The 130,537-nt window shown below is 42.7% G+C and overlaps 2 protein-coding genes across 8 annotated transcripts; both read right to left on the bottom strand.

Moving 5' to 3' along the window:
- Positions 1 to 29,368: 29,368 nt before the first annotated feature.
- sin3aa (SIN3 transcription regulator family member Aa) lies at positions 29,369 to 57,673 on the bottom strand. Of its 6 annotated transcripts, XM_082957134.1 has the most exons (22): positions 57,607 to 57,673; positions 49,176 to 49,316; positions 42,117 to 42,330; positions 40,416 to 40,577; positions 40,159 to 40,265; positions 39,767 to 40,082; positions 39,366 to 39,617; positions 39,116 to 39,268; positions 38,224 to 38,379; positions 37,955 to 38,044; positions 37,334 to 37,452; positions 36,918 to 37,128; positions 36,460 to 36,576; positions 35,986 to 36,224; positions 35,526 to 35,709; positions 34,825 to 35,404; positions 33,300 to 33,469; positions 32,928 to 33,101; positions 32,607 to 32,699; positions 32,226 to 32,320; positions 31,919 to 32,120; positions 29,369 to 30,935 (listed from the first exon to the last, which is right to left on the bottom strand). In XM_082957134.1, exons 3-22 carry the CDS (start codon positions 42,297 to 42,299, stop codon positions 30,705 to 30,707), a joined length of 3,834 nt encoding a protein of 1,277 aa, XP_082813260.1. In that variant the 5' UTR covers positions 42,300 to 42,330; positions 49,176 to 49,316; positions 57,607 to 57,673; the 3' UTR covers positions 29,369 to 30,704. The 6 variants fall into 6 exon arrangements, with proteins under 6 accessions (XP_082813260.1, XP_082813261.1, XP_082813256.1 ...); XM_082957135.1 differs by lacking the exon at positions 49,176 to 49,316 and having other exon boundaries at positions 57,607 to 57,665; XM_082957130.1 differs by lacking the exons at positions 49,176 to 49,316; positions 57,607 to 57,673 and adding an exon at positions 44,106 to 44,354.
- Positions 57,674 to 58,784: 1,111 nt separating this feature from the next.
- On the bottom strand, positions 58,785 to 105,571 carry ptpn9a (protein tyrosine phosphatase non-receptor type 9a). Of its 2 annotated transcripts, XM_014124057.3 has the most exons (13): positions 105,053 to 105,571; positions 92,174 to 92,317; positions 82,425 to 82,514; positions 72,610 to 72,734; positions 71,926 to 72,031; positions 71,672 to 71,782; positions 70,683 to 70,999; positions 70,178 to 70,265; positions 67,704 to 67,773; positions 66,205 to 66,283; positions 65,860 to 66,010; positions 63,859 to 64,066; positions 58,785 to 63,522 (listed from the first exon to the last, which is right to left on the bottom strand). In XM_014124057.3, exons 1-13 carry the CDS (start codon positions 105,083 to 105,085, stop codon positions 63,332 to 63,334), a joined length of 1,713 nt encoding a protein of 570 aa, XP_013979532.1. In that variant the 5' UTR covers positions 105,086 to 105,571; the 3' UTR covers positions 58,785 to 63,331. The 2 variants fall into 2 exon arrangements, with proteins under 2 accessions (XP_013979532.1, XP_013979533.1); XM_014124058.3 differs by lacking the exons at positions 92,174 to 92,317; positions 105,053 to 105,571 and adding an exon at positions 82,805 to 83,578.
- Between the last annotated feature and the right edge of the window lie 24,966 nt (positions 105,572 to 130,537).

Genomic DNA, 130,537 nt, shown 5'->3' with positions numbered 1-130,537 from the left:
TTTGGCTACCGCAGAAGACCTCAGAAAAACGCCTTAAAATCCAAACTCAATGCCCCCGCGCTTCATATTCCATCCGACAATACCGCAGCCCTTCGTCAATCGCGCTGCACCATCTTCCAGACAATCCTGCAAGACGACCGTCTTCTCGCGTCTGATACTCCAGGCAATGAGATTAAAGGCAGAATGGAGAGACGAGATAAGACCATACAGACTAAACCGAAGACAGTAAATGTGTTTTAAAAAAGGCTGTCGCTAGCGTGACAAATGGCAGTGGCGAATTTGCATGGGTGCACTGTTCATGGTAAGAGAACAATATATCACTGGAGAACAATGAGAAATCTTTATGATCTGTGTAGTGTATTGGTCTGAACAGTGTAAAACGTATTCAAGTGAACAAAAAGTGCTCTTTTGTGATGACTTGTGGCATTGAAGTCAAGAGTCAACCCTAAGAACCAGTTACGCAACAACAACGAAAAATATATATATTCTAACAAGTCTCCAGATTAGATCATTGCAGGGATGTCAAATATGGCCCGCTAAGGTTGTCTAAGTATAACGCCATCGGTTGTGTAGATCCAGCTACTCAACCCCAGATGAACAGAACAGACAATCACAGCAAACCTGAAAATGACATGGTGCTTATCTTTTCCATTCATTTTGGATTGAGGCATATAGCTGGATCTACAGATTGCCTGGGACACCACATTTGAGGTCTAAAAACATCTGACAACTCTGGGATGGTTATATCCCTTTAAAATATCTACGCCTTTAATCCGGGCCTGAGTTCAACTCAGCTCAGACTGAGGAGTGCAATGAGAAAAAAATTGAAGATAGGAGCTAATTGAAAATGGGATCAAAGCTAAGCAGCATCAGATGTGAGACGCACTGCTGGAGGATTCCTTGGGGCTGTGTGTGGGACAGCAACACTATCACTGGATTAAGACAGATCGTGGGAGGACTCTGGGGAGATAACCCACTCTCAAACAGCATGACTGAGCTCATTTGAACTCCAGAAAGTTTGGTAGATGGATGATAAGTGTGGGTGAACCCACTCCAAACATTTTTACAGCCCTAAAACCACAATACTCTTCAGGGCAAAATACTGAACAAATTAGAAGAAAAATTCCTGGACTAACTGAACTGTTGATGTGGTAATAATGTTTGAGTGATGATTGTAATACCTCACAAGGAGCAGTAACCTGTGTAGTAATGCTGTGATTACTTTAGTAACAATATTGTACATACCGCATCTTTTGGGCACACTTGTGACATGTTGGCATTAGCAACATCACAACACTAGTGTTGACAGGTGGTTTTTACCAAAGCTAGTACACAGGCCTTGTTTTGGGTTATCGTCACCATTTCAATGGGAAACATATTGCCATGGACCTAACCAGCAGAAGCCTTGGCACCGACGAAAGCCGTGTCCACTTTCTATGGCAAGAAAATGGCACCACATCAAAAACAAAAAGCAAATCTGTCTGTCTTTCACGGCTGCCAGGGATTTTCAACACTCCGCTCTGAGAGCCGTAACACAGCAGCAAGGCGGCGGTTCCCATTATTCAACACAGAGGCTGCCAGGACGACAATGTAACGCCCCTGCTTTTTGACCTGGTATCCCTTGAAAGAATGAGTTTCCCCCTGAGTGAATCACAATGCGTGGGGGAAGCCAGGTCGGGGGGAAGCCGGGTCCGGGGTGCAAGCCGCTGCGATGTTAATTTAATGACGAGCTGCAGCTCAAATGATCATCCAAACAGCTGAATAAAGTCATTGTTGTTTTGCTTCGGGTCTGTCCCGCTTTCCCTCTGTCACCAACAGTAGTGAGGGACAGCTCTTCCCAAAAAGCTCTTCCTTACCACCGCCCAACCCAATTAAGTTCTACACGGGGTTTTGAAGGGGTGGGGGCCCTGCTGAAAATGGCCCATTGGTTTTGTGAACTGAGACAATTAGGACCTAATTGGAGTATACATTATCAGAATGACGTCAGATGCTGAGAGATGACAGAGAATAGAAAAATAACGAACTAATAAATGTTTGCACCTGGACAGTTCGCACCGGTTTCTTTTTTCAGAGGGGATAAAATAAAAAACTAAGTGCTTTATTAATACTTCACTGTACATTTTTATTGTTCGCTGAACCTTTATTTAATATTTTGACATTTTTGTTGTTTTACAACCTCTTGAAAATAAGGTGCAAACGTTGCACTTGTGGTAATGCTTAGTTAATCTGTCCAAAATCAGGATTAGACCAATAAACACTACATTGGCAAAAGTATGTGGACACCCATTCAAATGAGTAGATCTGGATATTTCAGCCACACCCGTTGCTGACAGGTGTATAAAATCGAGCACACAGCCATGCATTCTCCATAAACAAACATTGGCAGTAGAATGGCCTGTACTGAAGAGCTCAGTGACTTTCAACGTGGTACCGTCACAGAATGCCTGTCACGTCCTGGCCAGGATAAGGGTTAATTGTTATTGTAGTTTGGTCAGGACGTGGCAGAGGGTATTTGTTTTATGTGGTCCGGGGTGGTGTTTTGGTAAATAGGTGTTTGATTTAGTATTTCCGGGTTTTTTGGTTTATGGTCTATGTTTATGTATTTCTATGTGTAGTCTAGTAAGTGTGTTTCTATGTAGAGTTAATTGGGGTGGACTTCCAATTGAAGGCAGCTGTGTGGTGTTGCCTTTGATTAGAAATCCTATATTAGTTGGGTGTGTTTGTCTGTGTGGTTGTGGGAAATTGTTCTGTGTTTAGCCTTGTGCCTTGCCAGACTGTCGGTATATCGTTCGTTCACTTGTTTTGTTATTTTTGTACATTCATGTCGGGAAGTTAATAAATGTTCAAAATGAACAAACACAGTCCTGCTGCATTTTGGTCCTCCTTCACCGACGATAACCGTGACAGAATTTCCCACCAAACCAGGACCAAGCAGCAGAGGAAGGAGCAGTGGGATTTCGAGTTGGACTATGGTGAGAGATGGACTTGGGAGGAGATCTTGAAGGGAGAAGGCTCCTACACTTGGGAGGAAATCCAAGCAGGAAAAGATCGCCTTCCATGGGGACAGGTGGTAAGAGAGAGAGAGGAAAGGCGAAAGGCTGGTATGGGCCGGGAACGTTTCCGAGGAACACGACTGGCGTTGAAGCACGAGAGGCACCCCCAATCATTTTTTTGGGGGGGGCACACGGGTAGTTTGGCTAGGCATAGGAAGAGCCGGAAGCCAGCTACCCGTGGTTATATGGAGGAGCGTATGAGGTGGAGAGCGCCATGTTTCGCTGAGGAGCGCACTATCTCACCCATACGCACGCACAGTCCGGTGCGCGTTATTCCAGCCCCTCGCAGGTGCCGTGCTAGAGCGGGCATCCAGCCTGGTAGGAGGATGCCTGCGCAGCGCATCTGGTCGCCGGTACGCCTCCGAGGACCAGGCTACCCAACTCCCGCTCTACGCACGGCTACCATCAGGCCACTGCACAGCCCAGTCTGCCCTGTACAAGCACCCCGCTCGTACAGGGCTACTAGTTCCATCCAGCCAAGACGGGTTGTGCAGGAGGTAAGATCAAGACCGATTGTGCGCCTCCATAGCCCTGGGTTTCCAGCTCCTGTCTCTCGTGCGGACCCGGAAGTGCGTCAACCCAGTCCGACTCGTCCTGTTCCCGCTCCCCGCACTAGCCTGGAGGTGCGTGTTCACAATCTGGTACGCCCAGTACCAGCACCAGGGTTCAAGTGCGTAAACCCAGCCTCGCCAGTCAACAGTCACCAGAGCTGCCCGCCAGTCAACAGTCACCAGAGCTGCCCGCCAGTCAACAGTCGCCAGAGCTGCCCGCCAGTCAACAGTCGCCAGAGCTGCCCGCCAGTCAACAGTCGCCAGAGCTGCCCGCCAGTCAACAGTCGCCAGAGCTGCCCGCCAGTCAACAGTCGTCAGAGCTGCCCGCCAGTCAACAGTCGTCAGAGCTGCCCGCCAGTCAACAGTCGTCAGAGCTGCCCGCCAGTCAACAGTCGTCAGAGCTGCCCGCCAGTCTACAGTCGTCAGAGCTGCCCGCCAGTCTACAGTCGTCAGAGCTGCCCGCCAGTCAACAGTCGTCAGAGCTGCCCGCCAGTCAACAGTCGCCAGAGTGGCCAGACTGCCCTGAACCGCCGGAGTGGCCAGACTGCCCTGAACCGCCGGAGTGGCCAGACTGCCCTGAACCGCCGGAGTGGCCAGACTGCCCTGAACCGCCGGAGTGGCCAGACTGCCCAGACTGTCCCGAGCTGCCAGACTGCCCAGACTGTCCCGAGCTGCCAGACTGCCCAGACTGTCCCGAGCTGCCAGACTGCCCAGACTGTCCCGAGCTGCCAGACTGCCCAGACTGTCCCGAGCTGCCAGACTGCCCAGACTGTCCCGAGCTGCCAGACTGCCCAGACTGTCCCGAGCTGCCAGACTGCCCAGACTGTCCCGAGCTGCCAGACTGCCCTGAACCGCCGGAGTGGCCAGACTGCCCTGAACCGCCGGAGTGGCCAGACTGCGGTGAACCGCCGGAGTGGCCAGACTGCCCTGAACCGCCGGAGTGGCCAGACTGCCCTGAACCGCCGGAGTGGCCAGACTGCCCTGAACCGCCGGAGTGGCCAGACTGCCCTGAACCGCCGGAGTGGCCAGACTGCCCTGAACCGCCGGAGTGGCCAGACTGCCCTGAACCGCCGGAGTGGCCAGACTGCCCAGACTGTCCCGAGCTGCCAGACTGCCCAGACTGTCCCGAGCTGCCAGACTGCCCAGACTGTCCCGAGCTGCCAGACTGCCCAGACTGTCCCGAGCTGCCAGACTGCCCAGACTGTCCCGAGCTGCCAGACTGCCCAGACTGTCCCGAGCTGCCAGACTGCCCAGACTGTCCCGAGCTGCCAGACTGCCCAGACTGTCCCGAGCTGCCAGACTGCCCAGACTGTCCCGAGCTGCCAGACTGCCCTGAACCGCCGGAGTGGCCAGACTGCCCTGAACCGCCGGAGTGGCCAGACTGCCCTGAACCGCCGGAGTGGCCAGACTGCCCTGAACCGCCGGAGTGGCCAGACTGCCCTGAACCGCCGGAGTGGCCAGACTGCCCTGAACCGCCGGAGTGGCCAGACTGCCCTGAACCGCCGGAGTGGCCAGACAGCCCTGAACCGCCGGAGTGGCCAGACAGCCCTGAACCGCCGGAGTGGCCAGACTGCCCTGAACCGCCCCGAGCTGCCAGACTGCCCAGACTGTCACGAGCTGCCAGACTGCCCAGACTGTCACGAGCTGCCAGACTGCCCAGACTGTCCCGAGCTGCCAGACTGCCCAGACTGTCCCGAGCTGCCAGACTGCCCAGACTGTCCCGAGCTGCCAGACTGCCAAGACTGTCCCGAGCTGCCAGACTGCCCAGACTGTCCCGAGCTGCCAGACTGCCCTGAACCGCCGGAGTGGCCAGACTGCCCTGAACCGCCGGAGTGGCCAGACTGCCCTGAACCGCCGGAGTGGCCAGACTGCCCTGAACCGCCGGAGTGGCCAGACTGCCCAGACTGTCCCGAGCTGCCAGACTGCCCAGACTGTCCCGAGCTGCCAGACTGCCCAGACTGTCCCGAGCTGCCAGACTGCCCAGACTGTCCCGAGCTGCCAGACTGCCCAGACTGTCCCGAGCTGCCAGACTGCCCAGACTGTCCCGAGCTGCCAGACTGCCCAGACTGTCCCGAGCTGCCAGACTGCCCCGAGCTGCCAGACTGCCCCGACTGCCTGGAACGGCCAGAACCGGAGCCACCTCCAGATATAGGTGGGTTGGGGAGGGGGGGTGTAGCACAGTGCCGTCATTGACGGCAGCCACCCTCCCTTCCCTCCCTTTAGTAGGGGGGAATTGTAGTTTTGTTGTTTGGGGTTGTTGTTTTTTTTTTTAAGGTGCTTCCGGGGTTAGCACCTTTAAGGGGGGGGGTACTGTCACGTCCTGGCCAGTATAAGGGTTAATTGTTATTGTAGTTTGGTCAGGACGTGGCAGAGGGTATTTGTTTTATGTGGTCCGGGGTGGTGTTTTGGTAAAAGGGTGTTTGATTTAGTATTTCCGGGTTTTTTGGTTTATGGTCTATGTTTATGTATTTCTATGTGTAGTCTAGTAAGTGTGTTTCTATGTAGAGTTAATTGGGGTGGACTTCCAATTGAAGGCAGCTGTGTGGTGTTGCCTTTGATTGGAAGTCCTATATTAGTTGGGTGTGTTTGTCTGTGTGGTTGTGGGAAATTGTTCTGTGTTTAGCCTTGTGCCTTGCCAGACTGTCGGTATATCGTTCGTTCGCTTGTTTTGTTATTTTTGTACGTTCATGTCGGGAAGTTAATAAATGTTCAAAATGAACAAACACAGTCCTGCTGCATTTTGGTCCTCTTTCACCGACGATAACCGTGACAATGCCACCTTTCCATCAAGTCAGTTTGTCAAATTTCTGTTCTGCTAGAGCTGCCCCGGTCAACTAAGTGCTGTTATTGTGAAGTGGAAAAGTCTGGGAGCAACAACGGCTCAGCCGCTAAGTGGTACGCCACACAAGCTCACAGAACGGGACTGCCGAGTGCTGAAGCGTGTAAAAACCGACTGTCGTCAGTTGCAACACTCACTACCGAGTTCCATACTGCCCCTGGAAGCAAGGTCAGCACAAGAACTGTTCGTTGGGAGCTTCATGAAACTGGTTTCCATGGCCAAGAAGCTACCCAGAAGCCTAAGATGTGCAATGCCAAGCATTGGCTGGAGTGGTGTAAAGCTCGCCACCATTGGACTCTGTAGCAGTGGAAACGTGTTCTCTGGAGTGATGAATCACGCTTCACCAATCCAACGGACAAATCTGGGTTTGGCGGATGCCAAGAGACGCTACCTGCCCAAATGCATAGTGCCAACTGTAAAGTTTGGTGGAGGAGGATTAATGGTCTGGGGCTGTTAGTCATGGGTCGAGCTAGTCCCCTTGTTCCAGTGAAGGGAAATCTTAACGCTACAGCATACAATGACATTCTAGACGATTCTGTGCTTCCAACTTTGTGGCAAAAGTTTGGGAAAGGCCCTTTCTTGTTTCAGCATGACAATGCCTACATGCACAAAGAGAGGTCCATACAGAAATGGTTTGTCGAGATCGGAGTGGAAGAACTTGACTGGACTGCAGATAGCTCTGACCTCAACCCAATCGAACACCTTTGGGGTGAATTGGAACGCCGACTGCGAGCCACACATATATACACACACATATACAGTACCAGTCAAAAGTTTGAACACACCTACTCATTCAAGGGTTTTTCTATATTTTTACTATTTTCTTAATTGTAGAATAATAGTGAAGACATCAAAACTATGAAGTAACACATGGAATCATGTAGTAACTAGTAACCAAAAAAAGTGTTAAATTCAAGGAACACTTAAATTTAGATTTCAAAGCAGCATTTGTTTTTCAACAGGACAATGACCCAAAATACACGTCCAGGCTGTATAAGGGCTATTTGACCAAGAAGGAGAGTGATGGAGTGCTGCATCAGATGACCTGGCCTCCACAATCAACCGATCTCAACCCAATTGAGATGGTTTGGGATGAGTCGGACCGCAGAGTGAAGGAAAAGCATCCAACAAGTGGGAACCCCTTCAAGACTGTTGGAAAAGCTGTCATCAAGGCAAAGAAAATGTGGCTACTTTGAAGAATCTCAAATATAAAATATATTTTAACACTTTCTTGGCTACTACATGATTCCATATGTGTTATTTCATAGTTTTGATGTCTTCACTTTTATTCTACAATGTAGAAAATAATAAAAATAAAGGAAAACCCTTGAATACGTAGGTGTGTCCAAACTTTTGACTGGTACTGTACATATACAGTGCACATTCGGAAAGTATTTAGACTGCTTGACTTTTTCCACATTTTGTTACGTTACAGCCTCATTCTAAAATTGATTAAATCGTTTTTTCCCCTCATCAATCTACACACAATACCCCATAATGACAAAGCGAAAACAGGTTTTTAGAAATATTTGTAAATGTATTTAAAAAAATTAAAAAATAACGGAAAAACCTTATTTACTTAAGATGTTTCTACAACTTGATTGGACTCCACCTGTGGTGAATTCAATTGATTGGACATGATTTGGAAAGGCACGCACATCTATTTAAGGTCCCACAGTCATGAGGTTGAAGAAATTGTCCATAGAGCTGGATTGTGTCGAGGCACAGATCTGGGGACGGGTAACAAAAAATGTCTGCAGCATTGAAAGTCCCCAAGAACACAGTGGCCTCCATCATTCTTAAATGGAAGAAGTTTGGAACCACCAAGACTTTTCCTAGAGCTGGCTGCCCGGCCAAACTGAGCAATCGGGGGAGAAGGACTTTGGTCAAGGAGGTGACCAAGATGGTCACTCTGCCAGAGCTCCAGAGTTCCTCTGTGGACATGGGAGAATCTTCCAGAAGGATAACCATCTCTGCAGCACTCCACCAAATCAGGATTTTAGGGTTGGCCTCACCAGACAGAAGCCACTCCTCAGTAAAAGGCACATGACAGCCCACTTGGAGTTTGCCAAAACGCACCTAAAGGACTCTCAGACCATGAGAAACAAGATTGAACACTTTGGCCTGAATGGCAAGTGTCACATCTGGAGGAAACCTGGCATCATGCTGTGGGGATTTTTTTCAGTGGCAGGGACTGGGAGACTAGTCAGGATTTAGGGAAAGAAGAATGGAGCAAAGTACAGAGAGATCCTTGATGAAAACCTGCTCCAGAGCACTCAGGACCTCAGACTGGGGCGAAGGTTCACCTTCCAACAGGACAACAACCCTAAGCACAAAGCCAAGACAACGCAACCTTGGCCACCCCAAATACAGGTGTGCCAAGCTTGTAGTGTCATAACCAAGAAAACTTGAGGCTATAATCGCTGCCAAAGGTGCAAAGTACTGAGTAAAGGGTCTGAATACTTCTGTGAATGTGATTTCAGTTTTGTATTCTTTATAAATTTGCAAACATTTCTAGAAACCTGTTTTTGCTTTGTCATTATGGGGTATTGTGTGTAGATTGATGAGGATAAACATTTTTTAAATCCATTTTAGAATAAGGCTGAAGTATAACTAAATGTGGAGGGGTCCGAACATTTTCCGAATGCACTGTATACTGTATTTGCTCAAGAAATAATTGGTAAATAAATTTCTCCAAACAAAGGAGCCATGATGCTAAACTGAGGGAATAAAACCATCTTTACTTTCCTAGCCTGAAAAGACATGCTTTGGTCTTCTTCGTTGTTGGTTTTGAAAGGTGTCAAAAGCTTAAAAGATTCTCATGTTATCATAAGCAGATGGAACTATTAAAATAGTAAGACTGACGAAGGTTGAAAAAGGTCAAGTTCAGCCAAGTGTGGGAGGGCTGTCACATCAAATTACCCAGAGTGCTTTGTGCCTCAGATGTCCCCAATGACTTTCATCCTGTGATATATTTAGTCACGCTTAACTCCAAATAAATGGTTTTCTCAAAGGGCATTCACACATATTCAGAGCTCTGACAGATACTTCCAGTGCAACACAAGTGTCCAAGGATTTATTCCACACAATTGGAATCCAGTAGTAGAACATTTCCAAACAAAACACTGCATTTGATGAAAGTGAAGACATTTTCAAGATTTAGTATGTTTTCTAGGAATCTGTGTGCAAGTTCACACTTGGTTCACGTTAATGGCTGTGACGACAGAGTTAAGGACAGAAGGCTCACAAGAGAATGAGGCCGCAAGCACGTACTGGTATCCAAGTGAGAAAAAATTGCTGGATAAGATGTGTTTAAAAGGGATGAAACATGGAATGCTGAATGTCCTCATTTGAACCTCCAATGTAAAGTAACTGACTATGAATTGAGGTTTTCAATAAAGTTTTTGGAGGCATGTCAGAGCTTGTTTGTATTCAGTAGTGCACAACACAGCAAAAAAAAACGTACAAGTACTGCTACTAGCACAGGGATAGCTTATAATTACAACAACAAATCAAATCAATAAAAGTAACAAGTATTTAAAGAGCAGCAGTAAAATAACAATACCGAGACTATATACAGGGGGGTACCGGTACAGAGTCAATGTGCGGGGGCACCGGTTAGTTGAGGTAATATGTACATGTAGGTAGAGTTATTAAAGTGACTATGCATAGATGATAACAACAGAGAGTAGCAGCGGTGTAAAAGAGGGTGGGGGAGCAATGCAAATAGTATGGGTAGCCATTTGATTAGGTGTTCAAGAGACTTATGGCTTGGGGGTAGATGCTGTTTAGTAGCCTCTTGGACCTAGACTTGGCGCTCTGGTACCGCTTGCCGTGCAGTAGCAGAGAGAACAGTCTATGACTAGGGTGGCTGGAGTCTTTGACATTTTTAGGGCCTTTCTCTGACACCGCCTGGTATAGAGGTCCTGGATGGCAGGAAGCTTGTCCCCAGTGATGTACTGGACTGTTCGCACTACCTTCTGTAGTGCCTTGCGGTTGGAGGTCAAGCAGTTGCCATACCAGACAGTGATGCAACCAGTCAGGATGCTCTCGATGGTGCAGCTGTAGAACCTTTTGAGGATCTGAAGATCCCATGCCAAATCTTTTCAATCTCCTGAGAGGGAATAGGTTTTGTCGTGCCCTCTTCACAACTGTCTTGGTGTGCTTGGACCATGCTAGTTTGTTAGTGATGTGGACACCAAGGAACTTGAAGCTCTCAACCTGCTCCACTGCAGCCACGTTGATGAGAATTGGGGCGTGCTCGGTCCTCTTTTTCCTGTAGTCCACAATCATCTCCTTTGTCTTGATCACGTTGAAGGACAGGTTGTTGTCCTATAGGCTGTCTCATCGTTGTAAGGTGTTGTTGTGTCATCGGCAAACTTAACCCTTGTGTAGTCTTAACATTCTGTATACTCCCCTTGTCCTAAGGGTAAAAAATGACCCGCCTTCACTAAACCTCTAAAATAATGCAGTTTAATTGAATTTTAAACCCCAAATCTATTTTGCATGAAGAAACAACCTGTCATTCATCACAAACTTTGTGAATACCTGGGTTTTCCCTCTTCACAATGCAGAAAGACTGTATTTAATCAGTGGACACCACTCGTTTTTACAACACACCTGTCATAATTGTTTTCTTTACTAAAGTACAGGTTTATTATTATTATTGCTAAAGGTACTGCATAGGTGTAAACATACATTTTTTAGCAAGAGATAGCACTTGTATAGCCTAAGAAAGTAGCAGAAATGTGCAGAAAGTAGTTTTTAATGCATTTTATTGAAGGGAAACAATAACAGTCTTGTACTTTCTTGGCAACATAGTGATATATTATTATATACTGTACATATACTGTACTGTACTGTACAATGAGGAATTCAACAAGAAAATACTAGTCTTCAGCCATTTTTGAACCATTGCCCCAACCCAAGGTGTAAAAACAACAACAATAAATAAGAATAAAATAAGATAATTGATTCAAAACGCCCTTCTTTGAATGTGTGGGGTTACAAGTGCCTTTTCCAGCTGCTCCAGGAACACCCTCCTCTTGTTCCGCTTATCAGGCATCCAGGTAGGGTTGATATGGTTCCATGAGGACACATCAAGGATGTTATGGAAGATGACCAGGGGCCAGCAAGCAGTCATCCTCCTGCATCTGTAATTTCCAATCACCTTGTCCAGGTTGTCCACGCCTCCTTTGTTGTGGCTGTTGTCCCGGATGATGGCTGGCTTCCTGTCCTCATGATCACTGATCTCAGCCGTTTTGTGCAGTGTGCTCAGGAGGACCACATTCTTGTTCCTCTTTGGGAGGTAAGAAACTAGAGTGGTGGTGGGGTGAAGGCAAACTTTGATGAGAAGGCCTGTCTCCCCCTTGTTGTGAGGAGTGCAGGGGGGGAGCTCAGGCTTGTTCTTTTTAACTGTGCCAACCATGGTGATCTTCCTCTTCATGAGCTGCTGGCTGAGTTCAATCAGTAGCATACAATCTTAATTTCTCATTGTGTGTGTGTGTGTGTGTGTGTGTGTGTGTGTGTGTGTGTGTGTGTGTGTGTGTGTGTGTGTGTGTGTGTGTGTGTGTGTGTGTGTGTGTGTGTGTGTGTGTGTGTGGTGTGTGTGTGTGTGTGTCTTTCTGGTTTTTGTGGTGTGTAAATTATTTTATAACTGCCGGGTCAAAAATGACCCAAAGACAATCTTTGTACCCTGGTGGTGTACAGCTTTCATGGAAATATGAACAAAGGCGACGTTTCACTTTTGATAATGTTGGGGTCACTAGGAAAAGTCATCAAATTTCAAGCTGAAAAAATATCATTTAGGTTTTTTTTCTGCTGTTAAACATAGTGGCGGGTAATTTTTGACCCTTAAGACAACACAAGGGTTAATGATGGTGTTGGAGTTGTGCCTGGCCATGCAGTCGTGGTTGAACAGGGAGTACAGGAGGGGACTGAGCACACACCCCTGAGGGGCTCCAGTGTTGAGGATCAGTGTGGCAGATGTGTTGCTACCTACCCTCACCACCTGGGGGCAGCCTGTCAGGAAGTCCAGGATCCAGTGCAGAGGGAGGTGTTTAGACCCAGGATCCTTAGCTTAGTGATGAGCTTTGAGGGTACTATGGTGTTGAAAACTGAGTTGTAGTCAATGAATATCATTCTCACGTAGGTGGTCCTTTTGTCCAGGTGGGAAAGGGCAGTTTGTAGTGCAATAGAGATTGCATAATCTGTGGATCTGTTGGGGCGGTATGCAAATTGGAGTGGGTCTAGGGTTTCTGGGATAATGGTGTTGATGTGAGCCATTACCAGCCTTTCAAAGCACTTCATGGCTACGGACATGAGTGCTACAGGTCTGTAGTCATTTAGGCAGGTTACCTTAGTGTTCTTGGGCACAGGGACTATGGTGGTCTGCTTGAAACATATTGGTATTACAGACTCGGACAGGGAGAGGTTAAAAATGTCAGTGAAAACACTTGCCAGTTGGTCAGCGCATGCTCGCAGTACACGTCCTGGTAATCCGTCTGGCCCTGCGGCCTTGTGAATGTTGACCTGTTTAAAGGTCTTGCTCACATCGGCTGCGGAGAGCGTGATCACACAGTATTCTGGAAAAGCTGGTGCTCTCATGCATGTTTCAGTGTTATTTGCCTCGAAGCGAGCATAGAAGCAGTTAGCTCGTCTGGTAGGCTCGTGTCACTGGGCAGCTCTCGGCTGTGCTGCCCTTTGTAGTCTATAATGGTTTGCAAGCCCTGCCACATCCGACGAGCGTCAGAGCCGGTGTAGTACGATTCGATCTTAGTCCTGCTTTGCCTGTTTGATGGTTCGTCTGAGGGCATAACGGGATTTCTTATAAGCTTCTGGGTTAGAGTCTCGCTCCTTGAAAGCGGTAGCTCTAGCCTTTAGCTCAGTGCGGTTGTTGCCTGTAATCCATGGCTTCTGGTTTGGGTATGTACGTACGGCCACTGTGGGGATGACGTCATCGATGCACTTATTAATGAAGCCAATGACTGATGTGGTGTACTCCTCAATTGCATTGGATGAATCCCAGAACATATTCCAGTCTGTGCTAGCAAAATAATCCTGTAGTTTAGCATCTGCTTCATCTGACCACTTTTTTATTGATCTAGTCACTGGTGCTTCCTGCTTTAATCTTTGCTTGTCACAGGAATCAAGAGGATAGAATTATGATCAGAGTTGCCAAATGGAGGGTGAGGGAGAGCTTTGTATGCGTCTCTGTGTGGAGTAAAGGTGGTCCAGAGTTTTTTTCCCTCTGATTGCACATTTAACATGAGGCAGTCCTCCATTCAATTGTAGCCTTTACACCTCATCTATGCTGTGACTGATTCAGTTTCGCTACGGATAAAAAGCATTTGTTTGCTATAACAATGCACACATACATTGAAAACTGGTGTGCGAAAACTTTGGTAGAGTGCTTGAGAGTGAGTGTACTACAGAAGGCTGCAGTGGTTATGCAAAATTGCCAGACTGCTCCTGACTAACCTCATTGCTGTGGAGGAGCCGGGAGGTAGGGGGCCTCAACACAGCACGGAAAGCCCTCATTATAGTTCAGATCTGGAGTATCCCCCGGGTAGAGTGTGCAGAGAATACCCACACTGCAGTTGTGAAAATAAAAACATTGTTGCAACAAAGAAGGTACCAGGAGCACTTTGTCTTGGCTGCGTAGTGCACTGGACAGAGAATGAATGAGGAAATCCGCCCCCATACTCCAGAAGAGAAAAGACTCTGTCCCATGACATACTGGAATAGTAAACAGCATTAGCCAATGTTTGCCAATCAGTGAGTTAACTGGCAGCTTTGACATTGAGGAGCCACTTGTTTCAGAGACAATACCTAATCTGTAGTTCCAACAGCAGCCTGCTCTGAGAGTCAAACTTTGTATACGCCGGGCCACCATTAGGGGCCATTCAAACACTGTTGGAAGTTGGGAAGCATGCACTCTGAGGCATAATCATGCAGAAGGACTTTGGGGAAAAGTACAACCCCCTCTCCTGCTTTCCCTTTTAACAGAACTCATTACCTCTGCCGGTGGGAGAAGGGGGATTCTGTGGGCATGTGTCAGTCCAGCTCCTCGTCAGGGCCCCGGCGCTACAAGTGCTAACTGGGTCAGGGGGGAACAGAGAGGGGTGGGGGACTGGGTTTATCTCTCACCTGTCCGGCCTCATCGGATCTGTGCCAGTCGTGGTGCACCACCCAGGGCTCGCTGGCCAGCCAGATTGAGCTCAGTCCCAGTGAGGTCCCCTCAGCCCCAGCCACCCCATCAGATTATGTACACAGCTGCACTGAAAACAAGTGTCTGACCTATATGGCATGTCCCAATAACCTTGAGTGGCTTTTTCTTTGTGTCTCATTTGATCTCCATGACCACTGGTCTGTGAGAGCAATTTAATGGAACTGATCCAGTATTTGCATCCATCATTGGTCAGGAAAGTGACGGGATGAGGAAAGGAACTTATTCGGTGTCTTCGGACACAACCAGGTGCTCATGTAAAAGGATATGTCCAACCACTTTTTGTACACGCCAAGCTTGGTAACTGTTTACGTAATGAGCCAAATGTCCTAAATCAACCTTGGCAAGAAGCCTGACTTTTTTTGTCTGAAAGTGGGGGTGCAAAAAAAAGAATCCTGCAATTCTTCTGTTTTTTCACAGAGGGAATCCATATTTATGAACAGAAGAACTCTTTTTCATAGGTTTAACCACAATAAATTAAGCTGAACAAAAAGTATAAATGCAACATTTAAAGTGTTGGTCTTATGTTTCATGACCTGAAATAAAAAACACACGCACAAAAAGCTTTTTTCTCTAAAATGTTTTGCACAAATTTGTTTACATCCCCGTTAGTGAGCATTTCTCCTTTGCCAAGATAATCCACCTGACAGGTTTGGCATACCTGGAAGCTGATTAAACAGCATGATCATTACACAGGTGCACCTTGTGCTGGGGACAATAAAAGGCCCATCTAAAATGTGCATTTTTGTCACACAATGCCACAGATGTCTCAAGCTGAGCGATCGTGCAATTGGCATGCTGACTGCAGCAATATCCTCTAGAGCTGTCGCCAGAGAATTTAATGTTAATTTCTCTACCATAAACCGCCTCCAACGTCATTTTAGAGACAGAACTTGTCTCAGCAGCATAGGCTACATATTTGATGCAACAAAGGTAGAAATGGCTTATTTGGGCGATATTACTTGCCAAGCAAAGCAGAGCTGTTTTATCGAGGTACAATTACCGTGTTTTTTCAATTTGTGCATAGGCGCACACAGACACGGCTTGGCTACATTGTAACCGCGAAGTGGCCACGGTGTGCTCGCATATGGGGCTCAGCCACAACTCTTACTTTTGTAACTGAATAAAAACATTTTAACAATGTGATTTAACCGATTGATGTTGAGAAAATAGATGGCAAAAATGCAGAATGATGTTAAATGCCTGTAAAAAGCTTAGGGATCCTTTTTTTTATTACAGATTTAATCATGTAATATTTGCAGTTTCCTGCAAAGGTGCAACCTTACGTAGGCTGATGGAAGGCTACTCAGAGTCAGTGGGAGAATCTCAATTGCATCCTCCTTGCGTACTCTCCTTCTCAAAATCCATTGGATGAGAAAGCCAGAGGTCCCTCCCCTCTGACATTCTCAACCAATGGGTTTTGAGAAGGAGGTGAGGAGAGAGGACGCAAGCAATTGAGATTCTCCCAGAGGCTGCTATACATCGAAGACCAATCAGTCATGCCCATGCCCATCATCGGACATGAAACAACGATACAAACGTGGAGGGAAGAAAAACTTTCCACTGGGCAAAACCATTCATCTTGATGCGACAGGGGGAGGTGGTGCAAAATGCAATCTGTTAATTTTTATATAATATATCAAATTCACATATCCATTTTAATATAGACTATCTCAAAATATTACTAATCATTGAAAATGACAAATTACCCAATGGACGTTGACACATCTCAGGTAAAAAACACGTTAGCACCTCTATTTTGAAAGTGGGGATGCAGCTGCTCCTTTAATGCCATTGCTCAGGCGCCTATGCACCTTGGAATACACAGATGTAGTGCAGATGTACTTACATTCACAAACATTCCCAGTATATATTTAGTAACATTTTTGTTGGTGATTGAGACCAACTACCACCACAATCTACTCTGGTTGACCACTTTACATTACTGGTATATTATGATTATTTTCTATGGGCAATGCTGCTCATCAACAATTATAATGTACACTGGTATATGGTGAAACAACGCCATCTGCTGGAAAGTAAGAACATTGCATGCGTGTACATTTCTTTGCTTTTGGTACAAGACACACATCCTATCCTACAACATCCCCCAGTGGCTAAACAGTATTAAGATAACACTATAATAAATAGCCCACCAAATCTCCACACAGAAGACTGTGGTCAGCAATAGACTCAGATTGGGATAGTTCCTATGTTCTCAACATGAAAATGGATGAACAATGATACAGTCAATGACATGGGCACACACTGTCAAAGGCTTACAGCCAAAAATGTGTTAGCGCTTTATCTGCATGGTCAAACTAAAAAAAAGACTGACCGACCACATACACTTTTCTGGTGTGTTGCCAATTCTCCCTCCAACTTCCCTCTTCAGAGATATGCCCTCTTCTAGGTGGATACATAATCATTCCTTTAAGGCAACCATGGCATACATACAGTCAGTGCCTTTCAGAAAATATTCACAACCCTAGACTTTTTAAAAGTGTTGTTGTGCTTCAGCCTGTATAAAACATTTATTAAACTGAGATTTGTTGTCACTGGCCTACACACAATAAGACATAACCCCAAAGTGGAATTATGATTTTTGAAATGTTTACAAATTAATAAAAAATGGAAAGCTGACAATAAGTCAATAAGTATTCAACCCCTTTGCTATGGCAAGCCTAAATAAGTTCAGGAGTAAACATTTTCTTAACAAGTCACGTAAGCAGCATGGACTCACTCTGTGTGCAATAATAGTGTTTAACATGATTTTTGAATGAGTACCTCATCTCTGTACCCCACACATACAATTATCTGCATTTAGTTTAGTAGCTACATACTGTTTTTGTGTCCATTGGAGGATGTACAGGCTGCAAATATATCTATTTTTTAAACAAACCCTCAAGACAGGGTATATCAGCTACAAATGTCATTTTTTATTATTATTTTAAATAATGTTGAAATAAAAGGAATATGATCCACAGAAAATACATGCTCAAGTGACTTTTTCGGGGGGGGGGGGGGGGGGGGGGGATTGTGTGTGTATACACACACACACACACACACAAAACCGGTCAAAAGTTTTAGAACACCTACTCATTCAAGGGTTTTTCCTAATTTTTACTATTTTCTACATTGTAGAATAATAGTGAAGACATCAAAACTATAACACATAGAATCATGTAGTAACCAAAAAAGTGTTAAACAAATCTAAATATAATTTTATATTTGAGATTCTTCAAATAGTCACCCTTTGCCTTGATGACAGCTTTGCACACTCTTGGCATTTTCTCAACCAGCTTGACCTGGAATGCTTTTCCAACAGGCTTGAAGGAGATCCAACATATCAATCAATCACATTTATTTATAAAGCCCTTTTTACATCACCCAATGTCACAAAGTGCTATACCGAAACCCAGCCTAAAACCCCAAACAGCAAGCAATGCAGATGTAGAAGCACGGTGGCTAGGAAAAACTCCCTAGAAGGGCAGGAACCTAGGAAGAAACCTAGAGAGGAACCAGGCTCTGAGGGGTGTCATGTCCTCTTCTGGCTGTGCCGGGTGGAGATCATAACAGTACATGGCCATATGCTGAGCACTTGTTAGCTGCTTTTCCTTAACTCCGCGGTCCGACTCATCCCAAACTCTCTTAATTTGATTGAGGTTGGGAGATTGTGAAGGCCAGGTCATCTGATGCTGCACCATCACTCTCCTTCTTGATAAAATAGCCCATACACAGCCTGGAGGTGTGTTGGGTCATTGTCCTGTTGAAAAACACATGGTAGTCCCACTAAGTGCAAAATCAAATCAAATATTATTTGTCACGTGCCAAATACAACAGGTAATAGACCTTACCAGATGGGATGGAGTATCGCTGCAGAATACTGTAGTAGCCATGCTGGTTAAGTGTGCCTTGAACTTTGAAAGTTTCTGCAAGTGAAGTCGCAAAAACCATCAAGCGCTATGATGAAACTGGCTCTCATGAGGACCGCCAACAGAAAGGAAGACCCAGAGTCACCTCTGCTGCAGAGGATGTTCATTAGAGTTAACTGCACCTCAGATTGCAGCCAAAATAAATGCTTCACAGAGTTCAAGAAACAGACATCTCAACATCAACATCCACTGTTCAGAGGAGACTGCGTGAGTCAGGCCTTCATGGTCAAATTGCTGCAAAGAAACCACTACTAAAGGACACCAATAAGAAGAGACTTGTTTGGGCCAAGAAACACTAGCAATGGACATTAGACCAGTGGAAATCTGCCCCTTGGTCTGAGGAGTCCAAATGTGAGATTTTTGGTTCCAACCGCTGTGTCTTTGTGTGACGCAGAGTAGGTGAATGGATGATCTCTGCATGTGTGGTTTCCACCGTGAAGCATGAAGGAGGTGTGATGGTGCTTTGCTGGTGACAGTCAGTTATTTATTTAGAATTCAAGGCAATATTAACCAGCATGGTCATCACAGCATTCTGCAGTGATACGCCATCCCGTATAGATTAGTGCTTAGTGGGACTATTTTGTTTTTCAACAGGACACACCTCCAGGCTGTGTAATATATACATATATAACACACGCAAACACACACACGCAAACACACACACGCAAACACACACACACACACACACACACACACACACACACACACACACACACACACACACACACACACACACACACACACCACACACACACACACACACACACACACACACATCTATCCAGGGTGGGAGACCTTGTGAAGAAATTAGACTTTGTTCAAGTCTTCTTGCTGCCAAGGGACTGCAAGAATGAACTGAGGGCGTATCCACAAAGCGTCTCAGAGTAGAACATATTTCACAAACTGCCCTAACCAGTTAACCAGTAGGTGTCTTGATAATAGAAAAGGGCAGCAAGTCAGTGGAGTTGTTGAATGTTTTGATATTCCTATATGATCAATGCATAAATAATCTAGACCTACATGCAACAGTATCTTGCACTTTTGAAAAATGATTTCTCATGAGCCCTATTTCACATAAAATACCTAACCACACAGGCTAATAAATAAGCCGTTTAATTTTTAATTTATTTAATTTAATTAACCTACATATTATTTCAAGTCATCTATTTGGAGCACAATATCACAGTTTAAAATATGCCTAAATTGGGCAATTGAAAGCATCTAGGGCCTGTTAACTTTGATTTAGTTCAATGAAAATGATAGAGCTTTCAATCATTCTATGCAACATTATCAGCAAGTGACTTGACAACTTTGCCAAAGCGATTTAGAGTAGTTAAACAGGAGTGACGAGTGTGTTGATTGATATAACAGTACGCATGCTAACATATTAGCCAATAATTAAGAGTAGGCAAAGTGATCGTGTCAGGTGAAAATGATATACAGTACCAGTCAAAAGTTTGGACAAACCTACTCATTCAAGGGTTTTTCTTATTTTTTTACTATTTTCTACATTGTAGAATAATAGTGAAGACATCAAAACTATGAAATAACACATAGCCATGTAGTAATTACACAAATCATGTAGTAACCAAAAAAAAGTGTTAAACAAATCTAAACATAATTTGTATTTGAGATTCTTCAAAGTAGCCACTCTTTGCCTTGATGACAGCTTTGCACACTCTTGGCATTCTCTCAACCAGCTTCACCTGGAATGCTTTTCCAACAGTCTTGCAGGAGTTCTCACATACGTGTGAGCATTTGTTGGCTGCTTCTCATTCACTCCGCGGTCCAACTCATCCCAACTATCTCAATTGGGTTGAGGTCGAGTTATTGTGGAGGCCAGGTCATCTGATGCTGCAATCCATCACTCTCCTTCTTGGTCAAATAGCCCTTACACAGCCTGGAGGTGTGTTGGGACATTGTCCTGTTGAAAAACAAATGACAGTCCCACTAAGCGCAAAATCAAATACAATTTTATTTGTCACATGCGCCAAATACAACAGGTGTAGACCTTACCGTGAAATGCTTACTTACAAGCCCTTAACCAACAATGCAGTTCAAGAAATAGAGTTAATAAAATATTTACTGGATAAACTAAAGTAAAAAATAAAAAAGTTTACATAAACAATAACGAGGGGTACCGGTACCGAGTCAATGTGCAGGGGTACAGGTTAGTCAAGGTAATTTGTAAAGTGACTCAGCATAGATAATACACAGCGAGTAGCAGCAGTGTAAAAACAATGGGGGGGTTAATGTATATCGTCTGGGTGGCCATTTGATTAGTTGTTCAGCAGTCTTATGGCTTGGGGGTAGAAGCTGTTAAGGAGCCTTTTGGTCCTAGACTTGGCGCTCTGGTAATGCTTGACATGGGGTAGCAGAGAGAACACTCTATGACTTGGGTGACTGGAGTCTTTGACAATTTTTAGGGCCTTCCTCTGACAACACCTAGTATATAGATCCTGGATGTCAGGAAGCTTGGCCCTAGTGACGTACTGAGTCAGACGCACTACCCTCTGTAGCGCCTTACGGTCAGATGCCAGGCAGTTGCCATACCAGGTGGTGATGCAACCGGTCAGGATGCTCTCCATGGTGCAGCTTTAGAAGTTTTTGAGAATGGGGACACATGACAAATATTTTCAGTCTCCCTAGGGGGAAAAGGTGTTGTCGTGCCCTCTTCACAACTGTCTTGGTGTGTTTGGACCATGATAGTTTGTTGTTGATGTGGACACCAAGGAACTTGAAACTCTCGGCCCGCTCCACTTCAGTCCCGTCGATGTTAATGGGGGCCTGTTTGGCCCTCCTTTTCCTATAGTCCACGATCAGCTATTTTGTCTTGCTCACATTAAGAGGTTGTTGTCCTGGCACCACACTGTCAGGTCTCTGACCTCCCTATAGGCTGTCTCATCGTTGTCGGTGATCAGGCCTACAACTGTTGTGTTGTCAGCAAACTTAATGACGGTGTTAGAGTTGTGCTTGGCCACGAAGTTGTGTGTGAACAGAGAGTACAGGAGAGGACAAAGCACGAACTCCTGGGGGGTCCCAGTGTTGAAGTTCAGCGTGGCGGATGTGTTGTTACCTACCCTTATCACCTGGGGGCAGCCCATCAGAAAGTCCATGATCCAGTTGCAGAGGGAGGTGTTTAATCCCAGGTTCCTTAGCTTAGTGATGAGCTTTGTGGGGACTATGGTGTTGAACGCTGAGCTGTAGTCAATGAACAGCTTTCTCACATAGGTGTTCCTTTCGTACAGGTGGGGAGTGTGATTGAGATTGCGTCATCTGTGGATCTGTTGGGGCGGTACACAAATTGGAGTGGGTCTAGGGTTTCTATGGTGTTGATGTGAGCCATGACCAGCCTTTCAAAGCACTTCATGGCTACCGACGTGTGCTACGGGGCGGTAATCATTTAGGCAGGTTACCTTCGTGTTCTTAGGCACAGGGACTATGGCGGTCTGCTTGAAACATGTAGGTATTACATACTCAGCCAGGGAGAGGTTGAAATTGTCAGTGAAAACACTTGCCAGTTGGTCCGCACATGCTTTTAATTCCACATCCTCGTAATACGTCTGGCCCCACGGCTTTGTGAACGTTGACCTGTTTAAAAGGTCTTGCTCACATCGGCTACGGAGAGCATGATCATAGTCATTCTGAACAACTGGTGCTCTCATGCATGCTTCAGTGTTGCTTGCATCAAAGCGAGCATAAATGGCAATTAGCTCGTCTGGTAGGCTTGCATCACTAGGAAGCTCACGGCTGGGTTTCCCTTTGTAGTCCGTAATAGTTTTCAAGCCCTGCCACATCCGACGAGTGTCAGAGCCGGTGTAGTAGGATTCAATCTCAGTCCTGTATTGACGCATTGCCTGTTTGATGGTTTGTCTGAGAGCATAGCGGGATTTCTTATAAGCGTCCGGATTAGTGTCCCGCGCCTTGAAAGAGGCAGCTCTAGCCTTTAGCTCAATGTGGACATTGCTTGTAATCCATGGCTTCTGCTTGGGAAAAGTACGTACGGTCACTGTGGGGATGACGTCATCAATGCACTTATTGATGAAGCCGGTGACTGAGGTGGTATACTCCTCAATGCCATTGGACGAATCCCAGAACCTATTCCAGTCTGTGTTAGCAAAACAGTCCTGCAGCGTAGCATCCGCATCATCTGACCACTTCCGTATTGAGCGAGTCACTGTTATGTTGAACATAATAAACGGCTCTCTATCCACCGGATGTGTACCAAACTCACTAAAAAGTGGCAGTAATAAAGCCTCTCTTGAAAAAGCCAAATCTTGACCCAGAAATTATAAAAAACTATCGGCCTATATCGAATCTTCCATTCCTCTCAAAAATTTTAGAAAAAGCTGTTGCGCAGCAACTCACTGCCTTCCTGAAGACAAACAATGTATACGAAACGCTTCAGTCTGGTTTTAGACCCCATCATACCACTAAGACTGCACTTGTGAAGGTGGTAAATTACCTTTTAATGACGTCAGACCGAGGTTCTGCGTCTGTCCTCGTGCTCCTAGATCTTAGTGCTGCTTTTGATACCATCGATCACCACATTCTTTTGGAGAGATTGGAAACCCAAATTGGTCTACATGGACAAGTTCTGGCCTGGTTTAGGTCTTATCTGTCGGAAAGATATCAGTTCGTCTCTGTGAATGGTTTGTCCTCTGACAAATCAACTGTAAATTTTGGTGTTCCTCAAGGTTCCGTTTTCGGACCACTATTGTTTTCACCATATATTTTACCTCTTGGGGATGTCATTCGAAAACATAATGTTAAATTTCACTGCTATGCGGATGACACACAGCTGTACATTTCAATGAAACATGGCGAAGCCCCAAAATTGCCCTCGCTAGAAGCCTGTGTCTCAGACATAAGGAAGTGGATGGCTGCAAACTTTCTACTCTTAAGCTCGGACAAAACAGAGATGCTTGTTCTAGGTCCCAAGAAACAAAGAGATCTTCTGTTGAATCTGACAATTAATGTGGATGGTTGTACAGTCGTCTCAAATAAAACTGTGAAGGACCTCGGCGTTACTCTGGACCCTGATCTCTCTTTTGAAGAACATATCAAGACTGTTTCAAGGACAGCTTTTTTCCATCTACGTAACATTGCAAAAATCAGAAACTTTCTGTCCAAAAATGACGCAGAAAAATTTATCCATGCCTTTGTTACTTCTAGGTTGGACTACTGCAATGCTCTACTTTCCGGCTACCCGGATAAAGCACTAAATAAACTTCAGTTAGAGCTAAATACGGCTGCTAGAATCCTGACTAGAACCAAAAAATTTGATCATATTACTCCAGTGCTAGCCCCCCTACACTGGCTTCCTGTTAAGGCAAGGGCTGATTTCAAGGTTTTACTGCTAACCTACAAAGCATTACATGGGCTTGCTCCTACCTATCTTTCCGATTTGGTCCTTCCGTACATACCTACACGTACGCTACGGTCACAAGACGCAGGCCTCCTAATTGTTCCTAGAATTTCTAAGCAAACAGCTGGAGGCAGGGCTTTCTCCTATAGAGCTCCATTTTTATGGAATAGTCTGCCTACCCATGTGAGAGACGCAGACTCAGTCTCAACCTTTAAGTCTTTACTGAAGACATATCTCTTCAGTAGGTCCTATGATTAAGTGTAGTCTGGCCCAGGGGTGTGAAGGTGAACGGAAAGGCTGGAGCAACGAACCACCCTTGCTGTCTCTGCCTGGCCGGTTTCCCCTCTTTCCACTGGGATTCTCTGCCTCTACCCCTATTACGGGGGCTGAGTCACTGGCTTACTGGTGTTCTTCCATGCCGTCCCTGGGAGGGGTGCGTCACTTGAGTGGGGTGAGTCACTGATGTGGTCTTCCTGTCTGGGTTGGCGCCCCCCCTTGGGCTGTGCCGTGGCGGAGATCTTTGTGGGCTATACTCGGCCTTGTCCCGGGATGGTATGTTGGTGGTTGGAGATATCCCTCCAGTGGTGTGGAGGCTGTGCTTTGGCAAAGTGGGTGGGGTTATATCCTACCTGTTTGGCCCTGTCCGGGGGTTTCATCGGATGGGGCCACAGTGTCTCCTGACCCCTCCTGTCTCAGCCTCCAGTATTTATGCTGCAATAGTTTATGTGTCGGGGGGCTAGGGTCAGTCTGTCACATCTGGAGTATTTCTCTTGTCTTTTCCGGTGTCCTGTGTGAATTTAAATATGCTCTCTCTAATTCTCTCTTTCTCTTTCTTTCTCTCTCTCGGAGGACCTGAGCCCTAGGACCATGCCTCAGGACTACCTGGCTTGATGACTCCTTGCTGTCCCCAGTTCACCTGGCCGTGCTGCTGCTCCAGTTCCAACTGTTCTGCCTGCAGCTATGGAACCCTGACCTGTTCGCCGGACGTGCTACCTGTCCCAGACCTGTTGTCCCAGACCTGCTGGAACCCTGACCTATTCACCGGACGTGCTACCTGTCCCAGACCTGCTGTTTTCAACTCTCTAGAGACAGCAGGAGCGGTAGAGATACTCTCAAAGATCGGCTATGAAAAAGCCAACTGACACTTACTCTTGTGTTACTGACTTGTTGCACCCTCGACAACTACTATGATTATTATTATTTGACAATGCTGGTCATTTATGAACATTTGAACATCTAGGCCATGTGCTGTTATAATCTCCACCCGGCACAGCCAGAAGAGGACTGGCCACCCCTCATAGCCTGGTTCCTCTCTAGGTTTCTTCCTAGGTTTTGGCCTTTCTAGGGAGTTTTTCCTAACCACCGTGCTTCTACACCTGCATTGCTTGCTGTTTGGGGTTTTAGGCTGGGTTTCTGTACAGCACTTTGTGATATCAGCTGATGTAAGAAGGGCTATATAAATACATTTGATTTGATTTAGTTCATAATTTAGTTTTTGAATGTAAGCAGGAATCAGGAGGATAGAATTATGGTCATATTTGCCAATGGAGGGCGAGAAAGAGCTTTGTATACATCTTTGTGTGTGGAGTAAAGGTGGTCTAGAGTTTTTTTCCCCCTCTTGTTTGCACGTGACATGATGGTAGAAATGAGTTAAAACGGAATTAAGTTTGCCTGTATTCAAGTCCCCGGCCACTAGGAGCGTTGCTTCTGGAAGAGAATTTTCTTGTTTGCTTATGGCCTTATACAGCCGTCGAGTGCGGTCTTCGTGCCAGCATCGGTTTGTGGTGGTAAATAGACGGCTACGAATAACATAACTGAGAACTCTTATCATGAGATATTCTACCTCAGGTGACAAATATCTCAATTCTTCTTCAATATTAGACATTGCGCACCGAAAGTTGACAAATAGACCCCGCCCAATCCCCACCCCGTCCTGCCGAAACACGGAGAAGCCAGCCAGCTCTATATTATCAGTGTCGTCGTTCAGTTTAGTCTCGGTGAAACAAACTATTACAGTTTTAAATGTGCCATTGGTAGTATAGTCTACCTCTAGTTTGTTTTCCAATGACTGCACGTTGGCCACTAATACAGAGGGTAGTGGTGGTTTACCTACTCGTCTGCGAATTCTTCCTTTCCTGTGGCGGTCCTCATGAGAGCCAGTTTCATCATAGAGCTTGATGTTAGTTCTTGAAATGTTCCAGACTGACTGACCTTCATGTCTTAAAGTAATGCTGGACTGTCATTCCTCTTTGCTTATTTGTGTGGTTCTTGCCACAATATGGACGTGGACTTTTACCAGATAGGGCTATCTTCTGTGTACCACCCCTACCTTGTCACAACACAACTGACTGGCTCAAACGCATAAAGAAGGAAAGGAATTCCACAAATTAACAAGGCACACCTGTTAATTGAAATACATTCCATGTGACTACCTCATGAAGCTGGTTGAGAGAATGCCAAGTGTGCAAAGCTGTCATCAAGGCAAAGGGTGGCTACTTTGAAGAATCTAAAATATATTTAGATTTGTTAACTTTTGTGTTATTTCATAGTTTTGAAGTCTTCACTATTACTCTACAATGAAAATAATTGTAAAAATAAAGAAAAACCCTTGAATGAATAGGTGTCCAAACGTTTGACTAGTAGTGTATATACCTTTTTACCATCGTCACATTTACCGCGATTGTCTGAAGCGTGCTAGAGTTCATAGCTGCCGATGCCTCGTCGCGATTGTTTTTCCGACATTATTTGCAACGTCATTGAGCGTCATCATCTTTCCTTTGCAGTAGCTCAAAACGGCCGTGATTACAAGCGGAGAAACTTCAATGAATTGATTTTACTCCTGGTTCAGTTTGTCTGAGCAGTGTCTTAAATGCCCAGTGCAGTCAATTTATTTTTATATAAACTCAGCAAAAAAAGAAACATCCTTTCACTTTCAACTGCATTTATTTTCAGCAAACTTAACATGTATAAATATTTGTGTGAACATAACATGATTCGACATAAACAGACAAAGTTCCACAGACATGTGACTAACAGCACTGGAATAATGTGTCCCTGAACAAAGGGGGGGGGGGGGGGGTGTCAAAATCAAAAAGTAAGTCAGTATCTGGTGAGGCCACCAGCTGCATTAAGTAGTGCAGTGCATCTCCTCATGGACTGCACCAGATTTGCCAGTTCTTGCTGTGAGATGTTATCCCACTCTTCCACCAAGGCACCTGCAAGTTCCCTGACATTTCTGGGGGGAAATGGCCCTTGCCCTCACCCTCCGATCCAACAGGTCCTAGATGTACTCAATGGGATTGAGATCTGCGCTCATCGCTGGCCATGGCAGAACACTGACATTGTTGTCTTGCAGGAAATCACGCACAGAACGAGCAGTAAGGCTGGTGGCATTGTCATGCTGGAGGGTCATGTCAGGATGAACCTGCAGGAAGAATACCACGAGGGAGGAGGACGTCTTCCCTGTAATACACAGCGTTGAGATTGCCTGCAATGACAACAAGCTCAGTCCGATGATGCTGTGACACACCGCCCCAGACCCTCCACCTCCAAATCGATCCCACTCCAGAGTACAAGCCTCGGTGTAACGCTCATTCCTTCGATGATAAACGCGAATCCGACCATCACCCCTGGTGAGACAAAATCGCGACTCGTCAGTGAAGAGCACTTTTTGCCAGACCTGTCTGGTCCAGCAACGGTGGGTTTGTGCCCATAGGCGACGTTGCCAGTGATGTCTGGTGAGGACCTGCCTTACAACAGGCCTCCAAGCGCTCAGTCCTGCCTCTCTCAGCCTATTGCGGACAGTCTGAGCACTAAATGGAGGGATTGTGAGTTCTTGGAGTAACTCGGGCAGTCGTTGCCATCCTGTACCTGTCCCGCAGGTGTGATGTTCGGATGTACCGATCCTGTGCATGTGTTGTTACACGTGGTCTGCCACTGCGAGGACGATCAGCTGTCTGTCCTGTAGCGCTGTCTTACGCGTCTCACAGTACGGACATGGCAATTTATTGCCCTGGCCACATCTGCAGTCTTCATGCCTCCTTGCAGCATGCCTAAGGCACGTTTACGCAGATGAGCAGGGACCCTGGGCATCTTTCTTTTGGTGTTTTTCAGAGTCAGTAAGTAGAAAGGCCTCTTCAGTGTCCTAAGAAGTTATTTGGATTTTTATGAATGCACCTTTGAAAGACAGGGTCCTGAAAAAAGGACGTTTCTTTTTTTGCTGATATCTATATATATACACACACACACACACACACACACACACACACACACACACACACACACACACACACACACACACACACACACACACACACACAAACAAACCAATGCCAGCTTCCTGGACAGCTACAAACAGAAGAATACGTACATCGGTACTCAAGGTACAAAGACGGCAGTCTATGATACCTGCTGGTTTCACCATCCAAGACTTTTGCACCAAAACATTTTCATGGGATATTTATAAATTTGTAAGAGGTTCCTTAGGTTCTCAAACTATTAGTACTTTGGTAACACTAAAGTCAACAGGAAAAATGCACGATGTGGTGGATGCATTGTAAGACTTGACCCTGACAATCTGATGATCCTGACAAAATCATTTTGAGTTAGTTGAAAAGTGTTTTACATAAAGCTTAAAAATCCTTAAACCTGTCGCCTCCCCTTCATCTACACTGATTGAAGTGGATTTAACAAGTGACATCAATAAGGGATCGTAGCTTTCACCTGGTCTGGCTGTCATGGAAAGAGACGTTTTTAATGTTTGTACACTCAGTGTACATCTAGTATCACATGACAAACCAGTTTAGAGAAGATTAAAATGCCCAGCGCAGTGAAACACGTGATTTTCCTGTGTTTTATATACGTTTCCACACCATGTGGTTGGAATAATACTTTGAAATCGTGAAAATGATAACACCATTTTCGTGTAAGAGCTGTTTGAAAAGACTTCCTGAAATGTCATCCTGTTTTTTTTGGGGGGGGGGGGGGGGGGGGGGGGGGGGTTGAGCTTAAGCCTTTCCATTGTGACATCACCATGCGGTAAATTAGATAATAGACCAATAATGAGTTCCAAACCTCTCTACCAATAACAGCTAGTTCAGTTTTTCCCTCCTCACTCAGACCACTCCCAGACAGTCCTAGCAAGTCTTTGCTAAGAAGCTATTTTATTATTTTTGACCATTTTAATTGATAACAACCACAATAAGGTACTTAATTATTATCCAGAAATTATTTGGTAGAGATTGGCTTAAAACAGGTTTTAAAACAGGATTCCTAGGACCTTTTCTGAGATGCTTTGTGGATACAGGCCCTCCGCTAATAGCCCAGCTCCACTCCATTAAGAGTATGTTCAGCATATCCACATGGGCAGTGATATCGACTGAAATGAAAGCCAAAATCAAACTTCAAAAAAATTTAAGATTTTATAAAACTTCCATTTCAAAAACAAAGACTTGGATACATTTCTACTTTTCAAATGAACATTTCTTACAACAAAGAACAAAAAAAAAAAACACAGTAAGGAAAAACAAAAAACAACTATCATAATCAACTCCCTTTGGTAAAAACTGTCTTGCATTTTTATTTTTCATACACGTACTAACTTCAGCCATCTCACTAAAGTCCACAGTAAGCTTAGAAAGTATTACTAGAACAACAACGCAGTTCTTAGTCATAAAAAAGGTCTGACACTATGTACAGTTTATTTACAGTGTGGATAGTCCATCCATAATGATCTCGGTTTATGTGTACAAGCTGGTGTATTGGCGTAGTAGGGCATTGCCAGCAACTTCAAAAGGTTGAATATCAGGGCGGCCAGGATTAGTTGTGTTTATATACTTATAATAAATATATACACACACACGATACATTTCATAATCTGACATTCACAAGCTATACAATTTTACAGTTAGACACAGCAGAGTTGTGTGGCTAAACTACTTGTCTTTTTACATTAAACACAACAGTGCTTTTCACTTCTCACCCCACAACGCTGCTTGTGACTCAGGCCTCGTTCTCTTAATGCACCCTTGTGTTTGAAAAGGAAAGGTGACCAATAAGAAACATCTTGTTCTCATTTTGAAGTGATGTGTTATTGTGATTTGTCCCCAACACAGGGCCGTGGCTGTGCCAGATCGTTTCAACTATAGTCCGCTTTGAGCTCCATGCACCCTTGAAACCGTGGCAAGTCAAACTCAACCCCATCCAATTCCTAGTTAAGTGCACTTATCCCCCAAAACTATTTTCCACGGATACCGCAGTTACACCGTCAAAAGTAATCTTTGACAACAGAATCCTTATTTTGATGGCTTCATATATTACTATGTCTGTCAATTACAAACAACCAAACCCCAGCCTACTGACTGAGCGCAAGTGAGGCTGTTACCCAGCAGGCACCTCTAGGGAGCACACAGGGCAAGTCCCAAAAGCCTTTTATTAAAGCCCCAAGACCATGATTTGTGATGTGGTTTGGTCTGCTGGTAAGAGCTCAGGTCAGTGACTGTGGCTAGATTTCAACCAACAGGACAACTCCCTACGTTTTGGCACCGAAGGCCCTGCAAAAGTGTGCACAGCTAAAAACGCTGATTAAAAACAGTGATCCAGTCGCCCCCGGTAAGACCTAGTTGTGTGTTGTGCTCCCATATCAGTTTTAGAAAGTTGTTGATATGCCCTCTCCTCCATTCCTGACCCACCCTAGTATATAATCCCAACCCCCCCCTTCCATTCCTGGTGGGTTATGGTGCATTGAGGGGTGAGCCGTATTTGACACGGTACTTGTTGATGTTCATGAAGTGGAGGATCTCCAGCTCGCGGGTGGTGGTGCACGGCACCAGGCCGTCACGCCCCTCTCCCATCAGCCACTTGTTGGTCTCAGCAGCCATGTCGCGAGTGACATGCTCCTTCACCCAGAAGTCGACCCAGGCCTGGAAGCGCTTGTGCAACCGAGTGCTCACTCTCTCGTGTGACTGCAGGTGGAAAGGAGAGAGGGACACCGTGGTCATGTTACTACTGTGTTAAAAAAAAAAAACAGAACTCTCAACACAGCAAATATAGGTTTCTAAGGTATCGCTCACACAATTGGTGGTCCTTTAGAGCAGTGGTTCCCAAACTGAGGCACGCGAGGGATCGGCAGGGGGGGCACTTGGGTCCCACCCCAAAAAGGAACTCAGTCCGGCTTTCAACGTACTCTTGAAAGTGGTAAAAGTAGAATGCACAAGGTGCAATTTCGAAACTGGGTAGTGCATCAGTTTTCCTCGTCATGTCAGTCATTGCATAGCTTATGTCACGTTCGCAAACTAGTCGGAACTAGGCAACGCTGACATTTCCAACTTGCTAACTGGTTGTAGTTATACGTGCCGCGTTCAATGAATCAGCAAGTCTGAAATGTTCTAGTTTCCTAGTTCCGACTTGCATGTGAGCGCGGCATAAGAGAGCTATTTATAACCTCTGGACATTTCTGAGATCAACTAATCCATGTCAGTGAACGTTTTTTTTAGCCATAGATTTTGTTGTAATGTTTGAGTCACTCAATTATCACATGAATACACATTAGACATGGAAAAATGTATAAAATTGCAAGAAAACGAGATGTAGAACTTACAATTTTTCTCTGCACCATGTGACAAAATGTGTAGAATTGCTGGAAATAAGCTTTAAAGCTGAGAAACGTTCTCTCCACCAACAAGAGGGTTGTGAACAGTTAGAAATACACGTGGCACGTGCAGGAGGGGGCGCGGAATGTTCCCCAATGCTTGAATGGGAGCCTGAGTGAAAGTTTGGGAACCACTGATTTAGAGGACGGTTACTAATTTAACCGACTAGAATAACAAGTCACAAATAGGATTGTGCCCATTAAAAGGATGAGGCCACAAAGGGTAATATGTACAGCTCACTACACTAAGACGGTAGTGGGAGAGGAATATGAGTAAATGGGAGGAGAGGTGAATACCTGGTGAGCTCGCAGCAAGGCAGTGCGTCGGTACATGTAGTCCTCAGACTTGAAGACATACACCATCTTGTAGGAGTTGAGCTTGAACATACATTCCATTTTAAGGTTCTCTGCATTCTCCATGGACTTTTTCTGTCCCTCGCTGGCCTCCTTCTCCAGCTGCTCCCTACCACTTTGGTACTTCCGTATCCGACGGAGGTTCCTGAATAGAAAAGGTTCCAGGTTAGGCTAGTTAAAGCTAACTCTTTTGAGGCATTTTGCACCAAAAGAGAATAAAGAATGCATATTCAAATAAAGTGACACTAACCTGGGAAGGAAGACAGGTTTCTGAGCAAGGTGTTCCCGCAACTCTGGAGAGGTAGAGTCAGAATTCAGGTAGCGACCCACGTAATCTGACCAGCGCTTGAAAATACAAAACAACTCCACTCAATACACAGACCAGCTGCCAAAATAAAAAGGTTAGCAGTGATAACACACATCTACCGTTTACCACAACACTAAAAACAACTTTCAATTAGATGGGGTCAAAGATTGCATGTTGTCAATCAAAACAATCTTCGCCATTGGTCAAACACAGTATAAGAAAAAATACAGGTGCGCTAATTAACTGGCGGAAAGCTGAGAGATGCCTGGGTTCACACACACAGGAGAAAATAAAAGCATATATTTGTACTGTGCTGTCTATTACCTCTGCCTCCATGGGTTCATCGGAGTTCTCCTCCTCGGTGTCCAGAAGCTCCACTGTCAGTTGAACATGGCCTCTGTTCTTTAGAAACATAAGCTGTGGCGAGAGCCAGGGAAGAAAGGCAGGAGAGGAGAGAGAGAAAGGTGACGTTAGAGTATATATATATACACATACACACACACACACACACACACACACACACACACACACACACACACACACACACACACACATATACATACACACATACACACATACATATATGATAGTCAGAAACAGACATCACAGGAAAAAAATACTATTTCCTGACAGTGGTCGATCTACCTTGAAGCAATTCTCATCGGACATGATCTGTTCCGCCTTGCGCTGGTAGCATCCCTCTGTGGAAGCTCTGGATGTCTGGGTGGGAAGGGGACCCCCGGTGGCCTCGTTGGTGCCCTCTGCTAAGTACAGGTCTGTCACCTGCACGCAGATCTCGTCACTCACTATGTGCTGGAGCTGCAGACAGAAAAGAAGAAGAGCTGAGTGGAGAAAAGTGCTAGACCAGCAGAACCAACCTGTAAAAAATGCTTAAACAAAAACTGAAAACAGGTTTAGAATAGGCTCATCAACCTGGAGGATCAAAAAGCTAGCTATGCTACTAGGAACTAGCCCAAATTTAGTGTAAAAGAATAGCAGTAATGAGGGGCTACTGACCTGCCTGACGATGCTCTGGATGAGTTTGTCCATGGTGAAGGCGGTGTAGGCATGGATGGTGAACATCTCCCGGAGGGAGTCCTCGTACTGAGCAGGCTCCAGGTTGCCATCCAGAAGGTTCCGCACCATCTCCAGGAAGGCAGAGTAGTAGTCCTCCACCTCTATATCCACTGCAGGTAGGGAAGAAAGACTATCAGAGACTGATCATGGCACTATGCATTTCAGTTCAACCAATGTATAGATGACATTTAAATAGAGGACTGCATTCCCATGGGATGCCCGCAGGACCTGAGGATCCCGACAGATCATTGTGGCGCGGTCAGCAGTTTTCACTGTAGAATAATAGTGAAGACATCAACACTATGAAATAACATACGGAATCATGTAGTAACCAAAAAAAAGTTAAAACAAAACAAAATATATTTTAGATTCTTCAAAGTAGCCACCCGTTGCCTTGATGACAGCTTTGCACACTTGGCATTATCTCAACCAGCTTCATGAGGGAGTCATTTGGAATGCTTTTCCAACAATCTTTCCTTCACTCTGCGGTCCAACTCATCCCAAACCATCTCAAATTGGGTTGAGATCAGGGGATTGTGGAGGCCAGTTCATCTGATGCAGCACTCCATCACTCTCCTTCTTGGTCAAATAAAACTGTTAATCTAAAAAAACTAAGGCACTACATCGCAGTGCTAGAGGCGTCACTACAGACCCTGATTCGATCCTGGGCTGTATCACAACCGGCCGTGATCGGGAGTCCCACAGGGCGGCGCACAATTGGCCCAGCGTCGTCCGGGTTAGGGGAAGGTTTGGCCGGGGAAGGCCGTCATTGTAAATAAGAATTTGTTCTTAACTGACTTGCCTAATTAAATAAAAGGTTCAATTTATTGTGGTGCATCTTTCCAAGGAACTGTACTTCCTAAATATGATTACGGCTATAGTTTACAACTTGCCTAGGAATAAATACTGATTAACCATATTTGCCTCAGTCTGAAAATCGTCCCACTCCGAATGTAGGCTATAAAAATAGCTCAAGAGAAAGTATCTCCAACTCTGCTCTCTTCAAACTACATCTAGCATATTGGCCGATAAACCCAGTAATATCGATAACTTAATATAATGGGCCATGTGAAAATTACACAGACCTAAAATAACATTGCAGGACTGTGGTTGGGTTGAGGACCAGTTCTTGCAGTAACAGGTGGGAGTCTGCGGCAGGATGAAAAAAATAAGTGCCAGGCAGACCTCTATACTGAAACATCTTTCAATGCACAATCTGAATAGTAACTGATTTACTGTGGAAATTTTGCAGACAACTGCACATACGGTGTATGGCCATGGGCTATGATTAGCCAATCTCTAGCTTGCTCAATGCTTCACAGATCCACAGTAGCCCCCATTAACCCAGTGCTGATGCACTGTGTGTCTATGAGACTTACCGATCAAAGTGATGAAAATCAATGAGTGATTGAGTGTGAAAAGGCTATTGCTGTGTGGGATTAACAGTTTTGTGCTATGAACTCACTGGGCTCTTTCAGTCTCAGCTGGATGGCAGGGTTGTCATTCTTGTCTCGCTTGAGGCCCAGCACCTCTCTCTCCCAGTCACGCTCCCGGATGTCCTCCTCTATCTGCCTCTCCGCCTGCCCGTAGATCCGCGTCAGCCGCGAGCACAGTGTCTGGTGCAGCCGCAGGAAGATGTACCAGTTATTGTTGACGTAAAATAGATTGTAGGCCTCGGCGCAACTCCGCAGCTTCTGGGCACCCGTGTTGCAGAAGAGGAGCTTGGAGGACTTGTTGGGGCTTCCGCCTTGCGTGACGCCATTGTGCTTCTTGGCCACGGACACATCCAGCTCCATCTCCTCTTCCTCTTCTTCTTCCTCCAGGTCTGAGAGCTCGCCGCGCTGGGCGAACAGCATGTCGGGGATCAAGTGGTGAATGATTTGTTTGATCTTGTACTTGTCCTCCTTCTGGATGCCCGTCTGCCGCTTGACGTGGTGGATGATGAGGGCGGCAGCGTCCTCCAGGATCTGGCTGTCCTCGTAGGTCAAAGTCAGGTGGGGGCCGCTGGGCATCACGGTGTTCTCTTCCGATGCCTGTTCCTGTCGCTACACCGCAACACAAAAGCACACACTTTTCACGTACTTGCTGTTGAGTGAACAGCAACATAAAATTCCCACAATTTAGGATTCTATCCATTTTAACTTATTGGAACTCAAGAAAACTCACCTCGTCGTAGATGCTCTCAATCTCATTGAGCAGTGTCTTGGATCGTAGCACCTTGGTGTCGTTCTGTTTGAAGTTGATACCTTGGTGGTCAAGAGACTTCAAGTAGTACTTCTCATTCTGCTCCCTCCAGATCTTGTTGAAGCCCCTCTGGGCTTCCCGCCACTCCTCCTCCTTGGTCTTTAACCTGAGGACAACATGGGAATGAGGACGGCTTCCAGGAGAAAACCTCAAGTTGTGACTAAGTGAAAAGATTCATAGTTTTCAACTCAACACTTTGATGTAAGAACAGGCATATGAGCATGCATGAAAGAAGAATGTAGACACCCACAAAAGCCCTGTAAACAAATATATAAAAATTGAATCAACAGTTTAGAGAAACTAGGGATAGCTCATCCAAATTAAATCCAGAATAAATAATACTCCTTTCCTGGTACAGTTTGAGTTTTGGCTTGACACTCACCTCTTCAGCACAATGGGAACAGAAACGGCAGGGTTCTTCTTGAGCCCATCGATGATGTCAGGGGCCTTGTCACCGTATATCCTCTGGATGGCCTTGCGATGGATGACTTCCGAGGAGCCTCCCAGCGTGTTGTCCAGGCGGAACTTGGCCTGCTCCTCGGCAGACATACGGGACAGTTTTCTTTGTACAGTCTCCAGCATGCGGATGGTGGCCAGGTTGGTCTCCAGCACCACATCCAGCTGGAGGCAAATACAAATGAAAATAAGGGAGTGTTAGATAACAAGCACAACATGGGCAAGACAACATAATAGCATAGACCAGCGATGGGCAAATGGGTGCAATTTCGAAATTTGGTTGTGCATCAGATACTTAATTAGCCTATGTCAGCAAAAATGGCGTAGATGGATGTATTTGTCCATGAAACAGATAGAAACTGTTTTTATTAATTTGGTTTACAGTTTTTGGCTAACTCACCTCGAAGCGTTCATCCTCACATCTGTAGATGTGCTCCTCATACTGGGTCTTTTTGGAGCTCACAAAGGTAGAGTCTTCAGACCAGGAAGGGAAGGACACCCAGGTGTCATTGAGGACCTGGATGAAGCAAGGACACACTAAACATCTTGTGTACATACTTTAAACATATAAAAAGGTGTAAAAAAAAAAAATAGATTGTGTGATGCAACGCAATACAGCTCTGGTAATAATACAGCTCTGATTTCACCAAGTAAACCTATAGAAACATGGTTCTGACATGAACATCCACTACATTCAGAAAACAGTACACACAGTGAGTAGACTAACTAGAGAGTAATTATTTGTGTGAACAGCTGACAGGTAGGTGTGGTTAATGGCTGGTGAAAAAGGTTCCCTTGAGGGCCTGTTGATTGGCTGTTGGTCTTTAGATTGCCTTCGAGGGGCAGTGTTGCACTTACCTCTTTGCACAGTGGCGTTCTCCCGGTGCACTTTGGCTGCGTGTAGCTCTTCGGCAGTGCTCTGTAGCTCGATCCCAGTCTCTTGCAGGAAGCATAGTCAATCTCCATGGCAATGCCCTCCAAAGCACGCTCCTTGGGATAGCGCTCAGTGTGGGACATTTCCCGGTATCCTAGGAAGTTCTTGAACCAATTGAACAGTTCGGGGAATTTCCTGTCAACGACAGTGGCCATTTTGGTAAAAAAAATGTTTTTGCTTCAGCCACACTTAACAAAGCTTTACTGAATGGATCAAATGAATGCATAACCAGTCGAACATGTCAATGATGTGAAACAAGCCACGACCAATGAGGAGTGGATGAATCTAGAGCTAGTCGGTCACTGACTGAGTGAGGCCGTTTCCCAACTTCCGTACTCACCCCAGGAAAGGCAGCACCAGTTGCACCAACTCAGCCCTGGAGATGACCTCTTGGTTGAAGATGACCAAACAACGTAGGAAGTTGTCATAGGCCTCTGCACTCCGCAAGCCCTTCCGCACCTGCAAAAAATGTGTAAACACCTGGATGAGACGTCAAGTAAAGACAGATTTAAAAAAAATATATTAAAAAAAAAAAAAAATTGCATGTTTCCCTTTAAGATAAACTATATCATACTGCACCTTCAAGCTTTATGGGGGGTTTGCCGCCTGGGGCGGCAGGTAGCCTAGTGGTTAGAGCATTGGACTAGTAACTGAAAGGTTGCAAGATCGAATCCCCGAGCTGACAAGGTAACAATCTGTTGTTCTGCCCCTGAACAAGGCAGTTTACCCACTGTCCCTAGGCCGTCATTGAAAATAAGAATTTGTTCTTAACTGACTTGCCTAGTTAAATAAAGGTAAAATAAAAATTTTATAAATAAAGTTAGTTCATTATAACAGGAAATTATAAGCAACTTTTACTCGTTAATATTTAATTAAATTAGTTAAAAACATTGACCTTTCAGGTTATTTAATTACATAGCTAATGAAACTAAATTGGGTAGAAAGCCAAGCTCAAACTCACCTTCTCAAAGAACAGAGATTCTGTGCCATCTCCATGTTTGCTGTCTTCTACCAGGGACGAGTCTTTCAAATTCACCAACTTGGGCTTCTTCTTCAAGATAGCAAAGATGTGAACAAAAGAGTGTGAGTTCTCAACTGTGATGTAAAAAATATATCAGTTTATATTGATAAATAATTCAACACAAGCTGTAAAATAGTAGAGCATGCTGGAAAGCAGTCATAGGGTAATGCATTTTCGTATCTACAGTGTGCTGATAAAGGGGTGTGTACCTTGACAGGGGGTGTGGCAACTGTCCCAGAGAGCATGCGGATCTGGCAACCGTTCTGATTGGGCCTCTGTTTGTTGTTGAGCTGCAGCTTCTTCGCTGTGCCACCGTGGTCATTCCGCACAGACTCCGCCTTTTCTGCTGTCGTCTTGCTTAACAGCTAGGGAGGACAAGGGACACGACATTGGCAGATAGCTCAGAGGTAGTTGCATCACAATATTACCTCAGGTACTCATTTGAAAACCTGCTATCGAAAAGTTACGTCAACCACTGAATATTATGTCTGATATGGACTTTTAGGGACAAATACTTCTGAATATAAATGAATACTTTACACACTTTATAGGCATACACTGAGTATACCAAACATTAGATATCAACATCCTAATATTGAACCCCCCCCTTGCCCTCAGAACGGCCTCAACTCATTGGGGCAAGGACTCTACAAGGTGTCGAAAGCGTTCCACAGGGATGCTAGCCCATGTTGACACCAATGCTTCCCACAGTTGTGTAAAGTTGGCTAGATGTCCTTTGGGTGGTGGACCCTTCTTGATACACACAGGAAACTGTTGAGTGTGAAAAACCCAAGAGCATTGCAGTTCTTGACACAAACCGGTTTGCCCTGCACCTACTACCATAACCCCTTCAAAAAGGCACTTAAATATTTTGCCTTGCCTATTCACCCTGAATGGCACACGTACACAATCCATGCATCAAGACTAAAAATCCTTCTTTAACCCGTCTCCTGCACTTCAACTACACTGATTGAAGTGGATTTAAGGGATCATAGCTTTCACCTGGTCAGTCTATGTCATGGAAAGAGCCAGTGTTGTTAATGTTTTGTATACTCAGTTTAGATTCTCAGGGAACAGATAAATGCTTTGTGCTCTACTCACCACCGAGCTGTTGGCATCTGGTAGGAACTGGCCAAACTCAGAGAGAAGGTCCTCCTGGTTCTTGAAGAGCCGGGCCACCTGGGCATAGACCTCCTGCTCTGTCAGGGCTGGGGTGTAGTTCCCTCCTGCCTCCTTAGCATTCCGCTGCTCCTTCTAGAGTTGACAAAGAAAAACATTGCTATTATGAATGCTCCAGTTGGAATATTACGTGATAGGTGGTCTAAGAGGCAAATGTGGTTTGGCTGCTGACCTGGTAGGTGTGCAGGATCTCCAGGAAGGCTTTGTAGATGTCCGGCTGACCCTGGAAACGGTTCTTGATCTTGTTGACGTAGTTGATGGCATGATTGAACTCCACAGGCTGGTTGTTCTGCAGCGGAGGGGCATTGGGCGTGCCACTGATCGGGGTGTGGGGCTGCAGGGTTGGGGATCGGGGGGAGGCATAGGCGGGGATGGACGGATTGGGCTGGCTGCTTGGCGTGAGGACTGGAGATTGCAGTGGCTGCTAGACAAAGACAAAACGAACATGTATATAAAAATCATGTTGGGGAAAAACTAACATATTTAACATTTTGGACTAGCGGACTGAGAAAACAGAGTGGTAAACATAATATAGGCAAATAATGTGTAATATTTATATTTTCACCCACTCACCTTGCTTATCTTGGTAGGGGTTGGCTGTGTGGGAGGGGGTGGGGCAGAGGTGGTGGTGGGGGCTGGCGGCTGGTGCGGGGTGGGTAGTCCCGACAGGGGGATTTGTGAGACAGAGATGCCGTGAGGGGTGATGTGGTGGATCTGACCCGGCGTGGTCACATTGACCAGGTCGTTGGTCGCGACCTCGATCTTGTAGCCCGGTGGCAGGAAGGTGTTGAATCCCATAATGAGGTCAGGGTGGCCTTTGAAGAGCTGGGATACCCTGCTTATCACCCCAGGAGTGTCAATGCTGTGACAGAACAGAGAAACATATTTGCTTGAAAGGCAGTTAACTTTTGTCATGCTAGAGTAAGAGAGGCAAAACCTTAAATGTCAATAGTGAATGACCTCACCTTTGAGACTTGAACTCCTTCATGATGTCCAGGAAGTCATTGTAGACTTGAGGTTGGTTGCCAAACTGGAGTTTCACTTGGTCCAGGTAAGACAAAGCATCTTCCACCTGAGAGAGACAGAAAGATATCCATCACTCTAAGTCTGATCACTGTTCATCTGGGTCTTATTTGATTATATTTCAGAAAAATGTCTAAATTGCTCTCATTAGGCTGGCCTGGAAAACACCAAACAGGGGAGGGGGCCCAGGAGGTCTCACCTTGAGCCTCTGGAATTGCTGCTGGCCCTGGGCTGAGGCAGGGGGGTGAGCGTGGCCCTGCATCACAGGGGGCCCATGGGGCTGGACCGCTGGGCTGTGGTGGTGTACAGCTGGGCTAGGGGCGTGGCCATGACCACTCGAGTTCTGTGGCACAGTGGAGACCTGTAGGGAGGACACAGAGTCAAATACACTACCGGTCAAAAGTTTTAATAAACATACTCATTAAAAGGGTTTTTTCTTTATTTGTACTATTTCCTACATTGTAGAATAATAGTGAAGACATCAAAACATATGGACTCATGTAGTAACCCAAACAAGTATTAAACAAATCAAAATATATATCTTTAAAATATTTTTATCCTTAAAATAGCCACCTGTTGCCTTGATGACAGCTTTGCACACTCTTGGCATTCTCTCAACCAGTTCACCTGGAATGCTTTTCCAGGTGAACTGGTTGAGAGTGTGTGTTCCCACATATGCTAAGCACTTGTTGGCTGCTTTTCCTTCACTCTGCGGTCCAACTTATCCCAAACCATCTCAATTGGGCTGAGGTCGGGGGATTGTGGAGGCCAGGTCATCTGATGCAGCACTCCATCACTCTCCTTCTTGGTCAAATAGCCCTTACACAGCCTGGAGGTGTGTTTTGGGTCATTGTCCTATTGAAAAACAAATGATAGTCCCTCTAAGCTCAAACCAGATGGGATGGCGTATCGCTGCAGAATGCTGTGGTTGCCATGCTGGTTAAGTGTGCCTTGAATTCTAAAGAAATCACTGATAGTGTCACCAGCAAAGCATCCACACACTATAACTCCACCTCCTCCATGCTTTACGGTGGGAAATACACAAACAGAGATCATCCGTTAACTCACATTGCGTCTCACAAAGACACGGAGGTCGGAACAAAAAATCTCCAATTTGGACTCCAGACCAAAGGAAAAATGTCCACCGGTCTAATGTCCATTGCTCGTGTTTATTGATGTTGAGATGCATCGGTTACTTGAACTCTGTGAAGAATTTATTAGATCTGCAATTTCTGAGGCTGGTAATTTCTGCTGCAGAGGTAACTCTGGGTCTTCCTTTCCTGTGGCGGTCCTCATGAGAGCCAGTTTCATCATAGCGCTTGATGGTTTTTGAAACTGCACTTGAAGAAACTTTCAAAGTTATTTATATTTTCCGGATTGACTGACCTTCATGTCTTCAAGTAATGATGGACCGTCGTTTCTCTTTGCTTATTTGAGCTGTTCTTGCCATAATATGGAGAATGCCAAGAGTGTGCAGAGCTGTCATCAAGGCAAAGGGTGGGTATTTGAAGAATCTCAAAAATAAAATATATTTTGATTTGTTTAACACTTTTGGTTATTACATGATTCCATGTCTGATTTCATAATTTGTATGTCTTCAGTATTATTCTACAATGTAGAAAATAGTAAAAATAAAGAAAAAACCTTTAATGAGTAGTGTTATAAAACTTTTGATCAGTAGTGCACATGCATATAGAGGCATTTCTTTTTGGGGGAGGAAATGACTTATTGGTTGTTTTATGAATGCAGTAATGGAATTGATTGATCAATTGTTAAATCATTCCAAAGTGTACATAGCCACAGAATATCACTATTAGAAAAGTTACTGCTCATTTATGATTAAAATAGAAGTTAAATCTATTAAACCGTAAACCTTGGTTGCGTGTGTAGCACTGCGTACCTGGTAGCCCTGTGGGACAGAATACTGGATGTTGCCTGCGGTAGGCTGCATGCTGTCGCCCACGGCCTCGTATGCGGCAGGCGCCGGGGCCAGGACGCGGTGCTGGAAAGCCTCCGTGCTGCCGGTGAAGCGCCGCTGTTGGGACGCAAATACCGGTTCCTGTTCCTCCAAGCGCCGTTTCATTTTGAACTCATGCTTGAGGGGGCTGAAAGACCTGCGGACGAAACAACTTCAGCATGGCGTCCGGGTAGTCATGTATTTACCGGGCCGTTTTTTTTTGTCATACTCGCGCAAACATTGTGTTTACCTTTTCACTTAAATGGAGACAAAGACAGCGTCAAAAATATATGTACTTTCAGGTAGGAAGGTATACATTTAAGAAAGAAATGTAAGCCTAAACTTAATACACCAACAGGTTTTATTTTTGTCAAACATCCATTCTGGGAAGAAAGTATGAGCGTGAATCTGAAGCTAAACATGGACATAAAAATACGACTGGCACGTGTTGATACAATGTTGGAATACTATGTAGACTGAAAACAACCTAGCAGCCAAGGCATGCTGCAGAACTATGAATTACTTATCGAAGCGACGCCACAGTACTGGGGTTTATTCAAAACATTACGCCGATTTACGTTGCAAAACAGAAACCGCTTATTCCTAACGGAAAATGTTTTGCAATGAAAACGAGAGTTTCTACTGGACAAATTCAGGAAGGGTCGTCCCCATTTCGTTTGCTTCTTATACGGTTTCCGTTCTAAGATGTAATGAATACACCCCCGATTGAATGTGACTGGCTTGCTACATTCCATTCATGATCTAGCTACCGTGGTAGTGATTTATTTCCTGCAATTTCGCATGATGACAAAACAAAATCAACAAGTCAATATGAGATTTCTACTTGGTTAGTTTACCGAGAGGCTCCAATAAATATAAATATGTATTTTGATATAAAATATCTAGCCGGTAGCTGGTTAACATTTCGGACAGGTAAGCTTTGTAGCAAAAGTTTAGTTACCGTTAGCTATATTGAATTAATATCCCAATACATCTGTGGCTAGCCTACACACGTACGCTATGATGACTAGACCACACTAGTTTAACTATATGACCGGGTCCATGTTTTTGGTCGGTGCCACCTACCCAGACAACCTCGGCTGGTCGACTCGCTAACTAGCCAATATGTAGTTAACTTAGCAAGCGTCTTCAATCAGGTAGGTAACTAACTGCCAACACACTAACGTCACAAGCTAACCACTTATGCTGTGCATCTTAATCGTAGCCACATGACTAGCTTGCAAACAAACCACCAGCGTTTCCCAAATAAAGGCATTGCGAGTTAAGTATTAAGAGAACGGCTCATATGCAAGTGTATTGGCCACAATAATAGCTTCGGCCTTATTTTCAAGCTGAAAGTAATGGCCAGTCCTTTACCCTCCCCCTCTGCTTTGCGGCCTGTCACCATTTCAGAACACCGACCGCGAGTAGCCGAGTTACAAGACGAAGCGATCCAGTGCCCGCCTTTGGATAACGACTCCAAGTATTAAGTGTTTTAGAGAAAACATACTAACGTTAACTAGTTAGTGTTTTCAAATGCCATAGCTAAGACCACCACAACAAAAGATGAGACATTAACGGTGCCTTTTAAAAATTCGCAAACTAACAATCTTTGTCCATTGCAAAGGTAGGTGTGTTAGTTAGCTAAGCTGTCTTGCTAGCATACAACATAAACAACACATTGAGAATCGATTCGAGTGGAGCACGGCAGACTATCTACAGTAAGTTAGCGTTGCACAATATTCACATGCTAGCCAATTTACCACATTTTTTCCTCAAATCTTTGCTAAAGAGTACTTCAGCAGTGACTGAAAGTCCAGTTCCACACGCCAGTTGCCCTTTAGTGCTGGCTATATCAAAATTGCTATCGGGGAAATAGCTAATTCAAACGAAACAATGATTGTTTTTTCAATTCTTGACAAATGAACTCACCCCCTGCCCTGGTAACAGACTTGAACAGGCACGTTAAAGTTGCAGTCAATTCGTGGGTATAAACTTAAACCTTTGAAAGCCGAAAAGACTAACAGGAGCATGCATATACTTTTGTAAATAAAATAATTTATACAGCTATAAGTATTTTAACAATCACCGCCCCGGACCGCAATAGGGAAAATTATCCTCGACAGAAAACAACCTCGGCTCGGTTCTTAAACAAGAGGCGTGGCCACGATTGTGTATTTCTCTTTCCCACCCACTGAACAATGTTATTGGTCGGCACTCGAAAGAAGCGGCAAAGTGGGATGGTATTGTAGTTATTATTGGCAGTTTGAGAAGTCTCTCAAATATTAACTGGAAAGGGGCTGTACTTTCGCCCGCAACCCTCGCGCACACAACATTCGAAAATTAGACTGAACAAAATGCTCGCGAAATAATCCGAATGTTTGTAAACAAAGCCGTTCTGGTAGTTCCGGGTTGCGAGCGTCGGAAAGCTGCACTCGAGAACGAAAATAAAACCATATGCAGATCACCGCCGTAATAACTAGACTATCTAATTAATAATGTATATACTCAGTTTAACATTTATATAAAATCATCAACACTATTCTTGTTATCAAGCCTCCATATTTCTAGGTTGTTAGATAGCGTTTCCTCCATTAACGAAGCAAGCTAGCTAACTGCAAAACTACAAACATTGCCTTGGTTGCAGCTGACCTTGCTGTATGCTAGCCAGAGCTATGTATTTGTATGTCATTTTTTTTGGGGGGGGGGGGGGGAATGTAATGCCAGCCAACTCCAATTGCAATGCTGGACAGATCGCCTTCATTGAATCTTCACCCACTAGCATTGTGCAGAATGAATGTATGCAAAGGTAGTAACTACCTAACGTTAGCTAGCCCATCTGTAGCCCCTAACTGCCTAGTTAGAGAAATGTAACTCCGCTCCTTTTTCAGCTATCTTGTTTGAACACCGAATGACCGACCACAAACTGCCTGCCAGTGGGTGCGCTAGCTGGTTAGCTAAATATTCCTACCTCTGGCATTGCATTTGCTAACTTGTCAGCACGCATGGATGAATGCAGATGTCCGTCATGTCACGTTAACAAAGAAAACCCTCGTTTTCAATTAATAAGCTGGTTTGGTATCTACAACAGTACACACATATTTCCTTACCCAATGCTGATGGTTCCATAGCCTGCCATACGCGAGTTGCTGAGCTGGGTTATGAGAAAGCTATTTGTCTGGCATAAGCTACAGCCTACATGTCGACATGTAACGTTAATCATTGCAATTTGAGCTAATGTTATACACAGATAACTGTTTAAAATACATTATTGTTTTACTGTGCTATCCTTCATCTGATGAGTGCAGGACCATAACCAGGGTGGGAGTTTTAGTGAAGTTGAAGGATATGTCAAAGTTGAAGCTCATTTACTGCATTTCTATACAATTAAAAAACAATACTATTTGGAGAAGAGCAAAAATGACCCCAGCCATGGTGATCCTTCATTCTGCTGTAGGTTCATTCACCTGTTGATCTACAAACACCGCATATTAGCTATACAACTGTAATGTTATACCCCTGAATTATGAGAAATTATTCACATTGACACATTGTCATTAATGACAAAATCTCCCCCTTCCCCTGCATTCCACTTCAATGTAACATGGCAGACACTCGCACTTGAGCCTTTTACTCTCGGTTTTAGTCCAACAGCTGTAAAAACTATGGTTCAATGATTCCCTACACTATTCAGTGCATCTTTTGTCACAAAGAGAAGTTTCACATTTTTGCAACCAGGAATATACAGTGATTTCTACATTGGCCACTAGACCCTATTTTCACTAGATAAACACAGCCACAAAGTAGTCTTCTCTGGTATTACAGCAGCCTGCAAACAAAGGTTAAAGGTGTATGCTGCCACATACTATACGGGTAATGAAAAAGGGGTAAAAAATAAACTACGAGAAAGTGGAAAAAAATACAATACAAAATGAAATCCTAAAACCAATCCCACTCCTTCAGTCATAGTCCAAATCACATCACTACAGGATGGAACATTCATCAACAGGATTCCTTGTAATGCCAAAAAACGTTAAGCCGCACTCACAACACTGCCTATTTTCTCAGATTTCCAATACGTTTGCACCTTTTTAACATGCAACATCTCAGGATCCTGTTGGCGAGTAACATTTACTCGTTTCTCTAATCCAAATACCATGGTTTCTTAAACTTTACTGACGCCTTCCACTCCTCTCGCCACCTCTGTCTCCTTCACCCGAACAGGGCACTTCATGCATTCGGGCGCATGCTCGCCACCACAATTGCAGCATTTCGCCCCAAATGGCATATGATACTCCTCCCGTCTACATACACTTCACAAATTTACATTCATCACACTGCATGGGTTTGAGCACAAAGGCTCTTACAGGTTAGCTCGCATAGCATAAATATATAGTACCAGTCAAAAGTTAACACCTACTCATTCAAGGGTTTTTCTTAATTTTTTGACTATTTCCTACATTGTAGAATAATAGTGAAGACATCAAAACTATGAAATAACACATATGGAATCATTTAGTAACCCATTTTTTCTAAACAAATCAAAATATATGTTATATTTGAGATTCTTCAAAGTAGCCACCCTTTACCTTGACAGCTTTGCACACTTGGCATTCTCTCAACCAGCTTCATCTGGAATGCTTTTCCAACAATGTTGGAGTTCCCACATATGCTGAGTACTTGTTGGCTGCTTTTCCTTCACTCTGCGGTCCAACTCATCCCAAACCATCTCAATTGGGTTGAGATCGGGGGATTGTGGAAGCCAGGTCATCTGATGCAGCACTCCATCACTCTCCTTCTTGGTCAAATAGCCCTTACACAGCCTGGAGGTGTGTTGGGTCATTGTCCTGTTGAAAAACAAATTATAGTCCCTCTAAGCTCAAACCAGATGGGATGGCATATCGCTGCAGAATGCTGTGGTAGCCATGCTGGTAAAGTGTGTCTGGAATTCTAAATAAATCACTGACAGTGTGACCAGCAAAGCACCATCACACTTCCTCTTCCATGCTTCACGGTAGGAACCACACGTGCAGAGATCATCCGTTCACCTACTCTGCGTCTCACAAAGACACAGCGGTTGGAACCAAAGATCTCAAATTTGGACTCAGATTTCCACTGGTCTAATGTCCATTGCTTGTGTTTCTTGGCCCAAGGAAGTCTTCTTATTGGTGTCCTTTAGTAGTGGTTTCTTTGCAGCAATTCGACCATTAAGGCCTGATTCGCGCAGCTTCCTCTGAACAGTTGATGTTGAGATGCGCCTGTTACTTGAACTCTGAAGCATTTATTAGATCTGCAATTTTTGAGGCTGGTAACTCAAACCTATCCTCTGCAGCAGAGGTAACTCTGGGTCTTCCTTTCCTGTGGCGGTCCTCATGAGAGCCAGTTTCATCATAGCGCTTGATGGTTTTTGCGACTGCACTTGAAGAAACTTTCAGTTCTTTAAATTTTCCGGATTGACTGACCTTCATATCTTAAAGTCATGGTGGACTGTCATTTCTCTTTGCTTATTTGAGCTGTTCTTGCCATAATATGGACTTGGTCTTTTACTAAACCTTGTCACAACACAACTGATTGGCTCAAACTCATTAAGGAGGAAAGAAATTCCACAAATTAACTTACGGCACACCTGTTAATTGAAATGCATTTCAGGTGACTACCTGAAAGCTGGCTGAGAGAAAGCTGGCTGAGAGAATGCCAAGAGTGTGCAAAGCTGTCATCAAGGCAGAGGGTGGCTATTTGAAGAATCTCAAATATAAAATATATTTTGATTTGTTTAACACTTTTTTGGTTACTACAGGATTCCAAGTGTGTTATTTCATAGTTTTGATGTCTTCACGATTATCCTACAATGTAGAAAATAATACAAATAAAGAAAAACCCTTGAATGAGTAGGTGTGTCATTCCACTATTACTGCAGATATTATGTACATTTTCTGTAATTACACAATGCAAAAATAAATAAGAAATACCATGTGTAGTGCCACTATTCAACAGGAACCAGCTTCTGCATTCGGAGCGACTGGGAGTGAATGGTAGCAGCAAGAAGTTCACCGTCAAAGTGAATAATGAACGTAACTGTAGTGAATTTCAGTTAACTACTCAGCAGTCACATAACATAACTGCTTTACTGTCAATCTGTTAATTTAGAGTTTTTTTTAAAATAGCATTGTCTTACCATCTTCAACCTAGGCTTCAGGCTATTCGGTGTGGAAGAGTGGAAAATTGTGGGGACCAGGTGTCCAATGGTGTGTTCGTAAATTCACTGTGGATATCTACTCCGATTTCAGAGCACTCTCGTCTGAGTGTGACAGAGGACAGAATAACTGAGGAATTTATGAACACGTAACACCCGTTGAATATGACCTGTGTCAGTAAACACCTGCACATTTTTTAAATTAAATTGTTGCTAGCAGCACAGTCAGTCACCAACGCTCTAAATAACATGTAAAACAGCCTAACTAGCTCTGCTAGGGCAAGTAAAATTATCAGAGTGAGATGAGCAAGCTAGCCAACTTTAGCCAGTTAACTTGGGTGCTTGACTGCGGAAGTTAGAGTTGAGGTCAGAATGCTCGGATCAACCCTACTCCTCGGCTAGTGTCCAGTGTGCGCTCTGAACACACAGTGAAACACTCAAACGCTCTGAATTTACTACTTGTACAGTTGAAGTCGGAAGTTTACATACAGTTAGGTTGGTGTCATTAAAACTCGTTTTTCAACCGCTCCACAAATTTCTTGTTAACAAACTATAGTTTTGGCAAGTCGGTTAGGACATCTACACCAGTAATTTTTCCAACAATTGTTTACAGACAGATTCTTTCACTTATCATTCACTGTATCACAATTCCAGTGGGTCAGAAGTTTACATACACTAAGTTGACTGTGCCTTTAAACAGCTTGCAAAATTCCAGAAAATGATATCATGGCTTTAGAAGCTTCTGATAGGCTAATTGACACCATTTGAGTCAAATGGAGGTGTACTTGTTGATGTATTTCAAGACCTACCTTCAAACTCAGTGCCTCTTTTCTTGACATCATGGGAAAATCAAAAGAAATCAGCCAAGACTTCAGAAAATAAATTGTAGACCTCCAAGTCTAGTTCATCCTTGGGAGCAATTTCCAAACGCCTGAAGGTACCACGTTCATCTGTACAAACAATAGAACGCAAGTATAAACACCATGGGACCACGCAGCCATCATACCGCTCAGGAAGGAGACGCGTTCTGTCCCCTAGAGATGAACGTACTTTGGTGCGAAAAGTGCAAGTCAATCCCAGAACAACAGCACAGGACCTTGTGAAGATGCTGGAGGAAACAGGTACAAAAGTATCTATCCACTAGAGGTCGACCGATTATGATTTTTCAACGCTGATACCGATTATTGGTGGACCAAAAAAAGCCCGATGCCGATTTTGTTATTTTATATATATATATAGTAATAATGACAATTACAACAATACTGAATGAACACTTATTTTAACTTAATATAATACATCAATAAAATCCATTTAATCTCAAATAAATAATTTAACATGTTCAATTTGGTTTAAATAATGCAAAAACAAAAGTGTTGGAGAAGAAAGTAAAAATGCAATATGTGCCATGTAAAAAAGCTAACGTTTAAGTTCCTTGCTCAGAACATATGAAAGCTGGTGGTTCCTTTTAACATGAGTCTTCAATATTCCCAGGTAAGAAGTTTTAGGTTGTAGTTATGACTATTTCTCTCTATACTGTTTGTATTTTATATACCTTTGACTATTGGATGTTCTTAAAGGCACTATAGTATTGCCAGCCTAATCTTGCGAGTTGATAGGCTTGAAGTCATAAACAGCGCAATGCTTGAAGCACAGTGAAGAGCTGCTGGCAAATGCAGGAAAGTGCTGTTTTAATGAATGCTTACGAGCCTGCTGCTGCCTACCACCGCTCAGTCAGACTGCTCTATTAAAACAGACTTAATTATAATATAACAACACACAGAAATACGAGCCTTAGGTCAAATCATTGTCAAATCCGGAAACTATAATTTCGAAAACAAAATGTTTATTCTTTCAGTGAAATACGGAACCATTCCGTATTTTATCTAACGGGTGGCATCCCTAAGTCTAAATATTGCTGTTATATTGCACAACCTTCAATGTTATGTCATAATTATGTAAAATTCTGCCAAATTAATTACGGTCTTTGTTAGGAAGAAATGGTCTTCACACAGTTCGCAACTAGCCAGGCGGCCCAAACTGCTGCATATACCCTGACTCTGCTTGCACAGAACGCAAGAGAAGTGACACAATTGCCCTAGTTAAAAGAAATTCATGTTAGCAGGCAATATTAACTAAATATGCAGGTTTAAAAAAATATACGTGTATTGATTTTAAGAAATGCATTGATGTTTATGGTTAGGTACACATTGGTGAAAAGACAGTGCTTTTTTCGCGAATGCGCTTGTTAAATCACCCGTTTGGCGAAGTAGGCTGTGATTCAATGATAAATTAACAGGCACCGCATCGATTATATGCAATGCAGGACAAACTAGATAAACTAGTAATATCATCAACCATGTGTAGTTAACTAGTGATTGTTAAGATTGATTGTTTTTTATAAGATAAGTTTAATGCTAGCTAGCACCTTGCCGTGGCTCCTTGCGGCACTCGCATAACAGGTAGTCAAGCCTGCCACGCAGTTTCCTCGTGGAGTGCAATGTAATCGGCGTCCAAAAATGCCAATTACCGATTGTTATGAAAACTTGAAATCGGCCCTAATTAATCTGCCATTCCGATTAATCGGTCGACCTCTACACTGTGTGCACAATTATTAGGCAAATCAGTATTTTGACCATATCATTATTATTATGCATATTCCCCAACTCCAAGCAGTATAAGCTGGAATGCTTATTGGATTTAAGCATATCAGGTGATGTGTATTTGTGTAATGAGGGAGGGTGTGGCCTAAGGAGATCAACACCCTATATCAAGGTGTGTATAATTATTAGGCAGCTTCTTTTCCTCAGGCAAAATGGGCCAAAAAAGAGATTTAACTGACTCTGAAAAGTCAAAAATTGTAAAAAGTATTTCAGAGGAATGCAGCACTCTTGAAATTGCTAAGATATTGGGGCGTGATCACAGAACCATCAAACGTTTTGTTGCAAATAGTCAACAGGGTTGCAAGAACCGTGTTGAGAAAAAGACAAATTAACTGCCAAAGATTTGAGAAGAATCAAACGTGAAGCTACCAGAAACCCATTATCCTCCAGTGCTGTCATATCCCAGAACTGCAACCTACCTGGAGTGCCCAGAAGTACAAGGTGCTCAGAGACATGGCCAAGGTAAGGAAGGCTGAAACCCGACCACCACTGAACAAGACACATAAGTTGAAACGTCAAGACTGGGCCAAGAAATATCTGAAGACAGATTTTTCTAAGGTTTTATGGACGGGTGATGAGTGACTCTTGACGGACCAGATGGATGGGCCCGTGGCTGGATCAGTAACGGGCACGGAGCTCCACTTCGACTCAGATGCCAGCAAGGTGGAGGTGGGGTACTGGTATGGGGTGGTATTATTAAAGATGAGCTAGTTGGACCTTTTCGGGTTGAAGATGGACTCAAACTCAACTCCCAAACCTACTGCCAGTTTTTAGAAGACACTTTCTTCAAGCAGTGGTAGAGGAAAAAGTCTGCATCTTTCAAGAAGACCATGATTTTTATGCAGGACAATGCTCCATCGCATGCATCAAAGTACTCCACTGCGTGGCTAGCCAGTAAAGGCCTTAAAGATGAAAGAACAATGACATGGCCCCCTTCCTCACCTGACCTAAACCCTATTGAGAACTTGTGGTCCCTTCTTAAACGGACGATTTACGTGGTTGCTGCTGCACAAAAAGTTGATCGTCAACAGATCAAGAAACTGACAGACTCCATGGATGGAAGGCTTATGACTGTTATTGAAAAGAAGGGTGGCTATATTGGTCACAGATTTTTTTTTGAAATGTCAGAAATGTTTATTTATAGATTTTGAGTTGTTTGTTTATTATTCTCACTTTTAACAGATGAAAATAAACAAGTGAGATGGGGAACTTTTCGTTTTTTCATTTAGTTGCATAATATTTCTGCACACTAATAGTTGCCGAATAATTGTACACACATAGATATTCTCCAAAGAAAGCCAAAACCTCACTTTTACCTTCTTAAATATTCAGGTTTGAGGTTTATTAACATTTTGGATTGACCGAGAGCGCTGTAGTTGTACAATAATACAATTATTCCTCAAACATACAACTTGCCTAATAATTGTGCACACAGTGTAATATCCACAGTAAAACGAGTCCTATATCAACATAACCTGAATGGCCGCTCAGCAAGGAAGAAGCCACTGCTCTAAAACCGCTATAAAAAAGCCAGACTATGGTTTGCAATTGCACATGGGACAAAGATCGTACTTTTTGGAGAAATGTCCTCTGGTCTGATGAAACATAAATAGAACTGTTTGGCCATAATGACCATCGTTATGTTTGGGGGGAAAAGGGGGAGGCTTGCAAGCCGAAGAACAGTATCCCAACCGTGAAGCACGGGGGTGGCATCAACTTGTTGTGGGGCTGCTTTGCTGCACGCAGGATGCCCAAATGGATGACTTGTAGCTGAGAGTAGAATGTGCAGAGGAATGTATTCGGTTCAGTCAGTTGTCCAATAAGCCCTTCCCAGCTAACGTAGTTTATGCTGGCTAGCTGGCAACAGCATGGCGCTAGTTAAAACTTGTAAAAGTCAGTGATGTTATGTAGATGAACATGGGATAAATAATTTGCAGTATTGATCACCAATGTTCCCTTAACTGTGCACCACCACCGGGACTGCCACGAAGAAGAAATGCTAAGCAGAGACGAGATTACATTTCACTGAGTTCACCCCATTAGTTTTCACTATATAGATAAACGTTTTTTCTGTGATCAAATCAACATTATATCATCACCTTTTCAATTAAAGAAAACAAATCTAACTTTGCAAGATTGAGTCTGTGATTTTGTTGTAGCAGAGCCAGAGCGCAACGGAGCACAATTTTATTGGCGAGTGAATGCACTTTTTTTAGATCAGTTCAGAGCGTGTGCACATTTGTTCATATTCTTTGCTTGTTAGCGAGTTATTCGCCCAGTTATAGACAAGTATAGGTCAACAATGGGGAGTTATTGCTTCCTACAAGAGCACAAAACGTGTAGGCTACATTTCAAGTTGTCTTTGAAAAGCCAGTCAGGTAAAAAGCGTATGTCTTAATTAAAAGGGCAGCAGGTAGATCGAATCCCGGAGTTGACAAGGTAAAAATCTTCGTTCTGCCCCTGAACAAGGCAGTTAACCCGCTGTTCCTAGGCCGTCAATGTAAATAAGAATTTGTTCTTAACTGACTTGCCTAGTTAAATAAAATATTAAATAAAATAAAGTGACAGTCTTGCATTCTGTGACAGGCTTGACTATACAAATAAGCCAATAAACAGAGGGGTAGCCTACATTGTCTAATTGTCTGTATGGTAATAATAATAATAATTGATTGCATATTGTTAGTGGTTTCTTGCATCATACAACAATACAATTTACAGTTACCTATTTGGCCCATGGCATTACAGACCAAGTCAAAATTCATGAATTCATGGCAAGCCCTTTCATATAACATAAAAACATTTTTAAAAGTCTCATGTAATGTAGGCCTGCATTGAACACCACATAGGCTACTGTAGGCTTTATCATAGAAATCAAAAGCTATTTCCATGAAAAAATGTTTTGTTGGTAGGCCTGCATTATGCTCAAATAGCCACAATAGCATATTGGCTACGGTCTAAAATTATAAGGGTGTTCACTATAAACGCACACCGGAAGTTGCACAAAATTCTCACAATGTTCAAGTTTCTGCTCACAAGACCAACAATTTGCTCAGGGCCCCCAAAATTTAAAGGTAACATTGGTGGTCACAATCTCCAATTTGTTCCATCCCACTTGATTTTTATTTTGTATTAGGATAGCAGCCTACATGAGAAATAACCTGTAATATTGATACCATCTGGATCTCGTGATAGTCTTCACTGCTCAATGGGGATGTACAATATTATGTTTCAAATTCTCGCTAAAGTTTCTAGCTAAATTGGATATTGTGGCTAGAAACTTCAACGAGAATTTGTAACTTAATATTGTACATCCCCATTGAGCAGTGAAGACTATCACGTGACATCCAGATGGTACCAATTTACAAGTTATTCCTCATCAGGGCTCATCAGGACGACTGACTGAACCGAATCCGTTAGTCGCCACTCAACTCTCGCTGCACGGAAAACATCATGAATTTGGTCACCAGGCATGTCTGTTTCAGAGTGGTGAGGAGGATCTCCACGGACCCTTCATGTCGGGGGAAGTAATTTAGCCATCTGTAGAGTTTTCTTCTGTCAATTATCTTAATTCTAGCATCACACATTATACTAATTATGTCCGATTTAATCAACAAATACGATCGTCAGTTAAAAAAAAAAGTGAAGGGTACAAGACTGTGTACATATCTGGCTGTGTTGGCAGAAATCACTACATATCCCATCAAACCAAGCGGGGAGAGAGAGTACCCATTGTTACTGTTCCAAGACCAGTCAGAAGCAGTGCTTGACGGGCAGGAGCTCACCAGAGCAGAGTACCGGTGTTGTGCCGAAAAGCTCCCCCCTGCCAGAATTCTCCCTCCCTTCGCATAAACGCGCACACACACAATTCTTCATTGCTGTGACTTGCTTGCTAGTTAACATTTCTGATCACGTTAGGCTGCGTTTCATTTTATTTTTTTATGTCGGTTTGATGGCGGGGGAGGCACTAGTAATGTCTGCAGTTTTCGGGTTTGGCTATTTGTTTCAAATGTATTAGTCTAAATAAATCTCTGCCAAAATTCGTCATCTCTCCCATGTCTTATTCGACTAGTAGTTGTTCTGTAATGTTTATTGCTTGCCTACATTTTACTCCCTCCTATGTTTAATATAACACATACATTAATAATAAATTTTGGTTGCCTATCCTTGTGTGAAGTTTGTGCTATAGAAAGCATTTGACTCTGATGTGTGCCACAAAGTATTTGATTAGCCACAAAATGTAGGGAAAAAAATTGTGTGGGGATTTCGGCAAGGCCATTTTCTTTCCTGACGAAATTCTTCCCCTTTTCTTTCTTGGGACTGCAAGGCCTGGCACACTTCAGAATCATTTTGGTAGCTCATGTTGACCAGTAGCGTGTGCCACGGGAAGTATTTGACTCCAGCCACAAAATTAAGGGAAAAATTAAGGAAATTAGAAGGGGGGTACGACGACAACGATTTCAGCAGGCAAGAAAATGGCCTTGCCGAAATCACCCCCCCCCCCAATATACTTAATTTTCTGACAGGGGGTACTTTTCGGCCCAACACCGGCACCTAAAATGTTACTGCTTGAGCTCCTGTTCCTCTTATAGAATATTAGCTCAAAAGTATTGTGGCGCTCCTGCACCTAAATATCAACCGTACTGGCACGCAACATGAGTACCGGCCCCTATTTCAGTCCAAGTCAGAAGCGTCCAGCAAACCCTATGCTAAACTGAACTTGGATGCGCGTTTAGTAGTGTAATGATATCCTTCGCCACCTTCATGAATATGCATAGTCATCTCGAGACAACTACAATAATGTGAATTTTCTCAAAGTTGCCGGCATATCATTTATACTACTTATCAGTACACTCGTAAACTGAAGCATTACAAAACTTCTATTCAATCAAATAAACCTCACGTAGAAAAAAAATATATAATTGTTGGCCAAATTTAACACTCATTGACCTCCATACATTGTTTTGTGGGCGAAACAACGTCACCTGCTGGAGGGACACCGAGTTGTCTCGCGCATAACTGCGCATATGCAGGCTGTCAAAGGCACTCCGACAAAGTTGTTTTTGACAAATGAAAACGTGTCAGTTTGGCACTTTTACGAGGTCGGAGTAATAACAAATTCAACTAGACATTGGCCTGATATTCATTAATATATTGGCTCAAATCTAGGTAGTGCCTTTAGATTTCGATAAAATTAAACTTTGGAATAATATTTCACTTCTCAAACCGTGGCCTGTTTCGCAAGCGTAACCAGAAGTCTCGCGATGTTGCGCCTCTGGGTTTAGAAACTGTGGTGGAACTTCCAAAATAAACCATCGCCCACGGGAGGCGGAGCTGAAACAGCCAGGGATTCCTCCCTCCTCCACCCGAGGAATTACAGCAGCGATTGTATGACAACCGTGCCAGTGTACAGACTACCAGACATTGACCAGTACGCACATTTTAATTCGTTCTGAATTTGGTTTTGGCATGCTTCTGCTGAATACAGTCAAACAGGCGAATCCATTTGAGGCGCCTATGTGACTTATTCAGACTCAGAAATAGAAGCACAGCTAATTTCGACCGACGTAGGCACCAGATCTATAATGTTGTCAAACACATAAAAAGCCATATGGTTATTGCTAGAGCGGAAACATTTTAAGCATGTAGCCAACATTAAGTAAACCAGCTAGGACAGAGCAAGGACATTTCTTCAAGTTTTATAGGATGATGGCAGAATAGTCTCGGTCTCCCTCGATATAGCTAGCAGATTGTAACTGGAGCGTCACATTAGCCCTGCAAAATCCCAAATGCTATAGGCTGCGCTGGCTGGTTCGATACTTTTCTACCGAAAATGAACAGGAACGATTGTGAAATGCTGCGTTCTAAAGCAATACGGGAAACATAGCAAACTATATTATTTCCCCGGTTGCAGCAGCTTTGTTGTGCGTAGATTTGGCACTCGCAGCGAGGACAATGGTTGAAACCTGATATACGAGACTACAACAATTTAGATAATTTCAGATATCAATAGCAGATTTCGTTCGAAACATGCAAGTCAGTTGCCCTCAACATTCATTGCCAAAGTCAAATAGGAACTATGAAACATTTTGTAAGCGTCATTACAATTGAAGTTATAGGCAATTCCGTGTCAAAAGCAGTGGTAAATGTAAAGGAAATGCCTCCGTTTGAGCGTCGAGTCAATTCTTTGTTTACTTTGATACTCGGAGTAAAATGTCCTATTCACCACAATAACTCCCTCCCCCTGCCGAACCATTTGCAAACTGTAGCCTATACATCGAGGTCTGCAAGATACTACATAGTATTTTTACTTCTCGGGAAGTGTAAACAATTTCTATATAACCTCATTTACATTTAATTTGTGTTATTTCAGCAACAGAAACGCATGCTTGGGGGAAATGTGGCTTGCAACCATGTCCTTATTTTGGCCGTTCCTTTGACATTATCGCGTAAACACCAATACATTTGCAAGAACAAGATTCATAGCCTATATACCCTTAACCTTCCTAATCCTTATGAATGTCATATGGTACGAAATATGAAAGCAGCAACATTTATGTTTGCTTTACCAGCTGTTACATACCTAGGAAAAATGATCTTCTCACTCCGGATTCGTGTTTGTAACAAAATAGTTGGAAACGCCCCCCCTCCCTCCCCTCTTGCATTGGCGTACACTTCTTCTTACGTCATTTAAGTTTAAATATTACCCGCCGAACTTACCTATAGGCCTATTTGTTTTATGCTGGTCTAGTCTAAGAAATGTAATAGTTTGAAACAAATAAGGATTTGGTATGAACTTTGATTCATATTGTTTTAAATTGTAGATATGTTATTGTCAGATTCATAAGCTATGGCAGAAGACTCACCTGGTGACAAAGTAAACAGCAAAAGAGGAAGACCTCGACGGTTGAAATGTTACCAATCTTTATTAAATAATAGCCTTTGGGAGCAGCTAAAGTGAGCAGAAATGTCTTTAATGCATCTTATACAATAGAATTTAAAATAGTACATAATGTAATAATAAATATCTATTCTCGATTAGGCTACCCTCCCTTCACTTTCAGGTGGATGCCACCAGGTTTCCTCCAAATTAAGAGCATCTTGATTCAAGCAAGCCTAAATTGTAACCATGGAGTCAAGATGAGGCATGACACTTAAAGAAAAAGAAAAGCCTCTGCTACTTTAACTTCTGGGATATCTTTGATATCTTAAATGCATGCAGACTACTGAGAAGTGACACTTGGCCATAGGCTACTGCTGGGTTGGAGCAAAAAACAAAACCTGTGAGTTGAGTGTGCAGTAAATGCAAATGTATTCACATTTGTCCAACAATACTAAAATTGAAGTAAGAGGTAAGGATAGTATGAAGGCTCATTAGGGACAACTTCCCTGTGGTGATAATATTAGGGCATCCTATCATTGATGTCCAAACCACTACTATTGGACAAAAAAAGTCAACAGCAGATAACTCAAAGTTTTAGCAAGAGCAAGTAACGATTATCACAGGGGAGATGGAATACTAAATTGGAGTTGAAAAGATCTTAGCTCCCCCTTCTGGAATTTATGGAGCTTTTGGCCACCTCAGAAAGCTGCAAAACAATCCTGGAGCCAAGACTAGAGCCTTTTATAGATGCTAAGAAATGTAATCAAGTCACAAAAAAATAATTAAAGCCAAATTAATAATTTTCTTCAAGCTTAGATTTCAGAAATATGATTAGTCTAGACAAACCAGATTAAAATATGACAAAAGCACACAATCAATTGGGAATCACCATTTAATATGCTGAATACACTGTCTTCCTTTGAAAGGTTATTGGACATATCCCAATCTCCTTCGATTGGAAAATATAATACTTGACAAAAAAATTAAAAAATTGGGTAATAAGACAGAACCATTTCAAATGCACGTGTAGACAAATGTTGGCTTTTCATACAGCATAGTTTGATTCAGTTGTCCTCAATCATACTAATAACAAGTAATGTTACAACTGAGAATATAATTTAAAGTAGATACTTTTAAAGTCTGAATACTTGTAAGAAAAAGTTGAATACAATAGAAAAATAATATTGGTCACACTTTGTGACCGTCATTGAAAGTAATAAATCTAAAATAATTAAGAGTGCACGAGGATGGCGGACTAAAATGAGGCTCCACTTCAAGCAAATTCAATATGAATTCAGTTGCAAAGAACACATTTCATCCAACTATAAGATATCATGTAATGATGCACAGGCACTGTACAGCAATGGGAACGGTAATATACTACGTCTAATCATGACAAGATGTCAGGTACAGATGGATTATATTCGGAAAGTATTCAGACCCCTTCACTTTTTCCACATTGTTATGTTACAGCCTTATTCTAAATTTGATTAAATCACCCCCCCCCCCCCCCAAATCTAAACACCATACACCACAGTGACAAAGCAAAAACAGGTTTAGCCATTTTTGCTAATTTATCAAAGTGAAATCACATTTACTTCAGTTTTCAGACCCTTTACTCAATACTTTGTTAAAGCACCATTGGCAGCAATTACAGCAGAGTCTTCTTGGGTATGACACACCTGTATTTGGGGAGTTTCTCCCATTATTTTCTGCAGATCCTCTCAAGCTCTGTCAGGTTGGATGAGGCGTGTCGCTGCACAGCTATTTCCAGGTCTCTCCAGAGATTTTCGATCAGGTCAAGTCCAGGCTCATTCTAGGCCACTCAAGGACATTGTGTCCCGAAGCCACTCCTGCATTGTCTTGGGGTCTTTGTCCTGTTGGAAGGTAAACCTTAACCTGTTCGGGACCTCAGACTGGGGCTTTCATCAAGGATCTTCTGTACTTTGCTCCATTCATCTTTCCCTTGATCCTGACTAGTCTCCTTTTACTGAGGAGTGGCTTTCATCTGCCCACTACCATAGAGGCCTGCTTGGTAGAGTTCTGCAGAGATGGAATGTTCTCCCATCTCCACAGAAGAACACTGGAGCTCTTGTCAGTGACCATAAGGTTCTTGACCAAGGCCCTTCTCCCTGGATTGCTCAGTTTGGCTATGCGGCCAGCTCTAGGAAGAGTCTTCGTGGTTCCAAACTTCTTCCATTTAAGAATGATGAGGCCACTGTGTTCTTGGGGAACTTCAATGCTGCAGAAATGTTTTGGTACCCTTCCCTAGATCTGTGCCTCGACACAATCCTGTCTCAGAGCTCTACGGACAATTCCTTTGACCTCATGACTTGGTTTTTGCTCTGACATGCACTGTCAACTGTGGGACCTTAGACAAGTGTGTGCGCCTTTCCAAATCATGTCCAACCAAGTTGTAGAAACATCAAGGATGATCAATGGAAATATGATGCACCTGAGCTCAATTTCAAGTCGCAAAGCAAAGTATTTGAATACTTATGTAAATAAGGTATATATTTTTTTATACATTTGTAAAAGTGGTCTAAAAATCCTGTTTTTGCTTTGTCATAATGGGGTATTGTGTGTAGATTGAGGATTTAATTTAGTTTTTATACATTTCAGAATAAAGCTGTAACAAAATGTGGAAACAGTTAAGGGGTCTGAATACTTTCTGAAGGTCAAAAGTTCAATCAACAGTAATCAAGTTATATTGTACCCAGTGCCTTCAGAGAGTTCACACCCCTTTACTTTTTCCACATTTTGTTATTACAGCCTAAAAAAAAAAAAATGGATTAAATTAAGATTTGTGTCACTGATCTACACACAAATGTCAGTGGGATTTGGGTTGTGAAAACATTTAGAAATTAAAACATGTAAAGCTGAAATGTCTTGAGTCAATAAGTATTTAACCCCTTTGTTGTGGCAAGCCTAAATAAGTTCAGAAGTAAAAATGTGCTACAAATCGCATAAGTTGCATGGAATCATTCCATGTTCAATAGTGGTTAACATTAGTTTTGAATGAGTACCCCATACATACAGATAATAAAGTGTAAGGTCCTTCAATTGAGTAGTGAATTTCAAGCACAAAGACCAGGCAGGTTTTTCAATGTTTTGCAAAGGGCACTGATTGGTAGATGTGTAAAACATGTAAAAAGCAGACACTGAATATCCTTCTGAGCATGGTGAAGTTATTAATTAGGCTTTGGATGGTGCATCAAGACACCCAATCAAAGATACAGGCGTCCTTCCTAATTAAATTGCTGGAGAGGAAGGAAAATGCTCAGGGATTTGACCATGAGGCCAAAGGTGGTTTTAAAACAGAATTTAATGGTTGTAATATAAGAACGGAGGATGGAACAACATTGTAGTTACTCCACAATGAAGACACATTTCAGTTGAACAACTGACTAGGTATCCCCTTTCCCAATACTAATCTAAATGACAGTGAAAAGGAAGCCCGTACAGGACACGCAAATTCCAAAACATGCACCTTGTTTGCAACAAGGCACTTAAAGTAATGTGGCAAAGAAATTTACTTTTTTCCTGAATACAAAACTTTGTGTTTGGGGCAAATCCAACACATCAATGAGTACCACTTCATATTTTCAATCATGGTGGTGGCTGCATCATGTTATGGGTATGCTTGTCATTGGCAAGGAAGTTTAAGCCAAAAATAAACAATAAGAATAAGCAGATGAAAAATCCTAGAGAAAAACCTGGTTCACTCTGCTTTCCAACAGACACTGGTAGACAAATTCACCTTTCAGCAGGACAATTACCTAAAACATCTACACTGGAGTTCCTTACCAAGATTGTAAAATCCAGGTGTGCAAAGCTCTTAGGCTTACCCCCCCCAAAAAAACATACAGCTGTAATCACCACCAAAGATGCTTCTACAAAGTATTGACTCAGTGGTGTGAATACTCATGTAAAATTAGATTTCTGATTTTAATTTTCAATAAATGTAAAAAAATAAAATAAACATGTTTTCACTTTGTCATTATGAGGTATTGTGTGTAGATGGGTGAGAGAAAAAACATATATTTAATTCAGGCTGTAACAAAATGTGGAATAAGTAAGTAAGTGTGAATACTTTCTGAAGGCACTGTATATCACATGTATACAATCTCCTATAATTGTAATTTCACCTTAAATGCACTTTACCAACACAAGAACTGTAATCTCTAAAAGCACAAAGTGCTTCAACATGGCTGTGTATAAAAGTCTATTGCACTTTACTGAGGTGAGGTCTAAGACTGGTGTCTTAAAGCGGAAGCAGGGTTATGGCCTTCCTACACTAGGTCCATTGCAGCATAGGCGGCTCAGACGTACATGACACAACTGAAGCAAACGGAACAACTACTGAGTGAATGCAGCGGCGACCAAACATTTAATGTCACGATCACTACAAGATTTTCACAAGGAACGTTTGAACAGCCAATGTGAATGACTTACAATAACAAAATGAAGGCAGATGGTTCATGTGTTGTCAGGAGGCCAGCTCTTAATTATTCGATCTGCAGGAAATGCATCGAGATAGCAACTTTATCAGCTGCTCACAAAAACATTAATATGTGTAGTATTACTTTAAGTTGAACTTAAGGTCATCTATGCATTTTAACTCTCAATGGTTGAGGCTTGGATTGGGGGTAGGGTAAGATGAGAAGTCCGCATGCATCTCAGGGGCAACTTTTACATGTAGCCATTCGATTCAATGGCCCAGGAGAAGTTGGGGGGGGGGGGGGGTCGTCCCAGGAGGGATTCAACGCTTGTATGCCAAGGTCACAACGACAATACCAAGAGGCAAAAGACCATGAAAAAAAACTATTATTATTACTTTCTTCTCCAATACCATTCTTCTTTGCTTTCACAGGTAGAGGATGGAGAGAGGGAGAGAGCAAGAGAAAAGGCCTTCTCAAAGGTCACTGAACTGGTCACAGATGTGGTAGGTTCTTAAAAAGGATGTTGAACGCAAAGTTCATGTCATCGGTTACTGCTAAGTATCTGGATCACACAAGACACCAAAGCGAATGATGTGTGCAGTATGTCACAACACTAAACGACAGACTCGTATAGACACAGATAACGGCCACATAATGATTCAAAACCTTCCTCAGACACAAAACTGACAACATTTGTTGCCAGGTTGCTGTGTCTTGTATGTTATTATGTCTTACTATCTAACATTTTTCATCACAACTGTGGCTCTGTCAGAAGTGGCAGAGTCAGAAGGAGGAATGAGTTGGTCTTAAAGGCCTCTTAAAAAGGGAAGAAGTGATGGCATTTGCTAGAAGTGGGCATGCTGATTGGCTACAAAGTGTCCCCTGGATTCACAGATTGGCTGCGAGAAGGGTCACTGATAGGCTACGACAACACCCAGGGCATCACAGACTGGCTATGAGAACTACAAGGCGACCACCAGGCATCACTGATTGGCTGAGAGCAGGCCCTGTCTTTGAGCGTGCTCCAGGATGGCATTGTGGCAGAAGTAGTACTGGTCTGGGGTCTGGATGGTGAAGGCCCTCTGCGTTCTCATCCGCCGCACCGTCTGACACACGTTGAGCGTCCCCACATCCTGCAGCTGGGACAGACAGATGTCCAGGGCACAGAAGGTACCTGGGGAGAGGAGAGGGAAGGCAGGAGACATCATTATCAACAAATATGTTGTGGGGAAAATGCAGGAATAACATTAGTTCACTATGGCCTTCATACATTATAGCCAAGGTGATGGCCTTAGAAATAGAATCCCTATTAGAGAAATGGAGGTGACACCTATGACTGTCCATAGAGATTCTAAGTCATTCTGTGCTTTACACCGATCTTACCACAGGGCTTATTTTTGGCAGGAAAGATGTGTCTATTTGGGACTGAAGGACTAGAATGAGTCTATGCGTGTCAGACTCAAGGAGTGGTGGTCGTCACAATAATGTGGTCGTCACAGTAATAATTCACCTGTTCTGCCGATGCCAGCACTGCAGTGAACCACCATGGGGGGTCCCAAGGGGTGGCCCGTCCACTGAGGCCCCATGGCCTTCACTGACCGCCTCTGCTGCCTCTTGACGGCCCCCAGAAAGTCAATGAGCGTCACAGCCGAGGTGGGGACGCCGTAGTCGGGCCAGCTCAGGTACTGGAAGTGGGTCACCTGCCTCTGCTCACAATTCTGGTAGACAGACACACACACACACAGCCCATGAGATGTAGTGAGGGAAATATTTATTTGATCCCCTGCTGATTTTGTAAGTTTGCCCACTGACAAATAAATGATCAGTCTATAATTTTAATGGTAGGTTTATTTGAACAGTGAGAGACAGAATAACAACAAAATCCAGAAAAACGCATGTAAAAAATTTTGCAAATTGATTTGCATTTTAATGAGGGAAATAAGTATTTGACCCCCTCTCAATCAGAAAGATTTCTGGCTCCCAGGTGTCTTTTATACAGGTAACGAGCTGAGATTAATTGTGTGCTCCTAAAGGGAGTGCTCCTAATCTCAGCTTGTTACCTGTATAAAAAGACACCTGTCCACAGAAGCAATCAATCAATCAGATTCCAAACTCTCCACCATGTCCAAGACCAAAGAGCTCTCCAAGGATGTCAGGGACAAGATTGTAGACCTACACAAGGCTGAAATGGGCTACAAGACCGTCGCCAAGCAGCTTGGTGGGAAGGTGACAACAGTTGGCGCGATTATTCGCAAATGGAAGAAACACAAAAGAACTGGCAATCTCCCTCGTCCTGGGGCTCCATGCAAGATCTCACCTCGTGGAGTTGCAATGATCATGAGAACGGTGAGGAATCAGCCCAGAACTACACGGGAGGATCTTGTCAATGATCTCAAGGCAGCTGGGACCATAGTCACCAAGAAAACAATTGGTAACACACTACGCCGTGAAGGACTGAAATCCTGCAGCGCCTGCAAGGTCCCCCTGCGCAAGAAAGCACATATACATGCCCGTCTGAAGTTTGCCAATAAACATCTGAATGATTCAGAGGACAACTGGGTGAAAGTGTTGTGGTCAGATGAGACCAAAATGGAGCTCTTTGGCATCAACTCAACTCGCCGTGTTTGGAGGAGGAGGAATGCTGCCTATGACTCCAAGAACACCATCCCCACCGTCAAACATGGAGGTGGAAACATTATGCTTTGGGGGTGTTTTTCTGCTAAGGGGACAGGACAACTTCACCGCATCAAAGGGACGATGGACGGGGCCATGTACCGTCAAATCTTGGGTGAGAACCTCCTTCCCTCAGCCAGGGCATTGAAAATGGGTCGTGGATGGGTATTCCAGCATGACAATGACCCAAAACACACGGCCAAGGCAACAAAGGAGTGGCTCAAGAAGAAGCACATTAAGGTCCTGGAGTGGCCTAGCCAGTCTCCAGACCTTAATCCCATAGAAAATCGGTGGAGGGAGCTGAATGTTCGAGTTGCCAAACGTCAGCCTCGAAACCTTAATGACTTGGCGAAGATCTGCAAAGAGGAGTGGGACAAAATCCCTCCTGAGATGTTTGCAAACCTGGTGGCCAACTACAAGAAACATCTGACCTCTGTGATTGCCAACAAGGGTTTTGCCACCAAGTACTAAATCATGTTTTGCAGAGGGGTCAAATACTTATTTCCCTCATTAAAATGCAAATCAATTTATAACATTTTTGACATGCATTTTTCTGGACTTTTGTTGTTATTCTGTCTCTCAATGTTCAAATAAACCTACCATTACAATTATAGACTGATCATTTCTTTGTCAGTGGGCAAACGTACAAAATCAGCAGGGGATCAAATACTTTCCCCCCCTCACTGTAGCTTCAAAGTGGGTGAACAACCACCAATGTTTTGCAATCGTTCAAACTCGATGGAAGTTTTGATATTAGCCAACAGTCTAAGAGATAGTAGTGTGTGCTATAGCTAGATAATCTCAGAGGTCACTTGAGACCTGTAGCTTGCTACTGTACCTCCATGTTGTGCAGCTCCAGAGTGGTCTGGTTGTAGTGGGAGTGATTGTCCACCCTCTGGTTGACCACAGCCATGTGACTGTACACCTCCTGGCCGCCTTCCTCCAGAGGCCAGTACTGACCACACTTCTTCCGACCTCCCTCGTCCGCCCTGCAATACACAGATCCATTATCTCCATGAAGGTATTGACGATCTTTCTAGAACCTCTAGGAAGTGCCCCATTTTAACCTACAGTATTTGGGTCTGGTTCACAACAGTAATTTCCGACTGTCAACGACTCATTTAACAACAATTCTCTACATCATGCCCACTGGGTAAAACAAATATGTAAGAAGATGAACTACCTTGTTGTCATGACAATGACTAGCACGTTTTGCTCCCAGACCATCCTCCAGAAATCCCCATAGGTTTTCTCCAGTGGTCCTATGGACAGCAGAGGGTAGAATGAAGGGAATTAACTACTTTTAATAAAGACATCATAAAGCAGGGGTGTCAAGCATACGGCCTAAATCCTTAGGGAGATAGAAACGTTGCTCAATTGGCATTAAGGGACCAAACATGTGCCAAGACAACATTCCCCACATCATTACAACACCAGCCTATACCGTGACACCAGGCAGGATGGGGCTATAGACTCATGCTGCTTACGCCAATTCCTGAACTCAATATATACTTTAAAAAGGACAAAAACCAAATGAAAACTGTGTAGAAATGATAATGACATACATTTATACCGTTTGACTGTGTCCCGCTCGCAAGTAATCACCGAAAAAAAAAAGCTTATGGCAGCGTTTGGAACTGCCGATCAAGAACGCCGAGTTCATCTCAGCCAATGCTGCCCTTCAGTCCCTTGACTTTTTGGCCCTGACGGAGACATGCTGCTCTCTTTTCATCTGACTATGTTCTCTCTCGTAGTCCGAGAGAGTGAGTTCTGGGCTGATCGCGGTCATGGCACAGGGCTACTCATTTCTCCTAAGTGGAGATTCTCCTTCCTCCCTCTCTGGCAACTTCAACCTTCCGACGTCTGCCTTTGATTACTTTGTTTCCAACTCACTCTGTCCCCTCCTTTTGACCTCCCTCTTTCCCAGTCCCCTCCCACTCACAAGGCAAGCAATACGCTTGACTAGAGGCTGCTACTCATCTCAGTGAAACCCCCTTCCAGGTCTCTGATCACAAACTACCTTGTTTCCTTTTCAGTCTCCCTCTCCTCCAAACCTAGCCACTCAAACCCCTGCAGCTTATCCACAACGCTGCAGTCCGGCTGGTGTTCAACCTTCCCAAGTTCTCTCATGTCACCCGCTCTTCCGCACACTCCACTGGCTTCCATTTGAAGCTTGCACCATGACAAAACCATGGTTCTTGCCTACGGAGCTGCAAGAGGAACTGCCCCTCCCTACCGTCAGGCTATGCTCAAACCCTACACCCCAACACTCCATTCTGCCACCTCTGGTCTCTTGGCCCTCCCACACCTAGTGGAGGGCAGCTTGTGCTCAGCCCAGTCCAAGCTCTTCTCTGTCCTGGCACAATGGTGACAACAGAATCCCTGCCCATCTTCTTAAAACCCTACCTCTTCTTAAATAATCCCACAGCACCCCAACCCCCCCCCCCTTGTGAACTAACACTTGACCCCCATCATCAGGGAGTTATAAATGCTTATGACAAGTCTTACAACGCATCCACCACAATGCATTTTACCTGCCAACTTTAGTGTTACCAAAATATCAATAGTTTGAGAACCAAAGGAACCTCTTACAAATTAATAAATATCCCATGAAAAAAATGTATTAGTGCAAAAGTATCTGATAGTGAAACTAGCAGGTATCATAGAGTGCCATCTTTGTACCTTGAGTACCAATGTATGCATTTTTCTGTTTGTAGCCGTCCATGAAGCTGGCGTTGATGTAATCCGATCTCTGTGGGGAAAAAAACAGGACTTTGTCACAGCGAACGATAGAATAGGGGTCTTATAACAGAGCTGTACAGTAGCAATTCAGATAACATTATACAAACATGAAAATATAGCTCAGTTATTTGTGTCTTGCTCAAGATTGCTCAAGCATGCTCAAGATTAATCAATCATTTAAATTAATATTTCAAGTTCTGGGAACCACATGTAATGAGTAGGCATAGGTGTGTTTAGAAAGACAGGAATACTTACAGCAAGTCTTCTAATGCACTTTGTGCTTGATGAAAGGCAATGCCTTCAGAAAGTATTTCTAGCTTTTGACTAATTCCACATTTTGTTGTGTTACAGCATGAATTCAAAATTGATTAAAAAAATAATAATTCTCAAAGTGAAAACATGTTTAGACATTTTTGCACATTTATTGAAAATGAAATACAGAAGTATCTCATTTACATAAGTATTCACACCCCCTTGCTATGACACTCCAATTCCCTTTGATCATCCTTGAGCTAGCGCTACAACATGATTGGAGTTTACCTGTGGCCAATTCAATTGTTTGGACATGATTTATACACTGAAGACCTTACTAATATTGAGTTGCACCCCCTTGTGCCCTCAGAACAGCCTCAATACGTCGGGCATGGACTCCACAAGGTGTCGAAAGCGTTCCACAGGGATGCTGGCCCATGTTGGCTCCAATGCGTCCCACAGTTGTGTCAAGTTGGCTGGCTGTCCTTTGGGTGGTGGACCTTTGTTACACACAGGAAACTGTTGAGCAGGAAAAACCCAGCAACGTTGCAGTTCTTCACATAAAACAGTGCACCTGGCACCTACTACTATACCCCTTTCAAAGGCACTTAAATCTTTGGTCTTACCCATTCACCCTCTGAATGGCACACATACACAATCCATGTCTCAAGGCTTAAAAATCCTTCTTTAATTGGTCTCCTTCCCTTCATCTACACAGATTGAAGTGGATTTAACAGGGGACAATAAGGGATCATAGCTTTCACCTGGTCAGTCCATGTCATGGAAAGAGCAGGTGCTCCTAATGTTTTGTACACTCAGTGTATAAGGTTCCACAGTTGATAGTGCATATTCAGAGCAGAAAATATACAATGAAGTCCAAGGAACTGTCCGTAGATCTCAGATAGAATTGTGATGGAGGCATATATCCGGGTAAGGGTATAAAACAATTTCTAGAGTGTTGAAAGTTTCAAAGAGCACAGTGGTCTCCATCATTTGGAAATTGAAAAGAATATGTCACTACCCAGACTGTGCCAGACTCTGGCTGTCTGACCAAACTGAGCAACCGGGCAAGAAGAACCTTGGTCAGGGAGGTGACCAAGAACTCAATGACCACTGACAGAATTACAGTTTCTTGGCTGCGATAGGAGAACAGGCTCTACATCATTTCACCAATCTGGGCTTTATGGAAGAGTGGCCAGACCGAAGCCACTCCTGAGAAACAGGGACATGACAGCACACCTGGATTTAGCAAAAATCACACGAATGACTCAAAGCATAAGGCAAAAGATTCTGTGGTCTAATGGGATAAACTGAACATTGGCCTGAATGCAAAGCACCATGTCTGGAGAAAAACAGGCACAGCTCATCACCCGTAAAACACCATCCCTACTGTAAGCATGGTGGTGGCAGCGCCATGCTATGGGGATGCTGGGAGACTGGTAAGGAAAGAGGGAACAATGAATGGAGCCAAACACAGGCAAATCCTCAATGAAAACTCACTTCAGAGCACAAACAACCTTTGACTAGAGAGAAGATTTATGTTCCAACAGGACAATGACCCCAAGCATACAGCCAAAGCAACGTTGGAATGGCTTCAGATCAAGAATATGAGTCCTTGAGTGGCCTAGCCAAAGCCCAGACTTGAATCCCATTGAAAATCTGTGGAAAGACTTGAAGATTGCTGTTCACTCCCCATCTAACTTAACAGAGCTTGAGAAAATCTGCCAGGAAGAAGGGGAGACGACCCAGATCCAGATGTTCAAAGCCGATACGGACATACCCAAGACAACTCAAATCTGTAATTGCCACCAAAGGGGCTTGGTGGGGGTGTGAATTGGCTCAGGGGTGTGAATACTTATGTAAATGAGATAGCTGTATTTCATTTTCAATAAATGTGCAAACATTTCAAAAAATATATTTTCACTTTGTCATTATGGGGTATTGTGTGAAGATGGAATTTAAAAAATATATATTTTATCAAGTTTGAATTCAGGATGTAACAAAATGTGGAATAAGTCAAGGGGTATGAATACTTAGTGAAGGCACTGTATGCACTATGCACAGGTGATTCCTAGAAAGTGTTACTGATATCTCTTGTGTTATGATTCTGTAAACTTTAACTGCATGATGACGTTGTCATTTAACTTTTGAGAAGTACACACCTCATTTCTTCTGGTTTTCAGGTGAACTCTTGTTTGGTCAAGACACAGGACATCCCCATAGCGATTCCTCTCCTGGTTATATGCAGTACTGGAGAGATTGACAGACAAAAATCAACCAATGGTGATTTATGAATATCATAAAACAATACATCAACTTCCTACTCCAAGGGACTGGTGCAAAGTTTTGCCACACAGTTTGACACTTTAATTATTTCCTTGGAAGTTTAATTGATAAACCTACAGTCTCCTCTCATTTGTAACCCAGTGAGGGTTCAGGGGCCTCAAAGATTCAGACTAGGAGTGCTAGTATATGATCAGTTTTGTCTTAGATCATAAAGAATACGATTACACGGACAGGAGAGATTGATCCTAGATCAGCTCCTACTCAGACGCTTTGTGAATATGGGCCCGGAACTCTAGGCTTCTCTCCGTCCAGCTCAAAAGCCTGGAAATGTAGACTGACCCAAAGCTAAACTTTTATAAGTGCTTCTATCCATCTACTCACAGGGCACAATGGAATGTCCCAGGTGGTTGCTCCTTGCGGATTTCCTCGTACTCCAGGTGGATGCCTGACCGCTGGAGCCTGCCCAGGTGGGCCATGAGCTCAGGCAGACGCATGGCCTCAGGCCCAGGGTTGTGGACCGACGAGTCCTCCAGGGGGATGCCAACCAGCTCATCCACGGGGTCCACACGGCCGTTCTGCCCAGCCAGAAGCTGCTGGTTCCAGCTGTGGGCATCCAGGGGCAGCAGCCCCCCCAGGTGCTCAGGGAGACAGTCCCGTGGGAGGTGCTGGCAGAGGTCAGACATTTTGACCATCTGGACCTGGGAGAGAGGGGAAGGATGTAGGAGAGAGTGAGGGCTTCACCTACCACAATCAAATAACTTCCTTGCTCCGTTTCGAAACACACTCACGTCATTACAACTGGACCACATGTCAATACAAGTCTGGAATCCTTTTTAGGACATCCTGATTTGTAAGCTGTAGGTTTCAGCCTTCAGGATGTTCTCAATGGATTCTGTACAATAGAGGATTAGGTTGATTTCATTCCCATTCAATGCATCATGGGACAAGACATCAGATTAAAAATGTGACTCATCCCCAGGTCCCAGGAGTGTTTATCTGCTCCTTACTAGGAGATGTTCCTAAACTAGGGCAGGGAGTGAAAGGGGTTACTGGTGCAATGTCTTTAGAGACACAGGGGCCATGCTTCGCTCTACACTGTGAGGCTAAGCCTATGATAGTGCACCATGCCAGAACATATCTCCATCATGCTGCATCTGAAAAAAACACTGTTTTAAATGCAACTGACAGCACAGCTTGCATGGTGCTAGCAACACCAGGGTTGTGTGATTCCTGCATTAGCCACATATACTTAGGAAGTCGGTTTAGAACATCAGTCACTGTCACACTTTCTTGATAGTTAAAGTTGGACTTGATGCTTGTTTCTGAAGATATGATTCTGCCCATAGTGAGAATAATACCACTGCACTCACCCTCTCCCTGAGTTTCTCCTTAAGCAGCAGGCTCAGCAGGTTGTAGGGCACGCGGAACCAGACAGGGGCGCCCACTATCAACACTTTCTTCAGCCTGGCAGGGAACGCCCCCTGGTGGAGAGCAGAGCTGCAATTTTGGAACGGTTTTGCAATCCTGGCCACTTTTTCATAAACATACATTTTTTGTCAACATATTAGCCTGGTGAACAGATATTGATACACTACTACAATATGCTGGCTCAGTACTTTCTAACCTTGAGTAGGTTGAGGATCTTCTTGCTGAGGTCCAGCTCAAAGTTGGTGTAGTTGGAGCCCGCCATGTCGTAAATGAACACCAGGCCATTTCTTTGAGTTTCAAAGCTGGAGGAAAGAGTGTGCAAAGCTGTCATCAAGGGAAAGGGTGGCTACTTCAAGAATCTCAAATATATTTTGATTTGTTTAACACATATGGAATCATGTAGTATTTCATAGTTTTGATGTCTTCACTATTATTCTACAATGTAGAAAATAGTACAAAATTAAGAAAAAACCTTGAGTAAGTGTCCAAACTTTTGACTGGTACTGTATGTTGGTAATACCTTCTTAATACATAAGCAGATTTATAAATCTGTGTGCTATGCATAATGTACTAGAATGAATGCCATAGATGTTAAAAGCTGCATATAATTAACACCAACATGTCTCATTTGGTCCAATTTGTCCATTTTTTTTACCCAATGGTCTTGATTTTCTATGAAAGGAAATTGATCATGTCATTTAAGCCGGAGTCTCATCCACATAACTGAACAGAATAGATAATAGGCTAATACTGGTCCTCCATAGCTTAGTTGGTAGAGCATGGCGCTTGGAACACCATGATAGTGGGTGAGATTCCCAGGACCAATGTATTTGGATAAAAGTGTCTGCTATATGACATACATACACACATCTGTGCTCACCTCTCCACAGCCTGGTCCAGGAGGTAGAAAAGAGCTTGCAGGACAACATGGTTGCCTGTCTTGTTGGGGTGGTGGAGCTTGGCCGTGTACAAGGCTATGGAGGCGCCTGATGGGTCTCGCACACTCTGTTAGAACAGAACAGAGACAGGGGTCAAAGTAAGGAGCGATTAGGGTGTGCATCTTAGCTGCACTGCAGGGCACAGATGCCAACATCTGCATATTCAAATATACAGTACCTTAGTTGAGCAAAGGAAGAGAATAAGCAGCACATCACAAATTTCATTTAGTATTAACTTCAATTTTTTTCTGTTGATCTAAATACACCGGGAATTGTAAGTGGTATTCTGACAGAGGTGCATACAGTTGACAGTAGAAGTACATACAGGACTAGTTGCACACTGGATCCAACATGCAATCATCAAATACATGGGACAGAGCAGCAGCTTGCAGGCCCAAGTATCTAAAATGGGGTCTGGGTTCAGGTTGACCACAAGGTGGCAGAGTAGACATGACCATGAGAAGCAATGAGAGCTTTGGCCACGTGGAAGCACCTGGGTTCACAGTCAGATTTAAAATGGGTGCCGCCTCACATCTCTGAAGGAGTGACTTGTATGAAAGGGACATTGCACTTAAGAGGAAACAATTGTTAAAACAAGGGTCCCATTCAATTAAAACAAGTTCAGGTTACTGGATTATCAATGAAAATACATTGTTCTTGCACTTTGCGCAACCTACTGAAAATGACAGAATTTCAACTGAATAGTCTAGTTTGAACCACAACAATTTACACTCACCCCAGCATCCAAAAAGCGGATCGAGTGACTATTTTGACAAATGTATTTACCCCTTTATCAGGGCCCACATTCATAAAGCGTCTTAGAGTGGGAGGGCTGAATAAGATGTTTGACATTTTAGATTATAATAAGATTACGTGGAAGACCTGATCCTAGATCAGCACTCCTGAGGCGCTTGAATACAGGCCCTGGACACTCCTGTTATTTGAGGGCAAAATAGTCTTATGACTAAAAATACCTGACAGGATACAGACAGAGGGCCAGTGCTGAAGTTGTGGAAGTGTTCTTTCTGTAAGGAAGGAGGTTGTCTCAAATTGATGCAGCAGACTGGCAGTGGCGTGACAATGGGAAGGGAGGGGGGGGGGGGGGGGAAGAGAAGAGGGATCGGTGACAATCAGCTGTCATAGCTCTAGCCCTGCTGACTGACTCAGATTTCCATGCAGGGAGAAAGGGAGGGACCCTTCACTACCACACTTGATCCCATTCCAAGACAAACTACATGGAAGGACCCTGACTTCTCGATTTGAACTATTGAGTTATTATTAACCCATTCCAACAGTCTAAAGACTACCAACATGCTGATATCTTACACCTCCCCCACAACATTCTTGCTGAAACTCTACGCAGCTTACCATTATCATCCACAATTTTGAATTACTATAAAATCCCATTTTGAATTCAACATCCAAGCCAAGATACAATTTCTATTACTAGTAGTACTACTACTTCTAGCAGCCTTTTACACTCGTACCCGTATATGGGTTGAAAATGTCAAATTTGCACACTGATAAGTGCCTAAATTGAAACTAGTGGCTGTACAGTAACACGTCAGAGCTCAGGGACTGTTTCACAGCTCTGTAAGGATTTTGACTGACAGCCGTTCTGACTTAAACCACCAAGCGCGATTAGAAGTTGCCCCCATCCTCCCACTAATTTGGCAGCTTTTGCAAATTCTTTCATTGCTTGAGTGAGGGAAATGCTGTAACTTACAAGGACTCAATGTATTTTGAAAGATGAGACGTTGAGGATTATAATACCGCATTGATGTCATACAAGCAAGCTAAACACCCATGAGTCCAAATGTGCACCTCACACTATTTATTTAGCTCCTTTGCACCCCATCATTTCTACTTTGCACTTTCTTCCACTACAAATCTACCATTTCAGTGTTTTACTTGCTATATTGTATTTACTTTGCCACCATGGCCTTTTTTTGCCTTTACTTCCCTTACCTCACCTCATTTGCTCACATTGTATAGACATTTTTCTACTGTAAATTTGTTTTACTCCATGTGTAACTCTGTGTTGTTGTATGTGTCGAACTGCTTTGCTTTATCTTGGCCAGGTCGCAATTGTAAATGAGAACTTGTTCTCAACTTGCCTACCTGGTTAAATAAAGGTGAAAAAAATTAAATAAATAATTCCTCATAAAACTAATGTAATATACACCGAGTGTAAATTACATTAAGGACACCTGCTCTTTCCATGACATCAACTGACCAGGTGAAAGCTATAATCCCTTATTGAAGTAACTTGTTAAATCCACTTCAAGTCAGTGTAGATGAATGGGGGATACAGGTTAAAGAAGGATTTTTATGTAAATGGACAAGACAAAAGATTTAAGTGCCTTTGAACAGAGTATGGTAGTATGTGCCAGGTGCACTGTTTTGTGTCAAGAACTGCAATGCTGCTGGGTTTTTCTATTCCCAACAGTTTCCCATGTGTATCAAGAATGGTCTACCACTCAAAGTACATCCAGCCAACTTCACAACTGTGGGAAGCATGAGTCAACATGGGCCAGCATTCTTGTGGAACACTTCCGCCATCTTGTAGAGTCCATGTCCCAACGAATTGTACAGCCTCAACATTTATGATCTCCATGTTTGATGTACAGTTACAAGATAACATTGCGTTATACACCGAGTTGTCCTGAACAGAATGAGCCCGTTTGTTTTGTGAAGAAAATTTGCACCGGACCATGCATCTCATGACTAGGGCTGTAGCGGCCATGAAATTGTGTCAGCTGGTGATTGTAAAGCAAATAACTGCTGGTCTCACGGTAATTGACTGTTAACAAACACGTCCTGGCTTCCACACATAGCCGACAAGCCACTGAGACATTTTGAACATCTACATCCATTTTAAAAAGTTCAATAAATCCATTTAGTATAGCCTATATCGCCACAATAAATCCATTATTTATTTTAGACACGTCTAAAGAAACATGAAGAAAATGTAGTCTATTTTAGAAGAACAGAATAGCATACTCCTGATATGGCTATGCCATATGCCTGTGGGCTACACCAATTCATTTAGCAGACAAGATTCACTTAGAATTCCGTGGCATTTTTTATAGTATGAAGAATACAATTGTAAAAAGATTAATAAAATAGAAAGGATGTTTTCTCCAAACGATTTCCAAGGAAGTGCGCACATACGGCTACTCTGTTGAGCGGTTAACAAACAAACGTCAGCCTATATGTTTAAATTTAGAGTTATTTATGCAAATTTAGTTGCGATATACGTTTGGCTATATGTTTTGATTTTTAATACATTTTAAGACTGCATTATGCGACTAATGATAATTAGAAGAAACAAAAATGCATGAAAGGCATGAGCTCCGATTTGTTTTTTGTGCAGGCTGCATACACTTCATCAGTCTCTCCTTCACAATTTGACAAGCACTTAATATTCTAACCAGGCCTTATATTTCCCGGTGGCATCCTCCTTGTGTGGCTGTAAAGCCCCCTAAAAAAAAGCCATAACTTTTGCAACCCAAAATGTCTATTGAGCTCTTGGGCTGAATATAATAATTATAATTCCCTTCTCCCGGCTACCATACGCCGAAGCACCTCTCACTCAAATTGCTCTCTCAGATATCTTACAGGCATCTCAACTAAATAGTATACTACAAGTGAAGACCGACATGTCGGGGACGCAACTGCGCGAATCACTAATGATGAATTTGGAGGTGCATATTTAAGATAAAAGAACTGTCCACATTTTGCCTACTTTGTCTGCCAACAAAATGAGTAGGCCTAACGAACACCTACGTCAACCTACTATCCCCATAGTACAAAAGTTACCCTATTCTATTGGTCAACCTCTCCTGTGCAATAAATAAATATTCCAAACATACTCTGGGACATTTGTGGGATGTGAGATCCCAAATTAACACAACCACTCGCATCAATTATTTTATTTTTTTTTAAAGCAAATGAGGCTGATACAACAGCTCAGAACCATTTAGCTTAAAAAAAAGAACTGGTGATAAACTATTAGGCTATGTCTTCACATTATAAGCGCAGCAATGCGCACACTGCAGTAGGCTATAAGCGCGGATATCCAAAATGCAGCACAGCAATGCATACTGCAGTAGGCTAGGCAGAAAACACTTCTCAAGTGACTGCAAATGCGATAAAGCATGTAACGCTTTATTATAGATGTGCAATTTCGTGAAAATTCTTACCCAAACTTGAAACTCACATGCCACCTATGTATGCCAGTTAGGCTCTACACTGGTTGTAAAGCGGATTAAACATAAAGTTATTTGGCCACTTTAGTTGTGATACAAAACATATAGGCCTATGGGCTAGGCTACATGAGGTGAGAGACTATGATTTCTTTTTTTTTAAGTCACAGAAAAAGGCATGTGCTGTTTCTTGCCTTACTGCACACGCTGGGCATCATTCACAAGTGATACAGTTGAAATCGTAAGTTAACATACACTTTGGTTGTAGTCATTAAAACTCGTTTTTCAACCACTCCACAAATTTCTTGTTAACAAACTAGTTTTGGCAAGTCGAGTAGGACATCTACTTTGTGCATGACAAGTCATTTTTCCAACAATTGTTTACAGACAGATTTTCACTGTATCACAATTCCAGTGGGTCAGAAGTTTACTTCCACTAAGTTGACTGTGCCTTTAAACAGCTGGGAAAATTCCAGAAAATTATGTAATGGCTTTAGAAGCTTCTGATAGGCTGACACCATTTGAGTCAAATGGAGGTGTACCTGTGGATGTATTTCAAGGCCTACCTTCAAACTCAGTGCCTCTTTGCTTGACATCATGGGAAAAATCTAAAGAAATCAGCCAAGACTGAGGAAAAAAAAAGGTAGACCTCCAAAAGTCTGGGTTATCCTTGGGAGCAATTTCCAAACACCTGAAGGTACCATGTTCATCTGTACAAACAACAGTACGTAAGTATAAACACCATGGGACCACACAGCCGTCATACTGCTCAGGAAGGAGACGCGTTCTGTCTCAGAGATTAACATATTTTGGTGCGAAAAGTACAAATCAATCTCAGAACTGCAAAAGACCTTGTGAAGATGCTGGAGGAAACAGGTACCATAGTATCTATATCCACAGTAAAACTAGTTCTATAGTGACAGAACCGGAAAGGCCGCTCAGCAAGGAAGAAGCCACTGCTCCAAAACCGCCATAAAAAAGCCAGACTACGATATGCAACTGCACATGGGGACAAAGATTGTACTTTTTGGAGAAATGTCCTCTGGTCTGATGAAACAAAAATAGAACTGTTTGGCCATAATGACCATCGTTATGTTTGGAGGAAAATGAGGAACGCTTGCAAGCCGAAGAACACCATCCCAACCGTGAAGCACGGGGGTGGCAGCATCATCTTGTGGGGCTGCTTTGCTGCAGGAGGGAGTGGTGCACTTCACGAAATAGATGGCATCAGGAGGATGGAAAATTATGTGGATATATTGAAGCAACATCAAGACATCAGTCAGGAAGTTAAAGCTTGGTTGCAAATGGGTCTTCCAAATGGACAATGACCCCAAGCATACTTCCAAAGTTGTGGCAACATGGTTTAAGGACAACAAAGTCAAGGTATTGGAGTGGCCATCACAAAGCCCTGACCTCAATCCTATAGAAAATTTGTGGGCAAAACTGAAAAAGCGTGTGCGAGCAAGGAGGCCTACAAACTTGACTCAGTTGCACCAGCTCTGTCAGGAGCAATGGGCCAAAATTCACCAAACTTATTGTGGGAAGCTTGTGGAAGGCTACCCGAAACGTTTGACCCAAGTTAAACAATTTAAAGGCAATGCTAATTGAGTGCATGTAAACTCCTGACCTACTGGGAATGTGATGAAAGAAATAAAAGCTGAAATAAAATCACTACTATTATTCTGACATTTCACATTCTTAAAATAAAGTGGTGATCCTAACTGGCCTAAGACTGGGAATTTTTACTAGGATTAAATGTACTTGGTGTATGTAAACTTCCAACTTCAACTGCACATAAAAGTTCAGGAGTAAAAATGTGCTCAACAAAAAGCATAATAAGTTGCATGGACTAATAGTAAGTGTGTTTAAAATGATTTTTTTACGACTACCTCATCTCTGTACCTGACACATACAGATAATTGTAAGGTCTTGCAGTCGAGCAATGAATTTCAAAACCGATTCAACCACAAAGACCCGGGAGGTTTTCCAATGCCTCGCAAAGAAGGGAACATATTGGTAGATGGGTAAAAATAAAATGTGTGGTGAAGTTAATAATTACATTTTGGATGGTGCATCAATACACCCAGTCACTAAAGATACAGGCGTCCAACCTAACGCAGCTGCCGGAGAGGATGGAAATTGCACAGTGATTTCATCATGAGGCCAATGGTGACTTAAAAAAAAAAGTGAAAATAAGTTAGAAGGAATATAAAAATATTCCAAAACATTCATCCTGTCTGCAATAACGCACTAAAGTAAAACTGCAAAAAAATGTGGCAAAGAAATTAACCATGTCCTGAATAAAGTGTCTGGGGCAAATCCAACACAACACTGAGTACCACTCCTCATATTTTCAAGCATAGTTGTGGCTGCATCATAGGATTGCTTGTCATCGGCAAGGATTCGGGAGTTAAAAAAAAAATAAAAACAAACAGATAAGCACATGCATAATCCTAGAAGAAAATCCTTGTTCAGTCTGCTTTCCAATAGATACTGGGAGACAAATTCACCTTTCAGCTGGACAATAAAATAACACACACTAGAGTTGCTTACCAAGACGCCATTGAAAGTTCCCGAGTTGCCTAATTACAGTTGACTTAAATCTTAAATCTATGGCAAGACTTGAAAATGTCTGTCTAGCAATGATCAACAACCAACATGACAAAGCTTAAAGAATGTTAAAATATTGTACAATTCAGGTGTGTAAAGCTCTTAGAATCAATTACAGCTGTGACTCTTTCTGGATAAGTCTAACATGTATTGTCTCAGGGGGTTGAATGCTTATCTAATCAAGATACACTACATGACCAAAAGTACGTGGACACCTGCTCCTCAAACATCTCATTCCAAAATCATGGGCATTAATATGGTCCCTACATTGCTTCTATAACAGCCTCCACGCTTCTGGGAAGGCTTACCACTAGATGTTGGAACATTGCTGCTGGGACTTGCTTCCATTCAGCCACAAGAGCATTAGGGAGGTTGGGCATTGATTTTTGGCGATTAGGCCTGGCTTGCAGTCGGCATTCCAATTCATCCCAAAGGTGTAAGTTGGGGTTGAGGTCAGGGCTCTGCACGCCAGTCAATATTTTACACACCAATCGACAAGCCATTTCTGTATGGACCCCACTTTATGCACGGGAGCATTGTCATGCTGAAACAGGAAAGTGCCTTCCCCAAACTGTTGCCACAAAGTTGGAAGCACAGAATCATCTAGCATGTCATTGTATGCTGTAGCGTTAACATTTCCCTTCACTGGAACAAGGGGACTAGCTCGAACCATAACAGCCCTAGACCATTATTGCTCCTCCACCAAACTTTACATTTGCACTATGCAGTTGGGCAGGTAGCTTTCTCCTGGCATCTACCAAACGCAGATTAGTCCGTTGGACTGCCAGATGGTGAAGCGTGATTCATCACTCCAGAGAACGTTTCCACTGCTCCAGAGTCCAATGGTGGAGAATGTTACACCACTCCAGTCGACGCTTGGCATTGGCATGGTGATCTTAGGCTTGTGTGCGGCCATGGAAACCCATTTCATGAATCTCCCGACAAACAGTTATTGTGCTGACGTTGCTTCCAGAGGCAGTTTGGAACTTGGTAGTGAGTGTTGCAACCGAGGATAGACGATTTTTACACGCTACAGCACTCGGCGGTCTTGTTCTGTGAGCTTGTGTGGCCTACCACTTCCCGGCTGAGCCGTTGTTGCTCCTAGACATTTCCACTTCACAATAACAGCACTCAGTTAACCGGGGCAGCAATTTGACGAACTAACTTGTTGGAAAGGTGGCATTCTATGACGGTGCCACGTTGAAAGTCATGGAGCGCTTCTGCATGCATATTAGTGTTACACAAATTGCAAAAAACTATTTTTATCCCATTTTGTAACACCAAAATGTGGAAAAAGTGAAGGGGTGTAAATAATTTCTGAAGGCACTCCAGGTAGGGATAAAGTGACCAGACAACAAGATAGATAATAAAACAGTAGCAGCAGCATATGTGATGAGTCTGTCAATACAGATAGTAGCTATTGGTTAACTATTTAGTAGTCTTATGGCTTGCGGGTAGAAGCTTTTCAGAAAAATAAAAAATACCTTAGTTGAAGACTGAGTCATAAAAGTGCATTGAAATTACTTAGGAACTGTGTACACTTTGGAGTTGTGTGGCCACTTGGAAGCACCAGTTACACCTCGCACTCAAACCCTTTTTTTGTCTTGTTGCACCTACCCCAAATGTTCCAAGCATATTACCATACTACTGAATGTATCCAGAGTAATTTAACAACAAATGCAGCAAAAATGTAAAATGCACATTAAAGCAACAGTGTACCTTTAGTCTAAGAATTTTACCATAATCTCTAAACTGTTCCCTTTTAATTGCTACCATGGTTATGCATGCCTCCCCCCAAGCTCATACAGCTCCAGATATCTCAAAGCTGTAAAATAAAAAAAAGTTCAAGAGCATTTCCTCTGCCGGTCTCCCCATCCTGACGAGAGCTTCCTCATAATGGGGAGTGAGTGACAGGAAGGGAAACAACATCTACTAGCTGCTCCATAGGCAGAGGATAGCCAATTTAATGTCTAGTCCTAGAGTTGTTATAGTGTTTATCTTTTTCAGCATCTGGGTTGTGTTCAGTAGGCACGATGCAGGAGAAAACACAGGGTTGCCAAAGCTGGCATACACTCTAGGCACACACACAATTGGTTAACAGGGATGTGTGCTTATTCCCCTTCTGTACTCCCTGTTCACCCACGACCGCGTGGTCACTCACAACTCCATCGATGGGCCTGCAGTGGAACGCGATGAGAGCTTCAAGTTCCTCTGTGTCTAAATCACTAAGAACTTGAAATGGTCAACACATGCACACAGTCGTGAAGAAGGCGCGGCAGCGCCTTTTCCCAATCAGGAGGTTGAAAAGGTTTGGCATAGGCTCTCAAAATACTCAAAAAGTTGTACAGCTGTACCATTGAGAGCACCTTGACTGGCTGCATCACTACTTGGTATGACAATAGCACTGCCCTCGATCGCATGGCGCTACAGAGGGTGGTGCGGACAATTAGGCAGTGTGAAAGGAAGGCCTGGAAAAATCATTAAAAAGACTCCAACCACCCAAGCCATAGACTGTTCTCTCTGCTTCTCCAGAGTGGGACCGGTGCATCAAGTCTGACACCAACAAGCGCCTGAACAGCTTCGATCCCCATGCCATAAGACTGCTAAATAGCTAACAAAATATCGGAGTTGACATTTATATTTTCTACCGCACACTCACAGGGCCCAACACACACAGCTGCTACTCTGTTAATCATATATCCTGATGCCTAGTCACCTTACCCCTATCAATCCAGTATCCCTGCACATTGTAAATATGGTACTGGAACTGACCCTGTATGCAGTTTGCTTACTTTGTCCTTATTTTTTTAGATCTTGTGTGTTTGTTCTATTTTGTCATTTTTAGTATTAAATTGATTACTGCATTTTGGGGGTTAGAGCTTATAAGAAAGGCATTTAACTGTACATGTGACATTAAAACTGGAAACTATTAGACTCACCAGCACAGTGAACTTTCCACTGAGCAGTTCTGAGCGCAGAGGTTCCTCCTGGGGCTGTAGTTTGACAATGCCCTCTTTCAGACGCGTCTCCTAGAAACATGAGAAAAATAGTTAAAAGGGAACATCAGGCCTGAAGAGGCCTACAGTACAACATCCATCCACTACACAGGTGTTCGGGTTGCAATGTGTGCATGCTTTTTGTTCCAGTCCAGCACTAACACAATTGATTCCAATGATCCAAATCCACCTACATCTTCAATGTAGGCCACTACAATTAGTCCAATCAGGTGTGTTTGTGCCGAGCCAGAGCAAAAGTCTGCTTCTGTTCCAGCCCAGCACAACGGATTCAAATGATACGCTAATCAGTCTTCAATTAAGACCTTGATTTGTTGCATTGGGTGTGTTGGTGCTGGGCAGGAGCAAAATATTGGACGATGCAAACAGAACTGCATTCCCCATCCCAGACAGTGTCTCAGAACTCTTCATTGACTGGCCTTTCCTTAATCTATACTGATTAGATCAAAGGCTGGAAGGATGAAGGCAATAATATGGATAACGCCTACCAGCAAGTGTGCTTTCACTCGTCATGTGATTACAAGGAAGTTTAGATGAAAGGAAGGAGAAAGGAAAATAAACCATTTGACAGATGAGCTTCAGGATGTATTGCTTCAGTGCTAGGATGTATTGCTTCAGTGCTCAGATGTATCATATTACAGAGATACTGTGATATGCAAGCAGATAAGCTATAAATACCTGTGGGAAGCTGTGAATTAAACCCTGTAGGCTACACTACACTAACAGTTCCAAAGAACTACCTGCCCAAGTGACTAGAGCGACTTTACCTTGTCTCCTGCTTTGCTCCATATGGATCAAGAGGCTTCAATGGACTAAAGTGGCAAACAATTGGATACCCGTGGACAAAGGACTATGACATAACATGCTTACAGTTATAGGAGGGGTCACCATACAATTAATATGTGGGACAATATACTAGTGGCCCTAAGGGGCAAAGTAGCATTCAATATTTAGTGAGAGTGCACAAAGCACACTAACCAGTAAGTACACATGGGTATAAATGTATTTTCTTCGTCAAATTGCTGTGGCCACCTTCAATTTTTTGTCCAGTTTAACAATTTCATGCATTAGAGCCTTGAATTTGTCCTCTGGTGAGACATAATTAATGCTAATATTAAAAGGTTTAATGATTCTCAAATTGACAAGAAAATGTTTTGATTTCTTTCAAAATCAGTAGTGTGGAATTTCAATAAAAAATAAAAACAATTGTATAATGGTAACCAAGTGTCTCCCCATTACATTTTGAGTAGAATTCACAGCAATTTGACAAAAACCTTTAGTTTACTTGTGTATTATGATGTTCCCTGCCTCAGATGTCCTGCAGCGATTTTTTTACTTTACTGTTGAAAAGCGATATTCTAAGTATAAATACAGTAAAGTTCACACTCAAGGGTAAAAAAATTTAAAAATAAAAATAAATCAAAAAATGCTGCGCAAAATACTGTTTTGTAGACAACTGCAAACTTCGAGTAGGGCATTCAAGGAGTGGTTTCGATGTGAAATTAGCGATGTCATCAGCCTCCCCCTTGCTTGAGGAACAATAGAGGCGCAATAGACAGAGGCGTTGGGCCACCACTAGCCAAAACCGCTTCAAAGTGCCTTGGCTTAGATTCTACAAGTATCTGGAACTCTATCAGAGGAATGTGACACCATTCCTCCACAAGAAATACCATAATTTGGTGTTTTGTTGATGGTGGTGGAAACCGCTGTTAAAGGCATGTCTCCAGTGTTCAATTGGGTAAAGATCTGGTGACAGACTGCCATGGCATATATTGTTTTCATGCTCATCAAACCATTGAATGTCCACTCATGCCATGTAGTCATAGCAGATAATACTCCAATTTTTGGTGACCAATTTTCACATGGAAAAGTCCACAGACCCACTCCAAAAGGTTTTCGGAGCCATCATCGACTCAGTGGGTTTTGTCCAACATGTCTCTGGACCTACTCACTGCCACAGTCATACTCTGGACCTAGTTTTGTCCCATGGAATAAATGTTGTGGATCTTAATGTTTTTCCTCATAATCCTGGACTATCGGACCACCATTTTACTACTTTTGCAAACGCAACAAATAATCTGCTCAGACACCAACCAAGGATCATCAAAAGTCGTGCTATAAATTCAGACAACCCAAAGATTCCTTGATGCCCTTCCAGACTCCCTCTGCCTACCCAAGGACGTCAGAAGACAAAAATCAGTTAAGTGGTTAACTGAGGAACTCAATTTAACTTTGCGCAATACCCTAGATGCAGTCACACTCCTAAAAAAAACATTTGTCCAAAGAAACTAGCTCCCTGGTATACAGAAAATACCCGAGCTCTGAAGCAAGCTTCCAGAAAATTGGAACGGAAATGGTGCCACACCAAACTGGAAGTCTTCCGACTAGCTTGGAAAGACAGTATCGAAGAACCCTCACTGCTGCTCGATCATCCTATTTTTCCAACTTAATTGAGGAAAATAAGAACAATCCCCCCCCAAAAAAGCAACATTCCCCAAGAGAGGATGGGTATAAATTCAGCAGTAATAAATTCATGAACTTCCTTGAGGAAAAGATCATGATCATTAGAAAGCAAATTACGGACTCCTCTTTAAATCTGCGTATTTATCCAAAGCTCAGTTGTCCTGAGTCTGCACAACTCTGCCAGGACCTAGGATCAAGGGAGACACTCAAGTGTTTCAGTACTATATCTATCTCGACACAAACCTTCAAGCTGCATACTGGACCCTATTCCAACTAAACTACTGAAAGAGCTGCTTCCTGTCCTTGGCCCTCCTATGTTGAATATAATAAATGTCTCCCTATCCACCGGATGTGTACCAAACTCACTAAAAAGGTGCATTAATAAAGCAAAACCGTGACCAGAAAGGCTGATAGTTTTAAAAAAAAACTATATATTATGTCAAATCTCACATTCTTCTCAAAACATTTTCAAAAAGCTGTTGCACAGCAACTGAAGACGAACAATGTATGTGAAACGCTTCAGTCTGGTTTTAGACCCCATCATAGCACTAAGACCGCAGTCGTGAATGTGGAAAATGACCTTTTAATGGTGTCAGACCAAGGCTCTGCATCTGTCCTTGTGCTACTAGACCTTAATGCTGCTTTTGATACCATCGATCACCACATTATTTTGGAGAGATTGGAAACACATTGGTCTACACAGACAAGTTATGGCCTGGTTTAGATCTTATCTGTCGGAAAGATATCAGTTTGTCTCTGTGGATGGTTTGTCTTCTGACAAATCAACTGTAAATGTTGGTGTTCCTCAAGGTTCCATTTTAGGACCACTATTGTTTTCACTATAGTGAAAACTAATATATATATACATATATACACACACACACAAACACACAAACTCTTGGTGATGTCATTCGAAAACATAATGTTAACTTTCACAGCTATGCGGATAACACACAGCTGTACATTTCAATGAAACATGGTGAAGCCCCAAAATTGCCCTCGCTAGAAGCCTGTGTCTCAGACATAAGGAAGTGGATGGCTGCAAACTTTCTACTTTTAAACTCAGACAAAACAGAGATGCTTGTTCTAGGTCCCAAGAAACAAAGATCTTCTGTTGAATCTGACAATTAATCTTGATGGTTGTACATTAGTCTCAAATAAAACTGAAGGACCTCGGCATTACTCTGGACCCTGATCCCTCTTTTGACGAACATATCAAGACTGTTTCAAGGACAGCTTTTTTTCATCTATGTAACATTGCAAAAATCAGAAATTCTCTGTCCAAAAATGCAGAAAAATGTATCCATGCTTTTGTCACTTCTAGGTTAGACTACTGCAATGCTCTACTTTCCGGCTAAAGCACTAAATAAACTTCAGTTAGTGCTAAATACGGCTGATAGAATCCTGACTAGAACCAAAAAGTTTGATCATGTTACTCCAGTGCTGGCCTCCCTACACTGGCTTCCTGTTAAGGCAAGGGCTGATTTCAAGGTTTTACTGCTAACCTACAAAGCATTACATGGGCTTGCTCCTACCCATCTTTCCGATTTGGTCCTGCCGTACATACCTACACGTACGCTACGGTCACAAGACGCAGGCCTCCTAATTGTCCCAAGAATTTCTAAGCAAACAGCTGGAGGCAGGGCTTTCTCCTATAGAGCTCCATTTTTATGAAATGGTCTGCCTACCCATGTGAGAGACGCAGACTCGGTCTCAACTTTTAAGTCTTTATTGAAGACTCATCTCTTCAGTATGATTGAGTGTAGTCTGGCCCAGGAGTGTGAAGGTGAACGGAAAGGCACTGGAGCAACGAACCGCCCTTGCCGTCTCTGCCTGGCCGGTTCCACTTTCTCCACTGGGATTCTCTGCCTCTAACCCTATTACAGGGGCTGAGTCACTGGCCTACTGGTGCTCTTCCATGCAGTCCCTAGGAGGGGTGCGTCACTTGAGTGGGTTGAGTCACTGACGTGGTCTTCCTGTCTGGGTTGGTGCCCTGTCTGGGTTGTGCTGTGGCGGAGATCTTTGTGGGCTATACTCGGCCTTGTCTCAGGATGGTAAGTTGGTGATTGAAGTTATCCCTCTAGTGGTGTGGGGGCTGTGCTTTGGAAAAGTGGGTGGGGTTATATCCTGCCTGTTTGGCCCTGTCTGGGGGTATCTTCGGATGAGACCACAGTGTCTCCTGACCCCTCCTGTCTCAGCCTCCAGTATTTATGCTGCAGTAGTTTGTGTCAGGGGGCTAGGGTTAGTTTTATATCTGGAGTATTTCTCCTGTCTTAGCCGGTGTGAATTTAAGTATGCTCTCTCTAATTCTCTCTCTGAGGACCTGAGCCCTAGGACCATGCCTCAAGACTACCTAACCTGATGACTCCTTGCTGTCCCCAGTCCACCTGGCCGTGCTGCTGCTCCAGTTTCAACTGTTCTGCCTGCAGCTATGGAACCCTGACCTGTTCACCAGACGTGCTACCTGTCCCAGACCTGCTGTTTTCAACTCTCTAGAGACAGCAGGAGCGGTAGAGATACTCTCAATGATCGGCTATGAAAAGCCAACTGACACTTACTCCTGAGGTGCTGACCTGTTGCACCCGACAACTACTGTGATTATTATTAGACCATGCTGGTCATTTATGAACAGTTGAACATCTTGGCCATGTTCTGTTATAATCTCCACCCGGCACAGCCAGAAGAGAACTGGCCACCCCTCAGCCTGGTTCCTCTCTAGGTTTTGGCCTTTCTAGGGAGTTTTTCCTAGCCACCGTGCTTCTACACCTGCATTGCTTGCTGTTTGGGGTTTTAGGCTGGGTTTCTGTACAGCACTTTGAGATATCAGCTGATGTAAGAAGGGCTATATAAATACATTTGATTTGATTCTATGGGGCCATAGACATGGCCTGCCCAGCATTTTTAGACATGACCCTAAGCATGATGGGATGTTAATTGCTTAATTAACTCAGGAACCACACCTGTGTGGAAGCACCGACTTTCAATATACTTTGTATCCCTCATTTACTCAAGTGTTTTCATTATTTGGCAGGTACCTGCGTGTCACCATTTGAACCAAATGAAGTTATGGAAATACATATATTTTTTTAAATTAAAAAATGGTGTCACATCAACAAGCCAAATACAGCTCAACCTCAAACACTTTCATTCAAGCAGAGGTAAAACATGGGCATTTCAAACACCTTTCACGCAAACTGAAAGAGTTTATAGGGTATTTATTCATAAGAGGCAAGATTATTCAGTCCTTGAAAATCAACCACAACTAACAAAATCCTCTGATAAAGTGACAAGCAGCAAAATCTAGCCACATCCTGCTGCTATTCAGGAAATTAGAGGGAGAACAAGACATTTGGGAACTTTCCATTTTCTGTGGTGGATTGGAACGGATAAGTCCCATTTTGTGTTCGACAGTTAGAGCCATTTGTCCACAAAGTGACTAAACACAGCACCATCCAAATGGAGGATTAATTAAAGGTCAACTGCCCCTTAGAACCAACTTCTCTGGTTTTAACCTATATGGCATCGATATATGAGTCAAACAAATTAGTGTCCAAATTTACTACTAACTGTAAATAGGATCATTTTTGTCATTAAGTCAGGTCTCATCCAAAACTGAGTTTGTCACGATTTACTGGAGATGGATTACTTATATGCCCACTTTTGCTAAATGATGCCCAATTGCCCAGAGACAACACGTTGTGGTCCACCCCCAGCTGCCATGTGGACAATGTTGTCATGTCTGTATAAGGGCGCAACGCACATACATTTCGCTCAGCAAATGGGAGTGAAAATGGGCATCCATAAAGTTGGTGCAAACTTGCAATGCATTTCAATAATATTACCAGATGCTCAGGATTCGAATGGATTACATGCGACACGGTCACTTCTGCTGCCTGTCAACCCACTGGTGTTGGTACATTAGCTAAGTAGATACACTGCCTTCAGAAAGTATTCACATCCCTTGACTTTTTCCACATTTGTGTTACAAAGTAGGATTAAAATTGATTTAAAAGTGGTAATTTTTTTGTCAACAATCTACACAAAAATACTCTGAAAGTGGATTTTTCCCCCCTTTCTAACATTGAGGGAAAAAAAGTCAACACGTTAGTCACCTTTGGCAGCGATTACAGCTGTGAGTCTTTCTGGGATTGTAAACTATTTGTACATCATTCTTGAAAGAAAATTCTTCAAGCTCTGTCAAGTTGGTTGACAATGGCTAGACAGCCATTGTCAAGTCTCGCCACAGATTTTCAAGCCAATTTAAGTCAAAACTGTAACTAGGCCACTCATGAACATTCAATGTCATCTTGGTAAGCAACTCCAGTGTATATTTGGCCTTGTGTTTTAGGCCATTGTCCTGCTTAAAGGTGAATTTGTCTCCTAGGGTCTGTTGGAAAGCAGACAACCAGGTTTTCCTCTAGGATTTTGGCTGTGCTTAGCTCCATTTAGTTTTTAATCCTAAAAACTCCCTAGTCCTAGATGATGACAAGCATACCCATGAATTAAGTTGTCTGTTTGCTCAGTTTGGCTGGGCGGCCAGCTCTAGGAAGAGTCTTGGTGGTTCCAAGCTTCTTCCATTTAAGAATGATGGAGGCCACTGTTCTTGGGGACCTTCAACGCTGCACAGATCTGTGCCTCAACACAATCCTGTCTAGGCACTCCACAGACAATTCCATAGAAATCGTGGCTTGGTTTTTGCTCTGACATGCACGGTCAACTGTGGGACCTCAGACAGGTGTGTGCCTTTCCAAATCATGTCCAATCAATTGAATTTACCACAGGTGGAATCCAAATCAAGTTGTAGAAATATCTCAAGGATAATCAATAAAAACAGGATGCACCTGAGCTCAAATTTAGCAAAGGCTCTGAATACTTATGTAAATAAGGTAGATCATTTTTTTTTTAAACTTGTTTTCGCTTTGTCATTATGGGGTATTGTGTGTAGATTGCTGAGGATTTTTTATTTAAAATCAATTTCAGAATAAGGCTCTAACAAAATGTTGAAAAAGGTCAAGGGATCTGAGTACTTTCCGAAGGCACTGTATAGGTTTCCTACTAGGGATGCACGAAATATCAGTAAGCATACTTTGAGTGCACTGTATATGCAAATTAGCCCATAACTCCACCTATACAACATAGGCCTAGGACTATACATCCTTTAAGCAGGGTTCATACAGACATTGGCAAATCAAATGAAAATACTTTCTCAAGCACTTAATTTAAGGACTTCAGTGTTATACAATTGTATAATTTTTTAGGGCCTAATACAGCAGAACCCCCCTCCCCCCAAAAAAAGGTAGTGTAAAAAAGAAAAGTAGGCCATTACCACTAAGAATAATGCATTGATATTAAAATTATGATTACATTCTAAAGTACTGTATGTGAGAATAATGTGGAGATTGCCTGACTAAAACAGATGGGATGCATAGAGATTTTTCTGTAGCCGACGCAGGCACACAAAGGCATGAATAGCAGTAGCATTAATCTCATGTGTCACACCATCGCTGTTTTTATAAAGAGAACGTGACGAAAAGCAGGTTCCTTTTTTTTTTTTTTTTCTCCCCATGGAAGAATTTGTTTGGAAACCCAAGTTGAAGCCAACATTTACCACAACACCCTTCAACTGAAGTGGCGGGAAACAAACTAAAGTGGACAAAAACAGAAAGAAAAATAATGAAATCACAGATAATTGTAAGAGAGCAGGACAACTTATAAATTGGCTACAACAATTACCAGGACTTTTCAAACACCACATTGAGGAAACGTCTGATTGTCAAGGTAGGCGGCCTACTCCAAATTCAAGTAGACTACTTCAAGCCCTTTGTATTGTTTAAAATTGCAGGTCTAACATGGAGAATAGTTTTTTTTGTTTAATTCATTAGCAGATCAAATTGTGAATAAGCCCATTACACATGTAAGTTATAATTAATAGAAATAGCGTTGGTCGTTGCGCAATAGTCTATCCTACACATTTGCGCACAGTACACTGTCCAATCCGAGGCACAAAACCATGAACCCATTACCTTGGGCGCTGTGTGCTCTTCAAACATGACAGGGAACTTTATTATTTGCACACTGTTATATTACTGGGGCGGCAGGTAGCCTAGTGGTTAGAGCGTTGGTCCAGTAACCGAAAGGTTGCTAGATCGAGTCGAGCTGACAAGGTAAAAACATGTTGTTCTGCCTCTGAACAAGGCAGTTAACCCACTGTTCCTAAGCTCTCATTGTAAATAAGAATTTGTTCTTAACTGACTTGCCTAGTTAAATAGAAAAATTAGGAGAACACTGCTTCTACAGTATTATAGAAAGTATGGTTTATTCTACATAAAACTGTTACTTTGTTTAGAATATGTACATAGGTTCAACAATTGCACTCATCTCAAATTACTCCTTAGGCTACTGACCAATGCAAAGCTTCCTCAGTAGCCTACATCTCACATCTGCCTGTAGTTCTTGAACTCTACCTGCTGGACACATGGGTTGAGGCAAACTCATGTCATCCACCTATCCATAACCTGTAATACATTATATAGATGGAATGGACTTCGTCACTCACCGGAGACTTGAAGACAATCTCCCCAGAGAGCTATGCATGTCATTGTGTGATTAGACAGCCAAAATCCATAGATTTGGACAAATAGAAATGTCATTCTAGTTCTGGTTAGACCGCTGAATTACTCTACACAACTTATTTTATTTGCTAGGTAAATGCATATTGTAACACTCAACTTCACTTTTTCATGACACTATATTTACACCCGCTGTAACATATTGCATTATTTTATGGCTGGTTATGACACCTGTGTCAAAACAGACATTTATTGAAATGTATTTTTTCCCTGCCAAGAAGTTTCCTTCCGTTTGAAAGTTTGTTTCTTAAATTCTTTAGTCATTAAAAAAAATAATCTAATTTTAAATAACACACGTTATGACACTGTCATGACCATCAATCATATAAGCCAAACGTGTGCATGCCGACATGTACACATACACACGACCGGAAACATACACCTGCATGTGACCAGAGGAGGCTATTCCAGGGAGGAAGAGGAGGATGTTCCCCCTCAAATGTAGGAGAAATAAAACAAATAACATTTTAATTAAAATAAATCCTCCTAAAAAGTTTAGTTAAAAATAATCTTTCATAAAATCTTCCTCCCAACTTCACAAGTTACCAGCAACCACTGGCACGGCACGCCCCACCCACACACCCTGTAGCTGTGGAAGAGCTCGATGGCCCTGAGCACGTCGAACTTGCGCGCCATGAGGAACTTGACGGCCACTTCCCAGGACAGGGGGGACACTCCATGCTGAGTGGTCCACTTGTTGATTTCCTCCAGAAACTCCTTGGTAGCCTAAAAATACACAGAGAGAGAGAGAGAGAGAGAGATGGTCACACACACAATGCAGTCACTCCAGAGAGAAATGAAAGACTAGAGTAAGTGAAACTCAGGTTTAACATGATACATCCTATGAGGAAGTGGTGCATGTATGACCTTTCTATGACATGAAATGCTATCTCACAGGAGGCTACAGACGGCTCATAATAATGTCTGGAATGGAGTAAAGGTAATGGTATCAAACACACTACAGCCATTACCATGAGTCTGGATTCCATAAGGTCTGACTATCAACCCTACCTACACAAGGGACGTGAGTGGCATCTCCATATTGCAAATGTACAGTCCCTTACTAGATGTCCGCGGGTGTTATTAAAATAGGTCGACGTCCTCAAGTCGTCCCCCCAGGGCCCGGTTTTCCGGGAAGTCAAACTAAAATGTCAGAGACTTTAGTTCCGCAATGTTTAAATAGTTTGACATTTCTGCTGTACAAGAAAATTCCACCAGATGGAGACTAGCTGCTTATTGCAAATGGTCAAAACATCAAACGGACATGGCCGTTTCTCGTAAATGGAAAAGACTTCGAAGACGAAACTCAGTGAGCACAGGTTTGGCCAAATGTACTTTTAGCCCAGAAACAAGATGGCATCGAGGCCTCAACACTCTTTGAATGAATGCCCATTTTCTGGGATTAAAGGTCGAAAACGGTGACCGCTTCACGTCTAAGTACATAAACGTACAGTGTAAGGAAAAATAGAAACATTCATTTGCGAGTGTGTATATGGTTCGCCCAATGCCAATAAGTTGCCATTCATTTTTTGCCCATTTCATGGGGGTCTTCCCTTACCATAGCAAATACACTGGGCTTCTGTGCAGAAAACACTGACTTCCAGTCAGTCCTCCCATGTTTAATAGCTACAGTTAAATGAGGCTTGAGATCCAAGACTGCAACATCAACTTCAAGAAAATGTGCCCTCGCTATTGAAGGAATGGCGGTTTTAAACAAATGGATCAGGGCTCTACGCCAACTTGCGTGAAAAATTTAAGTGCACACAGAAATTTGGGAGCATAATGAAAAATATTTGAGGTAATGAAGCTAGAATCCTTCAAATTTGTCTAGGCGCAAAATTCCTGGTCGCACAGCAAAACATTTAGGCTATATGCAAGTAAAATGGTTGCACGGTAGAGCCCTGTCGATGTAGATTTCACACACACCCATGTGCGCACACCAAACAGACAGCTTTGCCACTAAGATGGTTAAGCAAAATGTACTTTAGATAGACCCAAGTGATTACAGCGGCATCATACTACATGAATGCTGCCTGGGACTGATTTAAATATTCAATTGATGTTCAGGGAGTTATTTCAGAATTGCAACACAGTGTTCATCCCTATATCTAATAGCTTGGAGCTGATGGGGGGGGGCAAACGTCAAGGTGGACCATTAACTTCCCGTCCCACATATCATGCCATCTTTCCCTCTAGACACCAGGCCTGGAGGAGCTAATTCAAAGCTTTAAAACTTCCCCATTATCCGTTAAATAAAATATTCAAAAACTAACACATTTGGACAAAAAGGGCTTCATAACACTATCTATTTGTTCTGTATATTGTTGTATTTTACATTTGTGGGACTATCAGTGTTTTGTTACTTGCAATGTTGTGTTTTTTGAGGACCCAAGGAAGAGTAGCTGCAAAATCTAATGAAGATTCAAATAAACAAAATCAGTAGTGAAACCTACAGTAGTGTGAAAAGGCACTAGAGACCCCCATTATATCATGTTTCAACTAGTAAAGAGACCAATCTAAGCGTGCACGCCCTCTAGGTCCATGTCCTCCCTAAAAGCTTCCGGACATTCTCTTTGACGAGCCCAGCCAGGCAGCACCAGCAAGCTGTCACAGAAGCCCGAGGGGGGAAATGAAAGCTCAAAGCAAGAGTTCCACTTCTCCAGCCAGTGAGGGGGGGGGGGGGGGGGGGGTGTAGTCAAGTCAGGCTCTTCAAGAATACAAAAAGCTACTGATGAGCAAAGCTAAAAAGGACAGGATGCCACCGTCCTCCTCTTGCAAAGCCCAGGCTTTCAAAGACAAACTGGTGAGTGTCAGGGGCTCTTGCACTACTAAAACAGCTAAAAGCTGAAGAGGAAGCCAACTTGTAATTGTTTAAAAAATAAATTGCGCCGTGTTGCTGGATTGTGTTTTCACCATGTAGTTTCTTCCATTCTCATCTCTGTTTCTGTGTATCAGTTGATTCTTTTAACTGGGAAAATCCAAGAAAGTCACGATATTGGCCTGGCTCTTTTAGAAGGCTCATGTAAAAAGCATTTCCTCTGGTTGCAGGTGGTGTTTAAAGGAGGTGGGCCTTAATATCTAATCAGATTATCAGTACATTTTAAAGTACTCTAATTAGCATGATCTTCCTATATAAATATCAATTGTACAAAAACGGATACAAAAAATTATTCAGGTAAAAGACAACAAATGGGCCAATATCAGCCAATAATACCAGTCAACTGATATCAGTATGGCTCTACTCAAAATACAACCAGGAACCCTGGACTCCCAGAGAAGATGAAGGAATGCTATCATTTATGATCCAAAAGAGCCCAACAACCAGGATTCAATAAAGGACCACTACAAATTGTGATACTCAAGGACACAGAATATGCTCTCAGGCTCACACATAGGCCCATTAAATTACAATGTTATTGAGGGATTAAAAACAGGTGTTTGTGCATGGATAAACTATTAAAAAGTAACCTACCTCTAGAATAACTTTCTGGTTCACCAAAACTTAAGCGTCACAGTTTACACTTGAACATGCACCAAGAGTTGGACCCATTACTGACCTGTTACTTCAAGATAGGTACCTTTTCTAATTCAGGTGAACTAAGAGCATGAATGGATTCCTAAGAAGTATTCTATGGACCCTGTGTGTCACCAACCCAGGTTCTGGGCCGGTTTGCTTAGCTACTGCTTATAGCCGTCATGAGGATAAGGCCTAAACAAAAATGTTCTACTTCGAAGAAAAATGTTTTGGCTCAGGCAAATTCTGTGAATCAAGAGGATACACACAAATATTTACATATTGTAGAGGATTCAGTATGTTGTTCCTCAAATAGTGGTTCTGCTGGGTTACACATGCTGCAATAAAAGCAAAGTGTCCATCCTCACTGAGTCATTTTCTTACTGATCTCGCTCGATCTGCAGAAAAGAAAAAATGACTGCTTGCTCTAGGAACAGGTCAGAGCCTTCCCATACACTCTGCCCAGAGTCTGTTGCGTCTCCTTAAAAGGCTAAGATAACGACAAATGAAAGCTCAGAAACTTGACAGTAGTAGTTAGGATCATATTCATCAGTGAGTTCCTTGGTTCACATGGAGAGGGGTGACTGGCTATATGCTGTAACAAGGGCCAGAGGAGCTCAATATCAAGTGAGTGGACATGAGAGACTAGCCATTTCACAAGTCTGAAAGCTATTCGAACCACCAGTGACCGAGTTCATATTAGAGCCTGACCGATAAGTTTTTTGGGGTCCGATACAGATTCCGATTTTTGGGGGCGGGGGAACAAAACCGTGTGATAGTGGTACATCTGCACATCTACTGTTTTACAGCATGAAAATTGCCATCCAAAAATAAATGCGCTTCAAAATGCTGATTTCTTACATTGTGACAATGACACAGCATGAGAATGGCCGCATGTGTTCAGATAAGCAGGAGATATCCTTTTTTGATCAAATTTATTGAATATCGTTATTGGGTGGAATCATCGTCCGCTATCCGTAAAAGGCCAACATCGTCTGATTAGTCTCTAGACAGATAGGTTGCCTCCCACAGTGCACCAATGCTCCATGTTTGTAGAAGTTCCGGCATCTCTTTTAACATCTGGTGCGCAACCTCTAATGTTAAGGGAGTTTTGAGTTTTTGCTCACCTGAGTTAGAATACCTATTATTTACGGAGAGTTTACTTTATTTTTTTCATAGTTCTCCATTTACCACCACAAACCGATGCTGGCACTAAGAACGCACTCAATGAGCTGTATAGGGCCGTAAGCAAACAAAATGGAGATCCAGATGCAGCGCTTCTCGTGGCCGGTGATTTTAACACAGAAACTAAAATCTGTTTTACCAGCATGTCACCTGTGCAACTAGAGGAAACAAGTCCAGATCACCTTTACTCCACACACAAATACATGAAAGGCTGTCCCACGCCCTCCCTTTGGCAAATCTGACGGTAACTTTATCCTCTTGAATCCTGCTGGGATTCATCTGATAACATTGAGGAGTCACCAGCTTCATGAATAAGTGCATCGACGACATCCCCACAGTGACTGTACATCCCAACCAGAAGCCATGGATTAAAAGCAACATCCGCACTGAGCTTACACCTTCAAGGAGCGGGACACTTGTAAAAATACCGTTACGACCTCCGATGAGCCATGAAACAGGCAAAGTGTCAATACAGGACTAAGATCGAATCTGATTATGCTGGCTCAGACGCTCGTCAGATGTGGTAGGGCTTGCAAACTACCACGGATTACAAAGGGAAACCCAGCCACAGGCTGCCAAGTGACGCGAATCTACCAGATGAGCTAAATGCCTTCTATGCTTGCTTTGAAGGCAAGCAACACTGAACCATGCATGAGAGCACCAGCTGTTCCAGACAACTGTGATCTCACACTCCGTAGCCGATGTGAGCAAGACCTTTTAAACAGGTAAACATTCACAAGGCCGCGGGGCCAGACGGCTTACCAGGATACGCATTCAGAGCATGCGCTGACCAGCTAGCAAGTGTCTTCAATGACATTTTCAACCTCTCCCTGACCCAGTCTAATATCTCCATGTTTGAAGCAGACCACCATAAGTTACCTTGTTGTTCATGGACACAGGGACTATCACCCCGTAGCACTCACATCTATAGCTATGAAATGCTTTGAAAGGCTGGTCATTGCTCACATCAACACCATCTTCCCAGACCCACTCCAATTCACATACAGCACCAACAGATGACAAACTCTATTGCACGCCACACTGCCCTCTCCCATCTGGACAAGAGGAACACCTATGAGAGAATGCTGTCCATTAACGCTGAGCTGTAGTCAAACACCATGGTGCCCTCCAAGCTCATCACTAAGCTCAGGACCCTGCAACTTAACACCTCCAAGGGCCTAAAATTAAACACCCTCCACCTACAGGTAGATTTTGGCATTGGCGGGTAAGATGACTATTTCACCAGCCACGTTGGCAGTTGGTCAGGGCTCCACAGCGCAAACATTTCACTCGCATTTGTGAATATAAATAGTCAAGTATGATCACATTTATAGCAAAACAAGATCTTCAGTAGCTGTTTTCAAAGCATTTCATGCGTTTTGTTTTTAATACCTAGTAATTGATCACAAAGTCAAACAACTACAAATCCTACAGCCTATCCCACCTCGTGCTGCAACACTGCATGTAAAGAAATTATTTGAAAATACATTTTTAGAAACAGGCATAAAAGTTGGTCTAATTTACTTGAAAACAAAAAAGTCTACTGAAGTGAGACTTTATCCTTGTGTTTCTTGGCCATTTACATTGAAAAACAACCTAGCTTTTGAATAAAACAATGCGAGTTGCAACCACTAGGGAAAAGGCAATGCTGACACCGCTACTAGTCAGACACTCAATCTCACAGGCACAAACATAACTGGAGTTGCGTTACCACGGTAACCCCATGCCCTTAAAGGGGCAGGTGAACATTTGTCTCATCTGTGACATTTTGGTTAAAAGACTCGGGTCACAAAAAATACAAAAAATAAAAAATTACACAAATTCTTACTAGTTATACATTTGTTTTAGAAACATTACAAAAGCATGTGCATCTGTTTTTCCGTTTTGTTGGTGTAATTATAGCTAACAAAAATACTTTGACTGGTTGGCACAGTGGCCGGTGGACAATTTAAAATAATTTTAGGCCCTATCTGCAACGCTGACCCTCAACACAGGGGCCCTAAGAGGTATGTCTTTAGTCTCCTCCTGTACGCCCTGTTCAATCCCAACTGCGTGGCCGCGCACTACACCACAATCATTAAGTTCGCGGATGACACGATGGCGGTAGGCCTGATCGCTGACAAATGAGTCAGCCTATAGGGAGGAGGTCATTGACCTGGTAGTGTGGTAGAACCACTTTTGGCAGCGATTACAGCTGTGAGTCTTTCAGAGATTTCCACACCTGGATTGCTTCACATTTGCCCATTATTCAAGCTTTGTCAAATTGGTTGTTGATCATTGCTTGACAACCATTTCAGGTCTTGTGCTAGATTTTCAAGTATATTTAACTGTCTTCTTGGTAAGCAACTCCAGTGTAGAGTTGCCCTAGTGTTTTAAGTAATTTTCCTACTGAAAGGTGAATTTGTCTCCCAGTGTCTGTTGCAAAGCAGACAAACACATTTCTCTAGGGTTTTTCCTGTGCTTAGCTCCATCACATTTTTATCCTGAAAAACTCCAGTCCTTAGAAATTACAAGCATTCCCATAACATGATGCAGCCACCACTATGATTAAAATTATGGAGAGTGGTACTCAGTAATGGGTTGTATTGGATTTGCCCCAAACATAACGCTTTGTATTCAGGACATAAAGTTAAATATCCTTGCTAAATGTTTGGCCTTTTTACTTTAGTTCCTTATTGCAAACAGGATGCATGTTTTGAAATATTTGGATTCCGTCATTTAGGCTGATATTTTGGAGTAACTACAATGTTGATCCATCCTCAGTTGTTTTCTCCTATCACAAGCATTAAACTGTTTCAATTAATTAATGTCACCATGCTCAAAAGAGACATTAAATGTCCGTTTTTTTCACTGCTTGACCGAGTTACCTTACAGTGTGGGGTACAGAGATGAGGTAGTCATTCAAAAATCATGTTAAACACCATTATTGAAAACAGTGATTCCATGCAACTTATGAACTCACTCAAGCACATTTTAAACACCTTAACTTATGGAGGCTTGCCATAACAAAAGGGGTTGAATACTTCAGTCAAGACATTTCAGCTTTTCATTTTTAAATATTTCACTTTGACATTTAGGGGTAGTCTGTAGGCCAGCGAAAAAGAAAAATTCAAGTTTAAAAAAAAAAAATGGAATCAATAAAAACTTAATGTGGAAAACATCAAGGGTATTAGGGATGCAAATTTCTGTTAATTTTGTTCTCACATAGGCGTTCCTTTTGTCCAGGTAGGAAAGGGCAGTGTGGAGTTCAATTAAGATTGCATCATCTGTGGATCTGTTGGGAGGTATGTGAATTAGGGTGGATCTAGGGTCTCCGGGATGATGGTGTTGATGTGAGCCATGACCAGTCTTTCAAAGCACTTCATGGCCACCGACGTGAGTGCTACGGGGCAGTAGTCATTCCCTTTCTTGGGCACAGGGACTATGGTGGTCTGCTTGAAACATGTAGGTATTACAGACTCGGTCAGGGAGAGGACGAAAATGTCAGTGAAGACGAGAGGTCGACCGATTAATCGGAATGGCCGATTTCAAGTTTTCATAACAATCGGTAATCGGCATTTTTGGACACCGATTATGGGCGCTTACATTGCACTCCACGAGGAGACTGCGTGGCAGGCTGACTACCTGTTATGCGAGTGCAGCAAGGAGCCAAGGTAAGGTGCTAGCTAGCATTAAACCTCATAAAAAAATAAATTTTACCATAATCACTAGTTAAACTAGTAATATCGTCAACCATGTGTAGTTCTCGCTTGTCCTGCGTTGCATATAATCGATGCGGTGCCTGTTAATTTATCATTGAATCACAGCCTACTTCGCCAAACGGGTGATTTAACAAGCGCGTTGGCGGAAAAAAAAAAGCAATGTGTACCTAACCATAAACAATGCCTTTATTAAGATCAATACACAAGTATATATTTTTAAACCTGCATATTTAAGAAATTCATGTCAGCAGGCAATATTAACTAGGGAAATTATGTCCCTTCTCTTGCGTTCTGTGCAAGCAGAGTCAGTGTATATGCAGCAGTTTGGGCCGCCTGGCTCGTTGCGAACTGTGTGAAGACTATTTCTTCCTAACAAAGACCGTAATTAATTTGTCAGAACTGTACATAATTATGACATAACATTGAAGGTTGTGCAATGTAACAGCAATATTTAGACTTAGGGATGCCACCCGTTCGATAAAATAAGTAACAGTTCCGTATTTCACTCAAAGAATAAACGTTTCGTTTTCGTAATGATCATTTCCGGATTTGACCATATCTAAGGCTTGTATTTCTGTGTGTTATATATTACAAGTCTATGATTTGATAGAGCAGTCTGACTGAGCGGTGGTAGGCAGCAGCAGGCCCGTAAGCATTCATTCAAACAGCACTTTCCTGCATTTGCCAGCAGCTCTTCGCTGTGCTTCAAGCATTGCGCCGTTTATGACGTCAAGCCTATCAACTCCCGAGATTAGGCTGGCAATACTAAAGTACCTATTAGAACATCCAATAGTCAAAGATATGAAATACAAAATGGTATAGAGAGAAATAGTCATAACTACAACCTAAAACTTCCTACCTGGGAATATTGAAGACTCATGTTAAAAGGAACCACCAGCTTTCATACGTTCTCAGCAAGGAACTTAAACGTTAGCTTTAAAAAAAACATTTTTTAACATGGCACATATTGCACTTTTACTTTCTTCGCCAACACCTTGTTTTTGCATTATTTAAACCAAATTGAACATGTTTCATTATTTATTTGAGACTAAATAGATTTTATTAATGTATTATATTAAGTTAAAAGTGTTCATTCAGTATTGTAATTGTCATTATTACAAATAAATAAAATAAATATTTATAAAAAAATAAATTAAAAAAAGTCTCTGAATGTCCTTGAGTGACCCAGCCAGAGCCCAATTGGATGTCTCTAGAGAGACCTGAAAATAGCGTCGCAGTGACGCTCCCCATCCAACCTGAGAGCTTGAGGGTCTGCAGAGAAGAATGGGAGAAACTCCCCAAATACAGGTGTGACAAGTTTGTAGCGTCATACCCAAGAAGACTCGAGGCTGTGATCGCTGCCAAATGGTGCATCAACAAAGCACTGAGTAAAGGGTCTGAAAACTTATGTAAATGTAATATTAAAGTTGTAGAAAAAGGGGTCTGAACACTTTCCGACTCATTACTGCTGCAGTGCTTGTTGTAGTGCTGACTAGAAATAGGAAGAACATATTTTATGGCTTATAAAAAATGTTTTAAAAAAGGGTTGAACAGTGTTGACAGCGCTGAGTAAGAACTTGAACGCACTCATAAAAACAACATCTCTTTGCTGTATTCGTTGACAGTCTCTAGTCATGGTTGTAAAAATCTCACAGTATCAACTTTGCTGTAGCTTTCTTTTATGCCTGTTACGTTACCGCAGACATGGTCATCTGAGCCATCCGATTGGCCAGTGGTAGGCCTATAGTGCACTTGATTTGCTCTCTGTGCCCACCTGAAATGCAGTGTTTGTACCTTCAGACACATGAAATGGTTCAAAATGGCAACAGTTTGCTTTCCTGGAGCGCAAGGCAGCTGAATCGGGTGCGCCTTCCGCAAAATCCAGAGAGAATAATAAAAATTAAAAAAAGGAACTCAAAGCTTTGTTTTTTTTTTTTTTTTACAGAAATGTTTGACGATCGACTAGGAATGCATTGGAGATCAACCAGTTGATCGTGAGCAACAGGTTGGTGACCACTGTTCTAGAAAGTTGATTGAAGTACAATCTGTTGCTTCTCTCGGTAGGCTGATATTTCAGCATGTCAGTCTCGGGGCTACTGCACACGCAAAGCTTAGAGGGAACATTGCCTGTGAGTAAGCATTTCACTGTTACTCTCCACCTGTTTACGAAGCATGTGACAAAAAAAAAAGGCATAAATGCATTTTTGGTCATTTAGAAAATTCTGCATTTTTATATAAAAATACAAATCTAAATACTCAAAAAAAGACCTAAAAACAGTCTAACACTTACCTGACAAACAGCCAGGCAAGTGTTATAAAGGGCCCAGACGTGTTTGGGTGAACTTCCCCTTTAAAAACATCTTTCCATACACAAACAAGGTACAAGAGTAGTGAATTGATGTTGGCTTCAGCTGTAAGCTAGCAAGGAAAGCTATCGGTATCTTCTTCCCATTGTATGCAGTGTTCTAGCCTGTACTAGAGATTGTTTGGGAACAGTCAGTAATTAACAGTTTCAACATTTCTACATGCCATGTTGCATTATTCAAGTGTGTTAATTTCTGATACAGTACAGACTCCCAGTGAGATCAGTGGTTCCTCATGGCAGGCAACAGCTAGCAATGAGTAAGTGGCACAGGCAGGCAAGAGGAGGCATGAACGGTGTACTCACACTATAAAAGGATTGGCTTTGCTGATAGACTTGATCCTCTCAAATCAGTAGACGCCACGAGAAACCGTTTTGAAGAACTACAGAAATGTTGGTATACCGTGCATCACTACTAGGATATACAGGCCAGAATCTAAAAGAAACCAGCCAGGCCTTAGTGTTGCAAAATGTATGAGCAGTTAATATTAGAAATGTTAAAGGTGATTCATATGTAACATGATCATGATTATTGCTGAGACACTTCGACATTAGCCATATGTGGAGAGTGCCATCCTATTCCGTTCAGTCCCATTTGGCACAAGTCGATCCTAACAGGAAGTCTCGTGCGTCATTCTTTCTATCCCCCACTCGCTCTTTCTTCCTGTTAAGCTTCCTGGGAGCCGACTGACTGCCTGCCCCCTCCCCCAACACACACACAAAGTATCCCCACAACAGCAGCATCACTCCAGTGGAAATGTTTTTAACAGCTGCCTATAAGTGAAGTTCCACCATACTAGCAGAGTCCCCCAGAGGCCCCCTGTTACAACCGGACACAACCAGGCTGAGGATCTAATAACCCAGCCTACAGGCGTTCAGCCCTCCACCATGGCTGGGACCGCAGAGGAAATGAAGTCCCCAGATAAGACTTACTGCCTGCCGGCCAGATGAGCCACAGGGATTGGGAAATGGGATTAGGGCCTGGAAAGTGTAAAGAGCATCATTACCAACAGGCTGGAAAAAAGGAACATCAGCCTTTATAGCATGAATAGACCTACAATAGGTCAACCAGCTCCTTTTTATGCTGTGGATAAATGTTAATCATATGGACAATACCACTCAAGCAATAGATAGCCTATCATTATATAATACCAGTTCCCTGCCTGGTTTAAAAAATTTTTTTAGAGGCAACAGCTTGGCATGGATATATTGACCTGTACTAGCCATATTGTTGTGTGGCATGTTAAGGGTTAAGGGGGATGTGTGGGCTAAGTGCATCAATGCAAATATAAAGTGAGCGCACAAATCATTGCTTTTGAGATTCTTGCCCTTATTTAATTTAACCTTTATTTAAAAAGGCAAGTCAGTTAAGAACAAATTCTTATTTACAATGACAGCCTACGAACAGTGGGTTAACTGCCTTGTTCAGGGGCAGAACGACAGATTTTTACCTTGTCAGCTCCGGGATTCGAACTAGCAACATTACGGTTAGTGGACCAATGCACTAACCACTTGGCTACCTGCTAGACTATTCGTTTCTAATGCTATAGCATTTCATTGACTGTCTACATTCGCGGAAATCAAGCTACCATTGTGTTTTTCAATAGCTATAATAAACCACAAACAATCCATTGTAATATTTTGAATTTTCATGTTAGAAGCATCGTCAACCTATGCGACAATGTAAAGGCCTGTGCCATAAATGTATACAATGTTTGTGATCGGGATGCCTGCGTCGCAACAATTTAACCATTTAAGAGCGTAACTTGCAGTAGTGGTGTAGGTAGCCTAAAGAGTTAGACATTAAGGTCGTTGTAATTACATTTTCCCTTTAAGGTCTGAACTGCAGGGTGCCGTGATCAGGACACCGCGGAGTCGGCGGGAGATGGGTCGTTAAACGTACCAGAATACGGGGATGGGAGAGGGCGCTGTACTCCTAATTACACATTGAGAAAGAACAATTAAATACTGCTAGATTTTAATTAAACTTCAATTGTCTATAGCAATGCATTCTAGGCTAGCTAATGCTAAAGAAAACCGTTGGATTCGACAACACTTCCGGTTACTCACGCCAATGCGTGGCGTCGTATTTTCATGGAATCCAATGGCCTGCTACAGTAACGATAGGCTCGTATTAACAGTAAATTATTGGGCTAACATACTGTCACTTGCGGTTCTGGGGTGGGGGGCAGTGCCCCTGTGACAACAATTTTGGACCCCCTTGTGCCCCCCCTAAATGTGGAGTATGAAATCATTTTTACATAACACATTTTTGCTATCGTTCTTTTTTTTTTTTTACATCCGTTATTAGACAGTGGCAACTCGGAACACTAATTTAACCCAAACATTTTCTAGAGGGACGGCTTTAGGCGGAACACAACAGTATCGTACCACATGCAATCTGCATTATGAACATGGTCTTTTGCCTACTAATGCAGTGAAGATAAAGATATGACAACAATAACGTCTAATGTAACTGGCCCCTCTAACAGTACAACTGGCCCCAGCTTTGCCGCCCCCCCCCAGTTGAAATGGTCTCCCCAGTTGAAATGGTCTAGAACCGCCACTGCATACTGTACCACACCATTCAGACTAGAGAGAAGAAATTAACGAAAGTCGGATTCTGGCTATGGTAGGCTACCTGGAATGCAACTACTTTAGACACACACACAATATTTTTTTATTATTTTCAAAATTACCTGTTCTTCCTCCGCTGACAAACTGGCTGCCATTCTTCAGTCTCGTTCTTGAGATTTTGACACCTTAATTCTTCAATTTGGTGGCCTTTTTTTCCTTTTCCTAAAGGTAAACGACGACAGTCCTATCCTCGTACCGGGCAGTACATCAACCGGTTTTGCCTAGGTTACTGGCATTTCACAAAACGGAAATGTTCCTCATATAGAAATGGAAAATGTATACTGTTTTTCTTTGTCTGGCCTGTTTGAGTCGAATAAGAAATTATATGGAATCTTCCATCAAAATACTCATGCATGAGCGAAAATCGCTGTTGTGTCAAATCTTCTCGAGTATTGAAGAAAATAGTCCTCAACAGTTTGGCGTTTCTCTGGGACGAATCGCAATTGATCGAATCTGACCCATTTGTCCAGCCAGTAAAGTCCCCCACCTTTGCTAAGAATCAAGAGTAAAGTCAAAAGGCATGGTGTTCAATCTTTTATTCTCTACGTACGTCGCCTGGACGACTATTCTGCCAGCAGCACTAATGACGTCACTTTCTATGGAAATGAGAAACCTTCAAAATAAAAGCCTGCATTTCAAAACATTGCGAGGTAGATAACTCTTTAAAAAGATTGGTGTTTGTAACCAGAATTTAAGAAGGAATGTATGTATGTATGTATGTATGTATGTATGTATGTATGTATGTATGTATGTATGTATGTATGTATGTATGTTTCATATATATATATACAGACCACTATTGAAAAATACTATGTTCAGGCTGGTATGTTGACAATATTGGTGTTATAGTGAACATAAATATTGTTTATGCCGATGATTGATTTGATTGAATTTTACAATCAAATGTATTTATAACACCCTTTTTACATCAGCAGATGTCACAAAGTGCTTATACAGAAACCCAGTTTAAAACCCCAAACAGCAAGCAATGCAGATGTAGAAGCATGGTGTCAAGAAAAATTCCCTAGAAAAGGCAGGAACCTAAAAAGAAACAGATGAAGCAGGCTCTGAGGGGTGTCCAGTCCTCTTCTGGCTGTGCCAGATGGAGATTATAAGAGTACATGGCCATTAAGTTCTTCAAGATGTTCAAACGTTCATAGATGACCAGCAGGGTCAAATAATGGTTGTAGAGGGTGCAACAGGTCAGCACCTCAGGAGTAAATGTCAGTTGGCTTTTCATAGCCGAGCATTCAGAGGTCGAGACAGCAGGTGCAGTAGAGAGTAGAGAGGGAGACCGAGAGGGTCGAAAATAGCAGGTCTGGGACAAGGTAGCACGTCCGGTGAACAGGTCAGGGTTCCATAGCCACAGGCAAAACAGCAGAAACTGGATCAGCAGCACGACCAGGTGGACTGGGTGTAACAGTGTAGGTTCCGTCCATCTCTTCGCCCCAACCCGGGCTCGAACCAGGGACCCTTGCACACATCAACAACTGACACCCACGAAGCATCGTTACCCATCGCGCCACAAAAGCCTCGGCCCTTGCAATGCAAGGGGAAACCCTACTTCAAGTCTCAGAGTGAGTGACGTCACTTATTGAAACGCTATTAGCGCGCACCACCGCTAACTAACTAGCCATTTCACATCGGTTACATGGGGACGGAGACAGCCAGGAGTCATCAGGCCAGGTAGACCTGAGGCATGGCCCTAGGGCTCAGGTCCTCCAGGAGGAGAGAGAGAGAGAGAGAGAGAGAGAGAGAGAGAGAGGAGAATTAGAGGGAGCACACAAAGACCGCTACTTCAATGCAGACAAGAAGGACAGATAGGACAGACTGACCATAGCCCTCCAAGTGGGGTTGGGAGTACTCAGTAGGGTCCGTAGAATCTATCAATGTTTTTTTTTCATGGGTCACTGAGGTCTAAATACATAGCAGCACAATACGCACTCAATTCTCAAAAAACCTAATGAATATCATCCAGGATATTAGTACACAACATAATGACACTTTCAGAACAGCAATTATTTACAAGTAACAAATAGGGAAGCACAGATATGACATTTTTGGCCAATACAGATATCCAATATTTTCCTTGCCAAAAAATCTGATACCGATAACCGATATTTAACATTTTAGCGGCCTTTTAAGCATTCTAGTACAGTTAAATAGTTGATAAACACACACACACACCAAAAAGTTAGTTTGTTGTCATTTACGTATGTCCTCATTACCAGTAAAACATAATCAACACCTATTTCTTTCACTTACTTGCTGTGCTGTTTCGTTGTTCTTTTGTTCAGTTGTTTCATTCTCAGCCAGGATTTCATCATACATGTCAAGCAGTGAAGTTTCAGCTCTGTCTGTCCGTGGCCTCTCTTCCTCGGTGCGCACTGTCACTGTGTCCGTTTCCATCTTGTCCAGCTGTGTCTGTAACATTTCACGAAAACCCTGTTTCTTGTCTGCATCGAAGTAGCGGTCTTTGTACCTAGCATCGAGCATGGTGGCGAGGCTCAGAGAGAATGCCACGAATCGCTTGTTCACAGTCTCTAGTAGAGTACTTTTCTAAGTTAACCCCACGGTCTGTTGGCAGTTTTGTTGAGCAGGCGTTTCAATGCCATGACAGAGGGTATCACGTTTGCTGCAGACGCAGTTGATTAGCTTATTTCTCAAGTTAGTTGTTCGAATAGAGCTAGGAGTGTTTTCATGTTTCAAACATGTTCTCAAATGCCATTGAAATGGCATCAGCGGTATGAGAACCAGCACATTCTTGAGCATGCAATACGGCTTTCCTCAGTACGAAATCCTCGTCGAACCACTGTGCTGTCAGACTCAGCATGCTCATGGGGCTGACGCGATGTCCAAATGTCAGTCGTGAAGCTAATAGCAGTGACAGCCATAGCAAGTAGCTCATAGATGATAGTTTCAACAATACTGTGTAACTCCGGTAGGGCAACGTCTGAAAAATGGCGCCTACTTGGTAGTGTGTACCGGAGCTCAAGGTGCTCGACCAGTCGGCGAAAGCCAACATCTTCCACGACAGAGAACGGTTGATTGTCAAGGGCAATGAATTCCATTATCTTGGCGTTAATGTATTTCGCCTTTGAGTTGTCTCGCTGAAATTTTCTTACTCTTCCACACAGCAGAAATTGTGGGCTAGGTTAGTAATGCTTTGAATGTGTAGCGCTATATTTTTCATGCCGTCATTACGTCATCTACCTACGTTATATAGGTATGAACGTCAGCTTTGACATTGGTTTTGCACATCGGTGTTAAACTAGACATCGGGCAGATGCCGATGTTGGCATTTTGAGCTAATATCGTCAGATTCCAATATTCTTACCGATATCTCGTGCAACCCTAGCAATTTAATCAATTTTAGAATAAGGCTGTAACGTAACAAAATGTGGAAAAAGTCAAGGTCTGAGTACTTTCCGACGGCACTGTATGTGTTGCTTATATAACAAGGTTAGCAGTATACAGTAAGGGCTATTCAACTTTTTTTTTTTAAACAAGAGTATTAGCAAGTTATATTGTGGTGATTATCAAGGTCAGCGACGTTATTTTCTGTACAGTTTTAAAATGCATTACAAGAGACTGTCTGCTGCATTCTTCAAGCTTAAAACCCTTCAACTAATTTCCCCTCTAACTCATAAAATAGTCTCTCATGCCATTGTGACACTGTATTCACATTGCACTCTAAGTCTTTAGAGAACAATCACACATTTACACCACAACGACTACCGTCTGACAGTTTTCTAAAATGGGGGCACTGATGAAAAAATTCATAGTTTAGTGTCACATTTACCACAACTCCATGCATTGCCAGAGACTAATGCCAGGTATTTCTGAATTGAGAGTAGTGTATCCTCTACTCTTTCATACTGGCTTCAGGAATCCATCATAAGATCTAAAGTAATGCAATTACTACTACATGTTGCATATCTATGGCTATAACTTTCCAATGTGACTAAGTTCACTGGCCCTATCACATGCTTAAAACCTCACCAGTTGTGGGATGTTCTAGGCACATTTGGCATAACTGCTTTGGTGTCACAAAACCGACTGTGTAACTCTCTTCTGGCCTGTCTACCTTCACAGTAATGTAATTGGAGCATGGATGACATTAGGGCTGACAGAGCTTGACCACTGAAAGCCGTTAGCAGTATTACACTAATTTGTCACTGTACTATTCAGTGCCCCATGAAATAACACCATACATACACTGAGTGTACCAAACATTAGGAACACCTTTCTAATATCGGTCAGTCTGTCATGGAAAGAGCAGGTGTTTCTAATGTTTTGTATACTTCATGTAGATTCTACTCCCAACCCCACTTTTACTTTGGCAAAGAGTTTAAAAAAAAACTTTCCATAAGCAAATATGTCATTTATAGGCTTGCAGTGTATTGCATTGGGACCACTGGAATGGGTGGAGTAAAAAGTGCTGCTGGGTATATAGACCTAAGTCCCCCAATAAATACAACATATATAGATTCCACAGACCCTACTGAGTAATCCTAACCCCACATTTACATCGGCACATAGAGTAGTTCTTTCTCCATAAGCCAATATGTAATTTATATGCAGTGCATTCAATTCCAGTGGGTGGAGTAAGGAGTCATTAGCATTCTGTATTAAACCTGTTGCCCAGCACATTAGACCAATTTAAGTTTTGTAGACAATATTGAGTAATTCCAATGACATATTTGTATTTTATTAAAAGTGTATTTCTTTACATTTAGCCTACACAATAGCTTTCAACATACCAGTGTTGATGTAAACGTTCTACAGAAATACTTGTATAAATAATACAATATAAAAAATAATAGTACGTGAAATGATCCATACATTAAAAGGTGGTTGCAGTGCTGTGAAAAACAGTTGTACTGCACCAGAGTGCAAAAAAAGATTGATATTCCAAGTTTAGCATGTCTTAGTGGAGGGACTCTTATTATAATTTTTTTAAATCCGCGATCGTGCTGCCAGCGTAATACACTATATACAAAAGTATGTGGACACACCTTCAAATTTGTGGATTCGGCTATTTCAGCCAAACCAGTTGCTAACAGGTGTATACAATCAAGCACACAGCCATGCAATCTCCATAGACAAACATTGGCAGTAGAATGGCCTGACTGAAGAGCTCAGTGACTTTCAACGTGGCACTGTCATAGGATGCAACCTTTCCAACATGTCAGTTTGTCAAATGTCTGCCCTTCTAGAGCTGCTCCGGTCAACTGTAAGTGCTGTTATTGTGAAGTGGAAACATCTAGGAGCAACTATGGCTGAAGTGGTAAGCCACACAAGCTCACAGAAACGGGACCGCCGAGTGCTGAAGCGCATAGAGTGTAAAAATCATTTGTCCTCGGTTACAACACTCACTACCGAGTTCCAAACTGCCTCTGGAAACAACGTCAGCACAAGAACTGTTGGCCGAGCAGCTGCACACAAGCCTAAGATCACCATGCGCAATGCCAAGCGTCAGCTGGAGTGGTGTAAAGCTCGTCGCCATTGGACTCTGGAGCAGTGGAAACGCGTTCTCTGAATCTGTCACGTCCTGACCAGCAGATGGAGCTATTGTATTAGTTTTGGGGTCAGGACGTGGCAGTTTTTGTGTATGTGAATGATTGTGTTGTTGATTGGGACTTCCAATTGAAGGCAGGTGTGTTGAGTTGCCTTTGATTGGAAGTCCTATATAGGTGTGTGTGTTTTTCTTTGGGGTTGTGGGTGGTTGTTTTTGCACTGCGTTTCATAGCATGCAGAACTGTTGCTGGTGTCACCTTTATTGTTTTGTCAAGTGGATGCTTTACTCCTTTTTAAAAAATTAAATATGAGTATTCACATACCTGCTGCGCCTTGGTCTTCTCTCCATGACAACTTCTGTTACAGAATCACACTTCACTATCTGGCATTCCGACAGACAAATCTGGGTTTGGCGTATGCCAGGAGAACACTACCTGCCCGAATGCATAGTGCCAAATGTTACATTTGGTGGAGGAATAATGGTCTGGGGCTGTTTTTCACGGTTCGGGCTAGGCCCCTTAGTTTCAGTGAAGGTAAATCTTAACGCTACAGCATACAATGACATTCTAGATGATTCTGTGCCTCCAACTTTGTGGCAACAGTTATGTTTCAGCATGACAATGCCTCCGTGCACAAACAAGGTCCACACAGAAATGGTTTGTCGAGATCGGTGTGGAAGAACTTGACTGGCCTGCACAGAGCCTTGACCTCAACCCCATTGAACACATTTGGGATGAATTGGAACCAACTGCAAGCTTAATTGCCTAACATCAGTGCCCGACCTCACTAATGCTCGTGGCTGGATGGAAGCAAGTCCCCGCAGCTGTTTTCCAACATTTAGTGAAAATCCTTCCCAGGAGAGTGGAGGCTGTTATAGCAGCGAAGGGGGGACCAACTCCTTATTTATTCCCATGATTTTGGAATGAGATGTTCGACGAGCAGGTGTCCACATCATTTTTGTTATGTTGTGTATTTATGGGAATATCCTGCTGCCAGGAGAATGGTAATGTCGCCTGGTGAGGCACAGATTCTTAGATATAACAACTCAACCCTCTGGTGGCCACAAGGAAGTACAGTTAAACTTGCCTTCTTTCATTAATAAAAATAGAATAGGAAAATCACAATTGTGTTTCTTGCACACACCTTGATGTGAATTCAATGCATAATGAATTACAGTTTGACCAAAGATTGAGTTCATGGAACAGCAGGGACTGTGAGGACACACAAACACACACACGCACACTAACACTCACTTTATACTTATAGTTGTGTTGTTTGTATTATTATTTTGTTGTTGTATTGTATATCGTTGAATTTTACATTTGTGTGACTGTCCTTGTCTATCAGTGTATCAGTTACTAGTCATGATTTTAGTTTTTTGTGGACCCCAGGAAGAATAGCTGCTGCTTCGGCAAAAGCTAATGGGGATCCGAATAAACCAATTAGATGAAACCAGCTGATAATGATTCAAACATTGCAATGTTATTTTCAGCTGTTTAATAAAAGTGAGTCACCTTTAAACTCCTAGAATTAAAAAGATATTGGAAACTTTAACATTCTAATCAGAAGATAGCCTACCTATACAATTGGATTAAAGAACATTTAGGTACAAAGTTTCTTTGTGACCATCACTACCAGTCAGTAGGAAGATGTCTACATGTAGGCCTAGGCCAATATGCTTGAATTGAGTGATCCATTGCATTTAGAAGTCAAGAGACAGGCCCCACATTCTCCCATGTAGTGGAAAGCAATGCATTTTGGGAAACTGCAATGAAGGATCCCAAATTGTCAGATAGAACACATGGAAGCCTTAAACGGCAGTTCTGCGGATTTTCAACCTCATATTTATTATCTCCAACACCAAACCAGTGTCTGCATACAGTAGCAGTCAAATGTCAACACACACCTACTCATTCCATTTTTTAATTTTTGTAAAAACAATTTTCTACATTGTACAATAGTAGTGAAGACATCAGAACTATGAAATAACACATATGGAATCATGTAGTAACCAAACAAAAAAAGAGAAACAAATCAAAATATATTTTATATTTGAGATTCTTCAAAGTAGCTACCCTTTGCCTTGATGACAGCTTTGCACACTCTTGGCATTCTCTCAACCATCTTCACACTGGAATGCTTTTCCAACGTTCTTGAAGGTGTTCCCACATATGCTGAGCACTTGTTGTCTGCTTTTCCTTCATTCTGCGGTCCAACTCACCCCAAACAGGTTGAGGTTGGGTGATTGTGGAGGCCAGGTCATCTGATGCAGCACTTCATTACTCACCTTCTATAAAATATTTGTATTTGTTTTCACTTTTTTGGTTACTACATGGTTCCATATGTGTTATTTAAGTCTTCACTTATTCTATTTTTTTTCTCCACATTTTATTTAACCAGGTAGGCTAGTTGAGAACAAGTTCTCATTTACAACTGCGACCTGGTCAAGATAAAGCAAAACATTGCAACACAAACAACAACACAGAGTTACACATGGAATAAACAAACACACAGTCAATATTACAATAGAAAAAGTCTATATACAGTGTGTGCAAATGAGGTAGGATAAGGGAGGTAAGGCAATAAATAGGCCATAGTGGCGAAATAATAGATGTGCAGAAGATGAGTGTGCAGATAGAGATACTGGGGTGCAAAGGAGCAAAATAAAAAATAAAAATAATAAAAATGATCTGTAGTTAAAAAGAAGAAAAACGGTGTTTTTCAAAACCTGCAACAAGTTTCTAGCCAGATAGAGGATATTTGTGTACTCCCCACATCACCTCAAATCTCATAGTGTTTGAAAATCACCTTTTAAAATGTTTTAACTTTTGGTGATGTCATCGGGTAGAACCCACATGAAAAATACTATAGTACACTATGGTCTAAATACCATAGTAGTACTATGTTTATATACAATAGGATTCGTAGTGTTTTTGCAGACTTTACTCTGTTATTCACTGTAGTGTTTTTGCGGACACGACTAATATATTATAGTATTCACTGTAGCGTCTTTGTGGACTTTACTGTAGTATAGTATTCACTGTGGTGTTTTTGCAGACATGACTGTAGTATTCACTGTAGTGTTTTTGCCGACATGACTAGTACACTATAGTATTTACTGTAGTGGTTTTGCGGACATGTCTGTAGTATACTATAGTATTCACTGACTAGTGTTTTTGCGGACATGACTAGTATACTATAGTATTCACTGTAGTGTTTTGGCAGACATGACTGTAGTATACTGTAGTTGTCACTGTAGAGTTTTTGCGGACATTACTAGTATACTATTTACTGTAGTATTCACTGTAGTTTCTTGCAGACATGACTGTAGTATTTACTGTACTAGTGTTTTTGCAGACTTGACTAGTATACTATAGTATTCACTGTAGTGTTTTTGCAGCCATCGCTAGTATGCTATAGTATTCACTGTAGTGTTTTTGCGGACATGATGGTAACACCAGCCAACTAGTGTTAGCTAAAATGGCACAACTACCAGACTTCTACAGTTACTGTTTAATGAGGGGAACACTTCAACCAGAACATAAGACAAAGTTTTGTGACAGGCCACCTATTGAGTTAGGTCAGCAGTTTTGAGCAATCCAACGGACCAGACAACACCTTAGCAAAAATATAAAAATTGTATTACAATTGTGACATTTAAGCATTACAGGTTTTAGGCCCTTTAAAGGGAAACAGTACAGAGGCAGATAAAGAACAAGCAAAGCTTATTCAAGTTCAGGATTAGGTTTGCTTGTTTGACACCGACAAATGTCAAACATTACCAAGAGTACACCAACAGGACTTCTTAGATCTGTTAATTCCACTAGATAGTTTTCCGAAATACAACAGCGCTTTCACAGAGATTCAGCTGACCACAAGATGACCAAAAACAGTGACAAACAATACTGTACTTCTGATGGTAAAAAAGAAAGAACTGTTAACCACTGCATTTCAATAAACAATAGATATTTTAGAAATACAAATTAATTGACTTAAAGACAGTCACCTTATTGGAGGGCGCTGCCAATAAACTTCCTGGACCTCAAACCAGCAAAACCTCTACAAACAAAAGGACATTATTGCAGTAGCTTTACATAATGAACATCTTGAATATTGTCCCACATGAATAAACTCACTGATGGTCAAACTGAACACATACCATTAAGAACAATCAACCACACCCCAAACATCTCTTCAAGAAAGCATGGTCACAAAATGGTTGCTCACAGAAATAAAGCACCAGCACCAGCACCAGCACCAGCACCAGCACCAGAACCAGAACCAGAACCAGAACCAGCACCAGCCTATACACCCAATGGACCTTTCAGATACTACACTTTCTGCTGAACATGGCCAAGGGGTGCTTTTATACATTTCCTGCATGTCCTCCCCTAACAAGGGTGCCCAGGGAAACACTGACCTAAACTTTGGTTCCTAGCCTGTCACACAATATTGTTCAGTTACAAGATTGTAACTGATTGATGTTTAGGTGAGGTTATGGTGATGGTGATGCCCATCTACTGTGGGACTCCACAGGTAGCCTAGTGGTTAGAGTGTTGGGCCAGTAAATGAAAGGTTGCTAGATCGAAATCCCCGAGCTGACAAGGTAAAAATCTGTCGTTCTGCTCCTGAACAAGGCAGTTAACCCACTGTTCGTAGGCTGTCATTGTAAATAAGAATTTGTTCTTAACTGACTTGCCTGGTTAAAAAATTTTTTTTAAGAGTCTTTATAGATTCAGGTAATGGAGATACATGGCAGGGAATGATTGACAGTTGTTGACTTGAGACTCTATTTGAATTAAAACTTGGTTGGCTTGGTATAGAGTATGGTTTATCCAAAAGGAGACACAGAAAGTTGCAAATAATAACCGCAATAACAGCAATTAACGTACATAATTCATTGGCTGTAAATGGTAGGGATATGGAAACCGAGGCTTTCTGAAAGCTTCAGTGCTTTCACCAAATTGTGCCGTAAATTGGTTCATTACTTGGAGCTTCATTATCTGTTCACAATGCACATTCGTGACATCTGCTGGTCAGCAATAAATAGCAGTGTGTGATTATCAGATAATCATTTGAATTAAAACTTAGACTTCTTTTTCCTCTCCACTGTTTTCATAAAAATTCTGTGGCACAACGGTAACTTGTTGGCTTTAGTAGCCTATGATAATTTTGAATACCAGGTTGCGCACACTATCAAACTGCCGCGCCAACCGAGAGCTCTTATACAGAGCCGGAAGAGCTATCTTTATTTTCTCCTTCCTGACTGCTGATGTGCTCTGAAAGTGGCAGGGCACGGTGAAGGCTCCGTGCAGGATTTCGCCACACACCTACGTGACTACAACTCAGCGTTCAACACCATAATGCCCTCCAAGCTCATTACTAAACTACGGACTCTGGGATTAAACACCTCCCTCTGCAATTAGATACTGGACTTTCTGACTTAGCCCTCTCCTGTACTCCCTGTTCACTCACCCACCCACCCACACAACTCCAACACCATCATTAAGTTTGTTAACGACACAACGATGGTAAGCCTGATTACCGACGACGATGAGACAGCCTACAGGGAGGAGGTCAGCAACCTGGCTGTGTGGTGCCAAAAGGAGCTGATCGTGGACTACAGGAAATGGAGGGCCGAGCAAACCCCCATTCACACCGACAGGGCTGTAGTGGAAACGGTCAAGAGCTTCCTCGGTGTCCACATCAATAAGTACCTATCATGGTCCAAACACACCAACACAGTCGTGAAGAGGGCACGACAACGGCTCCTGAATAGTTTCTACCCCAAAGCCATAAGACTGCTGAATAGTTAATCAAATGGCTACCCGGAATTTCTGCTTTTCACCCCTACCTACATGTACATAGTGTCCACTCACTCACCTAATCAAACCTAAATATTACCTCAATCAATCACCCCAAATACCTTGTACACCTGTACATTGACTTGGTACCGGAACTCCTTGTATATAGCCTCGTTATTGTGTGTTATTTTATTGTGTTACTTTTTTCTTTATCTATTTGTTAATTTTCTTACTTTGTTGGGAAAGGGCTCGTAAGTATGCATGTCACGGTAAAGTCTACGCTTGTTGTCTTCTGCACATGTGACAAATATTTTTTTTTTGACACACACCACAGTGTCTGTTTTCAGATGTTTTAACTAGCTCTGATAACACAGGCACTGACTGTTTCCCACACAATTTCTCCCATCCAGAAAAGAGCTGATTTCACATGTTCTAACTACATAGGATCAGAAAAACACACACCGTACAAAAGGACTTAGCTGTATGACAAGAGTACATGCCATATCTGACATATTGGTGTTTTACGTGAACACGAAGCCAATCCAGTTGTCGGACAATCGGTGGGACACACGCGCCAACCCCACTCCTTGTCTCCTTTACCCTTTTCAGATTCCGAACATTCCGGTCCTGAATCTTTCTATATGTTTCTATGACATCAGTAAATGTTGTTACACAGTATCTCCCGCCAGCTGTTGTCTTTTGCGTGCTTGTCTGTATACAACCGCATTGAAGGGTTGTAAAGGTTATTGTATTGTCTCACCAGCTCACACAGACGCTCCTCAAAAATGGACAGTAAGACATAATTGCGCATAGCAAATCTCAAAATAAAATCACAAAAAAGGAAGCTTGCAAGTAGTAGAAGCGAAGTAGCAGAATGTCCATCTGTCGTGTTTATATCACAAGGGATTCCGAAAAATATGTGATGTAGACACAGGGGCGAGACTCAATCAATACTTACCCCTCAGTCTTCACATGGAATGATACGTTGGGTCTCAATTTCCAGGTACAAAAAAACCTGTCGAACGACGGAGCGTATTACAAGGAGCCGTGTGACAAAAAACGTTGGCCCTGTTTGCGTACTTTGTGTAGACCCTTTTAGAGAGTTCCTCGATGAGCTTGACACCTTGATAAGCTCATTTCCTGATGGCTCACCGCTCTTCATACTTCAACGTCCCGACGTCTTTCGATACATTTCTTTACTCACCTTGCCTTTTTTGACACCACTCTTTCCCAGTCTCTCCCCCCACCCCCACTCACAAGGCAGGCAATATGCTTGACTTCATCTTTACTAGAGGCCTACTAATCTCACTGCAAACCCTTCCAGGTCTCTGATCACTACTTTGTTTCCTTTTCTGTCTCCCTCACCTCCAACCCTAGCCACTCAGCCCCTACCCAGATGGTAATGCGCGGTCAAAATCTTTGCTCCTTCTCTCCCACTACTCTCTCCTCTTCTATCCTATCATCTCTCCCTATCATCTCTCTGCTAAATCTTTCTCCCGCCTGTCTCCTAATTCTGCTTCTTTGATCCTACTCTCTTCCCTTTTTGCATCCGATGACTCGCGCTGTCCCCTTTCCTCCTGGCCGGCTTGGCCCTCCCCTCCTGCTGCGTGGCTAAGTGACTCATTGCGAGCTTACAGAACAGTGCTGCGGGCAGCTGAGTGAAAATGGAGGAAAACTAAACTTCCGGGGACCTTGCACTCCCTCCTCGCTACCGTCTCTTCCTCTGTATCTGCTGCTACAACCAGCTTCTATCATTCTAAATGTCAAGCTTCTGCCTCTAACCCTAGGAAACTATTTTACCCCTTCTCCTCCCTCCTTAATCCTCCACCCCCTCCATCCCTTCCTCTCTGCGGACAGTTGATGACATCCACTCCTCATTCACTCAGCCTATTGAGTCCACTGATCCCACTCACACAGAACTACCCTACGTCTTTGAACTCTTTCTCCACTTTCTCTTCAGATGAAATCCTTTGACTAGTGAGGTCCGGCCGCCCAACAACCTGCACACTCGACCCGATCCCCTCCTCGAGACCAACTCTGGAGACCTCCCATTCATCACTTCCCTCATCAACTTATCCCTGACCACTGGCTGGTTCCCCTCTGACTTCAAAATAGCCAGAGTTGCTCCCCTCCTCAAGAAACCAACACTCGACCACTCTGACGTCAAAAACTACAGACCGGTATCCCTTCTTTTTATTTCCAAAACACTTGAGCATGCTGTCTCTGACCATCTCTCTGGCTATTTCTCTCATAATGATCTAATTGACCCTAACCGGTCAGGTTTCAACCGAGACTGTTCTTCTCTGTGTCACGGAGGCTCTCCGCACTATCAAAGCTGACTCTCTCTCTGTTCTCATCCTCCTAGATCTATCCGCTGCCTTTGACACCATGAACCATCAGATCCTCCTCTCCACCCTCTAAGGGCTGGGGGTCTCAGGCTCTGTACACTTGGATTGCATCCTATCTGACAGGCCGCTCCTACCAGGTGACATGGAGAGGATCTGTGTCTGCACCACGTACTCTGGTGTCCCCCAGGACTCAGTTCTAGGCCTCTCCTCTTCTCTCTATACACCAAGTCACTCGGCTTCATCATATCCTATCATTTCTATGAGGATGACGCTCAACTACTTTTCTCCTTCCCCCCTTCTGACACCTAGGTGGCGACACATATCTCTGCATGCCTGGCAGATACTATATCTCCGCTTGGATGTCGGCCCACCACCTCAAGCTCAACCTCGAAAAGGCCGAGCTTCTCCTCCTCCCAGGCCTTCCCACTCCAAAACCTTACCATCACGGTTGACAACTCTACGGTGCCCCCCTACCATAGTGCAAAGAACCTTGGCATGACCCTAGAGAACACCATGTCATTCTCTGCAAACATCAAAGCAGTGACTCGCTCGTGCAGGTTCATGCTCTACAACATCTGTAGAGTATGACCCTACCTCACCCAGGAAGTGGCGCAGGTCTTAATCCATGCACTTGTCATCTACCATCTGGACTCCTGGAACTCGCTGTTGGCTGGGCTTCCTGCTTGTGCCATCAAACCTCTGCAACTTATCCAGAATGCTGCAGCCCGCCTGGTGTTCAATTTTCCCAAGTTCTCCCATGTCACCAGCTCCCCCCACACACCCCACTGGCTTCCAGTCAAAGCTTGCATCCACTGCAAGACAATGGTACTTGCCTACGGAGCAGCAAGAGGATCTGCCCCTCCCTACCTTCAGGCTATGCTCAAATTCTACACCCCAACCCGAGCACTCTGTTCTGCCACCTCTGGTCTCTTGGCCCTTCCCGCTCAGCCCAGTCCAAGCTCTTCTCTGTCCTGGCACCCCAGTGGTGGAATACTACAGTAAATACTATAGTATACTACAGTTATGTCTGCAAAAACACTACAGTTAATATTATAGTATATAAATATAGTAATACTACAGTATTTAGACCACAGTATACTATAATATTTTTTATGTGGGTTAGCTGTAAATGTGTAACATGTTTGAACAAACGTCTAAATGCGTTTGTATTGTGTTTATAAATAGTCAAATAAAATCAATCAAGGGATACTACAGTGTGGAGTAGTATTCTACAGTATAATACAAAATTCTATAGAAAGCACTACATGATCGAGGGGGAACCTCAAAATAAATCCCTGGCCTGTGCTCCCCAAGGACAGCACGTTCAAATCAAAACAGCATCGACAAAGCTAGCAGCTAGCAGTCCAGTCAAGCAAAAAAATCTAAAAGTAAGCACTACATGATCGAGGGATACTTCAGTATAGAATTCTCCAGTATACTACAAAATTCTATAGTAAGCACGACTACACGATTGAGGGATACGACAGTGTATAGTATTGAATTCTCCAATATACTATGTTAGGTTCTAAATAAAGAGTAAAAACACACGGACGATTAGTAAAGCTCAAACCAAGTTTATTCACCCACTTGGTTAGACAGCTGAACAGACAAAGACATTCACAAAAGCATTGGTATTTAACCCTTCCTCCTATTCTGAGTTTCCACCTTAAACATCTGGATAGCCAATACACCTCTGTTGCTAGACAGAACTTTAGTGATATTTGTTCTTCCTCACTTCATCTGACCTGACCTCAGCCCAAATTCCTCACTCTTCCCCAACTCATGGCTGTCCTGTAGACTTGTACCAGACTGTGGCCCTTCTCCTTCCCATAGGATCCCCGATATCTAACAATTCCCCTTTCTCCCTCAGTGACATGAATAAGGATATTTCATATTTTCAAGTTTAGAAGTCAGAACCCATCAACTACAAACTTCTAAAGTAAACAGTGCTACAAGACCATGGTGCTTGGCTACGGAGCTGTGAGGGGAACGGCACCTCCGTACCTTCAGGCTCTGATCAGGCCCTACACCCAAACAAGGGCACTGCGTTCATCCACCTCTGGCCTGCTGGCCCCCCTACCTCTGCGGAAGCACAGTTCCCGCTCAACCCAGTCAAAACTGTTCGCTGCTCTGGCACCCCAATGGTGGAACAAGCTCCCTCACGATGCCAGGACAGCGGAGTCAATCACCACCTTCCGTAGACACCTGAAACCCCACCTCTTTAAGGAATACCTGGGATAGGATATAGTAATCCCTCTACCCCCCCCCCCCCCCCCAAAAAAAAAAAGATATAGATGTACTATTGTAAAGTGGTTGTTCCACTGGATATCATAAGGTGAATGGAACCAATTTGTAAGTCGCTCTGGATAAGAGCGTCTGCTAAATGACGTAAATGTAAATGTACTCGACCGAGGGATATTACAGTGTGTAGTATAGACTTCTCCAGTATACTAAAACATTTGAAAGTACTACACATAATTAAAGGATAGTACAGTGTATAGTATTATAGTATTCTACAGTGTACCACAGCATTCTATAGTAAGTCCTATAGTATTCTATAATAATCTGTAGTATTTTTGTGTGGGAACTTTATTTTTTTCTACAAAACGTAGAAATGCTAACTTTTCACCTGTGTAGACACTGGTCATGTGCTGGAGATAATGAAAATGAGCTTGAAAAGTGGCGGAGTTTCCCTTTTAATAATAGCTGATCAAATCTGTATTCCAGTTGTTAACTGGACTGACAGTGCAATGGCTTGTGTGAGCACCTGTATATTTACCATGACTTCTACTACTGCCAATGTGTGTATTGGAAGGTACCATAATGATTTTACATATTATTCATGGTTTAAATGAAAAAATCTCAGAATATCTGTAAATAATGAAGTGTGAAAAAGTCAATGTTGGAAACCAAGGTAACAGGGACTGGACAACAATAGATTTGTCATTTGGACAACTTGATTGACAGGCCCTCAAATCACCTACCTCCCATGTCAGTACTGATAAAAAGAGCTCCTTGAAACCTGGCACCATCCCTACAGTGACGCATGGTGGTGGCAGCATCATGCTGTGGGGATGTTTTTCAGCAGCAGGGACTGGGAGACTAGTCAGGATCGAGGGAAAGATGAACGGAGCAAAGTACAGAGAGATCCTTGATGAAAACCTGCTCCAGGGCGCTCAGGACCTCAGACTGGGGGTGAAGGTTCACCTTCCAACAGGACAACAACCTTAAGCACACAGCCAAGACAACCAGTTAACTAGGCCAAAGAACCCTAGACAACAATATTAGCAGGCTAGTTAATCGGTTTTGTAACGCAATGGATAACTATACTTGTTCCAGTGTACAGAAATAGAGACAACTTGCTAACATGTGGACTACCACATTAGCTATAAACCACCATCTCTTTTTTTATTTATTTCAAGTTTTATTAAGTTCTTGTTTTTCAATCAACCAACAAAACACATTCAGAGATGTTACAGACTTAAAAAATTTAAATAACTAACAATAATAATAGAAATCGAAAAAAACTAAAAATAATTATACATAAAAAAAACGATATATAGAAAAACTTGCAGCAGTACTATCAAGGTTCTTATTAGCTATTTCCAGCCTTAGCTGAGATGACGAGCAAATAATTAGTTTTTACAGCACCTTACACAACATGTATCTGCTCATTTCCCATATCACCCCATTCACTCTGTCCAATTTGAAATATAGTTGAGTAGTGGAGACGAGAGTCTATCAAACTTGGGCTGTCTCTTGCGGAGGTCATAAGTGAGCTTTTCAAGAGGGAGAAAGTCAACAATCTGGTCAATCCACATTTTAAATGTAGGAGAAGCCCACAATAGAATAATACATTTCTTAGCAAAGTATGTAATAGTCATAAACAAATGTTCTCTGTCAGGATCAAGAACAAAGTCCTGCTGGGCATTAAGAAGATAGATACACGGGCAGGGGCGAAAATCTGATATCAACTTTGGAGGGGACAATTACATGAAATGTTCTCAAGAGCAATTCCTGAGGGGGACACCAAAAGTAGTGCTGTAACACATAGCCTACATTGTAATATGGTAAATGTATATTGAGGAACCAAAGAAATAAGGTGTTTGCCGTACTCCTAACTACCGGTACCCAAAACTACACAACTAATCACAACAGCAATACCATTGCCTTTAACAAATCTTAGTTCAGTCACCAGTTTAAGTTGAGAGTGGGGATATCCATGGCATTTTCCAATTATGTTCCTATTTTACAAGTAAAAAAAATTGAGAACCTTTCATAATGTTGCCAAACAAAGACTCAACAAACTTACCTGAGACTCCCTGTCTCTGCCAGTCTGTCCCTGCATATCTGTCTCCAACTCTGCTGTCTGTGTGCCATCTGTTGCCTGCTCTGCCTAATGACATCATTGTGAAACATTTCCATTAGAATTTCATTTCTTTCTTATGAACATTTTATCAACTAGTCTTTGAGATATTAGGCTACTAGGGTTCTTACTTTGTGTTTTGGTGTACTGAAAAATACTCTGATGTCCGTCTTTTATTTTTCTGCCATTTTTCTACCTGGCTGGCTGGCTACACACACACACAGTGTGTAGGTTATTTACAGTAGGAGATGGGCTTCTATCATCTTATCTTTTATCATTCTATTTGGGCTTCGATCTAAAAGGTAGCTAGCAAATGTGAAACGGATTAAAATGACAAGAGTTGACAGCTGTATGAGTTCACCATTTACACAACATATGCTGCAACCTTTTGTAATTTTAATAGTTTGTTTCATATTGGCTGGCTTCCAACAATAGCTGAATTTGCAAAGCTAGCGAGCACCAATTCCGTTTCAGTGGTGTTTGCTATAATCTTTGCTACCCGAGTTAAATAAAGGTGAAATAAAATAAATAAATAAAAGTTCCCTTGCGACAATTTAGCTTTTGCAACGAGACCATTAAATATATTTAAGTCAATGGTAGAAGAGAGTGTAGTTCTGTTCAGTTTGGACTCCAGTTTATCGCTAACCTTATCACAGGGACTTTGAAGCACTAACTTACATCATCTGCATGCTGATCTTGGAATAAATTGACGATAGCAAAGATTCCATCTTTGACGAGGCCACATAAATGGAATAGGTACTAGCTAGCTTAATAGTTAATATTTGCACGCTAGCTCTGCATAATCAGCTAGTGTGTGTGCGCGATTGACTGGATTAACCTCATGTCAGTTACGTTCATTGAGTGCCTTTCAGACAGTGGATACGACCCCTCTGTTACCTTGCCAACTAAGGAACTGGCAGTGGATCAAACCATTGTGAGGCAAAGGGTGAAACTTAAAAATGTGCTATTAAGTGTCTATAATCAGCACAATTGCTTTCATTGCGTATTATTAATATTATTTAAATTACATAGTTATGTTTCAGTGATATATTGGGGGGGACAAATCATATTTTTCCCAGGATGGTGGGGTCGTGTCCCCCTGTCCCCCCCGGGATTTCTGCCCCTGTACACGGGGTCATATCAAACTGTACATCTAGTATTTTCTGTGCAGCAGTATAGATTGCCAAAATCTGGCAATCTCTCCACAGCTCCAAAATACATGCATATACGTTCCACTTTCAGAGGTACATCTTTTACAGTTAGGAGAAATGTCTGTTTTCATTCTATGGAGACTCATTGGAGTGTAATAAAATTTGTACAAAAATGTGTAATTAGATTCTTTCATTTTTACATTAGTAGAGGAGCAGTATACCCTGTCGCAGACCTCCGCCCATAACTCATCACTGATAGTCAGACCAAGGTCCTTTTCCCAGATTATTTTCAAAGGAGTAAAGGAGGAGGCTCCTTTCTCAGAAAGGAGTCTATAGATATAGGAGATTTTGCCTTTAATGGATTGTGCTGTAGCAAGAAAGGTTTCAACTTCATTCAGCTGAGCTCTAAACCTCCTCTTGGAAGTAAATGAGGAAATTACATATCTAATTTGAAGATATTTAAAAAAGAAAATGGGATCTTGGCATATTGAATTCACTGCAGAGCTCTTGAAAGGATTTCAGTGTAGTGGTTTTCTGATGAAATAAGTCTGAAAAGGTCCTGATTCCTAGAGTATGCCAAAGATTAAAGTTGGCATCAGTCAGGGCTTTTGGCAAGTCTGGGTTGCATACTATAGGCGAGTGAGATCATATTTGGGAGGAAATGCCCAGTTATTTCTTACAGTCCCTCCACGCTAGTAGGGTGCTGTAAATCACAAAGATTTTGGCTATGTTGCCCACTTCACTAAAGTTATTAATGAATATAATTGAGCTTAGGGGCAATGAACCACAAGATTGGGCTTCTATCTGAATCCACGTTGACTCTTGTCTGTTTGTGATCCATGTTAGCATGTTGCGGATTTGGGCAGACCAGTAGTACAATTGAAGGTAAACCACCATCTCTAAATGTCACTTGTGTCACTTTCACAGTTTGTTTTGAGATTAAAACTTCTACAAGACATGTTTTCACCTGAGAATTAAGCATACATATCCAACTTAGTTCTAATAGACTGTAACCATACAAGTACACACAAAATGGAAACTAAGGCTGTTTCAAACTATGCTGTGGAAGAGGGAAAGAGCTATTTTCTTGGAAGTGTTGTGATGATAGGTCATGCACTGAAGTTTGACCCTGACGTCTAGTTTCTAAAAGTGTGTGTGTGTGTGTGTGTGTGTGTGTGTGTGTGTGTGTGTGTGTGTCAATTAAAATGAGCATGAGAGAGCGAGAACAAAAGGTTTGAAAAGTGTGGTTGTGAGCTGACAGGTACACATTGTTCCTGGAAAGCTGTATCGGGATGACTAATGCCGGAACACCACTCTAACCACAATGCCTCAGCTCTCTTCAGTCGTATTTTCACTGTGACGCGACTGTCTGACTGTGAGAAAAAAAAGTTCTCTGTTGTTTCGTTAGCTAACTAACTACCCTCTTCTGAGAACACTTGACTCTTCAAATACGTTGGCCACATGAGCGGAATTCATGCATAAGCTTTTGACCTTTCAAAACATTGAAAACACTTGCACAAGTATATATATTTTTTTTTTACCAGAAGTGAGGCACGCCAGAATAGCAAACAACTTAGGAAATATTCTGAGATGACTAGTCATGCACCAAGAGAGATTTAATAGCTTTTGTACTAATGAGTAATATGCAGATGTTTAATTTTTTGAATGAAATATCACCCTAATTTCTAAGACATATATTAAAATGGTACTTCAGCACTTTTGTTATTTTATTGGCCTTCATAGAACCAAAGCACAACACAAAATGGGGAACTGTAACAACACTAGTAAGACAAGAAAATCACCAAAGCAGTATAGATGGCTTTGAAAGAGATCATTGACAATCCAAGGTCTCTCACTGCAAACTGGGTTAGTGAGGGAACTTTCCTGTAATAAAAAATGTAATAAAAAAACTAAAATATATTTATTACAGCCTCGAGTCTTCTTGGGCATGATGCTACAAGCTTGGCACACCTGTGTCGTGTCTTTGGGGGTACCATTAAACGGAAGATATGTTTATCAATTAGCTCCCTGTAATTATTATCACGCGATTAAACTGATTAATCGTTTAATTGTAATTAACTAGGAGATCGGGCACCAAGGAGAATATTCAGATTACAAAGCTATAATTTTCCTAATATAACTTTCCTGTACTATAATATCATATTCTATTATAGTATAGGTCGATTATCTTCTAGTTTCAATGGCGTATTTACCTCTAGTCCAGTCTCATTCCAAAACGTCGTAAATTGTTGTATCTGCACGAACCCAGTCTTTACTAAAATCATCCATACATCAATTGTCTTAAAATCATTTATTTACTACACTAAGTAATTAACAGAAAAACATACAAACAGTAATTATTGTCACAAAGGATTGGTATCGGAATGTGCCCTACTGGCTAAACAGGCAGGTCGGCCTGTTGAACAATGGATCATAAAAGGTCGGCTGAGAAGTTACACAGGGTTCATTAATATTAACAGTTGACAATTGAAGGCTCACTCATTCGGGAACAATTGCAATCAAGATATATTTACGCTCAGTGTGTCGTTCTGATTCTTGTTGGAGAGTTCGGTTCTGTTGGGAAGTTTTGTCCGCGTTCTCTCTCTCTCTCTCTCGGTTAGAATGGATCTTTCAGAGCGACATTCATTAATGTCGTCATCGAATGGTTGTTTCGTTGGTCTTCGCGTCCAATGATATAATTTACTTAGCTGCAGACTAATAATTAATATCAAAGACTTGTTCTTATTCTGTCAGTATCGATAGTCAAAAAGTTAACCACGTGGTATGGTTCACTTTCAGTAGAGGAATTGGAAGGTAAAACCTATTAGCCAACGGAGTGTAGGCCTGGTCAGAAGAAATGTAAATCCGGGGGTGTTTTATAGTGCCCATAGAACAGCTTGTCAAATGACGCCTGGTCCTGTATGGGTCCCTGGGGGCGTGCCTATGACTGAGTTAGATTTGGTTACAGAAATACAATTCTATCACATTACATCAGTACATAGCATCTCAATGTCTTACAAAAGCTTTATCCTTATTAATACATTCCATACACCCATATGATGCAGTCTTAAACTGAGTCTATTATATAAACAGTTTTATGGTAATATGGCTATATTGTCTCTTCTGAGTATCACAAAATGGTACCAAGCGGATCAGTTCGTAGCTGGATTCTTCACCAATCTTCCATACCTTCTCCAGAACACAAAATGTCACTTGGCTCTCCAATTCTATGAGTTGGAAGAATTTCCTGTGTCTCTCTATGGGCCATGTGGCCAGAGACTCTCCTGGAATTTTAGAGTTTTTACGAACCCTTTACACACAGGGTGGATTGTGTGCAAAAGGGAGGGGTCAACTGTCCTCCCTGTACCAAAAGAGGCCAACGTCATGACACCTGTATTTGGGGAGTTTCTCCCATTCTTCTCTGCAGATCATCTCAAGCTCTGTCAGGTTGGATGGGGAGCGTCGCTGCACAGCTATTTTCAAGTCTCTCCAGAGATGTTCGATAGGGTTCAAGTCCGGACTCTGGCTGGGCCACTCAAGGACATTCAGAGGCTTGTCCCAAAGCCACTTCTGCGTTGTCTTGGCTGTGTGCTTAAGGTCATTGTCCTGTTGGAAGGTGAACCTTCGCCCCCAATCTGAGGTCCTGAGCACTCTATAGCAGGTTTTCATCAAGGATCTCTCTGTACTTTGCTCCATTCATCTTTCCCTCAATCCTGACTAGTCTTCCTGTCCCTGCCGCTAAAAAAACACCCCCACAGCATGATGCTGCCACCACCATGCTTCACTGTAGGGATGGTGCCAGGTTTCCTCCAGACGTGAAGCTTGGCATTCAGGCCAAAGTGTTCAATCTTGGTTTCATTAGACCAGAGAATCCTGTTTATCATGGTCTGAGTGTTCTTTAGGTGCCTTTTGGCAAACTCCAAGCAGGCTGTCATGTGCCTTTTACTGAGGAGTGGCTTCTGTCTGGCCACTCTACCATAGAGGCCTGATTGGTGAGGTGCTGTAGAGATGGTTTTCCTTCTCGAAGGCTCTCCCATTTCCACAGAGGAACTCTGGAGCTCTGTCAGAGTGACCATCGGGTTCTTGGTCACCTCCCTGACCGAGGCCCTTCTCCGCCGATTGCTCAGTTTGGCTGGGCGGCCAGCTCTAGGAAGTCTTGGTCAGGGAGGTGACAATTCCTTCGAACTCATGGTTTGGTTTTTGTTCTGACATGCACTGTCAACTGTGGGACCTTATAAAGACAGGTGTGTGTCTTTCCAAATCATGTCCAATCAATTGAATTTACCACAGGTAGACTCCAATCAAGTTGTAGAAACATCTCAAGGATGATCAATGGAAACAGGATGCACCTGAACTCAATTGAGTCTCATAGCAAAAGGTCTGAATATTTATGTAATTAAGGTATTTTTGTTTTACATGTTTTATTTTTAATACATTTGCAAACATTTCTAAAAACCTGTTTTACTTTGTCATTATGGGGTAGATTGATGAGGGAAAAAAGTATTTAATCCATTTTAGACTAAGGCTGTAACGTAACAAAAAAAGTAAAGGGGTCTGAATACTTTCCGAATGCACTGTATATGCACGTGCAACCTAGCGATTCCGCAGTAAATATCTAGTGCTGCATGCAGAGTTCCATAAATGCTAGCCTGCACAACTGAACAAAAATATAAACGCAACATGTAACAATTTCAAAGATTTTACTGAGTTACAGTTCCTAAGGAAATCAAAAAATGTAAATAAATCCCCCCCCTAATAGACTTAAGTTTGGTGCGCCGGGAGTACGCACCGTTGGGGGGGGGGGGGGGGGGGGGGTACTGTCACGCCCTGACCAGGTGAACTCGGGTATTTTGGGTCAGGGTGTGTCATGTTGGGTATTTTTCCTTGGTTTGTTTTCTATGTTGGCGTTATAGCCTTGTGTTAGCTCTATGTGTTTATTTCTATGTTGGGTTCTGTCGATTCCCAACCAGAGACAGCTGTCGCTTGTTGTCTCTGATTGGGATCACATTTAAGTTCCTTTTTCCTCCACGCTGTTTGTGGGGTGTTGTCTCTTGTGTTTGAGCAGTTAACGTATCGGCATTTTATTGATTTTGTGTACGTGTTTATTTCAGTGTAAAGAATAAACATGTGTTCGCTCCCAGCTGCGTTTTGGTCCGCTTCCTCGACACCCGACGTCGATCGTTACACAAGTTCGTATTTCTTGAGCCAACCAAAAAACAGAACAAACAAGTCACATACATACAGTACCAGTCAAAAGTTCAAGGGTTTTTCTTTATTTTCACTTTTTTCTACATTGTAGAATTATAGTGAAGACGTCAAAACTATGAAATAACACATATGGAATAATGTAGTAACCAAAAAGTGTTAAACAAATCAAAAGATTTTATATTTGAGATTTTTCAAAGTAGCTATCCTTTGCCTTGATGACAGCTTTGCACACGCTTGGCATTCCCTCAACCAGATTCATGATGTAGTCACTTGGAATGCATTTCAATTAACAGGTGGGCCTTGTTAAAAGTTATTTGTGGAATTTCTTTCCTTCTTAATGCGTTTGAGCCAATCAGTTGTGTTGTGACAAGGTAGGGTTGGTATACAGAAGATAGCCCTATTTGGTAAAATATCAAGTCCATATTATGGCAAGAACAGCTCTAATAAGCAAAGAGAAAAGACAGTCCATTACTTTAAGACATGGTCAGTCAATCTGGAAATGTTCAAGTGCAGTTTCAAAAACCATCAAGCGCTATGATGAAACTGGCTCTCATAAGGACTGCCACAGGAAAGGAAGACCCAGAGTTACCTCTGCTGCAGAGGATAAGTTCATTTGAGTTACCAGCCTCAAAAATAGCAGCACAAATAAATGCTTCATAGAGTTCAAGTAACAGACACATCTCAACATCAACTGTTCAGCGAAGACTGTGTGAGTCAGGCCTTCATGGTCGAATTGCTGCAAAGAAACCACACATAAAGGACACCAATAATAAGAAGAGACTTGCTTGGGCCAATAAACACGAGCAATGGACATTAGACCGGTGGAAATCTGTCCTTTGGTCTGATGAGTCCAAATTTGACATTTTTGGTTCCAACCTCTGTGTCTTTGTGAGACGCAGAGTAGGTGAATGGATGATCTCCGCATGTATGGTTCCCACTGTGAAGCATGAAGTAGGAGGTGTAATGGTGTGGGGGTGCTTTGCTGGTGACACGGTCTTTGATTTATTTAGAATTCAAGGCACACTTAACTAGCATGGCTACCACAACATTCTGCAGCGATACACCATCCCATCTGGCTTACGCTTAGTGGGTCTATCATTTGTTTTTCAAAAGGACAATAACCCAACACACCTACAGGCTGTATAAGAGC

Source organism: Salmo salar, chromosome 10 (genome assembly GCF_965601325.2).
Source record: "Salmo salar chromosome 10, fSalSal1, whole genome shotgun sequence".
Classification (NCBI taxonomy): Eukaryota; Metazoa; Chordata; class Actinopteri; order Salmoniformes; family Salmonidae; genus Salmo; species Salmo salar.
This window is presented reverse-complemented; position numbering and strand designations above follow the sequence as displayed.

Excerpts from the sequence above, each read along its gene's own strand:
- sin3aa (XM_082957130.1), bottom strand. The coding sequence starts at position 44,206 with ATGCTCCTGTTAGTCTTTTCGGCTTTCAAAGGTTTAAGTTTATACCCA. Across the intron at positions 40,083-40,158 it reads AAGGAGTTCAAGTCTCAAAG|CAAATATGTTTCTCTGTTCT; the intron begins GTGAGGTCATTC and ends CTGCCTTTCAAG. Across the intron at positions 32,321-32,606 it reads ATGAACCCATGGAGGCAGAG|CGCTGGTCAGATTACGTGGG; the intron begins GTAATAGACAGC and ends TGTATTTTCAAG.
- ptpn9a (XM_014124057.3), bottom strand. The coding sequence starts at position 105,085 with ATGGCAGCCAGTTTGTCAGCGGAGGAAGAACAG. Across the intron at positions 71,783-71,925 it reads AGATCCTCAACCTACTCAAG|GGGGCGTTCCCTGCCAGGCT; the intron begins GTTAGAAAGTAC and ends GCTCTCCACCAG. Across the intron at positions 64,067-65,859 it reads TGGAGCTGCACAACATGGAG|AATTGTGAGCAGAGGCAGGT; the intron begins GTACAGTAGCAA and ends TCTGTCTACCAG.